Source organism: Pteronotus mesoamericanus, unplaced genomic scaffold (genome assembly GCF_021234165.1).
Source record: "Pteronotus mesoamericanus isolate MK-2021 breed Mesoamerican mustached bat unplaced genomic scaffold, CSHL_Meso_final scaffold_137, whole genome shotgun sequence".
Classification (NCBI taxonomy): domain Eukaryota; kingdom Metazoa; phylum Chordata; class Mammalia; order Chiroptera; family Mormoopidae; genus Pteronotus; species Pteronotus mesoamericanus.
The window spans coordinates 6,323,548-6,442,246 of NW_026555306.1; the positions used below are offsets into that span (position 1 = coordinate 6,323,548).

General features: G+C 55.8%; 4 protein-coding genes across 7 annotated transcripts; 2 read left to right on the top strand and 2 right to left on the bottom strand.

Annotated features, from left to right (window-relative positions):
- Positions 1-18,764: 18,764 nt before the first annotated feature.
- SYT3 (synaptotagmin 3) lies at positions 18,765-32,077 on the bottom strand. 2 transcript variants are annotated; one of them, XM_054588762.1, is made up of 10 exons: positions 31,950-32,077; positions 30,230-30,401; positions 26,651-27,176; positions 25,191-25,578; positions 24,825-25,043; positions 22,237-22,357; positions 21,887-22,058; positions 21,663-21,795; positions 19,412-19,480; positions 18,765-19,170 (listed from the first exon to the last, which is right to left on the bottom strand). In XM_054588762.1, exons 2-9 carry the CDS (start codon positions 30,378-30,380, stop codon positions 19,415-19,417), a joined length of 1,776 nt encoding a protein of 591 aa, XP_054444737.1. In that variant the 5' UTR covers positions 30,381-30,401; positions 31,950-32,077; the 3' UTR covers positions 18,765-19,170; positions 19,412-19,414. The 2 variants fall into 2 exon arrangements, with proteins under 2 accessions (XP_054444737.1, XP_054444738.1); XM_054588763.1 differs by having other exon boundaries at positions 19,399-19,480.
- A 6,700-nt stretch (positions 32,078-38,777) lies between these two features.
- On the top strand, positions 38,778-47,060 carry CUNH19orf81 (chromosome unknown C19orf81 homolog). The gene is made up of 5 exons (XM_054588785.1): positions 38,778-38,844; positions 43,833-43,905; positions 44,008-44,128; positions 45,383-45,522; positions 46,355-47,060. The coding sequence occupies exons 1-5, from the start codon at positions 38,778-38,780 to the stop codon at positions 46,548-46,550; spliced, it is 597 nt and encodes a 198-aa protein (XP_054444760.1). The 3' UTR covers positions 46,551-47,060.
- Positions 47,061-47,207: 147 nt separating this feature from the next.
- SHANK1 (SH3 and multiple ankyrin repeat domains 1) lies at positions 47,208-91,958 on the bottom strand. Of its 3 annotated transcripts, XM_054588748.1 has the most exons (25): positions 91,918-91,958; positions 89,152-89,449; positions 88,746-88,949; positions 88,177-88,248; positions 86,232-86,340; positions 85,999-86,150; positions 84,080-84,247; positions 83,518-83,634; positions 79,205-79,282; positions 78,961-79,027; positions 78,363-78,693; positions 77,278-77,471; positions 74,024-74,137; positions 73,740-73,815; positions 73,335-73,361; positions 66,022-66,104; positions 65,687-65,811; positions 65,023-65,158; positions 64,682-64,762; positions 64,120-64,143; positions 63,865-63,933; positions 63,341-63,459; positions 56,777-56,873; positions 51,977-55,064; positions 47,208-50,064 (listed from the first exon to the last, which is right to left on the bottom strand). In XM_054588748.1, the coding sequence occupies exons 2-25, from the start codon at positions 89,404-89,406 to the stop codon at positions 49,350-49,352; spliced, it is 6,501 nt and encodes a 2,166-aa protein (XP_054444723.1). In that variant the 5' UTR covers positions 89,407-89,449; positions 91,918-91,958; the 3' UTR covers positions 47,208-49,349. The 3 variants fall into 3 exon arrangements, with proteins under 3 accessions (XP_054444723.1, XP_054444725.1, XP_054444724.1); XM_054588750.1 differs by lacking the exon at positions 73,335-73,361; XM_054588749.1 differs by lacking the exon at positions 64,120-64,143.
- A 3,343-nt stretch (positions 91,959-95,301) lies between these two features.
- On the top strand, positions 95,302-97,982 carry CLEC11A (C-type lectin domain containing 11A). Its single transcript, XM_054588418.1, has 5 exons — positions 95,302-95,367; positions 95,892-96,032; positions 96,271-96,466; positions 96,781-96,972; positions 97,413-97,982. The coding sequence occupies exons 1-5, from the start codon at positions 95,302-95,304 to the stop codon at positions 97,856-97,858; spliced, it is 1,041 nt and encodes a 346-aa protein (XP_054444393.1). The 3' UTR covers positions 97,859-97,982.
- Positions 97,983-118,699: the final 20,717 nt, after the last annotated feature.

The window sequence follows — 118,699 nt, forward strand, 5'->3', positions numbered from 1 at the left end:
GGGCACGTGCCTGGATTGTGGGCCAGGTCCTCATTTGGGGGTGTGCAAGAGGCAACCAATTCATTGATCTCTTGAACACTGACCTTTCTCTCCCTTTCTTCCTCTCTCTAAAAAGAAATTAAAACCTTTTTTTTTTTTTAAAAGAATCAACCAGTGAACGCATGGATGGGTAGAACAACAAACTGATGTTTCTCTCTCTCTCTCTCTCCCTTCCTCTCTCTCTAAAACCAATCAATAAAAAAAATTTTTTAAGTAGAAAAAATTTCTATACTCTCATCTTTCAAATACAATCACTCCTTAACAGTTTGGTACATTTCTACTTAGCCTTCATAAGCACAGTTGTGTTCATACTTTATATAAAATGTGTGCATTGTGCTTTTTGCTCATTGAACATTACTTCACCAGCATTTCTGTGCATTCTTCAAAATGTCATTTTCAATGGCTGTGTAATATTCTATTGAGTGAGTTAACTTAACCATTCCCTTCTAGTTGGATACCCTGGTAATTTCATTTTAAAAAACTATTATAAATACCTCATGGTGAACCTCTTTGTCTATAAGTCTCAGCTTGACTTTCAGGCGGCTTCCCCAGCTTTAAGAGCCTGAGCATTTTTCCTGCACTTGACATCGATTGCCAAATTGCTTTCCAGAAGGGCGGTAGCAATTTCCATTCTGATACTCTGGGCACGGATGCCGGTTTCTCTGCGCTCTCGCCAGCATTCAGTAGAACCTTCAAACATTTGTTGCTCATTTGATGGACAGAGAAAAGAACCACTGAGCTGCTTTAATGCTGCGCTCCCGGGCTTTGTCGAAAGGAACCACACAAAACAGTTAATGTGAAAATCCCTCTGGCTTTCACTGCCGAGGTCTCTTAATGACCCAGTGGTTCAACTTCTAGGAACTTACATTAAAGAAATAATCAGAGAGGTAGACACAAGCATACACTCTAAGATGTGAGCCATAGTGTCATTTGTAATAGCCAGTTTGAAAGCAACTTCCATATTAAAGATTATTATTACAGAGTATGTGTGATCTTGGGGAAGTCGCTGTAACGGTATCCTGTTGTTTTCATTTCTAATCACTGTTGCCTTATCTATTTACGGATCATTCACTCATTCATTCTTCTCATATGGATGAGGCTTCGTGCTGGCAGCGGGGGATACAGTCATGAACAGAAGAGGGGGATCAAAAAGCTGCCCTTGTGAAGCTCACATTGATTGCCGCCTCACTGAAGGATCGCTGTGCCTCAGTTTTGCCATCTTTAAAATGGGGGAGTTGGCCAAACAACTCTTGTTGGCCTAGCATGTACTTCCTCCTCTTTCTGGTAATGGCACTATCATATCCTATGGGGACCTCCCTGTCCTGCTTTTATTCTGTGTGATTTTGGTGGAGCTAACCCATCCCTGGGCCTGAGGAGACGGTTCTTCTCCTGATCGGTGAGAACCAGTCTCACGACCTTTTCTGGGGTTGCCTTAACCCTGGGCTGGGTGAGCGGGAGGAAACCGAACCCGGAGCTGCCAGAGACCATCTTGCTACACTCAGGGCTGTGCGCACATTCGAGCAGTCTGTGCTCTGCGCAGACTCAGCCCCTGCTTCTCTTGCCAAACCCCCCATCCTGGGGGCAGCACTGTGCCAGGATGGATGGAAGGGATGCCTTTTTAAGATCTATCCAACCCAGGGGTAGTAGCTTCTGTAATTTTTCCATCCCAGAGGCCTCCATTTTAGTTGCTTTGTAATTTTCCCTTGAGGCAGCTGGTGACCCTACCACAGGACAGAAGAGGCTGTCCGAGAATGAAGGAAAAACAGAAGAAAGCAGACAGGAGAGACAGAAAGACGAGCTCCTGACTGATCCAGCCATTCCGGATGCGGGCTCTATTTGTGAACTTCTCAGTTACCTGCACTAAGATATATGCACTTACCACCCCCTGCCATTTATCTATCTATCTATCTATCTATCTATCTATTTATTTATTTATTTATTTATTTATTTAATTTATTGCTTAAGCCAGTTTTCACGGGGCTTCTGTTACTGGCAAGTGTAACTGAACTGCCTGGTACTGCACGGAACTGCCTGCTAATTCTGCCTGCTCACACCGCTCTGCACACTCTCGTTTCTCCCCTATGGATTGTCGGTTTACTTAACTCTAAAATGAAAGGGTCAGATTAGCTGTGCTTCATATTTGCTATAGGAAGGAGGGAAGGCAGAGTTTATTGACCCCGTTCCACCACTGCAATCATGGCAGTTGGGAGTGATTAAGTGATTTGTCCAAATGCCGCTGGGATGTGGGCCTTGGGTTCTCTGGCTCGAAGTCCCGTGTTCTGTTGACAGGTAGGTAAGCTGTGATCTTCACAGAGAAGGCAACTTTAAATTAGGGAGCCGCAAGAGGAGTAATTAGTGTCAGGCTCTTCTGATTGCCGCTTGTGTTTTTTTCTCTTGTGGCGCTACTTGGCTGATAATAGCCATAAAAGCATTTTTTGGGAGGGAAAAACCCTATTTCTCCCCACAGGATAGGCACAAACAAAGCTGACTGGTGAATTCAGCCCTGGTGAGGACGTGAGAAAGCAGGCCGTCTATCCCTTCCCTCGCACAAGTAGAACCTGGAATGCCTCCACTCCCTCCACACCCTTGCATGTCTTCTCACATGCGGGGGCCATTTAACTCTGTACACAGTCACGTGGCTGCTTTGGTCAATGGCATGTGGGTGGAACCTGCAGTGTGTCACTTGTGAGGCTAGCACTTAAGAGTTCTTGCAGGTTGCCAGTAGCCCTCTGTGTGTCTGCTCTGGACACAAGAGGCTTTCTGTTGTACCTGACTTGGCCTCCACCGGGGCCCCAGAATGAGCCACCTGGAGCAGCCCTGAGCCGGCCAGACCTGCAGCCTAGTGCAGAGCAGCCCTCGACAAGCCAGTCTAGGTCAGCTGGCACCTAAGCAATAGCGCACGATTATTTTTTGAAGTTGCCGAGTTTCTAGTATTCACTGTGTAGCAATAGTTGAAAGTTATAGGAAGCGCTTATTAAAATAAAATGGATATGCCTGCACAACCTGAAGATCTTGCCTCTCCTTATGACCCTAAGGAAACACATGTGTACCCAAGGAAACCTGTAGAAAGATGTTCACAGCAACACTGTAAGAGCAAAGGAATGAAAAATAACCTAAATGTCCAGCAAAAGGAGAATGAAAAAAGAAACATGAGTTTTCTAGGATATCGTTGCAGCTCCTGAAAGAAATGATACAGAGTCATTTAAATAAATCTGGATAGATTTCTAAGACATATTGGTGAGTTAAAAAAGCGAGCTGCAGAACAATATAAACATCGTGATCCAAATTGTGTTAAAACATACTCACACGCTTGCTTGAAACAATACTACTCATTTACTATACAATACTATGCACACACACTATTCATATATGTATGAATATATATATACACACATACACACTTTTATACAAAGATCTGGAAGGACACACTGTAAGCTGATAACCATGGTTACTGCGAAGACAGAGGTCTAGATTGCAGAGAGGTGATCAAAGGGGACTTCAGCTTTATCTGTAACACTGGTTTTACAAAAGCAATGATAGTCCTGACTGGTGTGGTTCTGTGGCTCTGGTGTCCTCTCACAAAGCGAAGAGTCACCAGTTCAATTTCCAATTCCTGGTCAGGGCACAGGCCTGAGTTGCGGGTCCAGATCCCTTGTTGGGGGTGTGTGAGAAGCAGCCCGTAGATGTTTCTTTCCCTCCCTTCCCTTCTCTGTAAAAAATAAATAAATAAAATTTTAAAAAAACAAAGACAATATATCCTTATGTTTCTTGTTCGATTGAACAATATTTTTTTTTAGATTTGTTTATTTATTTTTATTGAGAGGGGAAGGGAGGGAGAAAGAGAGGGAGGTAAACATCGATGTGTGGTTGCTTCTTGCAAGCCGCCAGCTAGGGACCTGGCCCAAAACCCAGGCACGTGCCCTGACTGGGAATCAAACAGGCGACCCTTTGGTTTGCAGGCCGGCACTCAATCCATTGAGCCACACCAGTCCGGTGAACAATAATTTTCTGACAGGAAAGAAATATATATGAATATATGAACATACACACGCATATATGCATATTATGTATATAAACCTAAGGTTCTGGGTCTTTTAAATTTTTATTTATTTATTTAAATTTTATTTATTTATTTATTTTCTTGATTATGCTGTTACAGTTGTCCCATTTTTTTTCTCTCCTTTATTCCCCTCCTCCCTGCACCGCCCCTCCCCACAACATTTTCCCCCTTTTAGTTCATGTCCATGACTTATACATATAAATTCTTTAGCTGCTCCATGTCCTATATTATTCTTAACCTCCCCCTATTTTGTACCTACTATTTATGCTGCTTATTCCCCGTATCTTCCCTGCCATTCTTCCCCCTCCCTCTGATCTCCATTTCTATGATTCTGTTCCTGTTTTAGGTTTTTGCTTTGTTTTTGTTTTTTAGGTTCAGTTGTTGATAGTTGTGAGTTTGTTGTCATTTTACTGTTCATAGTTTTTGATCTTCTTCTTTTTTTCTTAGATAAGTCCTTTTAACATTTCATATAATAAGGGCTTAGTGATGATGAACTCCTTTAACTTGACCTTATCTGGGAAGCACTTTATCTACTCTTCCATTCTAAATGATAGCTCTGCTGGGTAGAGTAATCTTGGATGTAGGTCCTTGCCTTTCATGACTTTGAATGCTTCTTTCCAGCCCCTTCTTGCCTGAAAGGATTCTTTTGAGAAGTCAGCTGATAGCCTTATGGGAACTCCTTTGTAGGTAACTGTCTCCTTTTCTCTTGATGCTTTTAAAATCCTCTCCTTATCTTTAATCTTGGGTAATGTAATTATGATGTGCCTTGGTGTGTGCTTCCTTGGGTCCAACTTCTTTGGGGCTCTCTGAGCTTCCTGGATCTCCTGGAAGTCTATTTCCTTGGCCAGATTGGGGAAGTTCTCCATTATTTTTTCAAATAGGTTTTCACTTTCTTGGTCTTCTTCTTCTCCTTCTGGCAGCCCTGTGATTCAGAAGGTGGAACATTTAAAGTTGTCCCAGAGGTTTTTAAGCCTCTCCTCATTTTTTTTTTTTTTTTTGAATTCTTGTTTCTTCATTCTGTTTTGGTTGAATGTTTCTCTCTTCCTTCTGTTCCCAATTGTTGCTTTAAGTCCTGGTTTCCTTCCCTTTACTGTCGGTTCCCTGTATATTTTTCTTTATTTCACTTTGCATAGCCTTCACTTTTTCCTCCATTTTGTGACCATACTCAACCATTTCGGTGAGCATTCAGATTACCAGTGTTTTGAACTGTGTGTCTGATAGGTTGGCTGTCTGTTCATCACTTCATCCTATTTTTGGAGCTTTGATCTTTTCTTTCATTTGGGCCATATTTCTTTGTCTCGGCATGCATTGTTAAGTTGTGGAGGGGGCAGAGCCTTAGGTATTCGCCAGGGCGACCCAGGTCGCTGCATTTTGACGCCATGCGTGGGGGAGGGGCCCAAGAGAGAACAATGCCTCTTGCTCCGCTCTCAGAGGGGCGGCTTTCAGTCACTTCCCCGCTACCCACAAGCAAATTGGGCCCTTCTAGTGCTGATTCCAGGTGGGTGGGTTTGTGTACATTCTAGGACCCCTGTGTTCTCTCCAATGAACTTTCCTGTGAGGCTGGGAGTTTCTCCCACTGCCGCAACCCCCACAGGTTTTTACCTCCAGAGGTTTTGAGGTTTTCTTTCCCCACACTAGAACCCTGGATTGCTCAGTCTGTCTTGCTTCCCAGCTGTTCCTCATGGTTTATCCACATGCAAACGTAGGACTGCCCGGTCCACCAGCCACTGCCTCTCCTGCCCGGATCTCCAGCTGCTACCTGGCCGGGCGTCCTCTCCACCCCTCCTACCAGTCTGGGTGAGTGTTTCTTCTTTAGCTCCTTGGTTGTCAGACTTCCATATAGTTCGATTTTCTGGTAGCTCTGGTTATTTTTGTTTTTAAATTTGTTGTCCTTTTTTGGTTGTGCAAGTAGGCAAAGTGTATCTACCTACATCTCCATCTTGTCCAGAAGACTTGGGATTCTGTTTTAAATGTCCTTTAGAGGCAAATAGGCCTGAGTTCAGATTGTGCCTCTGCCACTCTGAATGTCTGTTTTCTCATATGTAAAACGGGGATACTCATGTACATTAAATAGGGTTGTCATAAAAAATAAACAATAATGTGCGTAGAGTCCCAAGAATAGTGTCTCACAAGGACGCATCCAGTTAAATGCTAATTCTCTTCCCTCCCATTTCCCAGCTCCTCCTAACCCTGATCTTGCTTCTCACCTGGGAGTCAGACAGTGGTGGCTGCTTTGTGACTGCCTCCTCAGCCTTATCCCCTCTCTGGTACATAGCATAATGGGCTCCTTGAAGATGTCCTGATCCCCAGAACCTATAACTATGTCATGTTATATGGCAAAGGAGACTTAAGGTTGCTGATGGAATTGAAGTTGCTGATGAGCTGGTTTTAAGCTAGAGTAGCCTGGATTGGAGGGGTGCAGTATAACCACAAGGTCATATTTCCACCAGGAGGGGAGAGCCTATGTGAAGATGAAGCCAGTCCGAGAAGGTCAAGGCTCAGAAATGTAAAGAGACACTTTCCTGATGACATCATGAGGGTACCTGGATACATGCTTGAAGTTTTGGGCTAGCCCTGAGTTTTCATTTATATGAGGCAATAAACTCCCACGCCTCCCTTTTAAAGTCGGTTTGAATTGGACTTTTATCCTTTGCAAGAGAAACAATCCTTTGATACTCTAATGAACTAGAAGTCCTTTCCCTAGAGAAAAACACATGCAGACAAATGCTTGTAGACAATTTTCAGGGAGACTTCTGAGCTCCTAAATTAGTCAGGCCCCAGGTTGTAAAGTCCTGCTCTGTTCCAAACACATGCCGACAGCCACGCATCAAAGAGAAGGAGAGAAGAGTGATTGTCTTTAGGGAGTCCAGGATGCCTCCCTCCACTCCTGCGGAGGAGCTTTGATTTGGGTCATAGTCAACTGATTGGGTCAGGGAATTGATGGCGGGCACTCTCTGCGGAAGGCTCAAAAGGGCCTTTGGGAATCATGTCACTTTTAGCTTCTTTTAGGGAAATCTTTGAGCTCCTCTTTTAGAATTTACTGGAGGGAGGGTGTGAGATGGGGAAAAATTCAGCATCTCCTGAATCTCCTTCTTGGGTCATTTCTCTCTCTTCCCACACTTGGGACAACTACAGATCAAGAAGGTACAGTGCAGTGCCCAAGATATACAGCAAGTGTGCAAAGAATGTTTTGGGTTCTGGCCTAGTTGGCTCTTTTACATATTAGGAGTCCTTCCCTTTCGCGTAAAAAAGATACATCTCACTGTGGCCAAAGGCCCTATACACTTTGGCCCCTGTCTCTATTTTGAGCTCCTTTCTCTCTCACTTATTAAGCTTCCTCCAGCTGCACCGGCTTTCTGTCCCTCAGATGTGCTAGACATGCATCATTTTCCCTGCTCTTCCATCTGCCTGGAATCAATATTGGATGAACCAAGAGGCAAACCAAATACATGTTCAAGGACCAGCATAGTATGGCTTCTCCATAATATTTTTTTGAAAAGATTTAATATTGCAAGAAGCCATTAAGGGAAAAACCAGAACATGGATTCCCTTATATTCGTTTTATTATTTAGTGTTCTTAAAATAAACGTTGGTGTAGAATTTTCTTTTCTATACACACCTTGTCAGGTTTTGGTATTCATGTTAAGCTAACCTCATCAACTGAGCTGGAGAGGATCACTCTTCTAGTCTCTGGAAGAGTTTGCATGATATTGGAATTATTTCTTCCTTAAATGTTTAGCAGAACTTGACAGTGACAATGTTTGGACCCAGAATTTTCTTCGTGGTTAATTTTTTTTAATTTTTAAAAAAAGTTTTATTATTTTTAGATAGGGGAAGAGAGGGAGAAAGAGAGAGAAGAGACATCAATGTGCGGTTGCCTCTCTAACACCCCCTACTGGGGACCTGGATCACAACCCAGACCTGTGCCCTCATTGGGAATTGAACTGGTGACTTCGCAGGCCCGTGCTCAATCTACAGAACCACAGCAGCCAGGACCCCTTTTTAATTCTTAATATTGGCTATTTGTGTCTTTTCTCTATCACTGGAGGTTTGACAATTTTATTAAACATTTCAAGGCACCAACTTTTGGCTTAGTTGATCATTCCTATTCTATGAATGATTTCTATATACTTTTTTCCTCTTCATTACAATTTTTTGTTTTACATTTTGGATTTTTGCTATTTTTCTCCTAACATGTTGAAATGTATGCATTTAATGTTAAAGATTACCCTCTTAGTACTGCATTACTGCCTCATACTAGTACTAATATATAGTGTTTTTGTTATTTAATGCAGATCAAAATGTTTTCTAATTTCCATTAAGACTGCTTCATTGACCTAGCAGCTTTTTTAAAGAGTATTTCTTAATTTGTAAGTGATGATTTTAAAAGCTATTTTTGTTATTAATTTATAACAATTTTATTGTGGTAAAGGCCATATTCTGTTTGATTTCAAACATTTGAACTTGCTACTTGCTTTATGGCTGAGAATAAGATTAGTTGTCCTGAATGTGCTGACTGTTCTTGAATGGAATGTGTTCTCAGTTTAGTGGTTACACTGTTCTATACATGTCCATGAGGTCAAATTTTTCTTTTTTCAAATATTCTATATACTTAATGAGTTTTTTCTGTTCGTTCTATCATTTATTGATAAGTGGGTTCAAATCTCTCACTATGATTTTTTATTTATCTAGTTTTCTTCAAAGTTTTGACAGTTTTTAGTTTATATACCTTGAAGCTACATTGTTAGGTACATACAAATTTAAACTTTTCAAAACTTTCTGATGAATTGAAACTATTATCATTAAAAAATCTCTAGTAATTTTTGCCTTAAACTATATTTCATCTAACACAACTACTCCAGCTCTATTTTGGTATTTGTACTATACATTTCTTTCTATTGTTTTAGTTTCAGCTTTCCTATATACTTAAGTCTTAAATGTATCTTGTAACTATTCCTAGTTGGATTTTTAAAAAATCCAGTCTATAATCTTTCAACAGGAGTATTCAGTCCATATATATGTAATAAAATCACTATTACATGAGTTGAAATTTACTTTCTTATATTTTTGCACAATTTTTCTACCTGCTCTATGTTTTCTCATTTCATTCCTTTCAAATTCATTAATTTTTATCATTTTATTACTCTATATATTAGTTTTTAAATAATAAATTCTTTTTAGTGTTTGTCTAAGAAATAAAAACTCAAACTAGCTTAACAAAGCTAATAATTAATCAACACCTTCATTTATCTTTTAGATAATACAAGGACTTTGGAGTACTTTAAGCCATATAACCACCCCTGTGTTTTTATTGTTATGTTTACGTTCTTTCCTTAATATACAAAATATCATTATTACTGTTTTTGTTTTACACATCCAGAATTTGTTCAGATTTACTCACATATTTTTCACTTTGTTTTTTATTTCTTCTTGCATCTCAGATATTTCATCTGGGATTACTTTGTTTTTCTGCTTAAGTAATATCCTTTAAAATACTTTTACTAAGATCTGCTGCTAGTGTAAACTTTCCATTTTTTAAATCCAAATATGTATTTTGATCTTATTCCTGAAATTTATTTTTTTACTGGGTATAAAATTGGCAGCCTCTATCTACACGTTGATCTTATCTTGGCTTCCATGGTTATTGTTGAGAAGTCAGTTGCTATCTAATGATTGGTCTTTTGCAGAATCTCTCTTCTCTACCTGCTACTGAGATCTTTGATTTTCGTATTCTTCAAATATACAATTGTTTCTAGGCATGAATTTCTTTATATTTATCCTGTTTGTGGTTCTTGTATCTTTTGGCTCGTTTCTCATCAATTTGGTAAAATTTGACAATTCCATCATTATTTCTTTAAATATTCCTTTTGCCACATTCTCACTCTTCTCTCTTTTGGGGACTTGGAAGAAATATAGTTAAGACCCTCTCACTCCATAATTTGTGTCTCTTAACTTCTTTTATACAATATGCTTTCTGCCCTGTCCATGGTGCCTTGTGAATAATTTTCTTTGACCTATGTTCACTATTTCTCTGTTCAGCTGTTGTTTTTAAATTTAAACTTATTCACAAAGTTTTCAGTTTTTACTAGTTCTGTCATTTTCAAAGTATCTAGATTTTAGAGTTCCTTGGTTTCTGCAAAAATGGCAATCTTATATGCTATATAAACAAAATATATTGTTTTTGTCTAGTAATTCAAAAATCACAGGTATGTAGTGCATTTGTTTCTAGCGTCTCTTATTTCTGCTGGTTCTTGCTCCTGGCACTTTATCTACTTGGTTATAACTGTGTGCTACCCACTTTCCTTGAAAATATTTTTAAAGGAGTGATTTGAGGCCTTTAACGAAGTCTCTTTTCACCAGAGAGCACTTTGTGCGTGTGTGTATGTGTGTGTATTGTCAAAAGCTTGGAAGCACTACCAGTCTGAGACTAAGCTAAATGCACAACCTGAGGTCCTTTGGCTCACCCCATGTAATGGGTTGGAAATTCACAAATGAGGGCCAATTTCTTTCTAGTCTCCCTTACCCTGAAGGTATAGCCATTGCTTCTCCAGTTTAATGTGGACTCTTCACCTCCTGTGGGCACTGAGCTTTTTTTATTCCCCTTTTCTGAGAAGCCATCAAAGTAAAAGTTTAAATTTTCCAGGATCGTAACATTTCTTCAGGGCTGAAGTACTCTGATTACTTCTCTGGCTTCTCATTTTCCCTTCAGTTATGGTCTGATAAATCTTGAGACCGTCAATGCTTTTAAGACTTAAAAAAAAATTCATCCAGCAGTTTTCGTTGTTTCAGTGGGAGGGCTGATCTGAATAACCTAGCATGCCATTATCAACAACTTCAATTACTCTGTCCTCTTAGTTTTGCTTAATTTTTCTTCTTAGCAAATAAGGCTACTTGCCATTATATTTATTTGTCCACCAACTAGGCTGCAAGCTTCACAGGTACATATGTTTTGTCTGTTCATTGTTTTTCCTGCACCCAGAATAGTGGCTCACCGGTAGTGATTACTCAAAATTTGTTGAATGAATGAGTGATTTAAAAAAAAAAAAAGCAATTTTACAACCTCTTTGTGCTGTGGCTACAGCAGACCAAAGCCAGATGGCTGAGGGATTCAGAAACATGGTCATAAATCTAGAGTCTGTATGAAGACCTTTTTAAAGCACAATCCCAAAGCAGCATAGTATAACTTAGCAAAGTGGCATAGAGAAGTGAGCGTGAGCCTCCCTGGTTCTCAGTACTTTCCAGGATCAGGTATCAGGCTGGTTTGTGGGTCACAGTTGGTATCCATGGGTTGGTGAGTCCCTTTTACTCTCTCTGGGACTCTGTTTACTTCCTCACCCATCTTTGCCTGCCTGTCATCCTGACCTCAGGTGACTGTGACCCTCCTATTTCCTTTCTCTGTGCTCTTGTCTGTGACTTCATCTCTGTTTTTGTGTCCTTATCTTTCTCTGTTGTGCCGTGGTCAAGTTCTCCTCCTGTGTCTTTCCACTTCTATGAGATACAATCCCACTGGTTCTGCCTCTGCGCGTACCCCTACTCCCTAGCTTTGTCTCCAGGATGTCTGCCAAGCCAATTTCTATCCTGGTCACCCATCCCTCTATCTCTACCCTGCTCCCCTTTCTTGTGTTTATGCCTCTTCCCTTTCTACACTCTGTTGCTGCTCTGTCACCTTTGTCACTATCCCTCCTGTCACCAGTGCCTCTGTCTTTATTTCTTCATCTGTCATCATGTCACTGAATGACTCCCACTCTGGCACTGTCACCACTATTCCTCTCCACTCTAAGTCTGTGCATTGCTGCTGTTCCCTCTCAGTCTCTCCCTGTCTCCTCTGCCTCCCCCAACTCCGAACCCTCCATGTCTGTCCCTGACTCGGCTTCTGTTTCCTCTCCTTCTGTCATAGTCCCCTCTCTGCCCTTGAACCCTCCAGGTCTGTCTCTGTCCCCTCTGCTTCTGCTCCCTCCATTGCTTTGCCACTTTGCATTCTCCCTCTGTCCCCTCTGGAAATTGGTCCACTCCTCATCTCATATTGTTTTCTGTTTCTGACATCGTTACCCTTACCTCCACCCTGTCTGCTGGAGGCCTCCTTGCCTCTGCCACTGTTGCCTCCAACATTATCTCTTGAACTTTTTCCTTTAATTTTGTCACTTGTCGCTCTATTCTGTTTTGTTTTCTGCCCTCTATATCTTTGTCACTTCTGAGTCTCTGATTGTCACCTTCTCTATCTGCCACTGTTCCCCTTATCATTTCCCCTCTATTACTGTTCCCTTGGCCTTTGGCCTTTGTCATTGTCCTCTCTCTGTTCATGACACTGTTCTGTCTCTATTACTATCCTCGTGGTCCCTCTCTCTTCTTTCTCAAACCCTTTAGACTCTGTCCAGGACACCTGGAGTCTCTGTCTCAGTCCCCTCAGTCTCTGCTGACCTACTCTTCATCTCCTCAACGACGTTCACCCCTATCTGGCCCACTGTCTTCTTTGCCTCTGACCATCTTCGTCAGGGTCTATTCCACTTCCCACACGTTCCCCTCTGTCGTTCTCTGCTGCTGTCCCACCTCCGCTCTGTCCCAGGTCCCCTCTGCCTTCCGGTCCTCCGTCAGTGACCATGGCTCCGCTTCCGTCTCACCCCGCATCTCTACAGCAACCTTCCTCTAACGGTGCTGATCACTTCACCCGCTGCCTCTCCTCTGGGTGCTTTCGCGTCATTCTCTTCCTCTGTCCGCTTCTCCTTCTCCTTCTGTCTCTGAATCGTCTTCTGGTCCTTGGGGTTTGCGTCTGTGTGTGCGGGGATGGTGGGGGAGCCTCTGTCCCTTTGGCGCTCTGTTTCTCCAAGTCCATCTCTGGAAGTTTCTCTTCAGCATTTTGTCCCTTGACGAGAATTTTAGGGGGCAACATCCTCTCCCAGGCCTTTTCTGGGACAGAGTGGCCCCCGTCGGTCCCTCGGTCAGTTAGCCCGTCTTTCCCCCTGGTGTCTCTCGCCTCACACCTCTGCTCACATCCTTTCCCGCCTTTATCGCTCCCTCCCGCTCAACGAAACTCGAGCGCATGCGCACCAACCGCCGCACTCGAGAAAGTACGCGCAACCCGCCTGCGGGCTCGCGGGAGCCCCTGCGAACTCGCGCGCGAGCTCACACGTTCCCGCGGCCTGCTCGGCAACTGGTGACGTCACGTGAGCTCCATCCCACCTCCTTGGCTGCCTCAGCCAGCACGCGGTTGCTGGAGTAGGTAACCAAGCGTTGCCAAGCACCAGGTGGCGCTCAGCTCCTGAGATCACAAACCCTGCAAAGGTCGTATCGTCATGGCAACTCTACTCCATCTAATTGGATACCTGGGCTATTTGGTTGGATACGCTAATCTCATTGGATGTTTGTCGAGTTGATGCCTGTATGATTGGATGCCAGATCATTTTGAGATTCCTTTCTCAGCATTTCTCTTCTCTGGAGGGGTGTCTCCCACAAGCACGAGCAATGGAAAGTGACTTGAGTCGCCAGGGGGCGTGAGGGGTGTCACCCGGGGCACTGAAATTCGGCTGGCGTCAGCGGGCCAGACGAGCTCTTTCAGGTACAGTCTTCCTTTACCCCGCCAGAGGGCGCCACAGTGTGCTGGGCATTTGGAAGCCTGGTGACTGGTGACGTAAGTGGGGATCCACTCCTGATTGGCTACATCTCTCCGCACTAGCAAAGTCTTAAGGGGGGCCTTAGAGAGATCAGAGGAGGGAAAAAACTGTGTGCTCAGGAATAAGGTATGACCTTGGTCTCAAATACTTAAATATGCAAAGGGAATTCACCTTTATTATCTCTTCTAATTTCCATAATCACTCCCAGACGTGCAAACTATTTTTAGAGAGGACACCTACTGAAGCTATGGACCCGTGTAATGGACACCTGTTGTGTTTGCCTGATTAACATCTGTTATCCATGATTTAAAAAAAAATTATACACTTCTCTTTTAGCAGTTTTAGGTTTACAGAAAAATTGAACAAAATATACAGAAGGTTCCCATATACCCCAATGGGTATGTGGTATAATAGAATCCTATTATTAACACCTTGCACTATCATGGCACGTTTGTTACAATTAAAGACAATATCGCATGATTCCACTTATAGGAGCTACCTAGAGCAGTCAAATTTATAGAGACAAAAAGTAGAACGGTGGTTTCCAGTGGCTGGGAGGTGGGGAAAATGAGGGGTTGTTGTTTAATGGATATAAAGTTTCTATTTTGCAAGATGAAAGAGTTCAGAGATCAGTTGCACAATGTGAATGTACTTACCACTATGGAACTGTACACTTAAAAAGGGGTAAGATGGTAAATTTTATGTTGCATGTCTTTTCCCACAATTAAAAAGAAAACAATTTGAAGGCTTCAGTGATTTTTGACAATGGTATACAGTGTGCAACCCCCTCCACCATTGAGAGATTCATTATCCCCAAATTTTCCTTCATGCCTGTGTGTAATCATTACCCCATCCCCGCTCCCTCAGCCCCAGGCAGCCCTGATCTGAGTTCTCACCCTATAGTTTACTGTTCTCTTGTCTACAATTTCACATAAATGGAATCATATACTTTGTATTCTTTTGTGTCTGACTTCTTTCACAAGTCACACTGTTTTTGAGATTTACCCTTGGTGCTACGTTTACCAGTAGGTAGTTCTTTTTTGTTGCTGACTAGTATCCCATCCTATGGACATACCACAATTTGCTTACCCATTCCTGTTGATGGGCATTTTGGTTGTTTTCAGTTTTCCAGACTGGGGTTCTTATGAACAATGTTGCTGTAAACGTTTGCATGGACATATGTTTTTCTTTTTCATGGGTAAATACTTAGGAGTAGGATTGCTGACTCACGTGGTATATTTATGTGTAATTTTAAAGATTTTATTTATTTATTTTTGGAGAGAGGGGAAGGGAGGGAGAAAGAAAGGGAGAGAAACAGCAATGTGAGAGGGACACATCAATCAGTTGCCTCTTGCATGTGCCCTAACCGGGAACCGAACATGCAACCTAGGCATGTGCCCTGACCAGGAATCAAACCAGCGATCTTTTGCTTTGGGGGACGATGCCCGACCAACTGAGCCACAGCAGCCAGGGATAATTTTAAATTTATGTTAATTATAAAACATTTTTTAAGGTGGATGCAGTGGGTTGAACGGTGACCCCCAAAAGATATGTCCACGTCCTAATCCCCCGAAACCTATGAATGTGACCTGATTTGGAGAAAGGGTCTTTGCAAATGTAATTAAGTTAAGGATCTCTAGTTAGGATCACCCTGGATTTAGAGTGGTCTCGAGTTCAATGACAAGTGTCCTTACAAGAGAAAGGCAGAAAAAAAATAAGACAAAAAGGAATGATTGCAACCAACATATGCCTATTCAAAGCAAACTCGTGGGAAAAAAAAAAAGTGTCCTGTTTACATTTCCTTACATGCAAACATCTTGCTCCCTTCTGAAACAGCCAAAACTTATATATTAGGCCAGTCAATATTAAAGTGATTATAAAGATTCCTAATGCACAAACATATGCTAATAATATATGAGGTGGAACCCCAAAATCCGGAATTATCTTCTGGAGGGTGGGCCCCTTGTAATACAAGCTTCCCCTACTAAGTGAGTGTTCTAAGAACCCATCTGTATCAGTGTATCAGCTGGCGTTGTTGTGAGAGGCTGCGTTCGGCTTCAATGAAGTTTTTTTTGGAGATTCTCAATACGTTTGCCCATTTCATGATGGGTGATTTATGAGCACACCTGTGCACACTGCCTTGCCTGTTCAGCAGTTTTTGACCAGAAACGGCATAACCTCCGTGCCCCACCCACCCTACTCACCCAAACTGGCCCCCAGTGATTTTTTTTGTTTCCCTAGATGAAAAAAAGTCTTTAAAAGGAAACATTTTGCAGATGTGGAAGAGGTGAAACAAAAAACAACAGAAGCAGTAAAAGACGAGTTCAAAAACTTTTGAGCAGCAGAAAAATGTCTCGATAGGTGCATGGCATCAAATGAGGAGTACTTTGAAGGTGACTGAAGTCTAAACATGTAAGAATAAATACACAATTTTTTAATAAATAAATTCCACTTTGGGGGTCCCCCCTCATATGATAATCATTAGCAATTATAATCACCCTTATTACCAATATTTATAGCTTTTGAGTCACTAACTATATGCTAAATACTGTGCTGTCTCATTGCATTATTTTATTTAATCTTCATCACATTCTTATGAAGTAGGCATTATCATTTTATCTATTTTACACTTAAAGAAATTGGGGCATAGATTGCTTATACAATTTGTCCAAACTCACAGAGCTAATATGTGGGGGCGGGGGGGGGGAGGAATTTGAGTCTAGGCTGTCTGACTTCAAAGCTCGCTTGCATTCCAGATAAACTCTTGCTGAAGATGGTGGCACCATCAAATATAACAAAGAGTAAACTAGCAACCTGCTCAAGAAACTGGTAGAATATGACATTAATTTAAAGTTTACATTCCTTTGACATGATAGAATGTCCTATTATGTCTATTTTCAAGATATTTATTAAGTTAAAATTAACCTGCAATTCTTGTGAATGCTAATAGGCTGCCCTGCTCACCCTTAAGTTAAACTTTACAAATGATATCGTGCTTTCATAACCCTGACATTTCTTAGGGTTTGAAAAGTGCAGCTTGCTCTGTGAGAGAGGAGAGTAAATACACTCTTAGTGTAATTAAAAAAATTAGTGTTAGATGTGCATACGAAGGGAAAGGCAAAGGGAGATTTGAAATGAGAAACACAGGAGACAAGGGAATGTGAAGACAGAGGCAGAGGTTGGAGTGATGCACTTAGAAGCCAAGGACCGTCGAGGATTGCCGGCAGCTGCCGGCAGCTGCGGGAGGCGTGGGACAGACTCACTCCCTGAGCCTCAGAAGGAACCAACCCTGCTGATGCCTTGACTTCAGACCTCTGGCCTTCAGAACTACGAAGAAGAAATTTCGGTTGTTTTCAGCCCACTGGTTTGAGGTAAGAGGTTACGGCAGGCCCTACTTAGCAAAATAATGCAGTGGTTGTACCATTTTTCATGGTACAACTTTTTCAAATGATATATTTTTTAAATATTTTATTTAGTTTTATACATTTTAAAAAAATTATTTATTTTTCGAGGGGGGAGGGAGGGAAACATCAATGTGTGGTTGCCTCTTGTGCGCCCCCTACTGGGGGCCTGGCCTGCAACCCAGGCCTGTGCCCTGACTGGCAATTGAACCAGTGACCCTTTGGTTTGCAGGCTGGCACTCAATCCACTGGGCCACACCAGCCAGGGGGAATGCTGTTTATGGGCAAGTGGATATGAATTAGTGCCAAGTAGCCAAGAAAGGAATGTACTGGGCATTTACGACTTCGAAGGACTGTGCCCTGCCTCCTGCCATATGATTCTGTTGGGGCTGTCAATCATGGGACTCCTCTGCTAAAGAATGGTGTGACTTCAGGAAATGAATTTACAGCTGAGTAAGAAAGGGCGGGGTCCTGAGCCAATCCCAGGTGAGACGAGCAGGGGAGGACAAGTCAGTCATGGTTGGGGGTGGGCCCAAGAGCAAGCGTGCTAACTGGATACGTGATTGGCTTGAGGTTGCACCCAATCAGAATCCTTTTCCTGACTCCCCCGCCCCGCCCCCCGCCCGGCGCCCATGAGAGGCACTCTCACACAGAGACCCTGATTTTGTTTCCTCTGAAGTTATCTGCTCTGAAGGTGATTATAGCAGTTTTTATTAATTTCCTACCCAACAACCGTTCCCTTCTCTGTGCTTCCTCGCTGACAAAGCCCACACCCCCTGATGGAAACTAGAAATGACAGATGCTCCCTCTCGCAGACTCAGATGGCCCCTGAACCCAGTCCTGGCAAATGGGAAGTAAGGAGAACTCTTCTGGGAGAAAGAAGATGAACACGGAAGGGGAGGCCCCGGTCCACATGTCCTGCTCTAGATGCCACCGTGGAGAACAGAACATGTGGTGCCAGTGCACACTGTGTGCGCTCAGGAGGGGCAGGCGCACACTGTGTTCTCTTGAGGGGAAGGCAAACCAACTCTCAGAGAGGCCAACCCACTGCAGTGGAACTACCCCTGGGGCTCTGTCTTTGAAAGATTTGTTATTTGAGCAAAAAAAAAAAAAACAAAAACACCCAGCAAAGAGATTTTAGCTCTTTCTGTTGGAAATGCAGCAGAAGGCACCATAATAGATGCAGCATTATAAGCTTGGTGCTCCAAATGGCCATCTTATTACAATTGCAAAGACCTGCTTAAAAATAAAGCCAATACAGAGCTAAGCAGAGTCACTTGAACACCTGGATCCAACCATGCCTGAAATCCTTCTTTACTCTCAGACTTGCTGTATATAGAGGTCTGCTTGTGGTTATGGTAATTTGGGTTGCATTTTGTGTCCTATAACCATAGTAATCTTGGTCAGTGTAACATTTACAAATTAAGGCTTAAAAAGATCAATCAAGTTGCCAAAGATCACCCAGCCCATGGATGAAACAGTTGTCTGAACCCAGGACCAGAATGTTCTAGCTCAGCTGCTGGGCCCCAGAGAGGACAGGAGCCCCAGGTGGAGTGAGACCCACGTGTGTGTTTATTCTGGGGTTCATAGCAGCAGCAGTGGGTGGACTGGCCAGACGCAGCGTGTGGCGAACAGAAGGGGCAGACACAGGCGTGTGTCGTCTGTGTCCGGGGGGACACAGAGGATTGGTCCGCTGACATTCACGGTGAGAACGAGGGTCAGACACCAAGTCTTGAACAAACAGCAAAGAGACAGACAGACAGACAGAAGGTTTTGGGGACTGGGGTCCCCCAGACATGCACGGCCCCTCGCCTGGAAGGGGAGCCCCAGGGAAGGATAGACAGACGCCATGGAGACTGAATGCCCCCCACCCTGAAACAGGGAGCTGGGCCCGCCTGCCTCCCACCCTCACGCCTCTGGTGGGTAGAAGGATGGGCAGGCCCAGGACCGCCCCGCACCACGCAGCTCGGACGTTATGGCTTCGAGGAGATGAATTCACGGTCCGGGCAGGAAGGGATGGGGTCCTGATGGGACCTGGTCTGATCCCAGGCCTAGGCCAGACCTGCAAGACCAGGTAGGAGGAGATGTCAGTGATGGCAGAGGGCGAGCCTATGACCTGCTGTAGCTCCACCATACCCCAGAGACCCAGGACTCCGGGCCCCCCGCCCCTCCTCCCTCGGACCCAGGAGTCCGGGCCCCCGCCCCTCCTCCCTCAGATCCAGGAGTCCAGGCCCCTCGCCCCTCCTCCCTTGGACCCCGGAGTCCGGGTCCCCGGCCCCCTCCCTCTCACCTGGGTTCCTTACCCCTCACTCTGAGTTCTCTTTCTCTGACAATCCTTTGCTGCCTTTTGTGAAGCTGGTCAAAGTCTTTTCCTGAAATGGAAAAATCCAAAAGGTTCAGGAATAGGGGGCAGAGGCAACACAATCACCAATAATCGACATCATGAGACCCTGTCCTGTTTCCCTCATTCACATGCTCTTCCTCACTCAGCTCTTCAGGGACGGAGCAAGTGGATCAACAGTCCTGTTCTACAGGTGGGGAAACTGAGGCACAAAATAAAGTCGCTGGAAATGTGAGGAGCAGTGAGGGGGAATGGCGCAGACTGTGCGGGGCTTCGGGAGGCTGAGGCTCTGTCCTGGGGGACTAGGGAGCCACAGCGGGGCTGTGAGCAGAGAGAGGGCAGGTCAGCTTTAGGGATAAAATGACCTGAGACCACATAGACCTATTGGCTGAAAGTCAGGGTCAAGGCCAGACTAAGCCAGGGTTCAGCTTCTCCCTGTGCCCCTGTCTTTGTCCAGTATGAGTACAGCCTGCAGAGGCGTCCGGAGAAGTCTGCAGAATGAATGAATGAGGGAATGAGGAGAAGAATGAATGCCAGAAGGACGGAGGAGCTGCCATCTGTTGGTCTAAGTAGAGTCACAATCTTCTGAAAACTCATATCTGAGTCCATGCTCAGCTGCTGAAATCCCCGCCCCCCCCTGGAAAACGGCCCAGAGCAGGACTGGACGGAGCAAAGCAAGGGAGGCCTGCGCCCGGAGCTCAGAACGTACGGTGCGCCCAAACTCAGCAATCAGGATAAGTACTATTGGAAGGCGATGTTTTTTAAAAATCAAAATTAATGGGAAAAAAACCCATGATGAACAAAATATAAAATTTCATAAAGGCCATTCCCATGACATATCAGAACCTGAAATAAATAAAAAAAAATAGACATCCCTATCTTTACAGTTTTTTTCCCTGCAATATTAAGATAATTGAAAAATATTTTAAAAATGCAGAGTAACTATTGAAATTCATGTAACTTAAAATGTTTTATTTATACCCTAAACAGAATTTAGTATAATTTTACTTTCTTGGCTTTACTGGCAGAGAATTCACCAATAATTTTTTTTCAGAACTGACTCCTTTGTTTTTCTTGGTTTCAAATGAAAGAGTGGCCGTGCTTGAAAATTTCTCTGGGCCACGTGACTATCTTAAATTATTTTTTAAAAAGATTTTATTTATTTATTTTTAGAGAGGGGAAGGGAGGAAGAAACATAATGTGTGGTTGCCTCTTGTGCGCCCCCTACTGGGGACATGGCCAGGAACCCAGGCACGTGCCCTGACCAGAAATCAAACCCATGACCCTTTGGTTCGCAGGCTGGCTCTCAGTCCACTGATCCACTGGGGTATGGTGGAGCTACAGCAGCCAGGGCTTAAATGGTTTTTAATTAAAAAAATTGTCCAGCTGGTTTTCGCTTGACTCCTAAGACCTCCTGTGATGGCCCCGCCCCCTTCTCTCGCTGCTCCAGGTTCACCCGCCTGCACCCTCCGGCACCCGCACTGCTTCCAAGGACGCCTGGTGCACCTTCCCTTCCGCCTTCTCGTTCAAACCTCCACCTTAGCCCATTCCCTCTCAACCTTCAGGCCTCTGCTCAAATGTCACCTCCTCACAGAGGCCCCCCTCCGAACCCCTAAGGGGCAGCCCCATCCCCCATCCGCATTCCTTCTACTTTCCAGATGTCCAAACTTTTTGGATCACGATCCAAAGGACCGAAAAAAATCGACACCACGATCCCTACAATGGGTACTGCCCCAGGGAATTTTCTCTTCTGTTGTATTTTGACTTTCTTTTCTTATTCATTAAAAAAAAAAAATTTGTTGATCCTTATCCAGTAAACCACAACCCACAGATTTTCAAACCCTGCTTAAACAAACAAATAAGCAAACAAACAAACAAAACCCAACCCTGCTCCAGTCTATCACTCAGTTTTTCCCCTTGATTGTGGACTTAGCATCATGAGAAATAATAGGAACAGCAGCTGACCGTTTGCTGAGCCCTTACTGAGAGGCAGACACCTACCCCGCATTAACTCAGGGAATCCCACATCTATGCTAACGGTAGATGCTATTAACAGCCCCATTTCCCAGCAGGGAAAACCGAGGCACAGAGAGGTTAAGTAACCGGTTCTAAGTCACAGAGCAAAAGCAGGTAAAGCAGGTTTTTGAACCCAGGCCATTTGGCTCTGAAATCCAAAAAGGCGTGGTGCGTTGGGTGAATGGTGCCCCACTCACCTCCACGAGCTGATGCCAGTGTTCCACGGGCTTGCGGGGGTTGGCCAGCATCTCTGCCCAGTGCTCGCGGCCGTGGGGGTCGGCGGCATCAGGGCCCACGCGGCACACGCCGATCACCTCATTGTGCCCGATGCTGGGGGTGCGGTGGGGTGGGGGGTGGGCGATGAGCCTCCAGGTAGGCGGGGCGACCCCGCCTCCCCCGTGCCCCAGGCCGCGCCCCTCACCAGTCGTAGTCTACCACTGCGATGCTGAGTCCCACGTTCTCCACGCTCTCGGGGGCCACGTCGAACACCAGCGCCTCGTTGTAGGTGGGGTTCAGCGTATTCTTCTTGATGGAGGTTTTCCGCTTCTTGAGCCGCCGCCCCTCGCTGATCAGGGAGGCCTTCACATAGGGGTCTGGGGGTGGGCAGGGAGAGCACTGAGCCCCGCTTCCTCCCTTGGCCCCCCACCCCCAAAGGTCTGGGTCCCCAGCCTTTTCACCCCCAGTCCCCTCCCGCCTCAGACCCAGGAGTCCAGGCTCCCCCTTCCCCCCAGGCCCTCCTCCCTCAGATCTTAGCGCCTGCTCAGAACCCACCTGAGAAGCCCGTGAGGTCCATGGCTTTGAGGTTAGAGGCTTTGATGATGGTCACGGTGAGGCGCCCGGCCGTGGGGAGGTAGCAGAGTGAGAAGTTCAGCTCCCCAAGATCTGCCTTTTCCTGCAGTGGGGAAAGGGGCTTAGCCGCTCCCTGCCTTGGCCTCCCCATCGCTACTGGACTTCCCTCCCTTCTCAAGCCTCCAGGGCTCTCCTCCCTGGTACCCATCGGGGCTCAGGTTTCCATCCACTTAACAATCTGACTCTGGGCCAAACCTGGTAACTCCCCAGCCACAGCTGCCTGCCACAGTCAAAGCCCATTTGTTCTGCAGGGAAGATGGGAAGAGGCAGCGGTGGGGGCGGGGAGGGGGAGAGGGACACACAGAGAAGATTACAGTGAGACACAGACTGAGACGGAGACCAAAACACGGAGAGAGGCCGATAGAAAGACCGAGAGTTCTCAAGTAAGAAAAGCAGAGACGGAGAAAGATGGAGACCCAGAGAGTGTCAGAGGCCCAGGACCAGAGACAGCAGAGGGGGCGCTCCGGGGCCTGGGGGAGGAGCCAGGGCCGCAAGGGGCTGGGCCAGAGATCCAGAGAAAGGGGGACAGAGACTAGGTGGGGACCCAGGAAGACCCAGAGTGACAGAGGCCGGAAGGAGAAGGGAGGTGCAAAACCCCTGAGAAATAAGAGAAACAGAGATGTACCCAGAGAAAGGGACAGGGACCCAGGACAGTGAGACCCAGAAGGGACGCACAGAGCAGTCAGCCTTAGGGAGGACAGGAGACCCATGCAGACCCAGAATGAGGCTAAAAAGAGACGGAGCCTCGCATGCTGACACAGACAGACGCTGAGCAGTCGCCAGAGCTGGCTGGGACCGGCGACCCGCCCGGGGGGCCCTGCAGCCTCGCCTGGGCCCCCCCCGCCACTTGCTCCCTGGCCCCAGGCTGTTCCCTCCTCCTTGCAATCTTCAAGCCTCAGCTCAGCTGCCACCTCCTCCCACAACCTCCCAGAGCCCTTGCAGCCCTGAGCAGATAGAGGCTCCCTGTCTCTCGTAAGGCTGGCCCCCCACAGCGGGCAGTGTGACAACCCAGACCTGCAGCTCCCGAGGACTGTCTGGGGTCCCCAGGTCCCCAGCCCTGCAGAAAGAACCCAGCTGCTGCAGGAATGAATGAATACGCGAATGAGTGAAGACCCTGAGTAACAAGCAGGGAGAGAGAAAAGGGAAGGACAGACAAAGAAGACAAAGACGGATGCAGGAAGAGGGCCTGCGTGTCAGGTTAGGACAGGGAGCAGGGGTGGGGGGTGTGGGGGGGGACGGATGGGGCCCTGGGGACAAGGATCCTGGAACTGGGCACGAGGATCTCAGAGGCCAGACTTGGCCTAAGCAAGCAGACCAGGGAGAGCCCTGTGCAGGGGGCTGCAAGCACCGGCCCCACTGTGCCTTTGTACATATGGGGACACTGAGGCTCAGAGGAAGAGAGGGCCTTGAGCAAGGCCACGGTGTGGGCAACCAGCCTTCTCCTCGAACGAGGACAGGGCCCCCAGCTCACGCCCGACACACACACCTTCCCCAGATCAGCCAAGTAGGAACGTTGGGAATCCCTGGATTGGAATAGAGAGGGCCAAGTCCTGGGGGAAGGGCTCCGGACGCCCAGCAGGGACCCAGGAGCGGGGCTGCGGGAGAGGCAGGCGCCCAGGAGAGTGAGCTGCCAGAGGGGAAGGGTCATGAGACATGAGGAAGGCGGCCAGCGGGCCTCCTGAGCCAAGTGCTGGGAGTTGGGGGCGTCAGGACATCGGGCTCCCGCAATGCCTAAAGCCTGGGGGTCGGGCTGTGAGGGTTCAGGCGCAGGCTGTGGATAGGCAGGATTCGATCCAATCAGAGTCTGGAGGTCAAGGGTTAGAAATGTAACGTGATCAGAAGTGTTGGGGGTCCCGGAAGTCTGGGAAGTGGAAAATCAGGAGATTGGAAGGGGAAGGAAGTTAGAAAAACAAAAGCCGGGATTCTGGGGTCAGGAGGTTGGAGGACCCGGAATCTGAGGTCAGAGGGCAGCAGTCACAGGGTCAGGGCATGAATTTTTGATAAAGCTGCTGGCGGGCATATGGGTGTCTATTATAGTTTTAGTTTTCTAGACTGCTGCCACCAGATGCCAAGGGGGCGGGCCAGAGTTTGGGGAATCTGGGGCCCAGGCATGGTGTTACTTGGGGGTCGGTTCTCTAGTCTTTCTTCTATACTTGCAATATTTTACAATAAAATAAAATTTAGAAGAAAACTCTGGGGTCACCCTGGCCAGGTAGCTCAGCTGGTTGGAGCATCATCCCGATGCCCCAAGGTTTCAGGTTTGATGTCCAGTCAGGCACATCAAGAATCAACCAATGAATGCGTAAATGAGTGGAAAACAAAATCGATGTTTGCTCTCTCTCTAAAATCAGTTCTTAAAAAATTTTGAGAGAGAGAGGAAGGAAGGAAGAAAGGGAGGGAAGGAGGGAGGGAGGGAGGAAGAAAGGAAATTCCAGGGTCAAGAAGTTAGAAGGTTACGAAGTCTGAGGGCAAGACGGCTGCAACTGAAAGGGGACGCAGGGGCCACTGACCGAGCCGCCCTCCACGATGTCGCGCCAGAGCGGGCGGTCGGGGGGCTGCTCGGCCAGCTCCAGGAGGTTGTCCAGCACCACCTGGCCGATGAGGTCGTGCCGCGAGAAGCGGTCGAAGTCATAGACGCTGAAGTGCAGTTTGCGCTGGGCCAGCTCAGCCAGGGGCACCGAGAACTGAAATGTCTCGTTGAACACAGGGTTCAGGGTCTTCCTGTGCACCTGGGGGGCGGTGGAGGGAGACAGACACCATGCCCACCCGCCCCTCCTCCCGAGGAGCTGGGAGTCCAGGCCCCCAGCCCCTCCTCCCTCAGACCCAGGGGTCCAGGCTCCCTCCATGGGACCCAGTGTCCAGCCCGCCGCCCGGACCTTGGTCTGAAATTTTTTCTTGCGGTCAGGCAGCAGGTAGATCTTGACATAGGGGTCTGAGAAGCCGTTGGAGTCCTTGGCTGGGAGGTCCAAGGCCTGCAGGATCCGCACCACCAGCTGGTCGGAGCCGTAGAGGTACCGCAGGGCAAAGCTGATGCGGCCGCACGGTGCGCCCGCGCCAGCCTCTCCCGAGCCCGGGGCCCCGCTGCCCCGCCAGCCGCCAGGTCCGGCCCCCTGGTACAGCTCCGGCTTGATCTGTCCAATGAGCTTGGCCTTCTCTTCGCCCCCTGGCAGGGGTAAGGGTAGGGCGGGTGGCCGCTCCTCGCTGCTGGGGTCCGGCTGGGTGGTCAGGGTCTGCTGGGTGAGGGGCCGGGGCAGGGCCGGGTACCTGCAGAGGGTGGGGAAGACAAAGGTGTGGTGTGTGGCCTGATCGTTGTGCCTGAAGACCTGGGAGACTCCTCCCTGCCTATTCCCCGAGCCCCACAGCCAGGGGCCCACAAATCCCCAGCTGTGCTCACTGTGACCTGGAGCAAGCACGCCACTTGCACTCTCTGAGCCTCAGTTTCCCCATCTGTATTGGGGAGAGGGCTCTCCCCTTCTCTAAGCTAGCTCCAGCCCAGATCTGCTTGGGCAACAGCCTCCAGGAGCCTCCTCTGAACTTCAATCTGGTGACTCGGAGTAACTTCTCCTGGTGCCGCACACAGCCTGGACCCCCTCAGCCCTTCTCTGCCCTTCTCCCGATCTCCCTGGCCTACCTTTTCTTTTTGTCAAAAGGAGAGAATTACAGGTCAATCTCCCTGATGTACATAGATGCAAACGTTCTCAAAAAACATTAGCAGATGGATTCAACATAGAACAAAAATGATTATGCACCATGAGCAAGCAGGATGCAACCCAGGGAGGCAAGGATGGCTCAACATCCATAAATCAACCCACGTGGCACATCACTCCCCACAGGCGCAGTTCCCTGAGCTGCTGCGCTGCAGCACTGGCCTGGCTGGCCAGACCCAGGGAGCTGATTTGGGGACACACGTCCCCTGGATTGTGAGGGACATGAGGGCAGGGTCCGCCTGCCTGGTCGCCTCTGTGTTCCCAACACTCAGGCCTCGGGAACTGCCTTTTGCCTCAGGATCCTAGGTGCGGTGCGGGTGGGGGAGGTGGCTAATCCTCATTCTCTCCACCTTCCTGGCTTTGAAGTCCTGTCCCCAGCCTCCTTCTTTTGGATCCAGGAGCACAGGCCTCCAGCCGCCGCTCCTCCCCATCCATTCCAGTCCCAGGGCTCTAGGCTCCCCTCCCAGACCTGTGAGTCTGCAGCGCCAGCCTCCCTTATCCTCAGGATCCAAGAGTCCACACCTCAAGCCCTGGGCTGCCCCAGGACTCAGGAGTTCCACAGACGGGAGACACACACAGAGGAGGAGCAGACGGTCAGAGTGAACCCCCAGCCCAGCAGCCTGTCTCACCTGGGGGTGGGTGCTAGGCTTGTGACCTGCTGATGTGACTGGGCACTGGGCAAACCCCCGCCACTGGGGGGCATCAGGAGCAGTCCCGAGCCTGCCCCGCCCTCAGAGGGCAGCTCAGGAGATGTCTGGCTCGGTTTGACCCCAGCAGCGACTGCAGCGGCCGCGGCCTCCGGATACGAGTCCATGTCCAAGTAGGAGGGCTCAGGGGGGTCAGCGCCCCCGAGGCTGCCCGGCTCCAGCAACTCCGAGAAGGGCGGGTGGTGGGCGGTGTGGGCATGGTGATGCGGGCCTCCCAGCAGGGGGTGGCCACCCAGGCCGGCCCCCAGGTGGTGCCCCCCGCCGCCTACCAGGCCTGCCAGTCCCACCCCAGGGCCTAGGTCTTTCCGCAGGGGGCCGCCGCCCACCGCCGAGCCTCCCTTGTCCCGCCAGGGCACCCAGCACAGCTTCCAGGACACGAAGAGGGAGACGCCCAGCAGGACGATGCCACAGAACGTCACGATGACCGACAGCAGGCTCACAGAGATGTCTGGAGAGAGCAAGGACAGAGGTCGGGGGTCAGGGTGGGGGTCACAGCGTGTCCTCCCGCTGCAATCCCCGGAGAGCTAAGCTTTTAAGAATAATGTTTAAAAGATAATTTTTAGTATTTGCCGTGCATTGTCCAAAGCAATTTATGTACATTGTTTAGTTTAAAGTCCATGACTCTACAAGGTATTTTTATTTTTAATGTTTTTTAAAGGAGATTCTTTTATTAAAACTGGGTATTTTTGCCCTGGCTGGTGTGGCTCAGTGGACGGAGCGCCGGCCTGCGAGCCAAAGGGTCACTAGTTGGAGTCCCAGTCAGGGCACAGGCCTGGGTTGCAGGCCAGGTCCCCAGTAGGGGGCGCGCAAGAGGCAACCACACACTGATGTTTCTCTCCCTCTCTCCCTCCCTTCTCTCTAAAAATAAATAAATAAAAAACTTTAAAACTGGGTATTTTTATAAAACCATTTTAAAGATGAGGAAACTGAGGCACAGAGAGGCTGAATGTCTTGTATAAGGCTGCACAGATGACAGATCTGGGATTTGAATACAGCAGTCGGTCTCCAGATTTTATCTTCTCTGTCGCTAGCACACAATGCCTCTCTGTCGGTGGATACACCCTCTGAGACAGGACCAAAGTCCCCCAGAATGCTCGGAGACGATCCAAGAAAAAGGAGTGCATGGCACAGGTAGGTGGGTCAGAGTTCAAATCCCAGCTTGCTGTGTGGCCTTGAGAAGGTATCTTCACCACTCTGAGCTTTACATTCCCCACTTGCTGGGTAGGAAAAATCAGTCCTGCCCCTCTGGGGTGCGCGGCTCCGGAGCCCCACTGTTCCCCACCGTTATGTTACTATCCCTCAATATGTCTCGGCCGACAGTAGTTGAAACGTGACTTTTTACTAGAATAAACCTTGCTGCACCCCATGTATCCACCAGCACAGCCAACACGTTCTGAGTGCCTACTAGGTGCTGATGAGCCTTTCTGAGAAACCCAGGTACAGCCCAGTTCCTGAGCTAACGGTTCTGGCCCATTTCGTAACTGGTACCAGGAGTGGGTTGTTTTTTGGTTTTTTTTTTTTAAAAAAGGCCTTCAAGCTGAGTGGGGTGGTTGTATCCTGTCACTTCAGGGCTGTCACTCTGGGTGGCGAGGGACTGCCTTCCCGTCCTGAGTCAGCAGCCCGCAGTGTGAATCCTCACGGTGCTGTGTAACCAGGAGGTGCTTTATCCCATCTTACAGGTGAGGAAACTGAGGCTCCGAGAGGGAGCCAGTGACCCTGCAGGGCCACAGAGCGGGCAGGGGCGGGTCTCTGCGTCTCCTCCCCCCACACCTGCCGAGCTCCGGGGGCTGCTGGAAACCGCTGCAAGGACAGTCCGGGGTCCTGAGCGTGCGCAGGATTGAGGAAACGGGGTCGTTCTGGACGACAAGGCAGAGAAGAGAGAAGAAAACTGAACAGACATTGTTCCCCCCACTGTCAGCTGACCCGGATCCTCTGCCAGTCAAAGCATCCGTCCTCAAACTCTACCAGATTTCTCCTTCCTGGACGGGGGAGCCACCGGCTCGGCCACGGGCTTGTGCAGTGAAAGGTTTTCCCCGCCCAGAGAAAGGCGGGCCCTTGCGGGGACCTCTAAGCCTTTGGAACGCCCTGCCTGGGTGTTTTTGTTGCCTGAGAAGCCTTGGGTCACACCAGGTAGCCCATGTAACACTGTGATTGATGGTGGGGGTCTAGGGCCACGTGGGGTCAGCTGACCTCTGGTGGGGCTGGAGACCAAGGTCAGCCACATGGGCAGTCAGCCACGCCTACGTGGCTGAGCCTCAGTTAGAAACTCTGGACACGTAGGCCAGGTGCGCATCCCTGCGGGGCCATAGGTCCGTGCCTGCTGTCACGTGTCATTGCTGGGAGAATGAAGCGCCGACCGCATGTCTGTGGGACTCCATTAGGAGAGGACGACCGGTAACGCGTGACCGGTGTCTCCCGGACCCGCCGCAGCGGGTCTGTTCCCTTTGCTGATTTTAACCTCCACGCTTTTGCTGTGAGAAACTGTAGCCGTGGGTCAGCCTTTCTGAGTTCGGGGAGTCCTTCCAGGACTCGCCGACCCCGAGGGCGGACCGGGGAACCCCTGCGCGGTAGCAGTGGGCCAGACAGCGCGGGCCGAATTCTGGCTCCCCTGCTGCGTGCACCTGCAGCTCTCCAGGCCTCACTCCCCATCCCTGTCCCCCGGATGTCCTGCGCGCAAGATGGCGAGCCTTGCCCCCCCGGCTCAGCAGGTGTGACCGTCACGCAGCCTCCCAGCGCGAGTTTCTGCAGGGCTCCTCATCCAGACAACGGCCCTCAAAATATCTCTTACCTCTCAGAACCCTGCGCTTTCCTAATGGGGTGACCTCGGGCAAGTCAACTCACCTTTCCGAGCCTCAGTCTCCCCCACTGAAAATGGAGATTATACAGATCACCAATCATTGTGATGCGTCGATGAAACAGGTAAAGGACCTCGCATGCTGCCTGGTACACAGCTGGTACTTATTAAGTACATCCCAACATTTGTTAAATGACCACTGTGTGCCCAGCCTGTTCTAAGCTTTTCACAGGCATGCTATCACTTGAGTCTCTCTGCTGTCCCACGAGGTAGTCACTTTCATTCTCTCTACTGTCTGGGTGAGGAAACTGAGGCACAGAAGAGTCGCTTGCCTAAAGCCATCCAGGTAGTAGGTGGGGGAGGTGGGATGTGAACCCAGACAAGTGAGGCTCACTCAAGAGCCTAAGATTTTAAGCACTGTGCGAGATATACAAAGATATTCGTGGGGGATATAGGGCAGCCGTATTTGGGATCGGGGAGGCTCACAGGGCAAAAATCCAAAAGGTCAGGGGCCAAATGCACCACCAGCTCCTTCGCCTGAGAGCAGAATTTTGGGGGACCGGTAGCTGCAGGCAGGATGGAGGCAAGACTCTAAGAGGGATCGGCCCCACAGGGAACAGGACGCTGAGCAGGTCTGCTCTGAACCTTTGAAACTCCCAGCTGGAGAGGAGGCAGGGGGGCTGGCCAAGGCAGCTGGGGGTGCTGACCTGCATCTGGGCCCCGCGGATAGCCTCGGATTCGCAGGTCGTTGAATTCCTGGCACCTGTCGCTGGTGTCGGCGTCTCGGACCCGCGCACAGAGGTCTGAGACCAGAATGAGTGCCCGTCGGCAAAGGTCATCCTCGTAGTCTCCTGACATGGTGACCGGTGGGTCCTGTGCCTGGGAGGGGTCAGCAAGGGTGGAGGCGGGGAATGAGACGGGGGAGAGAGCGTGGATAAAGGGTGGAAAGAGAAGCAGAAAAGGAAGGATGGGCAAGGGAACAGAGATCGGGGAGCAAGGGACAAGGGGATGGAGATTAGGGACGGACAAGGAAAAAGAAATCAGGGGCAGATGGACAAGGGGACTGAAATTCAGGGTGGACAGGCAGGAAGAGAGTAACAGGGGTTGGACGAACAAGGGGAAAGAGATGGGCGCGAGTGGCCAAGAGGACAGAGAAGAGGGACAAATGGACCAGGAGGAAGAGACTGGGAAGGCCACAAGGGGCAGAGATTAAGGATGCCCCAAAAAGGGGCAAACAGACAAGGAGGCAAAGATGATGGGCGCAGAGGTGAACAGAAAGAATTTAGAGACGGACAGCAAGGGGGCAGTCATTCATCACTCATGCTTTCAACAAAGATCCATCGAGCGTCAACTACACGCCAGGCACTAGGCCAGCTGCTGCAGATCCAGCAGGGAACGAACGAGCCCCATGCATTCCTCAACTTCCTGGTGTCACTATCCACTGCGAGGTGACAAAGAGTAAACAAATGCACAGACACACATCAACAGCAAAACACTCGCAGACTGTGAGAATCGCTCTAAAAAAATAGTGGGTGGATGTGCCACAGAGGAACCGGGGGGTGGGTGGTCATGGGGCGGCGGCGGGGGAGGGCGGTGCTCTTTGAGACCCGAAGGACGAGACGGGGCTGGCCAGTGGGGCTGGAGAGGGGAAGGGCATTCCAAGCAGCAGGAACAGCATGAGCAGTGGCCCAGGGTGGGAAGGGGCTCGGTGAGTCCGAGGGACGGAAAGGAGGCCAGATGGGAGTAGACGGGGAGAGGGCTCAGAGAGAGGGATGGATGCAGGGAGAGAGATCAGACGTGGTTATGTGTGCTGGTGGCCGGGGAGGGATGAAGCTGCAGGATGCGGAGACAGGGACCAAGCTGAGGCGGGGAGAGATGCGGGGAAGGGAGACAGAGACAATGGGAAGGGCCAACTGGGGCTCGGAAGAGAGCGATGAATAGACAGAAGTCAGGGACTGAGACTTGGAACGGACAGCCAGAAAGAACAGGCTGGCGTGTAATTCATGGGGGTGTGAGAGACGGGCAGAGGGGCAGTGACGAGGGCCAGGCTCTTGAGTGTGGACAGCAATCTCGCTGAGAGGGACACAGTGGACAGCAGGCTGGATGGGATGAGCAATAAAGGAAAGACAGACAGACAGACCATGGCCCGAGATCACAGGTGGACAAAAGGATACAGCAGAGGGCTGGGCGCACAGGCATGGGCTCAGGAGGAAGGTTGGAACACAAATGAGAGGGGACAGGGAGAAAAAGGGGGACGTGGGGAGAGGGGAAACAGCGACACATGGTCTGAGGCCAGATATCAGGCAAGGACTGGAGGGAGAGCGCAGGGGGAAACTGGGGACAGACAGATCAGGGCTCACAGATGGACAGGTGGCGTGGGGGCTCTGCAGAAGGCCAGGACTCCGAGACAGGCATGGCCAGACTCACCTGCGCTTATCCCTGTTGTGTCCTGGGTGGCTGCCGAGGCGGCGGCTGGCGGCAGCCCATGGGGGTTGGAGGGCGGACAAGGGGCTGTGGACCCGCCCCCACGCGCGCCAGGTGGTGAGAGGGGGTGCCGGATCTGAGGGCCGGGGCCGGGAGAAAAAGCTCAGTCCGAGCCTCACATCTTGTCCTACACCGGGCGGCTGCTCGACCCCAGGCGACCCCGGGGAGGTCCAGCCACCCTCTCCCACCTCCGGGCCCCCACCGCCCCTTGAGCTTAGAGACTACAATCCCCGGCAGGCCTTGCGCTCGCACCGCAGCGACTTTATAGGCCCAGCGCTGCAGGGTCTCCCGGGAGTTGAAGTCCTCAATGCCTCTCCCGGCTGCAGAGAGGATGGGAATTTTTTGGAGGGGGGGGGGGTAGTGAGATGCCGGGGTCCCAAAGCACTGCAGGGGACAGGAATGAAGTCTGGGACCTGGAGGGGCTGCAGAGCCCTAAGTCCTTAGGGGCCGTGGAGTGGGTAAACGATCCCCACGCCCAGGTCAATCGATGGGCCAGGTTGGGGTACACCCCGGTGTTTCGGGACCCCCCCTTCCAAGGCCACGTGCCCCTCCCGGGGGCAGCCGGCGAGCGCCGCAGCACTCCCACTCCCGGGCCCGAGATCGGCGCGCCTCTGCCACTACCCCGCCCCCACGCGCCCGGGCTGCCCCCCAGGATCCGGCTGGGGCGGGGGCTGGGGCAGGGGGGAGGGGAGGAGCGGACTCACCGGAGCCGCCGCTGCCGCCGCAGCAGCCCCGCACGCCCGCCGCGGTGCGCGCTCGGCTCCTCCCCCCGCCCTGGCGCAGGTCCGCCGCTCCTCCCCTGCACCCCCCCCCTTTTCCCCTCCGAACCTGCGGCTTCAAAGCCGAAATCGCGCGGCCGCCGGGAGGAAGGAGGGAGACTTCCCGGGACCGAGGCGTCAGAGCCCCAGCGCGCTTCCTGACCTCTGCTCCCTCCGGGTCCAGGGGACCGAGCCCACGGCCCCTCTTCTCTCAAACAGAGAAGAAGTCCGGGACCCCAGTCCCCTCTTCTCCCAGAACCTAGGACACGGAGCTCCCACCCATCAAACCCAGGAATCCAGTCCTCCCGCCCTCTCCAACTCCGGGACCCCGGAGTCCCAGCCCCGCCCCTGCCCCCTCCTTCGCAGGACCCGGCCTCCAGGCCTCGCGTCTCCGGAGCTGGGCGGCTGGCGGTGGGAGGGGAGGCGGGGCCTCAGAGCCCGCGGGGGGCGCCGCAGCCCCGCGCGGAGGTGCCGGCAGCACCTGGGTTTGAATCCTGCCAGAGCCGGCTCCTGCGCTTGTCATCTTGCGCTCTTCACTCTGAGCTCCAGTTTCCTCATTAACAAAATATGGAACATAAGCCCGTTTCCGAAGGGATCGGTCAATATAGCTTGGCACCAAGTAGGTGCTTAATGAATCTTTCTTAAAAGCAGCAAGAAACAGTTACGGGTGCATTAATCGCAGTTAATGATGATCGCCACTGACTCAGATCTGGGCGCTGGGCACCGTGCTGTGAAAGCGTTTTCTCATTTAATCTTTACTGTGGCCCCATGAGGTGGATGCAGTTCTGTTATTCCCATTTCACAGGGGAGACAAGTGGGTTTCGTGGAGGCTCAGTGCCTTGGAGAAGGTCCAGAGCTAATAGACACGATTGTGATGCAGAGGCAGCCCCTTCCCGCAGGGAGAGACGCGAGGGAAGTGTGCTACGATGCCTACACTCAGAGCCATGTGCACAGACCGGCTTGCCAGATTCCTGTGCCGCGTTCCCAGACACTCGGATTCCGAGGCTGCCAAAGCGTTGGGAGGCAGCTGTAGTTCTCCCGTCAGCGCGTGAGGCTTGGGTGCAAAACCCCAGAGTTCAAATCCCAGCTCTGCTCTGTCTGCACTGTGTAACTTTGGATGAATTACTTCCATTCTCAGTGCCTCATTTACCCTGATCGTAAGTGAGGAGAATTTTTTCAAACCCCAGTTTCTATGTCATTATGTTATTCTGAGGATTAAATTAAATGTATACGCGGTGAAAAGTTGCCTAGTATTTAGCAGTATTCTCATAATTAGTAATTACATGCTTCGCTTATGGGTTCTTTTAAAAAAATGTTTTATTTATTTTTAGAGAGAGCGGAAGGAAGGGAGAAACAGAGGCAGAGAAACATCGGTGTGCGAGAGAAACGTTGATCGGTTGCTTCTCACTCGTCCCCAACCAGAAACCCGGCCCACAACCCAGGTATGTGCCCAACAGGGGATCAAACCAATGACCCTTTGGTTTGTGGCGGGGGCGGGGGGACGCCCAGCCCACAGAGCCACACCAGTCAGGGTTTCCTATATACTCTTTACTGCATTTTACAAGCAAGGATATTGAGGCTCGGAGAGGGGAAGTACCCTGCCGGAGGTCACACAGCTGGGACGTGTCGGAGTCGAGTCCTGCCACTACGTTGTCGGCCTCCAGGAGGTCTGAGCACCTTGACTGTCATCATCGACGCTGGGACTGTAGAACAGCATGGAGCGCTGGACCGGGGGCCAGGACACAGAGAGGCATCTGCATTCATTCAATTCAATTCATGCAGCCATTGGATAGATGCGTACTGAGCATCTACTGTGTGCCAAGCGCTCGCTGTTCTAGGCACCAGGCATGCAGCGGAAACAACGCAGACAAAAATCCCAGCCCTGGGACAAGGGGGCCGCGGTGGGAAGTCCAGCGTGCTGTGAGCGGGAGAAGGAGGTCACGGAGCAAGTGACATGTGCACTGAGCTCGGAAGGGTGAGCGGGCACGGGCCGGGTGAAGATGGGAGGCGGCGGGGAACAGCATGAGGGAGAAGGAACAAGCGGCGCAAGGCCCGAGGCAGGAGGGAGTTTGGCTTATTGAGGGGGACTGCTGAGCACAGGAGCTTCCTGGGGGCAGAACTTTGTTTTGTTCACTGCTGGGTGCCCACTGCCTGAGACGGGGCCTGGCGCACAGTAGACACTCAATAAATATTGGTTGGTTGAATGAATAAATGAATGAACGAGCAGGTGGATAAATAGAGGGACGGGTGGATGAATGGGTACATTGGGTGGGTAAACGAGCGGATGGATGGATGAATGAATGAAAGGAAGGACGGATGGACGGATGAACGGATGGAAAGACAGGGGATGGATAGATAGATGAGTAGATGAGTGGATGGATGAGTGGATGGTGGATGGATGGAAGGATAGACGTGTGGGAGGGTGGATGGAGAGCTGGATGGATGGACAGTTGGGTGGATGCTGCATGGCCACATGCGTGGGTGCACGAGTGAACAAATGAGTTCGCACAAATATCTATGGATTCACACGCAAATGTGCCTGGAACTAAATGCAGACTCACACCCACAGGCATGCACACATGTGTAAACACAGGTACACCCCTTCTCCTGGTGCTCCCCCTGGAGAGGACCAGCACTGGGAACAAGGGCAGGCCAAGCGGGCCGCGGCCTGCGCGGAGGAGGATGCAGGGAGGCAAACCCTCTGACCAGGCTACAGGCTACAACCAGCCCCGCCTCCCACTGCGGCACTGACATAATTTCTGGAATAGGAAGAAAATGCTGACTCAGGTATTTGTGTCCCAGGCTGTGTGCCAGACCAGGGAGTGGGACAGCTAATGGTCTGAGAGAGATGGGGTGAGTGACAGAGGAAGAAAGGTGGCATTAAGGCAGAGAGACAAGGAAGGAGATAGACAGATACAGAGCAACAGAGATGGAGAAATAGAGCAATGGAGACAGGCATTCACTCACAGACAGACTGAGAATTGCAGAAAGTTATAGAGACAGACGCAGAAAGACATCAGATAGAGACACAAGAAATAGAAATTTCTATTTGAATAGATAGACACACAGCGAGATGCAGCAGACTTCCAAAGACCGACAGGGAGAGAGAGGGGAAGAAAAATTAAGACACAGTCCTGGCTGGTGTGGCTCAGTGGATTGAACACCAGCCTGGGAACCAAAGAGTCGCCGGTTCAATTCCCAGTCAGGGCACGCGCCTGCGTTGCGGGCCAGGTCCCCAGGAGGGGGCGTGCGAGAGGCAACCACACATTGATGTTTCTCTCCCTCTCTCCCTCCCTTCCCCTCTCTCTAAAAATAAATGAATGAACAAAATAAAGACACAGAGAAATGGAGACACATAGAGGAAACACAGAGACACTGGCTTTAGAAGGAAAGAGCAAAAGCGTGAGAGAGAGAGGGGGGACCCCTCCGAGGAGGGAAGCAAGAGAGAGCTTCAGAAGAGGCAGCTAAAGCTAGGTTCCGAGGGGAGAAGACATGGGCCCAAGGTTGCACAGCCTGAACATGGCACACGATGCTGGGCTGTTTGACTCCAGAGTCCTTGTTTTCTTCTTCACTCTGTGTTGCCCTGAGAGGACCAAATGGGACAGGGAGGATGGGGTTGGGGCTGCTGAGTCTGGGCGTAGTGATAGAAGGAGTTAGTCACTGGTTTATTCACTTGACATATGCGTTCTGCACTTCCCTGAGGGAGGTGATGCTGGAGAGCCAGAGGGGAGTTAGGAGCTGTCAGTCTGGTGGAGGGAGGCAGACACGAGTTTAAATCTGTCAACAAGACAGGTGGAGCAGACAGTGTTCAGAGGTCTGGGAAAGGAGCAGATTAAAAAAAAAATGCGCGGAGGAAGAATGCAGAAGACACAGCTGGGAGGATGAGGAGTCCGAGGAGGCTTCCTGGAGGAGGGAGCATTTGAGCTTCTTATTAAAAGATGAGGGCGTTCTGGCACTGGGAAAAGGGGAGTCCAGAAGGGCATTCTAGAAGGTGCAGCATGTGGAGAGTGGAGACAGGAGTGGGCTGGGAGGCGCTTGTTAAATAAAATAATTCCTCAAAGGCAACTGGAGAATGTGTGAGGGGTGAGATGGGAAGGGAGTGGGACTCGACCATGTGGATCTCAGAGGCCTGGGTGAGGTGCTGCAATGCCGGGGGAGCTGTGAGCAGGGGAGGGGCAGAAAGAGCCCTCCGGAGCCCTGTGGGGGAAGGAGTGAGGGTGGGGGGCCAGAAGGAGGCTGAGGGGAGGGCGCAGGCAGGAGAGGACAGAGCCCGGGTGGGTGCCTGGCTGTGGGAATGAAGAGGAGAGGAAGCGTAGGGGCGGGGGGCCCGGGCAGCAGGGTGGAGCCTGGGCTCGGAGGGCTACGGTGCCTGCGGTCCCAGGAATGAAAGCTGTTTTCTGCCCCGCAGGGGCGCGCGCGGCCACTGGAAGTGGAAAACAGCCTGACCGCAGACAGAGACCCGCACAAGCAGGGGAACTGAGTCCGGAAATGAGTCTAGTCGAGTCTAGACTCTCCATTGCCAATGACGGAAACTCAAGTGACGGAAGCAGAGTGGGGAATTAACGGTGTGGGCGAGGGATTCAGGCACGGCCGGGTCCCGGCAGCCCAAGCCTCATCCGGAATCTGACTGTTTGCATCTTCGGTCTCTGCTTCCCTCTGGCCTTTGCTTTCAGGCGGGCTGTCTCCTCACCATATGGCGATGTGACGGCTCCCCGCAGCTCCAATCTAGACTCTGACTGGCCTGGCGACCTCAGTGGAAAAACAAAGATCCCCTTTAATAACGAGTTCAGCAAAAGTCCAAGTGTTGACTGCTTCCTTGATTGATCTTCAAGCTCACCCCTGAACAAACCACTCAGACAATCGAGGCGCTACTACCTAGAAAGCAGGGAAACGCTGCTTCCCGAGCGGGAGTAGCGGGCAGTCTAGACAGAGACCCTCTGGAAGCGGAAAGAACTAGAGATACGGGCACAGAGACCTACGGGGAGGACAGACAGAAGCACTAAGAAAGTCCAGCCTCCTCTGGCACAGTTCCTGCTCAGACCTCTGCAAAGGAAGGGGCGCCCAGTGGGCTCCTATGTGGTTAGACCACTTCGTTCCTTCACTGGGGGTCCAGGAGCCCCGAGACCCTTCCTCCTCAGGCCCAGGAATCCAGGCTCCCAGCCCCCTCCTCCCTCAGACTCCCAAGTCACAGTCCCCAGCCCCTCCCCCTCCTGTAGGTACCATGGCAACCAAGCCCCTCCCTCACCTTTCCCTCCCCCACAGAGAATCCAGTTTCTGTTTGAATCTTAACTGAGTCTGACCAGTAGCTGCGTGAGGCAGGGATGAGCGGAGGGCAAGTGGGAACAGAAAGGGGGTGACAGAGGGAAGGAGAACCCAGAAGCAGAGCAGAGGCAGCCATGAGAGAGGAGAGATGAGGAGAGATGGAGGAAGGAAGGGGAGAGATGGGGAGGGAGGAAGGAAGATGGAGAGAGGATGATGGGGTCGGAGAGAGGCAGACAGCCATGAACAGAGACAGGGATGGGGGGCGGGGGAGACGTTGGGGAAACTGATACAAGAGGAGACTGGAGAGATGGAACCAGGGAAGGGAAGAGAAGTGGGGACGAAGCGGGCAGAGAAATCAAGGGGAAGAGGAAAGGAGAGATGGGGCGAAGGATTAGAAATCAGGGGAACAAGACTGGGAGAGAGGGAGAGAGGGAGGGGGGCGGAGAGAGGGGGAGAGCGTGAGGGAGAGAGAGGGAGCGAGAGAGGAGAAAGGAGAGACCCAAGGAGACAGGGAGAGAGAGAGGAAGAAACAGGAAAGTGGGAAAGAAGGAATGGGGACATGCGGGAGCTCTCTGAGGTTAGGGGAGCCAGGATCTCGATGTGGTCTCAGCCTTCTGATCGCTGCATATGGGTTCCCTGTGGCTTCAAAAAGGAAGAGGAGGCCTCAGTGGGGAGAAGGAGCTGGGATGGGTGGCTCAGTCAGACCTCTTGTCTCCACCCTCCTGAGACAACTCCCACCCGCCTTCCCAGGATGCAGCAAGATGTGGAGGCCCTGTGTTGCTCCGCCACGGGCACCCCCAACGTGCCCTGGGAAGCAGGTACTGAGCTGCGTCTGTCTGCATGTTTGTGCCTGTGTCCCTGCATGGGGCTGCGGTGGGGATTTCCTTCACGCATTGTGTCATAGCCCTGGCCTGCCCTGTGGCCCCCAAGTGAGTCGCTGGCATGCCAGAGAGAGAGCCACCCAGACTCTTAGGTCGACCAGAATCCTGAACAGTAGTACCCTTTGGACCTCACACTACATTTCCCATGAGCCTCTGCAGTTTCCTGGCCAATGTTCTGGACCCAGAACTACATTTCCCATGAACCTCTGTGGCCTTAACTACTCTGCTGAGGCCATTATCTCCCCTGGACCCCTGCCTTGGTCCCTCACACTCTCCTGGTCACCCGCACGGTCCTCAGCATCTTTCCCAAAAGCCACTCCTCCCTGTTTGCCATCTTCTAATGGCCCCAGTGCCGGCCCGATCACTGGGCCAGATCCCAGGAGCTGCACCGCCCATTCCCTCCTACCGCCAGCAGTCCCCAGTCCCCCCTTCCTGCCCACTCCCTCTGCCCTACCCTTGTTTCTCCATCCCCACAGCCCCAGCTTATGTCTAGTCCTCTTCCCAATGGACCCTTTCTTCACCTAACTTGCGGGCCTCCAGTTTCTCCCCTCCAAGCATCACCACATGCCTCCAGGGGGTTCTTTCTGGCACCAGAGCTGATTCTCTCTCCCCCCTGCTCACGGCTCTCCGTTGTTCCTCATCTCTCCAAGGACAGAGTCCCAGACCCTCCGCCTGGTGTTCGAGGCCCTGTGTGGCCTGACACCGGCGGGCAAGTTCAGGCTCACGTTCCACAGCTCGCTACTTGCATTCTACTTTAACACGGTGCATTCATTCATTCACTCATTCAAGCAGGTAATAGAAAACTAGGCTTAGTGTGGTGTAAAGAATAAGAAAATCGCTATCTCACCCAAAAAGAAGCTCACAAATGAGGTTGGGTTTGGGTTTGGTTGAATCAGCAGCTCAATGACGTCACTGAGGACTCTATTTCTATTTCCATGATTTTTGATCTAGGATATATATTCCCTTTGCACACCAGCTAACCTCATGGTCACAAGAGGGCTGCCACAGTTCCAGGCATCACTCCCAGAGGTCTTCTTCTTAAGATCTCCCAAATGATCACTTCTCATATTTCATTGATGAGCACTCAGTCCCCTGCTCACTCTTATCTCAATTGGTGGCAAAAGGAATGACATTACCATGCTTCTTTTAGTCAGTGGTCCTCAATTTTAGCTACACATCAGGTGGGGGGATTTAAAAAAAAAAAACAACCCTCTAACCCCACTTCAGATCCAATTTAACCTGTGTCTATCGGACTGGAGTCTTAGCATCTATATATTTTTAATGCTTACCAGGTAATTATGAAGACCACTGGGGCTGGTTTAAGTTGGATGGGATACCCGCAAGGGAGCGGGGACTCAGGGAGCCTCCCTTGAATCGCGTGAGTGAAGGAGGGACCCCGTCAAATAGGTTAGAAGGATGGGAATGGCTGGTGAGGTCTCCTTTCCAGGTGTCTTCTGTAAGCACCTACTGTGTGCCAGATGCTATGCTAGGCATCACAAATGCTCCGGTGGCAAAACAGACACCACTCCTCCGTCCTCAGTTCTCTTTCAGTGCCTTTGGGACTTCCTTTTGGAGACCCCACCTTACGCCATCTCTAACCTAGACTGACGCACTTACCTGATCAACATAATTAGTGGAGCCCTGGATGGTGGCTCAGTTGGTTGGCGTGTCGTCCTGTGTACCAAAAGGTTGTGGGTTTCCTTCCTGGTCAGGGCATATACCTTGGGTGTAGCTTGGGTCCCTGGTCAGGGCGTGTACAGGAGGCAACCAATTGATGTTTCTCTCTTACATCGATGTTCCTCTCGCTCTCTTTCATTCATAAACATATCCTTGGGTGAGGATTAAAATCATATATATGTAAAATATATATAATATATATATAGTGTATAGTTCCAGGAAAGCTGAGTGGAATTGAGTCAACCAGTTGGCAGTTGGCTGGTTTTGAATATCAACTTTTGTTCATTTTTAGCTTTGCTGTTTTCTTCATGGTATTTTGGAACCAGTAACATTTTTCGCTTATCAGGTTGCAAACTTTGGCGTTGGCCATTAAAAAGCCCATGGGTCGCAAGTGTTTTGCCCATAGAGCCAAATGAATGAAATGACCCAGCCTGTCCTTATGCGGGGAGGGCAGACGCGAAACACATCATCTCACAAATAATTAATAGCCTACGATGGCCGTAAGTGCTCCTGAGTCTCGGGGCTGAAGGGAATTCTGGGAAGTTTCTACAGATGACTGTACGCTCTTTTGCTTAAAGACCAACGTCCTGAGGGAGGAGGGGACACAGGACGTGCCAGCCACAGAAGGGCAGTTCTTAACGGGGAGGACCGTGCCTGAGCAGGCTTAAGACGACGGCAGGGTCAGGTCGTGCGTGGTCCTGTGAGCCGCGGCGAGAGCTTTGGACTTAATTTCCCTCGAGGATAATCGGGCTACTCCAACTGAGAAGTCTGGGGAGGGAGTAGGCGGTATGGTCAGACCTATATTTCAAAATGCTATTCTGATGAGGTGACTGGAGAGAGAGGAATCAGGAGGCTGTTGTGTAGACAAGGGTGCGGTGAGAGGCAGCAGACGCAGGGGGTCTGGGAGCACAGACTCTGGGCCCGGACACCTGGATTTTTATCCTGATGCTATCCCTTTGGGCCTTGTGACCTGGGGCAAGCCACTGAACCTCTCTGGGCTTTGGTTTCATCATATGTTAAACTACACTATCTCAGAAAGTTGCCATGAGACAACTTTGGAAGGTGCTTGGCTTCTTAAAAGGGCCTGTAAATACGTAGTTATTTTTATTGTTCAGTGGACGGATTCTAGAAAGAGATGGTTGCGGGGTGGGGGGGGGGACGCGGAGTGGAGGCCAGTATGGTTGGAGGAGAACGATCGGAGAGGTCAACAGGGGTGACCACACACAGGGCAGGTGCTTCTCAAAGGGGCTCTTGCTAAAATGCAGGTTCTGCCCTGGCTGGTGTGGCTCAGTGGATTGAGCGCCGGCCTGAGACCCAAAGAGTCACCGGTTCGATTCCTAGTCAGGGCACGAGCCTGGGCTGCGGGCCAGGTCCCCAGGAGGGGACGCGTGAGAGCCAACCACGCGTAATGTTTCTCTCCCTTTCTCCTCCCTTCCGCTCTGTCTAAAAACAGATAAATAAAATCTTTTTTAAAAATGCACATTCTAACTCAGTAGGTCTGGGGTGGACCCTGAAATGCTGTGTTTCAAACAGTGGAATGTGACCTTGACCGCAAAAGGAAACCTCAGATGGGTGGTGAGCACGGGATGCAGAGACCTCGAAATCGGCCCAGCTGCCCTGCGGGAACGTGTGGGAGGTGGGAGGATGGGGATTAGAAAAGGGGACTTAACTAGGGTACATGCTAAGCTGTATCAATGCCCTGAAGTCAAAACCACCCAGGAGCATAGTTGTGACGTAGCTGAGTGCTGGGAACAACGTGTCCCAGCTCACAAGAGCCCATTGTTGAGTTTTGCAACCTGGTTGTTAAAACCGTGGGTAGCATGAAATTGGTTGTGGTGGGAGTATTGACATGATGCAAACTGACAAGTGCTGCAATCCGTGCGTGTGGCGGGGCACACCAGTGAGCTCATTGACTTGTAATGAACGGCACCCTAGCACATGCAACATCTGAGCAAGGGGGTGTCAGAGGGGAATTTTTATGGGAGGTAGGCTGCTGTAGGTGGGTTTGGGAGGATTTGGTGAAGCAAGGCTTTGCTGTGGATCAGATGCTGGCAGGAAGTGGAGGCAGGAGGAGTGAATGGAGCTAGCACTATGATTGTAAAAGCAGCAGCGTCAGCTCTGAGCCAAGAGGAGGATGTTTGGTTATTTTTGTGATTCGGGCGGTGTTCCCATTTTGTTGTGTTGAGACATGATTCTGGAGCAATCTTATTTTTATCTTGGTCACAGAGTGGCCTTGCTGATGTTGGTGCTCCGTGAAATTGTTTATGTCAACAGGAGAGCACCAGAGCCAGCCTGGGATGCCAGGCCAGCTCCTGGCTGTCAGGGGCTGCATTCCGCTTTGTACCACTGCTGTAACAAAGAGACCCCCAAACACATTGGCATTAAGAAGATAGTTTATTTCTCTCCTGTGTATTGGGAAGCAGATGTTCCAGATGGGTGAGACATGTAACCCCAAGAGATGACTCAGGGACCCAGGTTCCCTCCATATTGTGGCTCCATCATCTTTAGCATGGTTGAAGCTGGCTTATGTACACATCCACATTCTGGTTTAAGGGAAGGGGCAACCAGTCAAACTGAACAATCTACTTTTAAGCACATGACTCCAAAGATGCATCCTCATTCCCTCTATCACTGTGGGTGAGAATTTGGTCACATGGCCACACCTATCTGCAAGGGAACCTGGGAACTGTTGTCTCTAGCTGGGCGGCCATGTACACGTAAAACTCTAGGACTGTAGAGGAAGGGAAAAATGGATTATGTGGAGCAACTGGCAGCCAGCCATAAGGAACCAATTAGCTGACTGTGGGGTTGTGTAGAAGGGCCCAGATTTGAGACCTGTTATCAGTCAAGTTCCATATGAGAAGGCTATTTCTGAGAGTGCTGGAAAAACCACAGACTGGATTCAAATGATGCTGCTGGAGCAAACTGACACTGTAAAGAAGCAAGGCTGGGGTGGCTGCCATGGGAAGCCATAAAGGGTGAAGTCCCTTCCTCTTCCTCCTGCCTTCCGGTCTCCCTCTAGCACCACCTTTAGGCAGAGCCTAACAGGACTCTACCAGGAACCCAGCTGTCAGAGATGAAATGGGGTTGGTAGAGCCTGGTGTCTGAGTGGCCTTTGAAGCTGAGAGTCAGTAGCTTAATAACAAGAGCTATTCTGGGAGTGGCGTGGACAGCACTTGGTGATGCCCATTTAAGCGGAATAATGTGTGAGCACTCAGGGCACCTGACGCTGGGTTCTCTGTCCCCAGGAGCCCTCGTTGCGGACCTCGAGACCTCAGAAGAGACGCAGGCGTGGAGCCTGGGCAGGCCCACCAAGTCCTCGTGAGTGATCCCCTGCCCCATGATTTCTGACTTCAGCTCCCTGGAGCGTGATGACAGTGACCCCTGGCCTTGGAGGTCCTTGCCTTCTCACTCTCTCCCCAGGAAGCAGTACTTGCGCCAGGTCATTGCAGAATATGAGGCACTGGACCGAGAGCTCCCCTGCATCCGGAAGTTCCCCACGCCACCCACAGCCCAGCCCCTCTGCCTGTGCATGGAGACCTCGGTGAGTGGTTCCAGCCCTGGCGGCACTGGGTGCGGTGGTGGAAAGCCCGCAGGCACAGAGCCAGCTGGACAGAGTCCGAGCCCAGGCTCTGGCGCTTACCGGCTGTGGGCTTGGCACCAGGGCAGGTCGCTGAAAATTGATTGTGAATTTGTCAGACTAAATCGCCAAATGTATCACTGCCTATCCCAGAGGGGCAGAGAGGTGGCGAGAGCGAGGGGCAGAGAAGAGCAGAGATCGAAAGGCCGAGAGGGGAGGACAAAAGGGGTCCTGCTAATTCATCTACTGTGAAATTCATTTACTGCTAATTCATCTATGAAATTCTGTATGCTTTACACATATAGAGAAAACGTAGGAAAAATCCCGTGTTTTTAATAGAGTCAGCAAACTGGTCATTCAGTGTACAAATCCTTTGGTGATCCCTGACCTCAGTCAGAGACGGTGTCTCTATCAGGGTCTCACTTGTGCAAAAGTTAAATGAGAAGAGTGGGCATGAATGGGACACTCACCGTGTGCCCCTCAGCCGATCTGGGTGACTTTTCCCCAACACAAGGATTGCTGTCGTGGTTTTAGGGACAAACCCCCACCCCATCGCTCCCCTTCTTTATGGCTTTGAACGTGGAACCCTCTCTCCTCCCCCCTACACAGCCAGGGCTTGCCTTCCTGGAGGAGACAGTTTCATGCCTTGAGTTTAGCTCCTCCGCAGTTTTATACGCTATGATAATGGCATTACCTTGGACATGCTGAAAATTGATGGTGATTAATATATATTTCTGAATGTTAAACAGAGTCACAAGAAGTCAAAACCCCCAATGATCCTTATTAGTTTTCGACAACTGAACATTCCTTAAAAAGCTAACATGAATATAAAAGGAAAAGTAGGCGACTTAAATCCTTGCCGAGGTCTCCAAGAGCTTGCCATCCAACGCAGGTTGCTGGAGTATTCAGTAGGTTGGCAAAGCCGGCCAGATTGGTGAATCATTCCGCCAACTGTTCATTGACTTTTGACAAGTCAGCCTGGTGAGAACTGGTTTTTTGGAGAATGACCCTGAATGACAGTAGCTGCTTTTCTACCTGAGAGATGTCTGTCCTCCCTACTCTGCCAAGAGGGACAGGACTCTTTGATCAGGTGTGATACTTGCCCCTCAAATGCCACCCGGGACTCTGGCAAGTTCTGCAGGTGGGGTGTAGGGTGGGGATTTCCGAAGCCGGTGCGAACCCGCAGTCCCGGCTGAGGCTCTCTCTCCGCCTTCCCAGCCTGACGAGGACCTTACCCACCTGGAGGTGCTGGAGGCGCTGGAGGCCGCATTACCCGGGGCCATGGAGAGCGGCCGCGTGAGCAGCATCCGCTTTGAGAACTTGAACGTCATCTGTGGGACTGCGGGGCGCAGGGACCGGTGAGCCCGCGGCTCGGGTGGGGCCTGGAGCGACCGGGAGGGGTGGAGCGACGGAGAGCCGGGGCGGGGCCTGGAGGGGCCGTGAGGGGCGGGGCTTGGTCCGGGGCGGGGCCTGCGAGGGTGGGGTCTAGTGAGAGCGAGTGAAGGGGGCGGAGTCTAAGAAGTTAAGGTAGTGGGGCCGAGGCAGGGCCTGGAGCGGTTCCAGAAGCGCGGGGTTGTTGAAAGGAGGGGATGACGCGGCTGATAGTGGGCACGGGGAAGGGGCGGAGCCGAGAGTGAGCGCGGTGAGGGTGTAGGACCAGGTGAGATCGAGAGAAGGCGGGGGCTGGAAGGGACTTTGAATGATAAAAGTGCTGACGGAGGCCGGCAGTTCCGAGGGGTGTGGGGGCGGAGCCTAGACCGAGGGCATTGTAGGGGCGGGGCTCAGGGATGGGTGTAGAGCTGGGGCCGGGCCCCGGAGGGATGAATATCAAGGCACGGGCCTGAGAGCCACACTAAAACGGTGGGGTTCAATGAAGGGGGCGAAGTCTGGAAATGCTGGGTGAAGGTCTGGCTTTAGAGCGGTAGTTTGACCTCGGTTAGAGGAACAAAACCAGGCCGAGAGAGAAGACGGGGCCTAGAATGACCCAGGTGAGGGTTGAAGTACAGGTGGACCTCGGCGACAGGTCAGGACCGGAGAGAGGTTTAGCGACGGAGTGACGGGTTGAGGGATCGGAGTCGGTAAACGCACAGGGTCCAAGCAGGGACATTTCGACAAAGGCGGGGCTGGGCCCACCAGCGATGACCCTTCCGCCTCCACCCGCCCCTCTCTTCTTGGCCCGCCCCCCCGCAGGTGGCTCATCACGGTCACAGACTTCCAGACCCGCTCCCGCCTGCTGCGCTCAGGGCTCTGTCTCCGCGGGTCAACGCACCCTCTCGTGCGCCACGACGAACTGCTGCTGAACGATTATCGCCTGCATCTGCGCCGCTCCCTGGTCCGACGGCGCATGCTCGAGGCTCTGGGGGCGGAGCCGACTGAGAAAGACTGACAAGTGGGGACGGGCTCCGGCTGCGCTTGCGCACCGCCCTGCTGGTTCGGGCGGCTCTCCCGGTACCCGGGAAGAAAGGGGGCGTTACCTCCCCAGGAAGGAGGCGGGGCCAGCTCGAGGGGGTGGATACTGTGAGTTTAATTATAAAGAATGACCTGGTACAAAAGCCATTTCTCTCTGCAAAATCTTGGTGGGGAGTCAGGGGAGATGATGGGGGGTAGGAACGAACCCCCATAATATAATGCCGCCTTCCTAATCTTCCCCCAGTCCCTGCAAATGGGCGCCTGGGTCCCAATCCCTTGAGGGATGAACTGAGGCCCGCGAGAGGGAAGACCTGGGCGCCGGGGCTCTCATCGCGTGCCGATCCCTGTCTCAGCGAGAACCAAAGGTCCTCATCCGCCCCCCTCCTGTTCCTCCTCCCACCCCCCCTTGGAAGACAATTCTCCGGGCTTTTATTTCAGGTTTTTTTTCTGGATTTTTTTGTGTTCTAGGGTACTTTTTTCTTTTTTGCATTTTCTTTTGTTATTGTAACTCTTTTTGCTTTGTCTCTCCTTTCCGCCCCGCGCTGCACCCCCATCCAGTCCCTTCCCCCTCCCCACCCGACCTCTCCTCCCCCCCTCCCCACCCCCTACACCCTCCCCAACCCCGCGGCACCCATCCAGAATGATCAAGCCCTTGATAGACAGGCGCCGCGCAGGCCCCCTGCGGACGGGGGCATCCGACAAGGGGGAGGGGGCGGGCAGGGGCCCAGCGCGACCTCCGCCCCCTCATTGCCACCCCTCCCCCCTCCCACGACCCTCCCACAAGGTTCCCCGCAGATCCCTGACGTGGTGAGGGGAGAGGGCTGCAAGCACCCTCCCCCACATGGACGGAGCCCCCCCCCTCGGGGGTGGGGGGCAGCAGAGGGGGAATGGGCTTGGGGGAAGGAGGGGGAGCTCCCTTCTTTGGCAGCTGAACATGGGGGGGACCTGAGGGCGATGCCCTCCCCCCTTTACCCACAGTAGGGGAGGGGGCTTCCCAGGGGAAGGGGTGGTTTAAAATTTCCAAGCCCCAGGAATAAAGGGGAGTGGGGAAGCGTGCGGGAAGGAACAGCCATGCTGGAGGGAGGAGGAGTTTTTGGAGAGATGAAGTGTTGGGGGGTGGAGGTCTTCGTGCAAAATGGAAAGACAGAAGGCCTGGGAAGGACTGGGAAGGGCCAGAGGAGGGAGGGCATACAAGAGGGCAAAGGCCAGAGCAGGGAGAGGAGGAAGCAGGGCGAGCAAGAAGGGAGTGTGCGTAAGGTCTTCTCTTGCCAGAAAGAGAAAAGAGCGTAAAGGCATGAGAGAACAGGCAGACTGCGAATGGCCACAGGAGCTGTTCCTTCACAGGGACAGAAAAGGAACCTGCCAAGAAAAGAAATCAAAGTACAGGCCAGGAGTGCGGGGTGAGCCGAGTGTGCAAAAGGCAAGAGGCGGCAGAGTCCCCCGGGGAGGCGGAGAAAGTTGCCCGGGAGCTGACAAGAACAAGTGGAAATTCAAGAATGAGTGTGCGGCAAAGCCATGGTGTGCAAGAACATCGTTCAAGGAAAGAAAAAGGCTTCAAAAGAGCAGTGGAAGTGCGGGGGAGGATGCATGTGCGAGAGTGTGCAAGGTCCACAAAAGCGTCGATGGAGACGGACAAAGATTTGGGAAAGGAGGGGGCAGGGAAGTGGGAGCCTGGCAAAGAGGCGAGGGATGAGCATTTGAGAGAGAAACAAACGGTTCCTGGGAAGCGAGTGTGCAAGCCACGTGGTAAGAAGTGACTGTGAGAGGGGACGGGGTAAGCAGGGGCACCGGAGCATCACTGTGACAAGCAAAAGTCGGGGGGGGGGGGCCGGGGGGAGAGAAAGGAGGTGGAGGTTCAAGGACAAGAGGAGAAAGTGCTTAAATAAAATGCAGGCCAGCGTGTTAGGAGAAGCGCACGGGGTCGCCAGGGTGCAAGGGTTGAACGAAGAGAAGGGTATTCCAGAGAACGAATGTGTGCACAGAGCCTGGGGGTGGGTCTGGGAAAGGGTGTCCCAAGTGTGTCTGCAGCAAGGGCCCAGAGATTTTCAGAAGTGAGGAGTGTCAGGGAGGACGCCACGGGATGAGCGTGTGAGCAAGAGCCAGACAGAGCAAGGCGCGTGGAGCGTGGGAAAAGCAATGCAATGTGTGCACGGGAAACAGAGCCGAGAGGGCCTCACGGGACAGAAGCGAAGGCGGAGTGTGCAAGACAGCGAGAGGGCAAATTTGTGCAAAATTGTAGCCCAGGGAGGGGGGAGAGGCAAGCAGGCGTGCAAAGGAGCGTGCAGGAGGCTGGGGGGCTGCTGTGTGCGCCGGGGGCCGGGGAAGGCAGGGAGAGGAGAGGGGCCTGGAGAGGGGGGAAAGGGCAGTTAGAGGGGTGGCAGGTGGTGGAATCTGAGGGCACCCCCTTCCCCTGCGGCCTGGGGGGTGACCCCCATCCAGTCAGGCTCAGGGTGGCCCTCTATGGCTCTGTCTGTCCCCCCCTCCCAGAATCGACCCTTCCCTCCTTCTCCATCCCCTCTGAGATTTCTTCCATTCCCACTCCCTCCGCTCCCCACTTCACACACACACAGTCTCTTGTCAGCTGCCCCCTCCTGTGAGGTGCAAATGTCTGGCTGGAATCAGGCCACCTGGTGACCTCCAGCCTTGGGAGATGAGGGCAGGGCACAGTTTTAGCAGAGTCCCTGGCCCAGGGAGAGAATAAGGGTCAGGGGTCAAAGGTCCAGAGGCCAGTGGGCTCAAGGGTTCTGTGGACGGGTTGGTCCGTCCAAGCCAGCCATCACCTCTCCAGGAAAAATTTGAGAGCCCGGTCGATGTTCATGCGGTGGCCCACCCTGGTCACACCCAGATCGACGTAGTCCTCCTTGGTCAAAGCGGGCAGGTGGGATCCATCGATCTCGTGGTCTAGGAACCGGGCCCGGTGCTCCGCCAAGCCCAGCCACTCGAGCCAATCAGCCACGTCGAACTTGGTCCAGAACCCCAGAGGTTTCGCGCCAAACGGCTTGTCCGGGGGCAGCGAAAGCAGGCGGGTTGGTGAGAGGGAGCGCGAGGCTCCTGACAAGGCTCCGCCAAGCCCCCCAGACATCCCCGGGTGCGGTGGCACAAAGACAGGGGCAAAGGGGTCGGCCGAGCCTCCTGCCCCTCCAGTGGGAGAGCTGCGGATGTCAAAGAGGCCCGGATAGAGGGGTCCAGAAGGCAGGATGGGCAGGGACGAGGGCCGGGGCGCAGGGCTGACCTTGTGCTCCGAGGCGGGCAGCAGCGAGGGGCTGGGGGCCCGGCGGAGCAGGGGCGGCCGCATCTCGAATTCCACACCCTGGAGGTGGCGGGTGGACGTGGAGGAGGAGGCTGAGGGTGAGGTGGCCCCGGGGGCCGCAGCAGCCGAATGGGGGACCCCGGTCCCCGTGGGGAGTGGCGGCAGAGGTGGTTTGGGCCAGTTCTGAAACAGGCTGCTGACGGGTTTGGAGAGGAGCGAGGACTGGGAGTCTTCCGAGAGTCTGGAATGTGACAAGGGGGCCGGGTGGGGGAGGGGGGTTGGGGGGTGAGAAACAGGAAGAGGTCAAGATACAGGGAGAGAGGAAGAAAGACATAGGGGTGGGGGGAGAGATGGAGAGGAGAGATGGGAAGAGAGAAGGAGCGAGGGGGTAAGATGGATGTCAGGACAGAAATGACGGGAGAGAAAAATGAGAGGACAGGGAGAGGGCGACAGTCGAGAGAGATGAAAGAAAAAGAGACATTAAGTGATAATAATAATAATCGTCACCACTTACTGATGCTCATGTGTGCCAGGCATTGTTCTAAGTGCTTTACGTATTGCAGCTCAATTTAATCCCCATGACAGCCCTGATGCAGGTTGCTATTATTGTCATCAGCAGCAGCAGCAGCAGCACAGAGAGGTTAAGTAACTTGCCTAAGGACACACAGCCAGGAAGTGGCAGAGCCCGTTTATATGGCACCAAAGTCTGAGCTCTTAACCACTATTCTATACTGCCTTTTGGGTTATGGCCAGTCACAGCAGAGTGCAAGACAGGGAGACGGTGGGAGAGGAACAAAAAAAGAGGGTGAGCGTTCAGGGGAGAGAGAGATGGAAGGGGACAGGGAACAGAGAGAGAGAGAGAGATGGGGAGAGGGAGATGAAAGAGAGAAGAAACGAGGGGAGGAAAAGGTTCCCCTCATCCCTTTAGCTCCCTCCGGAACAGCCCAGACTCAGGGCCTTTGAACTGGCTGTTCCCCCAGCCTGGCTCGCTGTTTCCCCCAAGTAGCTCCGTGCTTTGCTGCCTCTCCTCCTCCAGTCTCTATTCATGTCGCCATGGAGACCTTCTCTAACCATCCCATTAGTGAATTCCCCTCCCCCACCATGACTGCAATGATTTTGTCGTCTGGCCTCTACCTCTGTCTCACAGACCATGTGCTCTACGAGGCCACCACTTGGCCTGTCTCGTCCACGGTGGGGCCCTGCTCAGCCATAACGGCTCTCAGCACCCGGCAGGTGAGAAATCAGTTAACGGTGCGGCTGCCACCTAAATCACACACCCTCTTCTCTCCCCCAGAATACTTAAGACTACTCGGTGAGTTGCCGTAAGCTCTCAAAGGCTCGACAAAACCACATTCAAATTATCAACTAACTATAAGGACATCAGACCTTCAAACGGAATTAGAGCTCTGCGGATGGACAAGGGCATGAAGAAACCTCTCTGCTCTCTGTGTGTCTGAATCAGAAAATGTCACTCTCCCTTCCCTGAGGCCAGGTCTTGAATGAACTTGAACTTTGTGGCCATCCTGGCTAGCTGGCTGCTTTGGAACACTTTGGCATCGCCCTACATTTCTCCATCTTGATTGGCTGGGCCCCGCCCCTCTCCCACCTCATGTTACAACAGTGGTCTCAAAAGCCGGTTTAGGTGGGCACTACGCTGTCCTGCCTCTACGGAGAGGTGGACTCCTTTGCCCGAGGTTCCCCCCGTTAGACAGCGCAGGGCTGGGACCAGAACCACAAGAAGCCCGGCTTCAGAATGACACATGGAACCACTGTGCCCTAAAGCACATCTTGTCTTGAGCCGCGGCGGGTTCAAGGGACTTGCAGATTTCAGGGATCTTCAGAACTGACAACCCGCCAAGGAAACAGACATCAGCAAGTTGTGCTCCAGTCTCCTCGGTTAATAACTCTTTTTGTCCATCACAGCATGGGGCTTGTCATGGTGATGGGAGGAGACCACAGAAGCTCCTGAGAGAAAAGGCAGTGCAAAGCACCGGAAAGCACGCTCGTCTGAGGGCAGACGGCGCTGAGCCAGCCTGGTGTCTGCGTTCTAGCACCTGGGACCCGAAGGGGACACCGCCATGGGGACGGTGGACTCTGCTACCCAGAGCATCGGCCCCTCTGGCCTTGGCTGCCAACCACCGGCCCCTGCTCACCTCTGCCGCTGCAGGGAGGAGGTCCTCTCGGGGACGTAGCTGGCTCCCCCGTGGTGGCTGTCCCCGCTTCCCCCGCCGCCTCCCCGGGCCCAGGGCAGAGCGCCACCAGCCGCCGAGGAGCCCCCAAACTGCTGAAGCTTGGAGCTGAGTTCGCTGATGATGCTGGCTTTTACTGTGGCCAAGGCTGAGGCCTGAGGCGGGGCCAGGGGCCCGGGCAGGGGCGGGGGCGGGGGCCCCGGGCCCTCCTCCCAGGGCAGCAGCTTCCGAGGCAGGGAGGAAGCGGACGGCAAGGGCACTGGCGGCCCTTCCGGCTCTACAGCTCCCGGACCCCCAGTCACACCGGCCGCCGAGGGTCCGGAACAACCACTCAGGGCCAACAGCCCGTCGGTCCCAGCCCCTGTCACTGAGACGGTGGGGCTCGTGGGCGTGACAGGGTCGCGGAGCGCCCCCGCGGGGCCTGGCCGCAGGCCTCCTCCGGTCCCCAGTGCCCGGCCGCGGAGCTTAGAAGGAGTCATGAGCTGCGGGGGGTATGGTGGGCCAGGAGCCCCGCTCCCCCCGAAGGCCTGGCCGTCCAGGTAGGCCACATACGTGTCCAGGAGCTCGGGTCCACTGGCCACACTGGCGGCGCCACCTCCGCCGCCGCCGCCACCCCCTGCACTGCCACCCCCTTCGGCAGACAGGCTGCTGAGCGTGGACGCGCTGCTAATGGTCTCCAGAGGGTGGTCGCTGCTGCTCCGACTGTCCACCTCCTCGATGCCAGAGTCCGTGCCGGGGGGAGGGTCTGGCCCGGGCTGCGGGGCGGGGGCGACCGGGGCGGCCGGGGCGGCCGGGCCTGGCGGAGGGGCGTCCCCAGGAGCCGCGGGGGGCCCCTGGGTCAGCGTGGCCACCTCACTGTCGTACGACGTCAGGCTGGATGCGGTGGAGTCCAGGGTGGGAGGGGCGGCAGCGACGGCCGGGGCGGGCACCGGCACCGGCACCGGGGGCAAAGGGGTGGTCGGGGTGGGCGGATCCGGCAGCGGGTGCGGAGGCCCTGGCGTGAGGGGCGACTCCGGCTTCTCGAAGCTGTTGGAGAACTCCAGGGGTGGGGGCAGCGGTTCCACGAAGAGGAATTCGCCGTCTTCCACGTCCACCGAGGGGGCGGGGGGCGGCAGGACCAGCAGGGGGAGCCCGTTCTCCTCGCTGCCCCGCGGGGAGGTGGGCGAGGGCGGCAGGGATCGCCGCGGGCTGGGCGGCGGTACCCCCGGGCCGTCCTCCGACGGGGGGCCTCTCCCGCCCGCCCCGCCGGCCCGGGGCTGGCAGTTCTCCAGGAACCGCACGTGCAGCGGCAGCCGCTCGGGTTCCTCGGGAGCGCCGGACCTCCAGGCCTTGCTCACCCCGGGGTGCGGGGCGGGGGGCTCGGGCCCCAGCTGCAGCAGGAGGGGCCCGACCCCGGGAGCGGTGGGCGGCAGGCGGTGCAGCAGCGAGCGCCGCGCGGCCGGCGGGCTGGCCGGAAGAGACTTCTCCTGGCTGCCCAGCCCGGCCCGGTACCCCAGCTCCCGGCGGGCGGGATCCGGCGGGGGCGCCCCCCAGAGACGCAGCACGGGCTCGTGGTGGGCGTGGGGCGAGTGGTGGTGCGGGGTGGGCGGCGGGGCCTCGTAGCGGGGCGACGGGGGCCTGGGAGGCGGCTGGGGGGTCGCCCCGCCCTCCGAGGACTCCTTCAGCGCCCGCTCGCGCGCCGCCAGGGCCAGCCCGAGCGGGGAGGCCGGGTCTAGGGCTTTGCCGGTCAGCGGGTGGACCAGGGGCCGCGGCGGCAGGAAGCTGGTGAAGGCGCTGCTTCCCCCGCCGCCCGCGTAGGCGCGGTTGGCGGCGCCGTAGCCGCCGTAGCCGCCGCTCGCGGACTCCAGCCGGAGGTAGGGCTCGGCGGAGAACATGCCTTCGTCGATGGACTTGGAGTGGCGCAGCCGCGGGCCCGGGGGCGCGCCCGCGCCCAGCACGCCGTCGCCGCCCTCCTCGTCCCCCGCGTCGGTGGAGAGGAAGAGCGTGGAGCGCCGGCGCGCCTCGTTCTGCCAGCCGCCTTCTCGGCGGGCCGCCCCCACCAGGGCCGCCCCGAACTGGCTGGTGAAATCGAGGGTGGCCGGGCCGCTGGGCGAGGCGGGGGTGGGCACGGGCGACGGGGACGGCGGCACGGGCGACATGGCCGGGGCGGGGCTGGGCGCCGAGGGGCCGCCGGCGGCCTCCGGCTGGGCCGGGGGCTCGGCCTCGGTGCTGCTGCCCTGGCTGCTGCGGCCGCTGCTGCTGGTGGACGGAGCCTTGATGATGATGGTGGGGATAGGGATGGAGTTCTTCTCCGACGGCGCGGCCGCGGCCGGCGGCGGCTGCGGGGACGCGGGGGACGCGGGCGCGGGCGGGAGGCCGCCGCCGCCCTTCTGCGGCTCGCCCTCGACTTTGGTCTGCTTGACCAGCGGGCCCTTGCGCCCGCGGCCCGAGCGCGCGGGCACGTACATGGCCGCGCTGGCCGCCCGAGGCGGCAGCTGGAAGTAGCGCAGGGCCGGGGCCTGCGCGGGGCCGCCGCCCGCGCTGCCGTGGTGCGACGGGGACGGCGCCCCCGGGGTCGGGCTGGGCCCGCCGCCGCGCCAGCCGCGCAGGCTCGGCTGCGGCCCCAGAGCCAGTCGGGGTGGGGGGTCGTCGGGGGAGCCGCCAGTCTCCATCTCCGGAGGGTGAGGGGGGTGGGCGTGGTGGTGGTGGGGCTGGGCGGGGGGCGCGTGGTGGTGGTGGTGGTGGGGCGGGTGGTGGTGGGCCGGGGGCAGGGGTCCGCTGTGGTACAGGCTCTTCTCCCGGCCCCCCAGACGGGTGTCGGGAGGGGCGGGCCCATCGAAGGAGGCGGGGGAGGAGGCCGGGAGGGGGCCGCCTGAGCCCGGGTTGAAGTGCCCTCCCCGCGGGGAGGGGGTGAGGCGGCCGGAGATGGAGGGGGCTGGAGGCGTGCTGTAAGGGGGCTCCGGGGGGGACGTGGTGGGAGGCGGGGGAATGTCCTCCGAACCAGGCACAGACAGGCTGCGGCTGAACTTCATGGTGGGGGGTGCCAGATAGGGTCTCTCATCTTCTGCAGCCCCTGGGAAGACACAGAGGATCCAGGGGTGGGACGGGGTAGGGGGTCTCCTTGTTACCCTATCCCATAGAACTACAATATCGGTAAAAAAAAAACAAAACACATCATCATCATCATAGCAGCCCCCCTATATGTAAGAAGACCTTCACGTAGATTAGCCCAGAGCCTCCCAGCCCTGTGTATCCAAATTAGCGTGTGCGCTACACAGACACGCGCGCGCGCGCGCGCGTCACCGCACAGCCAGGGAAGCAAACGGGGCTGGGGCCAAATCCAGCTGAACTTCTACCCGAAGCCAGGAGGGGGCGCCATTTCCAACTCCCACAAAAGCACGGTATTAGCAGCGGTGGCTTGGCGTGAGCAAAAGTGACATCAGCCAGGAAGAGATACCATGGTTATGTGCATAGTTACAGATTTCTTTTCGCGTATAGGCAGCAACGAAATGCAATTAGCAGATCAAACCCGTGACTTCACAGGTAGAACTGCTCAGGATGAGGCTAATGTTTTAAAGAGGAAGCCAACTGATGGGGATGTGATGTTATGCAGATGTATGGGTGGCTGACATTCGGTAAATGATGAGACAGGGGCAGCCCTCACACACGCAAGACACACACCGGGACATTGTGGACACTGGAGGCTGAGGCAAAGCTAGATCCAGTTAGCAAAGCGACTCAGAGGAGACTGGAGGAGCGAAGTCTTTCGCCTACTTATCAACTGTCCAGGCTCCGTCTTTGACCTTCTCCTCAAGCCTCTGGCTGCTGTCTCCCTTGGCCAGTGTCACGGCTTCATTCTCTGCCTCTCTGCTGAAGACTCCCACCTTGGCCTCGGCCCAATCCTCTCCCTGGAGCTCCAGGCTCCTGTATCTAAACGCCACCTCCACTTAACGTCTCACTGGCATCTCAAACTCAGCAGGCCCCCGAGGGAGCTCCTGATCTCACCCCGTCCCTGGTCTGCTCCATCTCAGCAGATGGCAGCTCGGCCCTACCTCAGGACCTTTGCGCGGGCTGCATCTCCGCCTGGAACGCCTTACCTCCGGAGCTGGCCACGGATGTGGTCATCTCCAGCCTTCCACCCAAACCTGCCCCTTCCGGCACCTGGCAATCTCTCTTACCCTCCTCTTTTCCCATTCTTCCGTAGCACTAACCACATTTAACGTACTGCATTAGTTTCTTGTTTCTTATCTTTATAGCATGTTATCTGTCTTCCCTTCATGTCCGCTCCATGAGGGCAGGATCCTTTAGTCTGTTTTGTTCACTCACATATCCCCCTTGGTCTAGCCTGGCATATAGTAGTTCCCAATAAACATTTGTAGAATGGATGGAGAAATGAATGAGTGAATTGAATAAATGAACAAACGAATGAATGGATGGATGAATTAGTGGAATCAAGTATAAGAGAGGAGCGTCTGTGGTAGGGGCAACTCAACTGCATCTGGGCAGGGGCAATACTCTCCCCGTTTTCTCGAAGCAGAGCCCTAGGCCCAGAGAAGTAAAGCCACTTGCCCCAGGTCACACAGCTGGGATGGACAAGAGATGGGATTCAAACCCAGGTTTGCCAGCAGCAAAGCCTGAGCTCTTTGCCCAACTTTCGTGGAACTGTGGTCACATATGGAAGTGGAAAAGAGCATTTCCAGGCCCCCTTGTCCCTGTGGTAAGCAGTCACCCTCCAGCCTCGCCCTCCGCCGCCGGCAGCACCGACACCCCCTTCCGGTGACATACCGATAGATTTCTGCCGGAGCATAAGCCCAGGTCCCGGAGGCAGGTAAGAAGGACGGTCATAACTCGGCTGTGAGCGGTGGTGGGGATCGAAGTTCGACTTTGGGGGTGGCAGTCAGAGGGGAGAGAGAACAGAGAGCAGAGGAAGAAGAGTCAGGGCAGAAGATTCGCGCCTTCCGCACGTGGCCAGCCTTGGCCGGCAGGGACAGGGGCCCGGAGGAGGTGGAAGGGGATTCTGGCGGAGGGAAAGGTTTCTGAGCCTGGGCAGTGGGCAGAAAGGAAGGAAAAGATGCTTTCACAGTTGACCCTCCTGGCTCTGCTTCCCATACCGATCGCTCCTTTGGGTGCTTGTCTCCATTCCTGCCGTCACTGCTCAAGTCCAAGGCACCACAATCGCTTGCCTGGGTGGCTGCAGTAGACTCTTCCCTTGTCTCCCTGCTGCCACCCGTGCCCCCCTCCCCGACCCCCTTCTGGTCTGCTTTCCACACAACGGTCAGAGGGATGTTTTCAAAAGGTAATTCATGTCATGCTATTGCCCTGCCTCAAATCTTACAGTCACAGCCTGCGGTGGTTAGAAAGGGATCTGAATTCCCAACTCTGGTCTTTGAGCTTCTTTGCTGAAGGCACTTCAGTGCCCCCTCCCCTCCGCCACAATGTCCCCTTGACCAGGACACTGTGCCCCAGCTGGTGTGTTACCTGCCCTTTGCTCTGAAGAATCACCCTCCCCCAAAGAGCTGATGGTACCCAAGCGGTGGGAGCCACCTGCAGCCACCTGCTGACTGGCACGCAAGTCCACAGCGGGATCAAGTCCTGAGTGCAACTCACACTCCAGAGCTCTCCGAGGGCCAGGCTGAAGGTGGGCTCCGGCAGGGAGCGGGCTTGCTGCTCCCTGCAGCCCACCCCACCTCCCTCACTCTGTTACAGCTTCCCCCTTGGCTGGCATGAGAATCCCTATCTCAGGCTCTGACTGTAGGAGAGGCTCACATACCCTGTCCGACCTAGTCCCACCTGCATCTCCTTGCTGCTCACTCTGGTCGCACCATGGTCCCCTCTCCCTGCTCCCCCAAGGCCCCAAGGCCCATCTCTGCCTTAGAAGATTTGCAAGTCCCGCATCTTCTCTCTGAAGTGGCTTCCTCCGAATTGCCACAGGTCCTTTCGGTAAGTTCTCCGCTCCACTGTCCCCTCCCAGTCACTGTCTACTGCATGTCCCTGTCCTGTTTTTTTTTTTTTTAATATTATTTTTAGAGGGAGAGGAAGGAGAAAGGGGGAGGCATATCAACATGTGGTTGCCTCTTGGGCGCCCCCTACTGGGGCCCACGACCCAGGCATGTGCCCTGACTGGGAACTGAACCGGTGACCCCCTGGTTTGCAGGCCAGTGCTCAATCCACTGAGCCACACCAGCCAGGGTCCTGTCCTGTTTTGTTTTTTTCCTGGCACTTTTCTCCATCTGAATGATCTCGTTACTTGCTTATTGTCTGATTCCTGGCCTAGAACGTCAGCTCCCTGAAGGCACCATCTATTATCCCAGGTAACACGGGTACCGTCTCGAGGGCCCCTGATACTTTTAGGGGAAATGTTTTCATTTCTTTTAAAATCAGAAGGGAAAAAATAGAATCACCCTGGATAATATTCATCTTTGTACCAACGCAGTCATAAATTACAGATTTTTTAACTTTTTTACAAGGAGGTCGGGGTTCACGAAAGCAAAATTGCTGAAGACCTATAAAAGTCCTGGATAACTGCAACTTCGTTGGTCTTGTGTGCTGGGTCCCCAGTCCCTAAATAGGGCCTGATGCTCCATAAGCTCATGTTAAATGAACAAGAGACTCAGAAAGAGCCGATGTCAGGCACTGCTATCTGGAGGTTTCTCTTACATACAGCAGAACCCCACTCTACACAATCCCTCCAAGATGTACATTTTCTACAGGAGGTGACCTCGACTGACTGGGTCACTCCTACACCCCCAAGGCCCAGCAGCACGTCAGCACAGTAGGTGATGAATAAATATGTGTAGAATGAAGGACTGATTGGAAGTGATACAAGCTCATGACAAGACAGGGACAGCACCCTGAAGGCAAACCCCTGGCTCTGTTCCCCCAAACATCCCCATGACCCAGCACCCCAAGAAAGCGTCCGGAGGTGTCTCCAGAAGATATGCCCATTCAGGCTGGTTTCCCCCATTCTGATCTTCTCCGAGCAGAATTCTCGGCCTGTCAACTCGTCTTGACTTTGGTGCATGTCTTTTGCAAACAGCCTCCTTAAGCCACTTCTCGCTAAGCCTCAGCTGAACACCTTGCTGTTTTCCACCCTGTCCTGCAGCTCATGGTGATCGTGTGGTGTCAGGGAGCCGAACTCTGCAAAAAGGGGGAGACCGGGCGGAGATGCAGAGAGACAGAGAGAGAGAGAGAGAGACAGAGAGAGAAGGGAAGAAGGAAAGCGAAGGGAGCCATTTCTGTGCAGGCCGCTTTGCCTGCTGTTTTCCGTGTAAGTCCTCACGGAACCCTCCAACTTCGGAGCTAGGGTTTACACCCATCGCGATGATAGTGAAAGAGGTTGGGGGCTGGCGGAGAAGTGTCCTGTTCTAAGTCAGCCAGTAAGAAACGAGGAAGTCGCGGAGCTCTTACAGAAAGCAGGCTGGAGTGACCAGAAAATGCTAAGATTGAGTAAGAGAGAAAAAGAAGGGCAAAGGAAAGGGGTGTGACCTGTCAGGAAGGACGCGGGGACCACTGAGGGGCAGCAGCAGGCTGGGAGGGCACTGGGGAGCGTCCAGCCTGGGGAGGGCGGGCAAGGGGGTGGCCGGGAGCAGTGGGAAGCGTCCTGCATGGGGCTCGGGATGGGAGCAGTGGGGGTCAGTGTGTCAAGGGGAGGGGCTCGGAGGGGCAAGAGAGGGGTCGAAGAGAGAGAGAGAGGAGTCACAGTGACAGAGGAAGGGTGCCCCTAAATGAAAAGGGCACAGAGTGAAGAGGCAACAGATGTACAAACTGACAGAGACATGGAGCTGGGAGGGAGGGATGAACGAACTAGCGTGGCAGAGACGTCACACTAACATCTGGAGGAGCAGTAACAGCTTCTGAGGCGGCGAACTAACAACCTGAGAGTTGAATTGACTCAAGGTGGGGCAGTCTGACCCCCGTCGACAAACGGGCAGCACACGCTCCGGCGCCTGGGGGGCAGCCAATCAGGGCGCGCCGGGCGCGCGTGACGTCATCGGGAGCCGGGCAGACTCCTCCCCAGCGAGTGGTCCGGAGGGCCAGCCTCCTGCTGTGCCACCTCGTGGGTGGCCCGTGGGTCTGGTGCCCCAGGGACAAGAGTATGTGCTCTTGCGCCGAACAGCGGCTGGAAGGTGACGATGGGCTGGGAAATTAGCGCCGCGGAGACAGCCCCTCTCTCAGCGGGGAGAGGAGTGGGAGACAGATGGAGAGACAGAGATAGACAAAGGGAGAGATGGGGGAGAGAGAGACATGGAGGGACACAGAGGCAGAGATTTGGGCCCAGAGAGGGGGAGAGACAGAGGCCGAGAGACAAGAGGGGAAATGACACAGCGATGGGAAGGAGAAGGGAGCCGATGAGGCAGGAAAGCCGGCCCCGAGAGACCCTGAGGCAGAGCGCGCTGACGCTGTCCCCGGGGGTAAGACAGGCAGAGAATGCAGCCAAGAAGTTGCGATAAAAATAATCGGAGGGAGAAACCGGGTCCGGAGGAAGGCTGAGACCTGCACCCATGCAAAGGCTGGGGAAGAGGATGGGCAGGGGAGCCTTCCGTGTGGGGACAGGGGGTCGGGAGTCAGTCACCAGGTAGCAGAGACATTTGTCGAGAAGGCCAGGGACACAGAGGGGAGGACAGAGAGTTGGACAGCAAAGCCCTGGGAGGAGACAGAACCCAAAGGGCATCCTGACCTCTGGTGGATCCGCCTGGGCTCTGCGCTCCCACTGTTGGTATTGGCGGGTCTCCCCCAACCCCACAGGTTTTATGCAGAAGTATGATTTTTAGGGAGGGCTGCAACCTCCCAATTCTTAAGTTTGTAACAGTGGCGTCTCATACAATATTTTGCAATTGCTCGCTGCCATGCGGGTCTGATGGCCGAGGCCTCGGGCCCACACTGGGCCCCCACCCCACCTCTGGGCTAGTGCAGAAGGGTCCAAGCGGGATGCTGAAGAGGAGACGGAAACTGAAACGAATGGGAGACGGAGCCCCAGAGGACAAGGCCACACACCAAGAGAGACCACGGAGAGGAGACACAGAAATGTCCAGAAGGGGCCCCTGTGCTGACCCAGGGTGAGCAAGATCAGGATGGCTGGTGGGAAGGAAAAGAGAGCGCCCCAATACGAGAGGGAGGGCTCGGGGGAGGCCCAGAGGCAGGCGCCAGGCGAGGGAAGAAAAGGGGCGGTCCAATGGGGAAATGTCCACTGGCCTCCAGGGCGGAGGGAAGAGAGGCCCCGAGGAAGACCTCGAGCGAGCGGGCGGGGCGGGCGGGCAGCCGGTGTTATTGTCGGCCAGTGTTTGGGCCCATCCAGGGGTGTCTTTGGAGCTCCAGGGGTGAACTGCGTGAGAGCCAGGATCTCGTCTATCCTGTAAGCTCCGTTCACGCAGAGGGGCTGGCGCCCTGGCTGCCTGGCGCCTCATGGGGGCTCCAGGCTGTCACTGAATAAGTGCTCAGCACTGACCTATGGTACTGCCGGGTCTCTGGGGTGCGTGAGTCCCGACGGGGTCTCCCGCTTGTCATACTGTGGCCCGGGGTGCTCACCCTCTGTTGAGAACCCGCTGTGCTAGGAGCTGACCTTACCCATTCCTTGGAAGAACCAGCAGGACCGGCTTTCGCCCCGTTTTACAGAACAGGAATCTGAGGTGCGGAGACATTAAGTAGCGTGATCCAAGTGAGCCGGAGAACGTGGGGATTTGAAGGCAGGTCTGCACAGCTCTGTGGGGGCCCTTGTTGGGGTTCTTACCCTGGCCTTGCTGGGGAGGTGGGCACAGGAGGCGGCCTCACAGCCCCAAGGACCTCAGACTCCTTGAGCAACCAAGGACAGGTGCGGAGAGAGGATCTACTGCACGCAGGGGCACTCTGCCAAGCCCTGGGAAGGGACCAAGGACCCTCCACCTCTAAGGTGGAAGGAAATTCTAGCAGGCTGGGTACAAGACGTCCCGTCTGCATTTCATTCTTGTGAAAGTCCCAGATCCTCTAGAGTAGGCTGTGCACTTGGACGGGAGAAAAACTACGTCTTTATTTTCACTATCCTCCAACTAAAATGCAACATCTCCTCAATTAAAAAAATGTAGGTCACAAATCATAGTAGTGTTAGCAAGACCTGTGACTATATCCCCAACAGAAATCACAGATATTTCCATATCCCATCGCAGTGGTTGCAATTTCTCAAAATAGTATTTTATGCTCCTTCTGTCTTGGAAATTAGAGTAGTTAAGATCCACCACCAGATCTTGCTAGCTAACATGTTGACGAAAAGGAACTAGTGTTACGATTTCATAAATTTGCTTTTTAAAAATATTGTGATAACTGCACTTCAGCATAATTGGCTTCCTTTGTTACCCTATGCATTTTATTGTATGCCTCTGTAAGCATAATTCTCAGCACTATGCCAGCCCACCAAAGGGGTCCATGCCCCCGCCCCCAAGCCAAAGAACCTAGTTTTAGAGTAAATGGTCCCTTGGCCGCCAGGGGGTGGGTATGGCCTGTGGGAAGAGGGTTCAGAGGCCGGGGGCAGAGGGCAGCGCCGGGGCAGAGAGGCAGCAAGTGCTGAGGGAGAGGGAGGGCCGAGAGTGAGCCCTGGAGGCGGGGCGGGGGGGGGGGGGGGAGGGATGGGATGTTTGCGCGGAGAGGCACAGATCAGTGGGGACGACAGCCGACAGCCAGGGAGGGACCAGCACGGCCCTGCCCCGAAGAACCAGGGCTGTAGCTGGACCATGGATCCAGCGGCCCGACTTCCTGGGTTGAAATCCTGGCTCATCCCGAGCCTCAGTCTCCCCGCTGTGAGTGGGCTACCATGAGAACCTCACAGGGCAGTTCTAAGACATGAACGGCGGGATCCATGTACGACGTACTGTCTAAAATACTACCAACGCGGCTACAGGTAGCCTCTGTCACAGGGCAGAGCAGGCAGGGCCAAGACAAAGATCATAATTAATATTTCAGTAACTAGCACTTGTGGAGCACCCATTAGTGTGCGCTGGGCCTGTGCCAGGGATCTCCGCTGGGACACGGGCTTACCTCCCCTGAGATCTCAGAGGTGGGACAGGCAGGGACAGGGAGGGAGCGGGCGTGAGGAGCGGGCATGAAGAGAGGAGTGCGGGGCTGAGAGAGAGACAGAGAGACAGACAGGACGGATCTGGGGGGGTGGCGAGAACAAGGAGGAAGAGGGTGGGCAGAGAGGGAAGGAGGCCCTAGCGTGGGGGGAAAGAAGCGGACCCCGGAAGAGTGGTACCCCCAGGACCGGCATTAAATGAGGGAGCTCAGGAAGTGTCCGCGAGGAAAGGGGTGGCGGCCCCCGGGGGGCCTGTGCACCCCTCAGGTTCCCCTCCCCCGAGAGCCCGTTCCCCAGCCCGGGCTGCCTACCTCAGTGGCGAAGAAGCCTTTGGGCCGGTGTTTGCCCAGGGACGCGAGGCCGCCGGGCCCCGGGCTCTCGCTTGCACTGATGGTCTGCTGCGCTGCGGCCAGAATTTCATCCAGTTTGTCTAAGGGGGAGGCAGAAGACGGGTGGAGACCCAGCGAGACCAAGAGGGCTTTGGACTCCAGCAGAGGCAAAGGCAGAGCTGCCAGGGGCCCACACGGCGGCCACTTGTGAGAAGAGGACACGCCCGAGTCCATCCCGGTGGACAGGCAGGCCGGGCGGAGACACGACCCCGAGCCCAGCAGGCGCGACCCAGCGATGGGCAGGAGCGAGGGCAGCCGACAGGGCAGCCACCGTGGGAGGGGGAGCTCTGACCTGCGGGCTGGGGCGAGGCTGGATATGAGGGTGGTCGGCGGCCCTGGGAGGGACAGAGCGGCCTCGACACAGCCGGGGCGGGGGAGGGGAGGGCGTGGGGTCAGGGCCCTGGGCTGCCGGGGGAGCAGAGGGGAGCAGGGGCGGGCCATCTTACTGAGCGCCATCTGATACACGGTCCGCTTTTTCTCCATGCTGGGCACGGGCGCAGGCTGCTGTTCGTACTCTGTGGGCAAAGGGTGCGCTGTAGCCCAGGGGCGCCCACGGGGGGCGGGGCGGAGCGGCTCGGCCCGGGGTGTGGCCGGCGTGCGCGCGCAGCGCGAGTGGGGCAGTGAGGGGCCGGGACGGGGAGGGGCGAGTCCGCCGGCAGGATCGGGAGGGGGGCCCTCCCGCCAGTCCTGTGCCCACTCACCACTCTTCTTCTTCCAGGGGGAGACTAGCCCGGGGGGGAGGCAGTAGAGGAGCCAAGAGTTAGGACTTCAGGGGGAGGCGAGGGGCCCCCTGTCTGGAACGCCCGCCTCCCGCAGGGCCCCGGGCTGGGGACAGTCAGTTGCCTGACCTGCCCCCGTCATTGGACACTGGACCCCCAGGTCCGCTCTGTCTGGAGGGAGGGGGCTGGCCTTCCTTTCTGTCCGTGAGGGTGGGGGCAACCGGTGCGGGGTGATGAAGAAGAGGGGGTCGGGCAGGCGGAGAGGGACGAGGAAGGCGACGGACCCTCAGAAAGGGACAGACAGACCCGGAGAGACCCCGACAGAGAAACAAATACGAGAGGACAGAGGCACGTCTCGACCTTCAGACCTTAGGCGCCCCTTCCCAGCGACACACACGCAGGCCAGAGAGGCTGGCCGTGGACGGGGACAGGATGAGGACGAGGACCCTTGGTCACTAACAACACTAACGAACTCGAGGACGGTCCCGCCCCCGCTGCCCCTTTCCCTCTCGGCACCTGGGGCCCAGCAGCCCCACAGGCTCACCCATCTCCTCCAGCTCTGAGGTCATGGACTTGGAACGCAGGGAGATGGCTGGGGGTGGGAGCCGCTTAGCCTGCTGGGGCGCTGAAGAGGGGACGTGCGGGTCAGGCATCGGTACCGCGGGGAAAAGCCCCGTGACCCCCCTCCAACACCGCCGCAGCGCTTCCAGAGCTCGGGAAAGAGCCACCGCCAGCACGAGCGAACTCTCCCTGCCTCAGTTTCTCCCCAGAGGGGCCACGGACAAGGAACCTTAAGGAAGGGAAGGGCAGCCGTGGGGAGTGCTCCTACGGGCCTTAGTCTCGTGGCAGCGGCGTGCCAGGCCGGGCCACGCAGTAGGGGGTCACCTTTCTTATGGACAGCCTCATCCAGGTCCGGGTGCCTGGTGACCATCACCACCTTGACCATCAGCGTGTTGCCTCCTTGGCGGATCATGTTCACCACCTGTCGGTGGCCGACCTTCACCACGTTCTGCCCGTTCACCTGCGGCACAGACACCCCCACGTGACGCCCAGCGGGGGAGGGAGGGGTGCTTTCAGCTTCCGAGTCCCCTGTCGGGGGCACCGTGGGTCACTCGTCCCTCCCTCGGGCCCTCCCCACCGCCCTCTTCCCTTGCAAGGCCCCACCTCCGGGTCCCCGTCACTCTCCGGGCCGCAGGGCCGTGGAAGGCGCTGGCCCACCCCGCTCGCCCCCTCTCTCCCTCTTTGTCTGCCTTGCAGGGAGAGACAGAGAGAGAGAGGGAGAAAGAACGTGCGTGGATGAGGGGACAGCTCTGTCATCTTTTGAGATACTTCAGAAAGCCCTTCGGATTAAATCCATGAAGATAGCGGAGGAAGCCCGGTGCCAAAGGAGAATCTGGACTTGGGCAACCAGACCCTGGCGTGGATGACAAGGGGCCTTCGGATTTGTCAGCGGGGTCCCAGGGAAGAGAGGGGTGTCCTTGGCAGGTGGGCCGGGGGCTGGGGCAGGGCGCCCCCCCTACCCCCCGCCAGAGCGGGGGGCCGGACTCACCTCGATGAGGAAGTCTCCCATGCGCAGCCCCGCGCGCCATGCCACGCCGCCCTCGTCCACCGACTCCAGGTACTGCAGCGCCGGGAAGGCCGGGGTGGGGGTGAACTCCTCGATGGGGGTCTGCGCTGCAGATGGGAGGAGCCGGCGGGGTCGGAGGGGAGGGGGTGGAGAGGCCGAGCAGGGGATGGGGCTCAGACCCAAGTCACAGAGGCCTCACCGTAGCTGAGGGACCAGCACCCAGGGGTTGGGGCGGTGGGCGGGCTGGGGTCCCCGCCCCGTCCATCCCCGGGGGGGTGGGAGAGCCCTTCTCCCTTCCCCTCCCGGCCGGCACTCACCCTTGGCCCCCCGGAGCACGAACCCAAACCCCTCACTGTCCTTCTTCTGCAGCAGAACTGTCTTCTCCTTAATGATGTAATCGCTGGGGGGGAGGGCAGGGAGGGGCGGGACGGGGGTGGGGCGGGTGGAGAAGGGATCATGAGACTCGGAGCCAGGCCCCGCCGCCGGCAGCCGCCCCGGGGCCCCAGCCCCTGCGCCAGGACCTGCGCCGGGACCGCTCATCGCACCTGGGAGCGTCCTCACCCACTCTGCTGCGAGCGCGCGCTCGCTCGCTCGCTCGCTCGCGGCACCTCTGACAGGCCTCCCCCGCGGAGCTCTGAGTGCCTGCTCTCCCACTCACTCTTTCCTCATTCATCCATCCGAGCATCCATCCACCCATCCATTCAGCAAGCAGCCACCAAGCCCACTGTGCAGCAGGCGCAGACCCAGGGGCGGGGAGGCACACTGGCAGATCACCAGACAGCCGGCCTCGAACCCCTGCCAGCCACTTCTTGTCTGTGACCTTGAGCTCATGACTTGAACCTTTTGGGTCTCAGTTTCCTCATCTACAAGAGCAGGTTCCACGTTGCAAGTTGCTGTGGTAGCAAAGCACATGTAGCGTTCAGCACAGCGCCCCGGCACGTCACGTGTGCTCAGTAGAACTCCTTTGCTGTCTCCGGTCAAGTTTTTAAGTCAAGAGGACACGTGTGTTTTGCTGATACCCCTCCCAAGCCTGACTCTATATATACTACAGCGATACCTCCCCGGGTCCCCAAGCATATTGTAACACTGCTTATTCGGCACTGTCCAATATGGTGGCCACTAGCTGCGTGTGGCTATTTATATATGCAGATTAATTAAAAATTAAATTGAAAAAAATTCAGCCCCTCAGTCTCATTAGCGACACTTCAAAGGGCCATGTGAGGCTGGTGGCTCCCACGCTGGACGGCGCAGACACGGAACCTTCCACAGCTGAGGACAGCGTAGTGGACAGCGCTGACTTCTACATTCCCTGGGGTAGCTCACAGGGGTCTCCTGCACGCAGGGGGCAGACTCTGGTAAGACGCAGACTACCCGTGAACATGCGGATGGTGCTCAGGGAGGCCGCAAAAGCCTGCTGGCACGCTCAGGGAGCGCTCCCACCCGCGGGAACCTCCGCCGTGATCTGCGTATCTCAATACCTGCCCAGGTCGCTCAGGGGCGGCCCCCACACCTCACCGTCACTGCTGTGGACCCCAACGTCACACGTCTCTTCCATTCCAGGCACCCAGTGTACAGCAGGAGCACCCAAACACCCCGGCTGCAACCCCACTCCCTTCAGAACACGCAGGAACACCAAGACAAGCAGAGCGCACAGCCGGCTGCGCCCCAGCGCCCTGCGGTTACGTCTGAGATCGCGCCTCCAGCGCACACGCGGACCCCCTCGGCACGTTCCTGGAGCCTCCGCCGGCCCCAACACCCACCAGTAACAGCGCGTGTGCTCCTCGCGCACTCCAGTTACCTGCCCCCACAGACTCGGCAACACAGCCCTCCACGAATACTCCAGTATATTTCAGTAACAGCCCCACACGTCCCAGTATGCTCCAATAATAACTCCCCCTCACTTTGATCTCAGTATATTCCCATCACACGCCCCCTGAACACATCCCAGCGCACACCAATAATACCTAATGTGCTCCTGCTTTATTCCAGGAACCGCCCCTGCCCAGCCACACAGCGCCCTGTACACTCCCATGACACCCCACGACTTCCACCGTTGCAGCCATACATTTGTACCCCAGCGACAGCGTTCTGCACATGCGCAGGTACGCCAGCCCGGCCCCCGCTCCCCACCCCGTACGGTAACTTGTGTGCTTGACAGCACGCGTGTGTACACGTAGGCTCACCCCTTGCAACTGCCCTTGCTCAGAGTTCGCCACGGTCCAGCCAGCATGCCCCACGCACTCCATGAAGCCCTTGTCCCCACCTCTGTCCCCACCACGTATGCTGATGGCCTCCTCTGAACCCGCATGCCCTTGCTGCCCCCATGGCCCTACCAGGTCTGCAGGGCGCCCCCAGGGCCAGCAGTACCCTCCAGCCCTCCTTTATCTCTCATTTACAGCCAGTTCGCTCTCCTTCGTCCATGCCACGAACCCCGACCTTCCCCACACTGTCCCCCTGGCCCCGGAATCTCGCCTTTGCCCCCACATTGGCCTGACGCCCCCCACGTAAGCCTTCCCCGCGTACCCCACATCCTCCAATACAAGTCAAGAAACCTCCCACATCCGTTGCAAGCCCAGGAGAAGCACGTGCTGTGTGCGAGGCAGCACTGGAAACCTTCACAGCCAAGCAGGGCCTCGCCAGCCTCGGGGGCAGGGGCCAGTGCCGTCCCCACTTTACGAGTCAAGACCCAGAGGCACAGACGGGGAAGCCGTTTACCTGAGGTCACAGAGTGAAGAACATTCTTCAGCAACTCCCACGGAAATACCTGGGCAACGGCAGCGGTAACACCTGCAGGCTCCGCGGCACCCAAAGCCTCGAGCACAGACGCACCTGCCCCGAGCCCGGCACCCTGAGCGCCTTCCAGCGCCTGAAATCGATCCCGGGCCACGCCAACAGCACAGCAGCGGCGCGGAACGTTCGCTGAACCCCCCCTCGGGCCCGCCGGCGTTCCAAGCAGTTGACATTGACTTATTCGTTTAGTCCTCGGAACAGCCCTGGGGTTGGGAATTGACTGTTAACTGTTCCCATTTTACGGATGAAGACACTGAGGCACGGAGAAATAACTTGCTCCAAATTACAGCTGCTAGCGTAGGTCCAAGCCCAGATTTGAATCCCCCACCGACAACCCACACACCCAATGGCGCCCAAACGCCCCCCAATCACCGCAGGAGCCCCTTCTCCCTCCTTCTCAAGTGTCCCCTTCACCTACATGCTCCGCCCCTCCCCCTCCTGTGACTTCCTCGCCCGGTCCCCAGCTACACGCAGTGGCTCCCTCATCCCACCACCCTCTCCTTGAACTTCCGACTGCACTGCTGGCCCCCCCCCCCCCCCCCCCCGCACAGCTTCCTGCGACCGTGTGGTCCCTCTCCCTCACTCCCGTGTGTCCCCTCCCCGCCTCTGCCCCTTGCTGCCGGCTCCCCCATGGCATCCGCACGCTTCCTGCGCCCTGACCCCCATCAGCCCTCACTTCCCAAGGCCCTGTCACACCCACGGGGCCGCCCCTCCACCTCCCACTGGGGCCTGGCGGGCACACCCCCAGCCCCTTTCCCCGAAATGTCTTCCTGTGACCTCTCCTTCCTCTGGTGCCATCTCCCCCTTCCTTGCCCTCACCCCATGCCCCCGCCCCCGCCCCCGCCCCCGCCCCCCTGCATGAATGCCGCCGTGCCCCCTACAGCACCCTGGGCTCCTCTCATGCTCCCTGGCCCCCCCATTATCCGTGACAGCCTCTGCCCCCTCCTGCCCCTCAACTCACTGGGACACACGCCTTCCACCTCCTGTTACTTGCAACCGCATTTCACCTCCATTTCCCGCACCCTCTGTCTGCACTGCCTAGATCCCCGCCCCCAAACCCCCTCGCTTTCCTGCATTCCCTCCTTACCCCATGGCCCCGCAGGCTCCGCGCCCTCCCCGCTCCGGCGCTCCCCACTCCGGCATGCGGCTCTCCCCCATCTGTCCTCCTCCCCGCCCGGACCCTCGCACCGCCCCCCCTCCGGTCTCGCTGCCCACGCAGCACCCCATTCACCATCCGCTCGCTCTGTACTGCCGACCGCCTGCCCTGCGGGGACGCACACAATGTGCTCCCCCAGGCCGCCCCGCCGCGGCCCCGGGCGGCCTGCGGGCCTCAGCAGCCAGCCCTTGTTCTCCGGATCCCACACACGGGACTGCAGCAGCGTCCACTCCCCCCGCCCCCACCCGAAGGTCCCTCTCACACACCCGGGGCCCCGCAGCCCAGAGCCCGCTGCTGCCCACGGCGCCCCCTCCGGCACGCAGCCCCTCCCCGTGGGCCCATCTCCGCGGCCGGCACCGGGGCCCCGTGCGGGGAGGCTGGCCCCCTCCCATGCTGGGAAGTGGCACACACAGCAGATGCGGCTCCCCGTGCAAAAGCTCAGCCATGGCTCGGCACACGTGCCCCTGGCAGGCACAGACCCCTGGGGGCGGGGAGAGGAACACACGGGCCGGGGACGACCCACAGAGGGCCTGGTGGGGGGCTGGGGGGAGGGGACAGGCCTGGCATGGGAGGGTGGGTGTGGGGAAACAGCCGCAGTGCCTGGGACAGACACACACCACACACACACACACACACACGCACGCACACACACACACACACAGAGTCCCCAAACAGCCTCTCGATGGCTCCAAGTCACACACAGAGACAGATGCTGTCAGACAGAGACGCACAGACGGACACAGCTGGGGGGTGGGCTGGGCTGGGCGCCCACCGCCTCCCTGTCCTTCGCCTTCCCTGTTTCTGCCCCCCCCCCCCCCGCTCCCGCTCACACACACAGCTGCAGGCGGCCACACACACGCATGCACACTGACACACGCACAGTCGCTCAGTGACACGCAGCGGAAAAAGCGGAGGGGAGCGGAGGCCGGGCGGGATTCGTGTGTGATGGGGGGGGGGTGGCTGTGAATGGGAGAGAGGGGTATGAATGGGGGGACCTGCCCGCTCTGTGAAGGGGCGTGGGGACGCGGGGATCGGGGGGCCGGGGCCTGGAGTGTAGGCGCCTAGGGAGAGCCAGTGTGGCTCCCCACGGCGGGGGCTCCACAGGGTAGGGGCGCTCAGGGCGGCTGAAAGGGCGACCGGGTTCCACACCCCACCGCGGGGGTCTGTTGGAGGGCCTGGCGGAGGGGCAGGTCTTGCAGGAAGAGCCGAGGGGGCCTGGACGGGCCGTGAGGGGGTGGAGGAAAGATCCGGGCTGGGAGGGGTACTCAGAGTGCGCGGCCCAAGGGAAGGGCTGAGGAGAGGGGCCCGGCAGGGGCTTAGCGTTCAGGGAAGGTTAGGGGAGGGGGTGGAAGAGAGGAGCGGCCTGGCGGGTGAGGGGGCGTCCCAGAGGCGAGGGATCGGCGCCGGGGATAGGGTCGTCACAGCGGCCGGGGCCTCCAGGCCGGGCCGCGGGGGAAGGGGCGGCGCGCTCCGTTACCTGTAGATGTACCAGACGCTGCGCCGCCGGGGCCCCAGGGCCGGCCAGCTGGAGGAGAGCGCGGGGGGCGGCTGCGGCAGGGAGCCCCCACTGGGGCCGCCCCCGAGACCCCCGCCGCCGCCGACCGCAGACAAAGCCATCGCCGCCGCGGCCCCGGCCCGGGTCCCGGTGCCGGCCGCCCCCGCCGCCGCCGCCGCGTCCCCGTCCCCGCTCGGCCGAACCCCCGTGTCCGGGCCCCCAGGCCCCGCCTCATGCTGACCCGCGACGGGAGGGGGGAGGGGGAGGGGGCGCGCACCCTCCCGCGGGAGGGAGGGCAGGGCCGGGGGCTCACATGCCGGGGGGCGCGGGGGCGCGGGGCGCGGGGTCGGGCCGCCGCTGGAGCGCGAGGAGCGCGGCCGGCGCGGGCTTCAGCACCGCGGACAGCTCCGGAGGCGGGCAGCCGGCGCGAGGCTTAACCCCTTGGCGTCCTGCGCCGGGCGGCGGAGGGGGCCGGGCAAGGGGGAGGGGGCCGGGAGGGGAACGCGGGGGCCCCCTTGGCGGGAGAAGGGGGAGGGGCGAGGCGCGGGGGGGAGGAGAAGGGGAGGCACTTCCGGTCTGGGCCCCCCCTTAACCCCCCTCCCCCCTCCAGAGCCCTCCCGCGCAGGTGCAGAGCGAGGGAGAGCGGGAGAGGGACGCGCACACCACACAAGATGCTTCGAAACCTCGTGCAGGGACGCGCGGACTGAGCCCCACCGCCAGGGCAGGGACGTCAAGGTGAGAGAGGCCCCAGGAGGGGACACACAGCCCCCCAACACAGACCGACAGACAAAGCACCCCAACACAATCTGGAAAGGCCGGAAAGGGAAGGCCAGGACATTCAGACCGGGCCCAAGGCAGAGAGACACCCCTCCCCCGCAAAGAATCCCAGGCAGGGGGACAGACACACACTACGCCTCGCTGGAGACCCGCAGGAGAGGGGAGAGGGAGGCACAGGCGAGGGGGTTGGGGGAGGGGCGTGTGCAGGGCGCACAACACAGGCCAGGCCAGGCGGCCACAGACGGGGCTGGGCAGAGCAGGGGCGCGGCAGGAGAGGCTCTGACACATCGCACACATCGCAGCACATTCCAGTGGGCACAAGACGTGGAGAAGGAGGGGAGCGTATGCACTCGACAGGACAGACTTGAGGGCGAGAGGGGCCACCCCTATCCGGCAGGTGGATCAAGTGACCCCAAGACCAAGGCAGAGGAGAGGCTCAAAGAGACACTGACAGAGACGAGAAGCAGAGGCTGATGGGGAGAGTCGAGTGGGGAGGACCCCGATACTCACCCGGTGCCCAGAGCCGGAGACGTGCCAGGCGAACATGCACAATGGTCAAGCGCCTCGGACACTTGGGGCGCAGGGTGGCACGCCAGCCCCACCCTCTGTCCCCGTGTGTCATTCGTCTTCCTCCCCACCCCAGCTCATCCCCACTGGCCAGAACACAGACACGGAGGTTTGGACACATTTAATGGAAGGATGCTACGAACAAGGAGGCCCTTCCCTGGGTTGGGGGGAGCAGCAGGGGGGGGTGTCATCTTGGACGCCCAACTATGACCGCCCCTCCCCCACAGCCTTGCCCCTTCTGGAAGCCCAACTCCTGGAGTCCTCCCTTCTTGTGCCCCCTCCCCCAACACCCCAGGTCGTGAATTCCAGACCAGTCAGACAGATGCAAAGGCATGCACACGATTCCACGTGCCCGTGTGCACCGAGAGTGGCATGCATAGAGGGGCAGCTGTGTGCAGAGGCCCACCTGTCCGCCGCGGCAAGCAGACACACCGCCGTCTCTAGGAACACTGGCCCTCGTTCTCAGACACACAGATTCAGGGAGACATGATGTGCAGAGCCAGCTGCACCATTAGCCACAGTCATGCAGCCAGAAACGACAGCCACAAGTGCACCCATCCCTACGGAGCAGGACGGGCCTCCTCGCCTTCACAGGCGTATGCACGGGGCCATCCAGTCACACATGCACACAGACACGGGTCATGTGCACCCACAGAGACACGTGGGCAAGAACACACTCAAGGAAACGGCACAAGGGCACTCGGCGGCGGCAGAAGCTGCTCACGCACAGAGAACTTCAGCTCCGGTCGGTCGGTCGGTCGTGCACACGCACACATCCATCCGCCCCCAGGCACCCCTTCCTTCCCGTTCCTGACCCGTCCCCCCCGCTTCCCCTCCCTTCTCACCTCCCGGGGCCAATCCCATCCATCAAGCTTCAGAAGCAAGTCAGCCAGCAGCCAGGGAGGGGAAAGGTGTCAGTGTGCCCTCCCCACCCCCACCCCGCCTGGCCTGGCTCTGCCCACACCCAGTGCGCGGCAGGGCATGCGTACACTCCACTGCACCATGACCTTCAGCCAGCCACATGCAAGAGATCCAGGGCCCTAGGCATCCCCCCACCCCACCCCCCGTTGGTTGTGGGCCACCCTGGAGCCGGGCAGTCTCAGTGGGCAGTCTCAGTGGCTGCCAAGACACGGTGGACACTAGGCCGTGGGGTGGGAAGCTGACTCTGCCCTCCCCCACCCCTGGTCAAACCTCAGAGGGAGCCGATGAGAAAGGGCGGCGGGGGCACCCGAGGGGGTGAGGACATTTACCTTGGGGCATCAAAGCTGTCGTAGGAGCCCACGGTATAATGCCGGAAGAGTCTCTTTGCCTTGTCGCTGCGGCTTTCTGCGGGGGGGGGCGGGGGGGGAGGACGACAAGGAATGACCGTGGGCCCTCACTCTGGAAACCACAAGCCCAGCCCCAGTGCCCCTGGCCCAAGCCTTTCCCCTCCTCCTCCCACACCTCCCCGCCATCCGCCATCCGGCGGAGGACAGGAAAGGACACGAGTAAGTACCCTAGGGTCAACGGGAGACAGCCCGGGGGTCCGCGTTACCTTGCTTTCCTTCCTGGGAGCGGTTTGCCACCTCCTCCAGGCAGTCAGAGGGGAACCAGCCGACGCGGCCTTTGACCTGGCCTTCCCAGAAGCCTCCTTCCCCGATGCTAAGCACTGGGTGGGGGTGGGGCAGGGACATAGAAACATTTCCACGTTTCCGTGCTGCTCCCGGCCCCCCGCGCACCACGCACAGCCCTTCCATGATTCCTGCACCCGGCAGAGCTCCTGGCCCCCGCGTGTCCTCAGTGAGTGTCCCAGGAAGGGGCACGGCCGTGGGGGAGGAGCAAATCAAGTCCAGCATTTTAGCTTTCCAGACCCAGTGGGGACGTCCAGAGGCAACGGGGAAGAGTGCCGTGTCCCACGACACGGCCGCACAGGTTAGGGACACATCCACAGCTGGCCCTCATCTCCCCTGGTGACCGGTTCCAGGTCGGTTCTGTAGCTTCCCTCAAGGCTCCCAGGCAGCCCCTTCACTGCGCGGTCACCTCCTGCAGCCTCCTCGCCGCCTAACCTTTGGTCATTTGCTCCCAGACCCGTCCCTCCACCTCTCTTTGCTTCCCCAGGCCCTAGAAGGGACAGGAGATGAGTTTCCTTCTCTCTGCCACGCGTGACTGGCGGACCCTTCCTGCCGGCTCCCTGTCCTAGGTCGTCAGCCCACATTTAGCGATAGCCTGTGACGCTCCCCGTGCGACGTGTGGAGATGGGCGGCAGGGGCCGCTCACGTTTATCCAGCCCTCCGTCTGGAGCAGACCCCTCAGAGGGCCTACTTTTGTTATCTCCACTTTTCTGATGGGGAAACTGAGGTACAGGGCTCCGAGGTCCTTTGCTCAAGGTTCTAGGGCGCGTGATAACACAGAGCCTGGATCTGAACACAGCTCTATTTCGAGAGTGAATGCCTGTAGCGGCTGAGCTTGCTGTTTCTCTGTTCAAGCGCTTCGTTCAATACACAGTCCTCCATCCCTCCAGCATCTTCACGGCTCTGTCCACACTCAGCCCCTCAGGTACCTCCCTCCCTCCCTCAAGCCTGGCGCCTCCCCGCAGAGCTAACAACTGCTTCCCCATTTCACAGATGACGCAGCTGAAGCTAGAGCTGAGGCGCCCCTTGCCCAGAGATGGCTCAAGTCACACTAGGGTTCGAGTCAGGGCCCTCGGATGCTTTCCCCTGCGCAAGCCGCCTGCCTTGAGAGGATCTGGGAGGTGAAATCAAGAGACGTTCAAGGTCATGGAAGAACAGGAGGTGGGGTGACAAGGAGTCTGGGCTCTCGGCGGGCTCTGCCCTGCCTGGCTGGGTAGCCCTGGGATCGATCATTCATTCATTGAACAATCGTGAGTCGGAGCTGTTGGACGCAGCAAACGTGGTTCTTGCCCTCACGGAGCTTTCCCACCAGTGCCCGCTGGAGGTGTAATTCGCCAACTGACCTCATGATTGGACATCGAGGTTAGCACCCAAGGGGAAAAGCGTATCTGGAGGGAGGACATCCCGAGGGGAGCATGTAAGTTGGGTGGCCAAGGGAGACCAGCCAGGAAGACCTACAGGCGGAGACGTGAAGGATCCTAGGAGTCGAGGACACAATGAGAGGGAGGAAAGGTGTCCAGGCAGAAGGAACAGCATATGCGAAGCGCTTGCTGTGGGAAAGAGCTTGGGGCACGTGAGCAATGGAGAGAAGAATACGTCCTTGGGACCTTGCGGGTGAAGGAAAAGTGGCACGCGACGAGGCGGCGGGTAGGTGGGGACGGCCTCGCAGGCCAGGCTCAGGCGCTGGCGCTGGGCTTGGATCCTGAGAGCGGAGGGAGCCCTGCCACCTCACGAGATGCGGCGACGCCATGCGGGCGGGCACGCTTGGAGGCAACTAAGTGTCTTCTAATGAAAGGGAAGGATATTAAAAACAGGGCCGTGCGTCCCCTCCCTGCATGGTAGCATTGGGCTTCAAGTTCAGAAAGACGCATGGAATAAACCTCCTGCGGTCCTCGCTCTGCCTGCGCGGAAGAGCCCGCACCCCTGACCTCAGCTCCCGTCGTCTTTCTCACCCTCCAAATCACAGACAAACCCCACCCCCACCCCCGACGTACACACACACCCTGTCTGTGTCTCCTCCGGAGGCCCTGCTGGGGCCCCCACCCTTAGCTCCAGCTTTTGGTCATTCGTTCACGCAGCAGGCGCGTGTTGAGGCCCGCTGTGTGCTCTGTCATGGAACCGGGCCCTTGCGACCTGGAGACCCATGTCACGTAACCTCACCTTCAGGAACTCAGGCTACGGGCAGATAGACCACAAAACAGATGCAGCTGCACAACCCGCCTGATGCTCTGATCCCTGACCCACGCGAACTCTGTGTCCTGTGGGAGGACCCTCCCAGCCCCTGGTGGTGGCCAGGGGTCTCTCTCCTCTAAGTGCCTCTTTTGGGCGGGGGAGGCGGAGCACTTATGATAACAATGGCTGTGCTCGCTCAGTGCTAAGTGCTTCACGGGAGATGATTCCCGCAATCTTCGCAAGAGTTCCATTTTACAGAGGAGGACACTGAGGCCCAGAGACGTCCCTTGCCTGAGGAGGTGAAGGCAGGATTTGAACCCCGACAGCCTGGCTGTGCTACTCGGCTCCTCTGTAGCCTAGAGGTGGGCAAAAGAATTGCTCTCCAAACTCTCGTCAGCTACCCCAGCTACAGCCCGTGTCCTGTCTCCCAAGCACCATTCTGCTCAAGAACGCAAGTCGTAGGTCTGCTCGTGGGGGCTGCTGGCCCCCTTTTCCAGATGAAGACAGCAAAACCAGAGAGGCGAATCCCTACAACAACGGTCCCTGTTTGGGGAGCCCTGGGCGTGGACCCTGCGTCACACACCTACCATCTATCTCATCAGGCCGCCCCTTTCTCAGGCAAGAGACCTGCCAGAGGCAGGAGGTGAAGGCAGGAGGCTTGGCCTCCGGCTCTGCACAGGGCGGCAGGAAAGACTGCGGGGCGCAGCGGGGGCGGGGGGGGGGCCGGGGCGAGTGGCTTCACCTGCCCGAGGCGATAGTCCTGCAGCTGTGCGGCAGGGTCAGGACACCCGGCTGCAAGGGGGTCCTGAGTGAGTAGAGACCATGCCGGGAAGGGGCCCCACGGCCACCTGCTGGCGTCATCTCCGTTACACCTTATGCTCCTCAGGGCAGAAGGGGCGTCTCAGGGCTGGCTCTCAGAGGCCTCCAGAGCGCAGGGAACATTCTAGAACCGCTGTTCTGCCTGCCCCTCCCCGAGTGGCGGCGAGCTCGCCTGCCTGCCGCTTACCTTTGATCTTCTCGCCCTTGCTCAGGGAGATCTCCCCCTCCGCTTGAGCCTGGTAGGACTTCACGGCCATGAAGGAGCGTCCGGGCACCGCTGAGTAAAGCTTCCGGCGCCTCCCGCGGCTGCCCAGGGAGCCCCCGGGCCCCCCTGAGCCCCCGGTGCCCCCAGTCGGCCCTTCCCGGGGCGTCCCACTGGAGCTGCGTACACAGAGGGTGTGAGAGGCAGGGCAGAGTGGAGGGAGGGGGCGCCTCTGGGGGAACAGGGGTCCTTGGAGGGACGGGGAAGAGACGGAGCATCGGGGTGGGGGAGGGGCTTTGAGTGGGTTGCCCAGCTTTGGGGTCCCGGCGAAGAGGGCACCTGGGGCTCCCCCGCGCTGCCTGCTGCCGCCCCCAGACCCCTCTCCTGCTTCCTGGTTTCAGCCCTGGCCCCTCCCTCGGGCCTCGGGCTCCACCTGACCCCGCCTCCTGAGGCTGAGCTCCAACCACGCCACCCCCTGCTCCCCAGCCTTCAGGGACTCCCAGCTTCCCCCTGGGTTAGGTCCAGCCCCCTGCCCTCCGTTCTCTGCCCGCCATGACCGCCCTCCCCGCCACGTCCTCAGGACGCGCTGGCCTCGGGCCATAGCTCCCCTTCTCGCCCCCAAGCCAGCCTGGCCTCTGCCCCCCAGGATGCCCCCTCCCACCCTCCCCTCCGCCCTGTGTGGCCTCTCCACTCCCCTCCCGCCTGCCCCTCCTCCAGCTTCACCTCCGGGCTCAGGCACCTGTCCCCGAGGCCCTCGATGGCCCCCACTCTGTTCAGCCTCCTCTCACCTCGCCCTTTCTCTCTGTCCTCAGGGGCTAGGACCAACATTTTGGGGGATGCCCCCCAGGCCTCTGGTGTGGAGCAGGTGCTCGGCTGAGCTTGCATGCACCTGGGAGGGCTGCAAGGCTGGCTCACCGCGCCCCCCTTCCTCAAGGGTCGGGCGAGAGCTCTAGGCCTGGGGGGAGGGGCAGGATGGAGGCAGCTGAGCCGGCCTGGGGCCCTGTGGCTCTGAGGAGGGGACTGGGCTGGGCTGGGGCCTGTTGCGGGACCCGGGCTGTGCCCTCCCCTACCTGGGCCTTCCGCGGGGCTGCCTCTTGGCCTCCTCAGGGTGCCTCCCGCGGGAGGGGGAGCGAGCCCGGGCGCCCCGGGGGCTGCTGGCACTTCGGAGGGTCCCGCTGCTGAGCTTGGTGCTGGGGGCCGAGGGCTGTGACTGGCCCTGGGTCCCTGAGGTAGCGCCGGGGGCCCCGGTGGACAAGGTCCCCGGGGCGGCAAACACCATCCAGTCGGGCAGAGCCATGCTGGTGTCGCTGTTGGCCCGCAGCAGCGCGGGGGGCACCGTCAGCCCAGCGCTCGGGGGTCCCCGCCGCCGGGCTGCGTACTTGGGGGACTCCTGGAAGGGCACTGAGAGGGCGCAGAGGCAGGGGGCAGGAGGGACAGCGGGGACAGGGGCAGGCAAGCAATGGCGGCAGAGGCAGGAGGGAAGAAAGATCGAGATAAGAAAGGGGGGCGGGGGTTCACATCCCCTACCACTCATCAGGCGTACGAGGGCCTCCATGGTTCCTCCAGTCCCGTCCTTGCCCCTCAACCAGGCCCCGCGACTCGCCGATCCTACCACGCACCCCCACCCAGCACCCTAGGCTCTCCCTTAGCCCAGCCCCACTCACTCACCCACATCTTGTTCTCGATGGTTTCGAATCAGCTCCCCCAGTTCAAAATTCCCAGCAATCACTGCGACCTGGAGGGACGGGAGACGGGGGGTGGGGTGGCCCAGGCACCAGCAGGTCCCTGGCCGGCCGGTCTCTCCGCCCCTGTTCCCCCAGACTTCCCCCGCCCCCCAGCAGAGCTAACTGCGCCACCTCCCGCAGCCCCCTGCAGTTCCCGCATCCCCGCCACCGGACCCGACGCCCCGGACCTGGAAGGCGGTCTGTCCGTTGTTATTCTTCACGTCCTTCTTGGCCCCTCGATAGAGGAGGATCCTCGCACAAGTCTCCTGCGGGCGAAGGGGAGAGAAGACAGCGAAGGTCACTACAGGAGGACACAGGCTCGGTCTGAGGACCCCGGCCCAGCCCAGGACGGCAGCTGCTTGCCAAGTGCGGCTCCCGCACCAAAGTTCCATGCGGCCGGCCTGAGACATGCTGTGTGTGTACAATGAATACACGCTGGGTTTCAAGGGCGTAGCATGGAGGGGGAAAAAAAAGGAAAGAAAGAAAGAAATCGCTCCACTAACGTTTCTATTGATTACACATGAAAAGGATACTATTTTGGATACAATGGGTTAAATAAAATATGCTCCTAAAACTCATGTCACCTGCGGTTTGTTTTTTTTCCCCCGTTTTTAAAATGTGGCTCCTGGGGCACTTAAAATTACTCCTGTGACTTGGGTGGCGTGACTCTAAACCAGGGTTTCTCAACCACCCCGTGCACGGGAGGGGGTTGAGCAGCATCTCTGGCCTCAACCACTAGATGCCAGTAGCATCCCCTCACGGTCCTGACAACCAAGAATGTCAGCAGACGGTGACAAATGTGCCCCGGGGGACAGAGGCATCCTGGCTGAGAGCCACCCCTCTAAACCTCACCGAGGGCTAACGACGCTTCAGGCCAGGTGCTCAGCGCTCTGGAGGCAGCCACCCACCGAATCACCCAACAATGACAGGTAGAGAGAAATTATTTTTCAGGCAAGGAGGTCAAGGTCACGGGGCTGGTGGATCCGTGTTCACGTTCAAACCCAGGTCTGTCTGCCTCTGGAGCCTATGTTCTTAACTACACAGCCTGCTGAGCCGGAAGGAAGGGGGCAGTGGGAGACAAAAGCCATCCACACCCAGATCAGCCCTTTCCTTGTGTGACTCCCTCCTTGCTGCTCCCTCTCGCTCTGGATCAAACCCCAGGTCCTTCCCATGGCCCGGGAGGGGCCAGCCTGACTTGCCCCGTCCCCCCCACCCCCCGGGCTCACCAAGTTCATCCTCTACCACCTCCCTGCACTCCCCACGCTGCAGCCCCAGTGGACGCCTTCCTCTGACAGGCATGCCCCTGCCCCAGGGCCTTTGCACCTGCTGCTCCCTCTGCCTGGAATTCTCTGCTCCTCCATCTTTGCAGAGCTCGCTCTCTCACTGCGCTCGGGTTTTTGTGTGAACGCCGCCTCTTCAGAGGGGGCTCCTCTGACTGCCCTGCCAAAAATAACCCACTGTCCCACTCCCCGCTTTATTTTTATTTCTCTGATACCTGCTACATGCCAGGCATCCTTCTAAGCCAGTAGCAGCTCCTTTTCTTCATCATAGTGCCCTCCTGAAATGACATTTCTATTTTCCGTGTCTCTTTAGCTTCCCACTACCCTGTCCATTGCGTGGTGGCTGCTTCTGTCTGCGCCACTCACGCCTGGGATGGCGCCTGGCCCACAGGCGCGGTTCAATAAGCAGGTGCTGAATCAGGGAAGGCCCCCCCGCCTTGACCTGGCAAAAGCCAGCCTGCCCCCCACCTCCCACTCAACTCTTCTCTACATCCTCAGATGCTAACTGAACCCGCATTCACCAAGAACCCGCTTTGTCTGACCCTTTCCATACAGCAAATCCACCAGGGATGCTTGTGTGACCGCGCCCTGCAGGACATGCTTAGAGGGCAGATCCTGCCTGGCCCGGAGTCACACAGCCGGTTCGTGGGGGCAGCTAGGACTCTAACCTGGCCTTCTAATCTACTGCTTATCTATTTCCCATGAATGCACAACGCAAAAGCCCAGGTCAGTGACTGGACAGCAACGCGAGCCCAGTGGGTTTCCTGGGCGTGTTTTCGCATGTCTGCGTGCTCCCAACCACCACCGGGCACGCCTAGCACACGGCCAGAGCGTCAGCGCCAGCTCCGCCAGCTCCTCCAACTACTCCCCGAGAACCCCGTGTTTACGGGGGCCCTGGCACTTATCTCTCAGCTCTGCAATTATCTGTTTACACATCTGCCGCTCTGCCAGACTGCAGCGCCCCTTCCCCTCCCCAGGGCCGGCGCCATGCTGTGCCCGACCCATCTCCCACTCTGCGCACAGTAGATGCTCAAGAAACAGCCACGGAAATGATGGGGATGGAGGACGTGGCGCTGAGTCATTCAAAATTCATTTGCTCGAGCCATTCATTCGTTCCTTGAGTCATGCAATCCATCTCGAAGCAAACACCTGTTACATGTTCTGAGCTGGGTGCTGTGCAGGCTTGGGGGAAATCCAAGGTGGCTGACCTTTCCTTCCTTCTTCCCTTCCTTCCTCCCTCCCTACCTCCCTCCCTCTCTCCCTGCCTTCCTTCCTTCCTTCCTTCCTTCCTTCCTTCCTTCCCTGGGGGAAATCCAAGGCAGCTGACCTTTCCTTCCTTCCTTCCTTCCTTCCTTCCTTCCTTCCTTCCTTCCTTCCTTCCTCCCTCCCTCCCTTCACTCACTCAACAAAGATGCTTCTAGGCCTACCATGTGCTGGGGGTTTGGGACAGCGGATTGATGAGACTTAGTCCGCAGCCTTGAGGATCTCGGGGCCTAGACAAGGACCTGACCGTCACCACCGGGGATAGACAGGCTTTGGGGCTGACAGGGGGCCAGGGGAGCAGAGAGTGAGGAAACATCAGACCCAGCGCTGGGCCTTGGGAAATTTAAAGTCTGGGAGGGCGGGCGAGGAGAGAGAGGTAGAAAAAGACCTCACATGCATCAGGCATCTGTTCGTTAAGCACCCTGCCAAGAGCAAGCAAATATTCACCCACTTGGTCCTTTGTTATTGACCCATTTCACAGAGGAGAAAAGGGACCAAGTCGGGGCGGGGGGCGGTGACCGGCTCATCTGACTTGCAAAGAGTCACTGCTCTTGTTGTTAATTATTCATATTAAATTTTCCCTGTTCAAATTAATGGTATGGTTTCCACCTCCTGACTGGTTCCTGACTGATAATGGTTATGATAATGGTAATAATGATTATTATTATAGCTGCCTTCCAGGGACAAGCACTTAATTTACACGCTTTCATCCCTTTCACTCAGTTGATGTGATTCCCATTTCGGGGAGAGGACGGAGCCTTGCAGAAGGGACAGGGCTTCCTGGGGGGGGGTCCTGGGCTGCCCGCAGGCCACGCCCACAGCTGGTGGGGTCCGGGCGTCCAGGCAGGAGGCCCATGTCAGGGAGTGGGACAGGCAGAAGCCCCGGCAGGGAAGGCGATGGCACTGTGTTGGTTGGGTTTGACAAACACTGAGCTCTCCCTCTGCGGGTGCCAAGCAGCCTGCTCGCTGCCACCAGGCGGCATGTGGCTACCTGCCACATCCCCAGCACTGCACGTCCCGATGAGGCAGAAGGGGCTGGGCTGTTCTGAAAGACAGAACAGGGGAGGCAGGGTTGGGGCCGGCGACCAGCAGCCGTGGGCCAAGCCCTGCCCTCCCAAGTCCCCGTGGCAACCCACCGAGGACGGGGGGCCTTTGGGAGTGGGCGGGGAGACTGAGGCACTGAGGGGCTGATCGGCCCAAGACTGCCTGCCGCCCCAGGAGCCACGAGCTGGGGTCATCAGGCTGAAGGCCCCAGCTTCTGCCAACCCCACTGGCCGCCGCAGAGGGCCGGGGTGGGAGCGTAAGACCCCCAGCCCCCGCCAGCTCTCTACTGGTCACCTCCACTCCGGAGGTGGGGACCGTCCACCCAGCCCTGAATCGCTACGACCTGCAGCACACTCTGGTCCCCTGGGGGCTGCGGTGGGCTTGGCTTTTCCTTTGTCCCCTGCAGCGGCCGCCCCCAACCCCTGCACTGGAGCCGAGTGAGACTCACAGGAGATAGAACCTCGGGGTGCCCTTCCGGTCGCGGTCCCTATTCTCTCTGTCTGGCCACGCCCCCTGCCCGGACAGCTTTTCCTCCCCTCTTTCTACCCAGGTGGCTCCTGCTCACCTTAGCCCAGGCGGCACATCCTCCAGAGCCACCTGCACCCAGCCTGCGGCCCAAGCCCACATGCGGGCTCCCACAGGGACCTGCGTGCCCCGTGAGTTCCCTCTGAGCGCTCCGGGCAGGGGCGGCCGGCATGGCCTGATGCAGGGCTGTCCTGCTTGCTCACTACTTGGCCCTCAGCATCCATTTCCGGGCCTGATGCAGGGAAGACGCTCAGGAAAGACTTGTTCATGAATGAATGAATGAATGAGTGAGTGAGTGAGTGGATGAATGGAATGGAAGAAAGCAACAGAGAAGGAGCGGAGGGCACACGCAGGCAGCTGGGCGGCGGGAGTCGCGAGGGCGAGCCGACCTTATTGTAGAGGGCGCAGATGTGCAGGGCGGTGTTCCCCGAGGCGTTCTGGGCTCCCGGCTCAGCCCCGTAGAAGAGCAGGTGCTCCAGGTGCTGGGAGTGGCCCCGCTGGCAGGCCTGGGGAGGGCAGGGCGCTGAGGGGCCAGGCGGGCCCTCCGCTCCCGGCGGCTGTCCATGGCCTTCACCGTGAGGCCAGGGGGCCCGCTACCCACTGCCCCTGGACCTTTCAGCCCCCGTCCCTTCTCAGAGATCCGGGCCATCAGCCCCACAAGTCGTTCCAAGGCCCAGCTGTCTGGCCCTCGCCCCGCAAGACGCCCCAGGGGCCACGCCCACCCCGGGAGGGGTCAAGGAGTCCAGTCCCCCAGCCTGCGTTCCTCCAGCGCTCCAGTGTCGACGCCCCCATCTTTCCCTCTTTGCGGACCATGCACCCTCACCCCACTGTCTGCAAGGCCCCCGGCATCTGGATCCCCAGCCCCTTGGACCAGGGCCCCGACCCCTGACCCCTTAGGGCCCAGGCGGCCCCGCCCCCGGCCCCCGCCCCTCCTGGCCCGGCCAGGGGCACCTGGTGGATCTCCTGCCAGCCGTTCTCATCAGCGATGCCCAGCTGGGCCCTGTTGTACAGCAGCAGCTCGCAGCAGCGGGGGTCGCCCCCCACCATAGCCGTGTGGAACAGAGGCGTCAGCCCCCGGCGGTCCTTGTAGTTGGGGGAGCCCCCGAGGTCCAGGAGTGCCTAGGAAGGGCGACAAGACAGATGGCCATCAGAGGAGCACCGGCTTATCCTGAAGAGCCGGTGGGACGAGGAGCCCCGGATGACCTCCACCGGCCAGTGCCAGTCTCAGTTCTGTCGTGATGCCCTTGTGCGACCTTGAGCCTGACTCTTCCTCCCTCGGAGCGTCTCCCATCCCCTGAGAACAACAGGGGGACTGGGAAGAGGCCTGCAGAGGATCCTCCCGCTCTGACACCCGGCCCGCCCTTCCCCCACGGCAGATGCCCACTCGCTCAGTGGGATGGCTTGTGGGGACAAGCGATGGAGCGAGGCTGGGCGCAGGAGGCCCTGGCCCAATGGGAGCTGTTACCTCTGTGCCTCGAGGGTGGGGCGCCTGGGAAAGGGTGGCTGGGGCGAAGGCAGCGGCCCAGCCTCCAGGAGGACAAATGTGAGGACAGTGTTGGTGGCTCCCCTGTGCGAGGGTGGCTGCCGTGGCACCGTCCCACCGCACGTTCCATGGCAATGGGCGCGATCACAACTGCGCCGCCCAACACGGTGGCCACACGTCAGCTACGGAGCGCTTGAACGTGGCCAGTGAGCCCGAGAAGCCAAAGCTTTGATTTCAGTTCACTCTAACCTATTGAACTCCAAACAGCCCTGGGTGGCTTCGTGGCTACTGGATTGGCCAGTGCGCCTCTGGGTCTGGGGGAGGGCGATGTATTGGGGGTACATAAGAGGGTCTGTGGGTTCCAGGAGCATAAGAGATCTTTGTGATTGGTGAAAGGGTTGGAGAAGGGGAAGGAGGGTTCCTTAAGCTGGGGCATCTGGGAATTGGGGCATTTATCTGCAGCTATGTATCTTTGGGGCAGTCTATCCTGACCTGTGTGTGAGAAGGGGTCAAGAACCCTTAGGAGGAGCCCTGGCTGGTGTGGCTCAGTGGATTGAGCGCCGGCCTGTGAACCAAAGGGTCACCAGTTTGATTCCCAGTCAGGGCACAGGCCCGGGTCTTGGTGTGTGAGAGGCAACTGATCAATGTCTCTCTCTCACACAGATGTTTCTCTCCCTCTCTTTCTCCCTTCCTTCCCCCTGTCTCTAAAAATAAATAGAAGTCTTTATTAAAAAAAATAAAATCAATCGATGAATGCATCAATCAGTGGAAGAACAAATCCATGTTTCTCTCCCTCAAATCAATAAATTTAAAAAAAAGAGAAGGCATAGTATTTTAAAATAAGACTCCGCCAGCTGACTCCGTGTGCGCGTTTTGTGGGTATCAGAGGTTCCCCTGCTTGGGACGAGGGGCTGTCTCTGCACGTGAGAGAAGGGATGGGGTAGACGGGGCTGTGTCGGGCCAGCGCCCAGGGCCGCAGCCTGAGGGGCAGGGTGTGGGTGGAGGAGGGTCTCGGTCTGGGGACAAAGCGGGGAGCTCGCTGCGCACTTCAGAGGCTGCTAGGAGAGTCCACCCCTCGGAGAGACGGCGGTAGGGTTGGCGTTGGGCTAGGTCAGAGGAAATGGAGAACACGGAGTGTCTGGGTGTTGGGAGAGTGGCGTCACTGCCCGGGCATAGGGAAGTCTGTGCGACTGTGTGGTCGGGAGCCGAGGGGCAGAGCTGCACCTGAGGGTCTGAGGGGGTCTCAGATTCCACGAGAGGAGAGACAATGGAGGGGAGGAAGTGGGGGGGGGGTCTGGGACAAGTTGCCCAGTGCAGCCTGCGTGGGAAACATGGCGATTGGGGGGGTCTCTGAGCTGCGGAGGGTCCGGGGGAGCTGGCGCCTCACCGTGAGAGCAAGGCAGTGCCGGGCACACGCGGCCTTGTGCAGGGCCGTCATGCCGTCCCGGGCTCGGAAGTCGATGTGGGCTCCGCCCAGGCACAGGGTCCGAATCACATCCACGGAGCCTTCCGTCTGGGCAGCCAGCGTCAGGGGCGTCTCTGAAGGGCGAGATGCCAGCGGCGTGTAGCGCCCAGGCCTCATGCTGGGCGTCCCCCCCCAAGGCCCCGCCCCCTCCCTACCTCCTGAGTCCGAGTCATGATAATTGGGGTCCAGCCCCTTGTCCAGCAGTCGCGCCACCTTGTCGGACGTGCCGAGCTGCACGTACTCCAGGAATTTCTTCAGGCCGGTCTGAGCCGTGGACGAGAGAGGGGAGACAGGCCGATCAGGGCGCAAGGCGAAAAAAGGCGGGGTCTCGAGCTGCGCTGTCCAGCGAGATCCACAGCGAGCCACTTACAACATCAAAATGTCCCTAGTAGCTACTTTTTTTTTTTTTTTTTAAAGGAAGGGAGCCCTGACTGGTGTGATTCAGTGGGTGGGGCGTCATCCCACAAACCGAAAGGTTGCTGGTTCGGTTCAACCGATTGACGTTTCTCTCCCTCTCTTTTCTCCGCCTTACCCCCTTCTCTAAAATAAATAAATAAATAAAATCTCCAAAAGAAAGGGAGGGGAATGGGGGGGGGGGGGGAGGTAGAAGAGGGTAAAGAGGAGATAAATGTGATGGAAGGAGACTTGACTTTGGATGGTGAACACGGGGTCCAATAGACATATGTATTACACAGGTGTACACCTGAAACCAATATTCACCCCAATAAACTCTGTAAAAAAGCCAAAGGAAAGAAAGAAAGGAAGGAAGGAAGAAAGAAAGAAGGGGAGCTATCAAGGGTGTTCAGATCTCCCTTAATGACATCCCTCTTTCTTAAGATTTTATTTATTTATTTTTAGAGAGCGGGGGAAGGGAGGGAGAAAGAGAGGGAGAGAAACATTGACGTGTGAGACATATACCTACTGGTTGTCTCTCTCACACGCCCCTAACTGGGGACCTGGCCTGCAACCCAGGCACGTGCCCTGACTGAGAATCGAACCCGTGACCTTTCAATTTGCAGGCCGGCACTTGGTCCGCTGAGCCACACCAGGCACAGCATGACATGCCTCTTTTAACCTTCCATATCCACCATCTCAACATGTAATATGTATACAATTTATGAAGGAGATATTTTACTTTTTGGGAGGAGGTCTCCTGAGTCTTTGAAACCTGGCATGCATTTCACCCTCCGGTTAAGCTTGGGGACCCGCCACAGCGCGACTGTGTGGGAGCTGTACGTGGCCAGTGGCTCCCGCAGTGGACAGCACAGGCGCGGAGGGGTGGACTATTTGGTGGGGGGGCAAGGACGAATGCGGGGGCGGGGGGGAGATGAGGAGCCAGGGGGCTTGTCGCCCAAGCGACAAGAATCCTTCACTTCACTACTGACCAAAGCAGCCCCCTGGTTTCCTCCTGGCTCTTAGGGGATCAGGGGAGACACGTCCAAGGCCTGGAAGGCAAGGTGCCTGGAGGGTAGATGGGGCTGGGGAGGGGGCATCCTTGGATCTGGTAGAGGTTGAGGCCAGGGGACTGGGGGGCTGCAGGGCATCTATGGAACAGCCCCAGGTAGAGGGACACTGGGTGTCGGCGTCCAGGCTGAGGGGGTAAGGGGCCCTGCGTGCGTATGAGGGACCAGGGGCTGAGGCGGGAGAGCCCAAGGATGAAGAAAACGGGAGCCAGGCCCTGACCGGGTGGCTCAGTTGGTTACAGCGTCATCCTGCTAGACCAGGGTTGTGGGTTCGCTCCCTGGTCGAGGCACATATAAGAATGAGCCAATGAACGTATGAATAAGCAGAACAACAAATCTCTCATTCTTTCTCTCAAATCAATAATAAAAAACAAAAAGAAAGAGAGGACGTGGGAGCCAGGGGGCGTGGGCCCAGGCAGAGGAATGAAGGGCAAAAAGGGAGGCGAAGACAGGGTTATGGGAGGGGGGGTATTTGGGACTATCCCCGATGTCCCCAAATGGGGACCCTGGCAGAGGAACCAAAAGATTGAGGAATGTGGCGGGCTGTTAGGAAGAGGTGGGAGAGGAAGTGGCTGGGGAGGGGTTTCCGGGTGGGGACAGGGCTGAGGGGGCGGGTAGGTGCTGCGGGTTCTCTCACCTTTGTGTGCAACTTGGCCAACTGCTTCTCATCCAGGTTGGTCTGTTTGTAAACTCGGGTCTTGTACCGGAACTGAGGCAAGGGGTGGGGTAAGGGGAGAGACAGAGCCTCAGAGCCTCAGAACGGGGCCTGGGGAGGAGGCTGGACTCCCTTCTGGGCCCAGGGTGAGGGTGGAACAGCCCCAGCCCGGGCTGGGGGAGCGGAGAGGTGCAGTGCTGTGGGGGACGGGGGTGCGGGTGGCGGTGCTGTGCAGACTTTCATCCCCAACGTGAACGAGAAGGAGTCTGGGTCCCGTAGGGAATGTTCTGGAACGCCTGCTCTAACTAGGAACCCTTCCCCAATTGGACAGGCGAGGGGCAGCTTAGAATGTGGCAGTCACTTTCCCAAGGCCACTCTGCCGATCAGAGAATGGGCGGTAGCTTGAACCCGGGCCTCTGACTCTCCCTGACTCTTCTGGCTGCAGATCTGGAAGATCCCTTGCTAAGGGGTCGGCTGGGGAAGAACACTGGGAGGGGGCGGCTGGGAGGCGGGACACGCCCGCCCTCATCTGAGAAGGCTGTGGGCCTCACCTCCAGGTAGGGCACCCCCTTCTCGAAGGACTGGGGGTACTCCCGCAGCAGCCGCTCCTCCTCCAGGAAGTTGGCGTCACGGCCCGACGTGGCGGGCTGGAACAGGCCGTAGTTGAGCACATCCTGCAGGCTCTCGCTCAGGGCGCAGAGCACCTGCTGCTTGGCTGTCCAGATGGTGGCATCAGGGTTGAAGCGCAGGCATTTCTGGGGTGGGGGGGAGGCAACAGGAAGGAGTCTCAGGTGGTTCAGGAAGGGCGTGGGCGCGGCTCTGGGAACAGGTGGAGGATTTGGGGGAGCATGTGTGGGTCTGGAAACGGGGCCCCCGTGCAACAGCACCCAGCGGCCAAGGCTCCTGGTGTGGGCCTGGGCCTCTGCGCCCCCGCTGTCTAGTGACGCGGTCACTCACTGTCTGGTGCAGGTCCGGAATGCCAATCCTGAAGACCATCATGCTGAAGTGGGCGTCGTCCGGGACGGACATGGAGCGGCCCTGGAGGCCTCCAGCCGAGGCCAGGTTACCAGGTGTCCCGCTGCCCTGGCCCCGGGTCCCCCGGAGGCCTCTCCCGGGCCCGTCTGGGGAGCTGTCGGACTCTGAGCCCCCCTCGGGACACTCGCTGGCACTGTGGCGTTCCTCGTCCTCGCTTGAGGCGGGGCTGTGGGTCATTGTGGGGCCACGGGGCGATGGGGGACGGCAGCATCACAGGTCGCTGCGGGGGGGGCCGAGGGCGGCTGTCAGACTAGGGGCCCCGACCCCTCAAAGGCCCCAGGCACCCTCGGTGGCCCGGAGGCCGAGGGCCGAGGCCCCACGCTGCCAGAGGCAGGCGGGAAGGAGGCTGGACACACCCCCGGGCGCTCCGGCTGCCTGGCGCGCACACCCCCACCCCTGCCAGGCTGCCAGCACATGTCTCCTTCCCTGCCCTTGGCCCTTCTCGCAGCCCCCGCCCCTCCTGCGCCCCACTTTGCCGCTGACCCAGTGTGGCAGTGTCCCAGAAACCGCAGAATCACCGCGGGAGCTACTGGCCCACTTTGCCAGGCCACGGAAAATGCAGCTAAAATTAGCTGAGGACAGACAGGTGGACGACCCACCAGCACCCTGCCCTCCTGGCCCCGGCCCGGCCTCTCCCCCAGAGCCCGCCCATCCTCCCCGGGGATGGCTCTGGAGGGGGGTGCCGAGGGGCAGTAACGGGCAGAGGGAGGTGCCCTGAACCTGGGGCCGCAGGAGCAGGAGGCCGCGTGGTGCCCGTGCCCGAGCCAGCGGGTGGAGCTGGCGACTGCACTGAAGTGTGGCCAACAATGTGTGCAGGGAGCGCTGAGGATCCAGCGTCCCAGGCGCGCGGGCCTGGGGCGGGATGTCATGGCGCCGGGCACCGGGTGTCTCGGAGGGAGCCACAAGCGGTGGCCTGTGCAGGTTGTTGGGGCACCTTAAGAGGGTGTGTGGGTGGCTGGAGAGGCTGGGAGCTCTGTCCACGTGACAGTAGTGTGGTGGCCGGCAACCATGTGGGGAAGATGAAGACCTGTGGGCATGTTTGAGGTCTGGCTCTTCAGGGTGGGAAAACCGGCCTTGCTTGGGACAGGGGGCCCCACTCTGAGGGAGGCTGGGGGCTGGGAAGGACAAGGAGCTGGATGCAGGTCTGTGGGCCTGGGGTGGGCAGTCCTCTCCAGACCCCTCCTCTTCTCCAGTGAGGTAGCCCTAGGAAGGTGGGTCTCCCATGAGGTCCGCCTGGCTCATCCTCTCCCCCACTCCTACCCCAGGACCAGAAAACAGAATGTCTGGTCTGGTCCCTCCCCCCCACACCAGGCCCAGCTCCTGCACCGTTGCCATGGAGATGGGAAGCAGTGGAGGGTACTGCTGACTTTGGGGGAGTGGGGATGGGCTGGGGGGTTGGAAGAGGGAAGGCAAAATGTGTGTATGAGAAGGAGACTTCCAAGAGCTGTGGGCGAGCCAGCAGCACCACCGGCCGGCCAGCCCCTCCCCAGTGCGCGCCCAGGGCTACCAAGCCCCTTCCCCCTGCAGGGGACGGGCAACCCTGCCCCGCCTCGCCCTTGCGGAACCCCCGGCCTCCTCCGCTCCGCTGGACTCCACACCACACCTCCCTGGGGGTGGGGGGGGGCCGCAGCCACTCCCCCTCGGCTGACCTCGGCTGACCCCCGGCCTACACCTGGCACTAAAGGGGTGTCCATTGGGACGAAAGCACAGCCGGCCCGGGGCCCCCGCCCCCGCCCCGCGCCCGTGCGGCTGCCCCCAACCCCCAGGACCAGCGCCGGCCCCTCCCCCTCCGGCCCCGAAGGAGGGAGCGGGCACACTCCGCCGGGGCGGCATGAATCAAACGCTCCGCGGCTAAGAATAGCTGGCACGCAGCTGGCACCGAGACGGGCTGAGGAATCGGCGACGGGGGGGACAAGAAGAGAGAGGGGGTGCCCTGGGAGGCTGCGGGGGCCGGGGGGCGGCCGGCGTGGCTGAGAGCGGGACCCGGGAGAACGAAAGGAGGAGGCGAGGCGGGCAGAGGGCGCCGGGGCTGGGAACGCGGAGCCGCGGAGGGGGGAGCCCCGGCCGGGAGAGGGGGCGGGGGCACCCGGTAGCGGGACTGGGGGCGGGAGCCGAGGGGGCGCGCCGGCCGGCGGAGAGGGACAGGCGGCGGGGCGCGGATCGGGGGGCTTGCGAAGGGGCGGATTGCAGGGGCCTGAAAGGAGAAGCAGGAGCTAGAAGGGGGCGGAGGAGGCCGAGGCCCAGAGCCCCGCAGGCCGGGGTGGGCGCCGGGGTGACCCGGGGAGGGGCTTCGCGCCGCGTGGCCGCCGCAGGGGTCCCCAGTTCGGCCGGACAGGCGGGGGGGGGCGGCTCGGCGGGGGAGTGGCCGGGCAGGGCCCGGAGGCGGGCGCGGCGCCCAAGCCCTGGGCGTGTAGCGCGGGGAGGCGGGTTCGGGCTGGGGGTTCTGCTCGCGGGCACAGGGGGCGCATCCTCCCATCGAGCCTGCGATTCGGGACGGGGCGCCGGGGACCGGGGTGTAACCCAATTTGCCGTCGCCTGGGGCGATGCTCCCCTCCTGGCCCCCACCCCCCCATCGCATGCCCCGGCCCAGAGCCCGGCGCGCGGCCAAGGACGTCCGGGCGCCCCCGCCCCCTCCCGCGGCTCGCGCCTCGCGGCGCCCCCGAACCCCCGGCTTCTCGGCCCCCTTACCTGCCTGGCGGGGCTGCTGAGTCCCGGTCGGCGGCGCCCGCAGCCCCTCCCCCCTCCCCCCCACCCCCCACCCCCCCGGAGACGGAGGACCCTCAGGCCATGCCCCACCGCCCCGGGGGGCGAGCGGGCCCGGGGAGGGGGCGGGCGGGGGCCGGGGGGGGCGGGCGGGGGGGCCGCGGACCTCACCCCCCCCGCGGACCGGGCCTGGCCATCCGCAGAGCGCCCCCCTTTAGCCGCGGCCGCCGCGCCCCTCCTGGCTAGCCTGCCCCCGGCTCGGTCCGGCAGGCTCCGGGCGGCGCGGCTCCGCCGGCTCTTCCTCCTCCTCTTCCTCAGGCCGCCGCGCCGCCGCCGCCGCCGCCGCCGCCGCCCGCTCCGCACCTCCTCTGTCTCCCTTCTCGTTCTCTCGCTCTCGCTGTCTCTCCCTCACCCTGTCTCTCTCTCTCTCTTCCTCCCTCCCTCTTTCCCTCCCTCCCCTCCCTCCGCCCTCTCCCCTCCCTCCGGGAGCCGGCGGTGGAGACTTCGCCCCTCCCCGCGCCCCCAAACCTCGCCCATCCCCCCCCACCGGCTCCGCCCCCTCCCCCTGCCCTCCCCCACCACTCCCTTTTGACACCGATCCCGAACACGGACTGCACCCCTGCTTGCTCCCGAACCCCGACGAGGGGGCCCCGCCCCCCTAAGGGTACCCCCTTCCACACTCAAACCCCAGGAACGCCCATTCCCTCTCTACACACAGTAGGGTGCAACCAATATTTGCTGCTGAACTCTACAACCCCCCAATCGGATTCTGAGAGCTATAGACTCCTGTGCTGTCCCCCCAACACACACACACACCCCTTCCCCCCAAGGCACAGGTGCATAGTCACTAGCTGGCCCTGCAGACATCGCCCCATATACATACTCTTCAGGGCGCCCACGACCACCCTGCCTGAGTGTCTGTTTGCACACGCACACTCGCATGTACGTACCACACCTGTGCACCAGAGCACACAGACAGCACGGCACGTTCATTTGTGCAGCCCCCCACAGCATGCACCCCAGTGTGCACGCCCAGATCTCCCGCTCCCAGGCAGTCCTGCAGCAGACACACTGTAGCGAGATGCGCGCGCGCAGCCCCGTCACACTCACCCAGCTCACCAGCCATCACACAGGTGTGCACGCGCCCACTTGGATGCACAACAGGGGGCCCCAGCGCCCCTCCACGATAATGACTGCTGGTATTTCTTGAGCACCTCCTGCGCGCCAGGCTCTGTTCTAAATTTACTGATCCCCTTCTCCCACCAATCCAAGGGCTAGGTGGGGTTCAGAGAGGCTCAGCCACTTGCCTAAGGTCACCCAAGTGGGGCCAGGGATCAGGGACAGGTAAGCTGGCTCAAAGCCTTCGTACCACTGTTGTTCACTACGGGGAACACTGTGGTTGTAGAGGCTCCTTCACAGCTCAGCTTGCTGGTGCCCCGCATGCACCCACGGAGGCAGGGCAGATCCCACAGGGCTTCGGTGAAAAAAGCTCAGACTCTTACCCTTCTCCCAGCTCTAACAACACCTCCAGGGCCACCGGCCCAAGCACAGGTGCCTGTAGAGGTAGCCTTTGGTTGCACCTCCAGCTGCGGGCTCCGGGGCGCTGCTGTTCCAGCTGGAGCAGGTGCCAGCTCAGCTCTGGGAGGCCCCCTCTGGTGCGCACCCACCAGCCCAGGTGGTGAGCAGCTGGGCCCTGGGGGAGAACAGCTGCCCATGCTGGTGCCAGCAGCGAGAGAGGCTGTGCATCGCTCTCCAGTTTCCAAGGCCTCTCCTGGCCTGTGCAGCACGTCCGGAGGCCTCTAGCTGCTGGCGACGGGTCACCGGAACCCTAACGGGTGCCTGAGAGGTCCAGGCTCTGAGGTGGTGAGCGGCCTGCCCAAGGTCATGCTGCCCTCTGCTTTCTTGGAAAACAGGAGCCTGGATGCACTGATTTCCAAGGCCCCTCCTGGGGCTCCCAGCCGCTGAGGGCAGTTGCCCTGCTCCTGCTTAGAGCCAGAAGCCTTGGCTCACTGCCTCTGTGCTGGTGACCTCCGGCAAGCTGTGCTGTGCCCTCACCGAGCCTTGGTTTCCTCTCTTGAAGACTGGGCCCTCCATCCCTGGCCAGTGAGGTCCATGCCTGCCGGCACGGCCCGCCAGGCCCAGCCTGGGAAAGCCCTACATGAGTCACGAGTCTGGCATAGAGCGGGCATGGCGTGGCTTCTTGCTTTTCTCGCCTGTGCAGTCTCCCTCCCGCGGCCCTCGCCACCTCCCCTGCGGCCGCCCCAACCCGTTCCGGGGTCCCCCGTGCCTCTGCCTCAGGAACTCGGGGTGCCATCTATACGCAACAGTCAGGCCTTCAGTCTTGCGGCTAAGCTGGGACCCCGCCATGAAAGGCTGCTTCCTTGCTCGGTCAGCAGGCTGATTGAGCAACCTACTGTGTGCCAGGGTAGCCCTGCTTTAGCTCCGGGGCCCCAGCAATGAATGGGAAGAACCTCTGCCTTCGTTGGCAGGAGACAGGCAGCACACCAGTAAGTAAGCAAACAAACAAACAAGACAATGCCAGCCTCGAGCGCACCAAACGGATAAAATGGGGCGTTTTAATAAAGTAACTTATGGAAGCGAAGCTCCTTTAGATAAAACAGTCCTGGGCGGGGGGGAGGGGAAGACCTCTCCAAGCTGAGACTTCAGAAATGAGAAGGGGCTGGGCCACAGAGCCTTATTCTAGAAGGAGGAAGACACTAGTGTGAAAGCCATGAGGTGGAAAGGAGCTTAGCATTCAGGAAATAGCCAAGAGGCTACCCACACTCCAGGGTGGCAGGATCCTGGGGGGCAGGGGAGTAGGGGGTGGTGAGCTTGCAGAGCCACGGAGGGCCCCCCCTTCCCAGCACCCCCTGCGGGGCAGGCCAGGCAGGCTCAGACCAGGGTTTGGGAAGCTGGGGCAGCAGGGGAGCGGGAGTGACGCGGTCTGATTTACAGTTTGGAAGCTTTGCTCTGGCTGCGGCAAGCGGCGTGGATTGGAGGGGCTAGGGAGGAAGGAGGGGGAGAGAGACTGCAGTGGTCCAGGCTGGAGAGGAACCTCACGGACTGCTCGCAGCTCTGCGTGCGCCCAGCCCAGCGTCAGCCTACTCTGCCTCTCTGAGAAAGCTTCCCCGACCCCACCCCCACCCCCGCAGCCTCCTCCCTCCACTCTGCCCTAGCCCCTCACCCGGTGGGATGGTCCGCCTGCCTGTCTGGAGTCCCCACAAAGGGCCTGGACTGCAGGCTTCCAGAAAAGTATGACAAATGAATCCCAGAGGCCAGCCTCCCAGGGCTGCACACAGCCACATGCATGCTCGTCCTGTGTGTCCCACATCCTCACTTGCCTCTTGGGGCAGGAGCCTGGAGGGCGGGATGGGAGATCTGGGGGCAGAAGGCGCCCTAGAGCCTGAAAAGGATGTGAAAACCTCTTCCCACAGAGTGCGTGGGCCACGGTGGCCACAGGGTAATAACAGCCTTGGAGAGACCCTGCTGAGGAGTGGCCAGGGGACAGAGGGGAGAGGGGCTCAAGCCCCAACAACCCTCCCCACCCCGAAGGGGGTTCCTGGGCAGAGGCTGTGTCTCCAGGGTCCCTTGGAGAGCTAGCTCCACGCTCTTCCTGACCATCAGAGCTTTGGCCTGGGCAGAAGGAAAGAACAGGGCGGGAGCGAGCTCTGGAAAGTGGAAAGAGGGGGGCGTGGGGGGAGACCCAGGGCGGGATCCAGGCTTTGGAACGTTGGAGGTTTCCGGCCACAGAGGCAGGGCCTCAGGGGAGCCAAGAGAGGCGGGGAGAGACACACATCGAGGAACAGAGGCAGGAGTTGGGAGGAGAGGGACCAGGGAAGAGCTGGGAGAGGTGGGGTCCAGGGGCTGGTGATCTGTACACACACCGGTCCCCGGAGACACCCCCTCCCCAGAGACATTTGCCCACAGTCCTGGGTTGTTGTGAGCCCACCCTGATGCAGACAGCCTGGCTCCTTGGGGCCCTGGTGGTCCCCCAGCTCCTGGGCTTCAGCCATGGGGCTCGGGGAGCTGAGAGGGAGTGGGAGGGGGTCTGGGGAGGCGCCCAGGAGGAGGAGCGGGAGAGGGAGGCCCTGATGCTGAAGGTGAGTTGGGGAGTGGCTGCGGGGCGGGGAGGGTACCACCATGATTCTGGGTTTGGGAGGAGGCATTCCGGGATCAGGGAAATGGGCAAGAGGGAGTGTTGGGGCAGGCTCAGAAGATGGCTCATGGAAGGCGCTGGAGGGCAGCGAGGCAGCTTGCAGCTGGAGGGGGACGCTTGGAGCATCTGGGAAATCAGAATGGGGAGAGAGGCTGTCCCTCACCGTCTCTCCCCTGCCTCAGCATTTGCAGGAGGCCTTGGGGCTGCCCGCCGCGAGGGGGGACGTTGCGAGGGGGGATGAAAATCCTGAGCAAACACCTGAAGACAAAGGGGTCCTGGAGACTGAGGAGGACCCTCAGGGGGAGGAAGAAGAGGAAGCAACGCCAATCCCCTCCTCCAGCCCCACTCCCACCCCAGAGGACACTGTCACTTACATTCGTGAGTTATCATTAGCTCCGCCCTGTCCCCCAGGCCTCCGCCATCATTTGCAGCAAAATGAACTGACCTGTTACTGCCCTGGAACCTTTCAGTTGCTCACTGTCCAGCCCACCCTGCCCACACCCCCATGAGCTCCGGGTCCCAGCATTGCCTCCCAAAAGCCCTGGTCCAAAGACCTTTCAGGACTCCCGAGTCCCCCCACCCCCACCCACTCTGCCCCCAGAGGCTTTAGGTCCTTGCCCACCCCCAGGGCCTCCGGCCCCCCGATTTCACCCCCAAGGTCCCCGTCCAACGTGCTCCCTGTCCGTCCGCAGTGGGCCGCCTGGCCGGCCTGGACGCTGGCCTGCACCAGGTGCACGTTCGTCTGCACGTGTTGGACACCCGCGTGGTCGAGCTGACCACGGGCCTGCGGCAGCTGCGGGAGGCGGTGGGCGACACGCGCGACGCCGTGCAAGCCCTGCAGGAGGCGCAAAGCCGCGCCGAGCGCGAGCATGGCCGCTTAGAGGGTGAGTCCGCACCGCGAGGGGCTAGGAAACGGGACAATCCGGTCTGGCGGGGGACTGGTGGGAGGAGGAGGTCCGGAGAGGTCTGGGGACACTGGGCATAACGGGTGAGGGGGTTCCTGGAGACTTGGGGTGCATTGGCTGATGCGGAGGTCAGAGTGGCGGGGAGGGTGAGTTCCGAGAGCAGGCGGGCGGTGAGGGTGGCACACTCCCCACCACGGTGTGGAGCCAACCCCACGCTACACGCGCCACGCCCCCTACAGTCCGGTCCCTACAGTCTGTCACCGCCCCCGGGGGCCCTAACTCCGCCCCCTTGCTGGATCCTGGCTCCGCCTCCTCCCAGCCCTATCTCGTAGGCTCTTAACCCGCCTTCTCCCCGCCCCCGGAGGTTCTGACCCCGCCCTGCCCCGCTCTCCGAGGACCTGACCCCACCCCGCCCGCAGGCTGCCTGAAGGGGCTGCGCCTCGGCCACAAGTGCTTCCTGCTCTCGCGAGACTTCGAGGTGCAGGCTGCGGCGCAGGCGCGGTGCGTGGCTCGGGGCGGGAGCCTGGCACAACCAGCGGACCGCCAGCAGATGGAAGCGCTGACTCGGTACCTGCGCGCGGCGCTGGCTCCCTACAACTGGCCCGTGTGGCTGGGCGTGCACGACCGGCGCGCCGAGGGCCTCTACCTCTTCGAGAACGGCCAGCGCGTGTCCTTTTTCGCCTGGCATCAAGCGCCCCGCCCCGAACCCGGCTCCGAACCCAGCGCCGCGCCGCACCCGCTCAGCCCTAACCAGCCCAACGGCGGCGCGCTGGAGAACTGCGTGGCGCAGGCTTCGGACGACGGCTCCTGGTGGGACCACGACTGCGAAAGGCGCCTCTACTACGTCTGCGAGTTCCCCTTCTAGCGGGGCTGGTTCCCGCCTCTCCTTTCCATTCCACCACCCGCCCTTTGCCGAGGCCGTGCACCCTGCGAAAACGCCCTTCCCTTCCTCCCTGCCTTCCTTGCCTGTGTTTTTCCTGGGAGTGGTGAGCACCAGCCTTAGGTCCGGCGAGAATAAAGCCTTGTGGAATCTGACTTGAGCGGGCAGTGGAAGCACTTGGCATTTATTTCGCCGCGTGGCAGGCCGGGAAAGGCAAGGACCTGGCCTCGGGATGCCCCAGAATCAGAGTGATGGATAACACTTGCGCATATGTACACACGGTCGTCCACTCCTGCACTCAGATGTCAGGAGTACATAAGTGCACATGCTGCTGACCCACTCAGGGCCTTTGGGACCCAGGGCCTGTCAATCATTTTCCCTGGTCTTGGTCCTGATCAAAGATATCTGGGAATCTCAAAGGGGCTAAAGGCTCTGACAAGTTTTGCAAGGAAGACCCCGTTTAATAGTGTTAGTGTGTCTCAAAACTTGTTTCACCAGATGGTACTGAAACAACTATCAGGCCCCCCTCCACTCCCTTCCCTTTCCCCCACCCCCAGGGGCACGTGTAGACACCCAAACTTGGAGACCCACCGGCCCACAAGTGTAGGCTCCCTCCCAGTGTTCCCTCCACTACTGCCTACCTGTGAGGCCATGAGCCAGTCTCTTCCTTGCTCTGAGCCTCAGTTTCCTCATCTGAGCATAGGCACAATCCTGACCTCTACCTTGTATGGCTCTTGGGATGTTCACATGAGCCCAGGAACGTGAGCACTTGGTAAACGGAACATGAGCCACAGGATACCTTTCCTTCCGCACCATTTTTCATACCTTTTTGCCCTAGGGCAGTGAAGACACCCAGAAATCACCCCAGAGTCCCCCTCAATACTGGCATCATGGCCCGGACCCTGGCACAGTGTCACCATTGGATCAGCCAGTGCCAGTCATCTCTGTTATTTCCAAAAGGGGCGAGCCCCACACAAACTCTCCTTTCAGGAGCCACTTCTCAGCCCCGCAGCTGCCACAGGAGGTGCAGAATGAGAGGCCAGAGTATGAGGGGTGGCCTCTCATCAGGAAGACTTCAGTCAGGGGACTGAAGACATTGCTCTAAATACTTCCCCCTGAGCTTGTTTTCGGGGGAGGGGGGGAGGCGACCAGAGGACATTGATGAGTATCTGCTACTGCCCAGGAGGGGTCCATCCTTATAGACTTGATATTTTGGAGAGTAAGTGGATTGGGCAGTTCCATGGTTATATCTTGGATGGACCAAGTTCCAGTCCTACCTAGGCCATTTCCTACTGGGCAAACTTGAGGGAGACTTCTCTCCTGAACCTGCACGGATGAGCCCGACTGGGGCACCGTTGTGAAGCAGGCTGGGTATGATCAACTCCGTGTGCCCAGTATACCCTGGCAAATGGGAGCCCGTTGAATGGAGGACGGCTGTATGGGCCCAGGTTGGGGACCCTGAGATTAATCGGATCTCTAACTGTTTCTCTCCCTCCGGGGCTCCCACAGGGTCTGAGCCTTTCCCCATCACACCCTCAGTCACTTTAGATGCCACTGTCAGGTGAATGTCTTGTCATACGAGCCCAGAGACAGTTATGGGGATACACAGAAAGGTCCGAGGCAGTGAGTGGAGGACATTCGCAAGGACTGCTTATGCATCAGATCACCGTGTCTGTAGGCAGCATTCTGAATTGATTTTTGACTCAGGTCTGCGTAAGAGAACCCTTACCCCTCCTCCGAGAAGCCCTCCCAGACCAACCAAGAGTCAGCATTTGCCAATGCTCCTTCCCTGGCTTTCCGCGGGGCAAGTGCTTTGAGAGCTCGCAGCAGCGGACCAGAGAAAGCCTCAGCAACAGATTGGGGTTGATGCGTGAAAGGATCCCAGGGAAGTGGTGGAGGGAGGACGCAAGGCCTGAGAAAATTCAGCGGGGAGAACTACCAGGAGCCACGCGGGCTCGTCAGGACTACAAATCCCAGGCGGCTGAGGGACAGGCTTACGCGGGCCTTCTCAGAACTACGTTTCCCGGCAGCTATCGGGGCCTTACGTAGGTCCTTCCGCAAGCCCTGCCTCCTCCTTCCACGTGAGGATCGCCCACATTTCCCCGCAAGCTTAGGACCACGCCCTTCTCAGTAAGGACGAGCTCAGCAATCTCCAATCGGAGTTCACACTCCCTTCTCTCCCCCGGATCGGGCTTGCCCCGGGGTACTATGGAAATGTAGTCCGGTCACACATCGGCCGGTAGAAAAACCCAAAGGCGCAGAGTTGGCACAGTTTAACATTTTCTTCAGCTTAGACTGCAACCGGCGCTCAGGTCTTTCCGTCAAGAGGTTTTCAGAATACAGGTGAAATTCCACAGGTAGAGCATAATCATTTTTAAAATAAGTGAAATAAGGTCATAGAAAACGGTTAGACAGTTATCAAAATGAGTGTCTAAGTACTAAATTACTTAATAATTTAGTCCAAAAATTTTTCCTTTGCCTGCAAGAAGTTTGCTGAACACTGGTCTGAACCAACTTAGCTTTTAATAATAATTAAAAAAAACAACTTTTTATTTGTAAATATTTTTTTTAAAAGATTTTATTTATTTATTTTTAGACAGAGGGGAAGGGAGGGAAAGAAACATCAATGTGTGGTTGCCACTCACATACCCCCTACTGGGGACCTAACCCACAGCCCGGGCATGTACCCTGACTGGGGATCAAACCCTCGACCGAACTCAATCCACTGAGCCACACCAGCCAGCGCATGAATAATTTTTAACTTACAGATAACACAAATACAAATGGTATTTTGTATTTTATAGACCCTTTACCCAGATTTATCTATTGTTAACAGTTGGCCTCCATTGCTTAATCTTTCTATCTGTCAATCTATCCGTCCATCCACAAACCATCCATCCATTACCCACCCATTCATCTTAACCCAACCACCAAGGACAAACTGAAGGGAGGTTTACTGATCCATTGCAGTGGAATTGCTGTGATCGAGCTGCTGGATTTGGGGAAAGAGAGGAGTTTGGGTGAAATTGAAGTGAAGTGGTGTTTCCATAGCTTCAAAGAAAAGCAGGAATGGGTATAAATGAGTCAACATCAGGTCTGGACTGCAAAGTGGACTCAGCCCTGTTTCTTCAGAAACTACGACGTTAGGATAAATGTCGTATGCTGTGCTCAGCTCTGCGTCAAGGCTGAAAACTGAGGCTTCTTGTCTGTGTCAAAGTACCTTAGATCTTCCATGCAAGAGTAGGATTTTTTTTTTAAAGATTTTATTTATTTCCAGAGAGAGGGGAAGAGAGGGAGGAAGAGAGGGAGAGAAACATCAGTGTATGGTTTCCTCTGACTGGGAACCTGGCCTGCAACAGAGGCATGTGCTGTGACGGAATTGAACTGGTGACCCTTTGCTTTCCAGTCCTGCACTCAATCCACTGAGCCACACCAGCCAGGGCTAATGCTCGTTTTTTATGATGAAATCTTTTATTACAAAATCATAAGTACGTAATTCTGTAACATAAGAATATCACACTCAAGCACATGTTTTCTAATGTTTAACATTAGGAAATATATTAATTTGTCACATTAATACAATAATAGAGGAAAACCAGGTGCTAATTTTCATAGATGGAGGAAAAGCATTTGATAAGAACTTTATCAAAACTTTTTCTAGAATGAGCTAAGCAGCTAACTGAAATGGCTGCAAAATAGCAAGAAAGCAAATCTACAGAAACAAGAATAAAATAAATGATTAAAAATATGGACAGAAATAAAATAAATGAATGGGGTAAAAAAGAAGACTAACAAAACCAACAGCTGTAGACTGACTTTTAACAAAACCAGAGGAGAAAAAGAGATAGACTATAAAAGTGCATAATTATTGCCAGGGCAGAGCTATAAAGAATAATGAAATAATATTATGATTAAGAGTGTGCTAACATTTAAAAACCTAGATGAAATGGCTAAATTACCAGAAAAATATAAAATGCTAAGAGTTATACAAAAATAAAAGAGCTTGAATAAATCAATAAGTACTAAAGTATTCGAAGTTATAGTCAAAGATCTCTCCACTCTTTCTTAAAAAATCCACAGGTACAGACTGTTTTCTGAGTGAGTGATAGCAAACATTCAAGGAATGCTTAATTCTAATCTTTTTTAAAAAAGATTTTATTTATTTATTTTCAGAGAGAGGGAAAGGGAGGGAGAAAGAGGAGAGGAACATCACCTGGTTGCCTCTCATAAACCTTCAACCAGGGACCTGGCCTGCAACCCGGGCATGTGCCTATATTGGGACTTGAACCAGTGACCTTTCAATTCACAGGCCGGCACCCAACCCACGGAACCACACCAGCCAGGACTTAATTCTTAACTTAAACACATTGTCCCAGAAACTAGAAATCATGTAAAGTTTGTCTAGCTCACTTTGGGAAACTACTGCAATATTGGTTCCAAAACCCAATAAGGAACATATACAAGAAAAAATTATAGGTCCATTTCACTGTGACCGTTAGTGTAAAAATCCTAACTCAAATAATGGCCTACTACATCCAGAATTATATCATAAGTTACCACCATCAAGCAGGATTTATCCCAGTAATGCAAATATGGTTCAAAATTTCAAAAAGAGTCTTTTAATGTAATCCATCATACTAATAGACCAAGGAATAAAATATAATGATTTCAACCGATATAGAAAAGTAATTTGATAAGGCTTTATATCTATTCATTACTAAAAATTGAAACAGCACACTAGGAAGAAAAGGAATTTTTTTTTTAACTTGTTAAAGCTTGCAGCAAACACCATAGAAATTTCAGGAGCCTTCCTTTTAAGCTTATCATTAGGATATTCCCATCATGGCTACTGTTTAACATATGTTGTACATAAATCCTGACTAATGCTTTATTAAAAAATAGAAGATGTGGAAAGACCAGAAGTGAATTTAAAAAAAGCTTTCATTATTTGAACAAGATGTAATTATATGCCCAGTAAAACCACTAAAATGAGCAAACTATGAGAACAAATTATAAGATATATCAGCAAGGCCCCCAGCTACAAAATTAACCTACCAAAATCATTTCCATTTCTCTACGCCACCAATAAAGGTTTTACAAACATAGAGATGGTTAAAACACCATTCACAATCCCAACAAAATCTAGAAATCATCTAGGAATCAGCAAATAAGAAAACATAAAATTCTGTGGAGAAAAAAAGTCTAATAAACTCCCTAAAAAGATGATCTGAATAAAAGCAAAGACATGCTGTGCTCCTGGTTGGGGTGATTAAATATTATACAGATGTCAATACCTCGTAAATAATTTATAGATTCAATACAATTGCAAGGAAATTTCTCTTTGGATTATTTTAACAGTAACGTGTACAACTCAGTGGTCCTTAGAATATTTGAATGTGTGCAAACGTCACCAGTCAATTTTAGAACATCTTCACCATCTCAAAAAGAATGCTATTCCCTTAACAGCACCCCCATCTCTCCATCTGACCCCCATCCCCAAGAAATCACTAATATATTTTCAGTCTCTCTAGAATTGCCCATCATGGACATCTCATATGCATGGAAATCTATAATACGTGGTCTTTCGAGATTGGCTTCTTTCACTTAGCATAATGTTTTCAAGGTTCATCCAGGTTGTAGCACATATTAGCACCTTGTTTGTTTTTAAGGCTGAATAACACCTCACTGCATGGATATACCCCATGTGTTTATCCATTCATTTTTTAACATTTGAGTTGCTGCTACTTTTTGGCTATTATGAATAATGCTGCGATGAACAAGTCTACAAGCTCTTCTGTGGACGATTGTATTTATGTCTCTTGGATATGTACATAGGAGTGGAATTGCTGAGTCAGACGGTAACTGTCTGTTTAGCTGTCTGAGGAACCACCAGATTTTTCCAAAACAGCAGCAGCATTTTGCATTCCTACCAGCTGTGTTTGAGGGTGTGATTTCTCCACAGCCTCACCAACCCTTGTTACTATCTGACTTTTGTATTCCAGCCATCCTTGCGAGTGTGAATCAGTTCCCTGTTACATTTCTCTGATGATTTATGGTGTTAATATTTTCATGTGCTTTTTGATCATTTGGTAGCGCCTTGGGAAAACATCAATTCAGATCCTTTCTCCATTTAAAAATTGTGGGGTTTTTTTGTTACTGAATTGTCAGAGTTCTTTATATATTTTAGTTTTTCAGGTGTTTCTTTGGGGCTTATAACATACATTTAAAAAATTTTTTAAAGATTTTATTTATTTTTGTTTAGACGGGGAAGGTAGGGAGAAAGAGAGGATGAGAAACCTCAATGTGTGGCTGCCTCTCATGCGCCACCCCCTGCACTGCAGGATCCGGCCTGCAACCCAGGAAGGTGCCCTGACTGGGAATTGAACCGGTGACCCTTTGATTCTCGGGATGGCACGCAATCCACTGAGCCACACCAGCCACGGCTTACAGCATACATTTTAATTGAGCAGAATCAGGTTCAGATTTATACTAGCTTAGTTCCAGTAAGATAACGAATTGTTGCTCCTATATAACTCTATTCCCCTTTACTCTCTTTCTATGGTATTATTGTTATACATATTGATGTTACAGACCCAACAACACGCTGTGATCATTAATACTCTACCATCTGTTGTCCCTTCCTTAGCTTTACCCTCACCTACCTCCTTTGAGTTATTATGGGCAAAGTATATTACATTGCTGTATCTCGTAGACTCAGCAATAAATTGTATACATATTTTCTACAATTGCTTCTAAAATCAGTTAAGAGAATAGAGAAAAACTGTGCATGTATACTGTCTTTTATAAGGACATAATAACCTTTGCTAGCTTATTCCTGTGGATTTGCATTAGCATTGTAATCACATTGCTTTAAACCTGAAGAACTTTTTTTAAAAGAATTTTTTTGTAAAGCAGGTCTGCTAGCATCAAATTCTCTTGCTCTTTGCATATCTGGCAATGTCTTTATTTTGCCTTCACTTTTGAAAGACAGCTTTTCTGGGTACAGGGTGCTTGGTTGACACTTTTATTCCCTGAGCATTTTGAGTATGCCATGCCACTGTATTCTAGCCTCCATCCCTTCTGCTGAGAAGTCAGCTATTAATCTTATTGGGGTTTCTTTGCAAGTGAAAAATCATTTTTCTCTTTCTGCTTTCAGTATCATCTCCTCGTCCTTGACTTTCATTTTTACTAGGATGTGCCTGTGGGTTTCTTTATGTTGATCCTATTTGAGTTCATTGAGCCTCCTAGAAGTGTTGGTAGGTTAGTGTGATAAATTTGGGAAGTTTTCAGCCACTACTTATCCAATTCTTTTTCCGTTCCCCTCTCTCTCTCCTCTCCTGGTACTTTCATGATGCATATGTTGGTCTGCTTAATGGTGTTAATGACAGGAATAGTCTCTGCTAGAGGCTTTCTATGTTTGGGCTCAACATTTAAAAACAGAACGGCTAGGGGAAAAGAATTGCCTATTCTGCATGTTGATTCTTTCAGCTTTCCTGTGTTTTAAAGTACTTAAAGTCAAAGGGGTGCAAGGGAATTTGGAGGTGGTGGTTATACAACGTATGCATTTGTCAAAACCCTAGAACTACACTGAAAAGGGAGAATTCATGGATGCAGATAATGCCTCAATTTTTAAAATACTTAGTTGTTTCCTTTTTTCTCATATTGAGGATACAGATTTGACAACCTTACATTTAAAAGCTCTTTGCAGAAAAAACAACTCACGCTAAAATAAAAAGTGAAGAAGTTGACTTGAAAGAAACCTTGACAGAAGTCACATTAATAATCTCATCATGTCAAGTGACAGAAAAGGGAAGAAACCTCTTGGATTCCGGGAGGATGTGGGCAAAAGATATGAAGAGACAGTTCATAAACGAGGGAATATAGTCAGCACCTGACCGTTCTTGGAAGACATCTCATCACATTAAAAAAATCAAAATCATCCCAATAAGTCAATAACCGGGGAAAATTTTTTAACAAGAAGACCCAGAGCTGGTGGGTGAGGCTGGGGTGCATTCTCTCCTGCCCCATTGTCTGTCCTCACATCCTTCTGGGTAACAAAGTCAAGATCTTTTCTACTTTGGGGTCCACTTTTGGGAAGCCAAAGAAATAAACCTCACCGTGCAAGAAAAGCTCTATCTCTCAAAGTGCTATTTACAGCACTAGAATAGCAAAACATGTGGCAGCGATGGTGGGACAACTTCAATTTGTTCCAAAAAGGAATTGGGTAAGAATGTTGCAGTCACTGTTTTAGGATCCAAGGAAGCAGGGAAGGTTCCCAGGACTGAAAGGCTACCTCCTCAGTGGATGTCAGGGGAAGATGGAAAAAAGAGGCTGCCACTCCAGTCTGGTAATTAATAAAGTTGATTAAGGGAAACTTACACACGAGGTGCATCTTGGGTTGCTGCAAGATGAAATGGATCCCCACACTGCTTAGCAGGGGCCAGAGAATTAATTACATAGAGCAAGATGGGACAGCCACAGGTACCAGCACGTGAATGCTACCAGATACAGGAAATTACTTTACGTGTTCGAGCAGGTCAGGACAACCTCGAGGAACAAGTCTGGGGGCAGGGGGCAGGGAAGGGGCGCCAGTTTGTGTCAGGAGGAACATCCATTAGGATGAGGTGGTCTCTGAGGCAGGTTTGCAATAAGCAATCTCTGCTCTGGCCCTGCCCACCTGGTGGGTCAGAGGTCACATCACAGAGCAGTCTCTCCTCCACACACTGCATGAGGTGCTATATTTGAAAAAGGTTGAAGAACATATAGCAGCAGGGGGAATACTTAATCCTGGTGATCAATTATACAAAACAAGGCTCTCTGCTTGAATAAGGCTCTCTGCTTGAATATACCATGTAGGGTGTCAACATTGCAAGAAGCAAGCCCAATATCCAGGCAGAGCGTAGCCTGGTAAGGACACAACATCTTGCCAGCTGCTCCCCTCGGAGGGAGGAATGGGCTTTGATAAAGGAGGCAACGGAAGGAAAAAGGCAACATAGTTGCCAACCCTTAGAAGCACATTTTCCTCCATCTTGACCCGTCGGAAACCAGGAGACATCTTTCAACGGCTAGCACCACACAGTTGCTTCTGGCGAGGCGTGGACACCTGAAGAAGGGGTGTCTAGATCCTAGATTCTTCTAGATCCTGCAGATGAGACCTGTCTCAGTGGCTCGCTGGTTGGTGCGTCGTCCCATGCACCAAAAGGTGGTGGGTTCGATCCCCAGTCAGGACACACACTGAGGTTGTGGGTTCCATCCCTGGGCGGGATGTGTATGGGAGGCAAATGATCCATATTTCTCTCTTACATCGATGTTTCTCTCTCCTTCTTTTCTCTCTAAAATCAATAAACACATCACCGGGTGACGAATTAAAAAAACCCTGCAGGCCCTGGCTGGTGTGGCTCAGTGGGTGGAGCACCAGCCTGTGAACACAAAGATTGCCAGTTCGATTCCGAGGCAGGGCACAGGCCTGGGTCGCCGTTGGGGGCATGCGGGAGGCAACCATTCGATGCATCTCTCACACGCTGAGGTTTCTCTCCCTCTCTTTCTTCCTCCCTTCCCCTCTCTCTAAAAATAAATGAAATTAAAAAAAAAACCCAGTGGATGAGAGTGGAGTACCCTCAGCCCTGGGAACCGGTGGGGTCCATGGCGGGGGAACGAGGAGCCGGGGCTGGCGATCTATAAGTTGTATTTGGAAATGCTCCGGACACAGGAATCAATAACAGATAGGCTAGAGCACATAATGGCAAAGCTGGCTCAGGAGCCCAGTAGTAACGGTTTTTAGCTCTCACAGGTCACCTTTAAAGAAAGACTGCCTCACCAATGCTAGACGGGGGTCTAGTTCAAGGGTAGAAAGTCATGGCCCACAGCCTGCTTCTGTATAGCCTCTGTGTGCTAAGACTAGTTTTCACATTTCAAAATGATGGAACAAAATCCAAAGAATAATATTCATGACGCGTAACAGTTATACGACATTCAAAATTCAGTGTCTCTAAATAAAGTTTTATTGACACACTGACGTTCCCATTCATCTGTTATCTATGTAACTGCTTTTCACAGCGCAGAGTTGAGTACCCGCCAGGCAATTCGAGCGGCCCCCAAAGCTGAAAATGTTTACTCTCAAGTATGGATAGAAGATGTTTGCCCACCTCTGGTCTAGATGAGACAGAGGACGTATAGTATTGAACAGAAACGTAAGGACATGAATGATTCTGAGTCAAAGCAATGCAGGAGGGTTGTGTTTCCTCCCCCCAAAACGTTATAATTTGTATTATATAATAAGTAAATGCATTATATAATACAATACATAGCTTATGAGACAATTGGAAATGTAAGCACGGATGGAATTTATTTTGCGCGTTAAGGAAGATGCTTATTTTTAGGCCTGATAAAGCTGTAATAAACTTTAAAAGGAGTTCTTTCTTTTGTGGCTAAAAGTTGAAATTTTTGCAATAAAATGATGTATCTGGAACTGGCTCATAAGTAATCTGGTTGGGGGACCATGGGCAGGAATACAGATGAAACAAGACCGTAAAAGTTGAGTGATGGGCACACGCACGGTCATTTCCCTCTCTGCACGACTTTTACATGCGGTTGAAATTTTCCGTGCTAAAAACGTTTTCCAGCAATGAAAAAGGGGCTCAAATCAGGAAGAAATTGTACAAATACATTCATCAATTTCACTTTCATTTCCCTATTTGTGCAGGCTCATCAGCCATATGTCGGCAATTTCTCAATAAATAGGAATTAAAATTCAGAGCGGGAAGAAGCATTGTGCTTGACAAGCTGTGTCTTTTCTTTCCTTGTGGTAACTGCAAAATTATTATGCGCTCGAGTCCATGACATGCAGCCTTGGAAACAATCTGTAGAGGAAATCGTCCTGTTCATCATGACAGCTGCCAAGTTGGAGCACCTACTGTGTGCTAGGCGCTGTTCTAATGCTTTGCATATACAGTTGAGCGTGTACAACGTGGGAATGAGGGGCGCTGACCCCCTTGCAGTCGAAAATTTGCATATAACTGTATTTTTTTAAACCACAGGCACCCAATCAGGGTTTGAACCTGCAACCTAGGTATGTGTCCTGACCAGAATTGAACTCCCAATCTTTTTGCTGTACGGGATGATACTCCATCCAACTGGCCAGGGCTGCCTATAGCTCTTGGCTCTCCAAAAACTTCAGTTGTCTTACAGCATCCCTGGGGGATTTGTTTCCGGTCCCCTGCTGATACCCAACTATCACGCTGCTCTAGTCCCGCCTGGAACAATCATCGCCTGTGGTCGGCTCTGCGCATCCTTGGACTCCCTACTATGGACAGAAAATGCTCTTCTCCATCTGTAGTTGGTTGAATCCAGGGATGGAAACCTGGGGGTAGGGAGGGCCGATTGTGTATTTATTGCAAAAAAAAAAAAAAAAAAAAAAAAAATCCATGTATAAGCGGACCTGTGTAGTTCAAACCCATGTTGTTCAAGGGTCACCTGTGGTATCTAATTTTGTCATTGTAACGCCCTGGGAGGCACAGAGAGACTAGAGAGAGTGGGGGAGAAGAGGGAAGACAGGATCGAGGGCCTGGCACGCCAGAGATGAGCACGGGGCTTTTCAGGAGCAGTCACACATCCTTAGCCCACAAATGACCTTGGCAGTCCCCTAGGTCCTCAGGCACATGTGTCTGCAGTGACCACAGGGTCAGATGCCACCAGCACGGTCTGCGGGAAACGGAAGACGTTGCACATTGAGCCCGGATGTTCAGAGACTAATTCGTTACTGCCCTGCCCATTTGGGCCGCCACAGAACACCGTAAATTGGGGGCGTATAAACAGTGGGAATTTATTTCTCAACATCCCGGACACCAGGAAGTTGAGGATCAAGGCAGCTGGCAGATTCAGTGTCCTGCGAGGAGATTTTGGGAGTAAAAATGTTCTCTATTGTGATCATGGATGCGTACATTTAAAAGCAGCTAAATGAGAATATGCTAAACATGGGACATTTTTATTCTATGTACATTATATGTCAATGAAACTGATTTTTTTAAATGTTGTATCTTCTCCAATTTGGCTTCTTGGCTTTCCTCTCTGTATATAAAAACACTTCACGCTCCATATTCTCTCCTTGCTAATGATCCCTTACAGAAATTTTTCTTCTCATATTCGCGCCTTAAGCCTTACATACCCATTGTTTCCTCTTAAGCTTCAACTACGGTGATTGTGGCGCTCAGTTTAGGACATTCTAGCCATTCTATACGGCCCATAAAAGAAATCTCCGTGAGCGCCAGCTGGTGTGGCTCAGTGGGTTGAGCGCCAGACTGTGAATGAAAGGATCATAGGTTCGGTTCCCAGTCAGGGCACAGGCCTGGGTTGTGGGCCAGGTCCCCCGTAGGGGGCGTGCCAGAGGCAACCACATATGGATGTTTCTCTTCCTCTCTTTCTCCCTCTTTCCCCCTCTCTTAAAGTAAATAAGTAAATAAAAATCTTAAAAAGAAAAAAAGAAATCTCCACAAGATGATGGGGGCAGGGGGGTACGGAAAAGGCAGCTACAGAAAAACGGACCTAATCCTCAGGGTCTGGACCACAGTTTCCCTTCCTCATTGCTATCGTCCTTGACAGCTCACCTTGACTGTCATTTACTCAGCCACCTCCGGCCCTGACGCCACTTCTGCTGCAACTCTCATTCAAGGAAATTCCTTCCTTCAGAAACCTGAGCCCCGTTTCTGAATAAATACATTCATTAGTGAGTGTGTCTGTTCCCTGTCTGCTTCTCAGCGCTCCGCGTCTCCTGGGGCAGGCCCAGGTCTGCGTGTGTTTTCCACCCGCTCTCCCCTCATCCAGCCCGTGGGGAATGTGAATACTCTGATCTCCGTGGAAAGGAAGCCGGTAACACCGATGACGCACACGCATCCTATGAACCCAGTAATCCTCATCTGAGGATCGAGCTCAGGCAATAGCTCAGTTGGTTAGAGTGTCGTCCGGATACGCCAAGGTTACGGGTTCGATGCCAGGTCGGGCCACAGAGAAGAATCAAGCAATGAATGCATCACTAAGTGGAACAACAAATCTTTCTGTCTCAAATCGATCAATGGAAAAATACTTCAGCTCATGCAATATGAAAAAATTAAAAAGATGGGCCCTGTAGCAAGGAAGGCGAGCACCCCTCAGAAACTCCCAGCCAACACCTGCTTCTCCAGAGCAGCGTCACGTGGCCTCCGCCCGTCACAAGGCGACTTGGGAAGCCGGCCATCCCACCTGGGCCCACTGCGCCCTGAGCAAAGCTGGGCTCTTGACCTGAGCAAAGCTAGGCTCTTGATGGCACCAAGAAGGAGAAAGTGGGCGTTGGGTGGGCAGCTAGCAGGGGCTGGCAGGGGAAGGGAGCAAAGCAAGACATGGCTGCACCCGGCTTCATTTAAAACCTCATGACATGGTCCCCGTTTACCCGAGTGCCGGAGAAAACTTGGCTCCTCGTCTACAAACTCTTCCTTGAGGACACTTTGCTTGTTTATTAACTCTCCCCAAACACGACTTCCGTTCGGGCACAGCTCAGAGCACACGCAGGTACGGACCCATGTTACCCGCACCCTAACCCCAGCGCCGGTCTCAGTGACTGCGGCCGGACCTGTGCCCGCGCCTGAACACCCACACCCGCGTCCACAGACAGAAATCCGCGCCCTGGATCCCGCACGGCTGGCATTCACCAAGCCGAGCACGGCAAGACAAGAACTATGATCACCTGCGTTTTGCCAATGCAGAAACTCAGGAACAGAGTGGTTAAGTGATCCGCCCAGGGTCACACAGCTCTGAAGAGGTGAAGCCAGGACTTGAACTCGTGGTTGCCTCTCCCTAACCCTTCTGCTGTGCAGTCACACATGGACGACATATAGAAGGTGCTTCAGGAAGCCGAGTCCCCTTCCTGAGATGGGGCCGGGGCTGGGGCCCAGGAAAGGGCAAGCGAAGAGAATTGGAATGAGGCCATGAAATGAGCTCTCTGGAGCCCTCTCCTCTTTGGTCCCCAAACTCCCGGCCACCAGGGCCTATCAGGACCCACATCTAGTCACACGTCACGGGCTCTGACATTGGTCTGCAGAGCCACTACGACTCTTGCTCAGGAGTCTTTCCTGGACCCTTATCTGCTTCCAGATTTGCTGACCAGCCTCCTGCCACATGCCCCTGACCCCAACCTGGGCTCCAAGCTGGTCGCTGCTCTGGAGAGACAGACAGCAGAGACAGACAGAGCTCCCTTGCTTGACCCTCGCCCTGGGACATAAGACGGGGGGACACGGGATGAGAACTCGGTGGGGGGGCCTCAGAGGGCTCAGACGGTGGGGGCTTGGGGACAAGGTCAGCTGGGGTACGGCCGGAGGATAGAAGGAGCCAGACAAAGAGATGAAAAGTTCCGCGCCGCATCCTCTCAGGAAGGGCTTTATCGTGCTACCTGCCAGCTCCGCCGGTAAGAGGTTTCGGACCATTGTGACAATTCTCGTCGCTGCCGCATCCCCAGTGCTGAGGAGTGTGTTTGGCAGGCAGTGTGAGCTCCATGCCTATTTTTAGACTAAGTGAATTGAATCCACCTTCTGGGGGACAAAGGAGAGACTGTCCTCCTTAATCAAACATTTGTTAATTATGTATTGAGTGCCCACTATGTGCGGGGGGCTGGTGGACGAGCCACATTCCAGCCTCGCCTCTGGGGCGCTCAGAGTCAGCAGGGAGACGGGTGTGAATCAGGTAAGCCAAGGCCTCAAGTCTAACTGGTGCTTGTCCTGTCCCTGAGCAGGTGAGAGGCTCCAATGCAGGGGGCGCGGGGCTGGGGGCGGGGGGCGGCGGGCGGCGGGTCTGCTTCAATCAGGGCGGTCAGGGAAGGCTTCTGGGGAGGAAGGGACATTTTTACTGAGATCTCAGGAATGAATTTTTTTTAAAAAGCAGAAAGGAAGGGCGTTCCAGATCTAGGAGCAGCGTATGCAAAGGCCCGGGGAGGAAGGGAGCACCGTGGGCCTTGGCCGGGGACACAAGAGCAGGGAGGCTCGGCTGCGCTGTGTGATGCGGACCAAGGTGCCGAGAAGCCTGGAGGGGTTGGCAGAGGCCCCGCCAGGCCTGCACGGCTCTCCTGGGGCCTTGCAGCGGCCTCCTCCCTGGCCGCTTGCTTCTGGTCTAGCCCCTGTTCATTTAGTCTCAACGCCGAAGCTACAGTCATTGTTGAAACCTGCTTTCCTCTGGGCGAGAGTCTCCTGTGGCGTCCACCTCATTCGGAGCAGAAGCTGGGGGGGTCCTCATGGTGGCCCACAAGAGCCTGCGTGATCTGCCCCCATCCCTTCTCTTGTCCCCTCCACCGCCTTCCCCACGATCGTCCTGCTCCCGCCGCACTGGCATCCTCACTGTCCTCCTCACTGTCCCCTGAACATACTACCCCGGGACCTTTGCGCGCGCTGCTACTGCTGTCTGCAACCCTTCTGTCTTCAGATGTTCCTGCGGCTCTTCCTCGCCTCCTTCAAATCTTAGCTCGACTGTTACATTTTTGGTGGCTTCTCGCCCTTTTTTTTTTTTTTTAAAGAAAGATATTTATTTATTTTTAGAGAGAGAAGAGGGAGGGAGACAGCGAGGGAGAGAAACTTTGACTGGCTGCCTCTCGCGCGCCCCCTACTGGGGAGCTGGCCCGCCACCCAGGCACGTGCCCTGACCGCATGTGCTCTGAAAGGCAGTGGAAGGTAGCCAGTGGCTCTGACATGTGGTCACTCTTGTTCTAGAAAGACGAACCTCGCCTCTGCTTCCAAATGCCAGCTGAGGGGACAGAGGGCCTCCACACACTGACCGTCGCCGCAGTCTCTCTCTCTCCTTCAGTCTCTCTCCCTCATCTCTGTCTCTTCCTCTATCCCTGATCCTTCTCTTTCTCTCCTTATCTGCATATTTCTCTATTGTTCTGTCTGTCTTTGTTTTGATTAGTTTCTCTCTCTTTACTTATCTGTGTATCTCTCTTATCTCTCTATCAATCCGTCTGTCTGTCTCTCCGCACACATAGGTACATACCATGGCACGCCTGTCATGATGAACAGGCCCATAGGGATACTTGAGGTCTAGGAGGCTGTGGAGGGAGCTCCGCAAAGGCTGTTTCTCAGTGGGCCAGTGGTTAGAGGCATGTCTGGGAAATTTTGAACATTTTGAAAGTAGGCGCAGACATCATATTATCATGATTAAATTTTTTACTCTGTGTCTCCTAAGAATAAGGCACAACCATAATATTATTCCCACCCTCAAAAACTTTCACACTGATGTTAAGGACTAGGCAGTCTGTGTTCAAATTTCCTAATTGTCCCAATAATGAACTCTATAGCATTTTTAAAAAATCAAGAGCTTGTACTGACATTCTCTCACACTCCCCCTCACACACATAATGGACTAAATATTAAGTAAAAAACCCACCACAGGTTGTTTCCCTAAAGCAGAACTAGCACAGGCCACATTCAAAGTTTGAAACTAAAAGCAAAGGATAACTGAAAACACTCAGATTGCCTTGGACATTTTAAAACACCCTTCTAATTAAATCCTGAGCTACACAAAGGATAGCACTCGTGTGCCACTTTATTTAGAAATGAGCACACTACACATCAAAGCTTGGGGGATGGGGCCAAAGCTGTACTCTGAGGAAAATTCATAGTTTTAAATGCTCATTAGAGAAAAAAAGTCCAAAAGGGGATGAACAACGCAAACAACTCAAGTGTCTAGAAGAAAACCAATAAAATAAGTGCTCAAAAAGTTGAAGGAAAGCATCGATAGATATTAATGAGGCAATTAACCAAAAAGAAAGTGGATAATGTTAAGACACTGGTTCTCTCCCTTTCTCTAACAATAATATCCTTTTATATTTGTACTTGTGTTCTTTAGTGAATACCTGGGTGACACCAGTCAAGTTGCTCCCACCCTCCGTGCCTCAGGGTCCACCTGTATGAAACAGGATAATACTAACATCTCTCTCAAAGAGCAGCTGTGTGAATCACATGCATTATTGCCGGTGCTGCGAAGGTGCGATGCAAATATTTGCTGTTCCGGATATTCCCGTCTGTTAGACTCCTCCGAGGAGGCTGGCAGGGTCCGAAGGCCTGTTTCACATCGCCAGCCCCGGCCAGGGGCGCCCTGCAAGGCAGCTCCCCGTGCTTGGCCTGCTCGCTGCCAGCCTCTTCGACCTTAGCCTTCTCGGAGGAGAAGAGCGGGATCATGGAGAGGTTTTACATTTGCATAGACTTTCCCGGGAAGGCGGTGAGGCTTTGAGACCACTCCCAGGCAGGGTGCCGCTCCTGGGCGGGGTCCGGCCCAGCCCGGGACTCGGGACTCGGCCTTGCCCTGAGCAGAGGTTTGTGAAGGGTGCCCTAGGCCTCGCATTCTTACTGGGCCAAATAGGGGCTGAACATCCTGCTCTAGGAAGATTCCTCAAAGAACCCAGGAAGGCGACTCGCTCCTTCAGTCATCAAACAAGGGCCGCTCACAGGTATGGATCACGCCCTGCGTGCCAGAGCCTTATCAACGTGTGGGCTCCTAAAAGGGGCAATCTCACAATTACACCCATTGTACAGATGAGAAAACTGAGGCTCAGGAAGGTTCAAGTCACTTACCAACGGTCACACAGCAAATAAGTGGTGATCGGGACTTGATCGGTTTTACCCCACGAATCTTTCTGGTCATGGTCAGTGGGTGCCCGTCAGATGAACGGCTTGATTCTAGGCAACGGAGCTAGAAAGGTGGAGGGACTAACATTCGAGGGGGAGGGGCCTACATTTGATGGAGAGGGGCTGCCACTTCCGGGGGTGGAGCTACGGGGCGCCAGCCCCCTGACTGTCAGTAGGGAGGGGGCGGGGCTACGGAGCTGCCAGTCTGGGGTGGGGGGCACTCTGAGGGAGGGGCTGACACGCCTCATCTTTCAGGTCCCACAGTCCCCACCTCCACGCCACACTCTGTGCCTGCAAGTACCACGGAGCCCACCGTACGTACGACTGTCTACCATCCCTGGGATTCACGCTCGCCTGCCAAGACCGCAGCCTCTGCCCTCGGAGCTCCCCGCCTGGGGAAGACAGCCCTGCGCCAGATCCCACGGAAGGAAGGACGCGCAGCTCCTCGGCGGGAGGGCGGCAGTCACTCTCTTAATCACCACCTCTGTGTCTGTCAACAAGGAGAGAGGGGAGGCGGAGCCCCAGCCCGCCGGCTGTGCTGTGTTCCCAGCTGTGGGAGACAGACAGACTGTCATCCAAGTCGGAAAATAGCTGTCATGAGACTCCTCACCCCCTGACACCTGACACCTTCCCTCTCACTCCCTCCTTGCTCGCGCTCGCAGGCGCTCACGCTCTCGCTGGGCTGCACAGCCGGAGGTTCTGTTCCTGCTGTGGGTGAGCCGCGCTGCTTTCTGACCCTCCCCTGGGGGGCGGGGGACTTACCTGCCCCAGATCGAGGTCCCAGCCGGGGTCAGGAGGTCAGGGTTGGATTCCAGGCTTGCGTGCTGTGCGTCTTCTGGTTCCCATTCTTGGCTGGGTGCAATAAAATGGGGAGGGGAAAATGCCACAGCCTCACACCCTTGTCTGTTCCATTTGCCTCTGTGTCCCCCGCTCCTGGGCTCCTGGGACGTGTCCGGTGGTGAACGACACGCTGTCCCACCCCCTCAGCCTCCCACTGACGTCACCAAGGCCTGGATGTCAGGCGTTACCGAGGTCTTCTTGCGTGTCTCCTGTTGTGAGTGGTGCTGGGGACCCCCGAGCGGCAGGCTGGCCCCAGGGACGGACACTGACAGTGATCGAGGTGCTCAATCCAGGGGTGAGGGCCCAGAGCTCGAGTTGGGGGCTCTGCTGGGCCCCAGTGAAAGGCCAACCCGAGTGGCTGGGACGTTGTCCAGGGGCCCTGGGGAGCCACGGGAGCTGTGTGAGCAGGGCAGGGCAGCGTCAAGGCCAAGTGTAGAAAGATCCCTCTGGGCCCCCTGCTGGGAGGCAAAAAGAGGCCCGGAAAAGCCTGGCGGGGGGGGGGGTCCTGCGGGAGAGGAGGGGGCCGGAGCAGGAGCCGGGCATTGGAGACAGAGAGTGGGGAAGGGGCAGGCCAGGCCGGAGGGGCTGGGGGGAGCGGCTGGTGGGGAGCGGCCTCTAATCCAGGACCCCCATCCTCCTCGCTCGCCTTGCTACCCTCCCAGTCTTGGGCACTTGGTGGCCCTCGGGGGCCACAGGATAAGGGTGGCGAAGCAGGGCTCCCCCGCTTCCTCTCTCCAGATCACCGGCCCCACCGCTCCGGCCGCAGCCTGTCCTTTGTCCGTCCTGAGTCCAGACTCTCCGCTCTCTGTGGCCTGTCCCCACCACCGTACCTCCCCCGCCGCTGCCATCATTCCAGAGGGAGACTCAGCAACTGAGTGGCATAGTAGCCTTCAGAGAGCCTCCACTTTCTGGTCTGTGAAGTGGGCACATTCGTTCTCAATGGCTAGAGAACCCATTTCCTTCCTTTTCCGGAGCCCGGAGGCTGCCGCACCTCAGGGCTCAAGGCCCCTTTCTCAACCTCCAAAGCCAGCGGGGCAGCAGCGTCTTCGCCTCTCTGCCTCCCCCTCCCACTTACCAGGACCCCAGGAACTCCCCTGGGCCCACCTGGATAATCCAGGTTTCCTCCCTACTTTAGGGTCGTCTGCTTAGCACCCAGAATTCCCCTTTGCCAGGTCGTGTAACAGACAGGCTCTCGGGGTTTGGACGGGGACATTGTTCAGGCCATTACTCTGCCTCCCGCAACAGGCTTGGGGACCGTTACTCACACCCACTGAGCCCTTTATTCAACAATATTTATTTCCTGAGCATCCGCTATGTGCCAGGCACTGCTTTGGGATGGAAATCCCTACCCTTACAGAATTGCTATGGCACAGTGTTGCGGGCAGGGGTGCCGACAGACAACGAAACAAGACAGGAATTTAAAATGACACACAGGCCCTGGCTGGTGTGGCTCCGTGGATTGAGTGCCGGCCTGAGGACCAAAAGGTTGCTGGTTCGATTCCCAGTCAGGGCACAGGCCTGGGCTGCAGGCCAGGTCCCCCATAGGGGGAGTATGAGAGGCAACCACACATTGATGTTTCTCTCCCTCTCTTTCTCTCTCCCTTCCCCTCTCTAAAAATGAATAAATAAAATCTTTAAAATAATACATGGGTGTCAGTGCCACAGAGGGAGAGCGAGCGAGGACAGAGCTGTTGTTTTAGACACTTGGAGGAGGTGACTTTGAGCAGAGACCTGTATGTCCTGAGCTGGCCAAGAGGACACGTCGGGGAGGGCACCCAGAGCGGGGGGCACAGCAGGCTCCAAGGCCTGGAGGCGGGAGAGAGCTGTGTGGCTGGGGAACAGGGGGAGGGCCGTGGGGCGCCCCTGGGAGGACCCCATGCCCGTCAGCGAAGGCTGCGTTATTCACTGCAGGGCTCCTGATGGACCCTGACTGTCCAGCAGAGAAAACTGGGGCTCAGAGATGCATGAGCGGTCGAGTCACACACAGAGGCTGACACCAGCGGAGGGCGAGGAGGTGGGCCGCCTCCGGGCTCCTGGTCTGGGGCTCACCCCACCTGCCCTGCGCCCTGTGGCCCCGGCTGACCGACGGTTTGTTGGAGAGGCAGTCGGAGGTTTTGCTTGTCTTCCTCACCGTTGGCTTTGGGCCCCTCCTTCCTCCCAGTCTGTCTCCAGGCCGGCAGCTCCCTGTGCAAATCTGTGCCGAAGCCTCCATGGGCTGGTTGTTCAAGGACGATTCATTGGTTCACTCGTTCTTTCATTCACCAAATACAATATTTCTTTCCCACCGCAGGATACCACAACAACTGAGATTTCGGACCGTGGAGTCAGTCAACTTTGATTCCTTTCCTGG

Coding starts and splice junctions, on each gene's coding strand:
- SYT3 (XM_054588762.1), bottom strand. CDS start 30,380: ATGTCAGGAGACTACGAGGATGACCTTTGCCGACGGGCACTCATTCTG. Junction 25,044..25,190: donor AGAAAAAATTTCAGACCAAG/GTCCGGGCGGCG, acceptor ACCGCCCCCCAG/GTGCACAGGAAGACCCTGAA. Junction 22,059..22,236: donor GGACCTCACGGGCTTCTCAG/GTGGGTTCTGAG, acceptor GCCCACCCCCAG/ACCCCTATGTGAAGGCCTCC.
- CLEC11A (XM_054588418.1), top strand. CDS start 95,302: ATGGGAGATCTGGGGGCAGAAGGCGCCCTAGAGCCTGAAAAGGATGTG. Junction 96,033..96,270: donor GGGAGGCCCTGATGCTGAAG/GTGAGTTGGGGA, acceptor CCCCTGCCTCAG/CATTTGCAGGAGGCCTTGGG. Junction 96,973..97,412: donor CGAGCATGGCCGCTTAGAGG/GTGAGTCCGCAC, acceptor CCCCGCCCGCAG/GCTGCCTGAAGGGGCTGCGC.
- CUNH19orf81 (XM_054588785.1), top strand. CDS start 38,778: ATGCAGCAAGATGTGGAGGCCCTGTGTTGCTCCGCCACGGGCACCCCC. Junction 38,845..43,832: donor CAACGTGCCCTGGGAAGCAG/GTACTGAGCTGC, acceptor CTCTGTCCCCAG/GAGCCCTCGTTGCGGACCTC. Junction 43,906..44,007: donor GGCAGGCCCACCAAGTCCTC/GTGAGTGATCCC, acceptor CTCTCTCCCCAG/GAAGCAGTACTTGCGCCAGG.
- SHANK1 (XM_054588748.1), bottom strand. CDS start 89,406: ATGACCCACAGCCCCGCCTCAAGCGAGGACGAGGAACGCCACAGTGCC. Junction 66,105..73,334: donor GATGGGATTGGCCCCGGGAG/GTGAGAAGGGAG, acceptor CCTCCCCCCCAG/CGATTACATCATTAAGGAGA. Junction 50,065..51,976: donor TCCTCCCTGCAGCGGCAGAG/GTGAGCAGGGGC, acceptor GTCACATTCCAG/ACTCTCGGAAGACTCCCAGT.